Source organism: Drosophila willistoni (assembly GCF_018902025.1).
Source record: "Drosophila willistoni isolate 14030-0811.24 chromosome XR unlocalized genomic scaffold, UCI_dwil_1.1 Seg105, whole genome shotgun sequence".
Classification (NCBI taxonomy): Eukaryota; Metazoa; Arthropoda; class Insecta; order Diptera; family Drosophilidae; genus Drosophila; species Drosophila willistoni.
In genome coordinates, this window is record NW_025814054.1 from 1,510,377 (window position 1) to 1,651,165 (window position 140,789).

Sequence of the window (140,789 nt, forward strand, 5' to 3'; positions counted from 1 at the left end):
AAATGTTTATTATAATTCAAATGAATAAATGAAAATTTGATCATTCAATAGCTTTCAACCTTTGTCAGCATGTGTCAATGTGTCAGTTGAACATTTCAAATATATTTGCCCCTTCTTTGCACCATATTCAGTTATTAATTAAAGTCACGCACAAAGTAGAAGTAATCACTGTGGCTCTCTCTTGCAAATTGATCACTCTCTCTATCTGTAATTGAAATCACTTAGTCAGTTACAAGTTATTCAACTTTATTCGACTTTTTGCCAGCTGACGCACTTCCCCCTTCACTTCATACGTATCCCCTCCCACAACCTAAAGAGAGAAAAAAAAAAATAAAGTAGCATCAATGTAACGCCTAGTTAGGCAACAGATTGTGCTGAAGTGTATGCAAAAGGTTACTCATTTGCCACCACCAACGTCGACGACGACGACGACCATCATCGACCCCGACCATATATATAAGGGTGTCCTCTCCTCCCCCCAATCATGCCCACCAATTTCGTTACGCTGGCTGCTGAGCCAAATTAGCGAATAACAAGGCGAAAGGGTGGCTACCGGGAGTCAACCGGGGACACACCAACTATTTATGGAATTGTGTCACATATGGACAAAGGATCAGATCACTATAGATATATATTTATAGAGCATGGTTGAGGCAAATAAATGCGATTAACTTAATGCTTGGGGAAATGAGAATGAATATCAAATTCGTTTTGGTCACGTGCTTAAGCGAAATATGATTATTTATGATATGAAAATGAAAATTGTTTTAAATTTTTGTTTGGAATGCAGCAAAACAAAAAGAAGAAGAAAAAAACCGTCAAACTAAAATTAATAAACAAAACAAAACAAAACAGAAAAAAAATACCAAAACCAGTTCAATTAACTTGTCTGCCAGAATTTTGAGTGAAAGCCGAAGGCTAAAGGCTTTCCATTTTTAATTAATCCTGGTAAGCAAAAACATTTTCCTTTATCATACCCTAACGTCAATATTGGGTAATTTGCTTCCAAAGAGACGTTTGCGTTATTTGTTGACTTCAATTTTTTCCTTTTTAAGTTTTCCATCACAATTAGTTGAGGTCGAAGTTCATTTAGAATATCATTCAACTGGCTAGATACTAGGTAAAGGGTAAAACCCTCTCGCTTATGTGCTTCGTTTAATTTTGTTGTTGTTGTTGTTGCTGCTACTCCCACCTGAAAACCCAATGGCTGCATTTCTGATGGACATTCGGCATCTGTTTCTGACTAGGAAAAACGATTCGTGGTATCGTTTGCATAGCTGAGCAAAAATTCTCCTACTGCTAATATCCAAATTTGATGCAAAACGCATTTGCCTGTTTTTTTTTTTTTTTGCAGTTAGCCATCACAATTTTTGATTGCACAATTTAATTTGAATTAATTTCTCCTTTTTTTCTTTGTGGTTGGCCTAGACAAACAGATATACATACATAGTATGTCAGTTATTATTTGCATTTATGCAAAATATTATGTTGTTTGTAAATTTTGTTTGTTTATTCAACATCACTTTGATTGACAGTTTTCAAGGGAAGCAAAAAAAAGAAACAAAACAAGAGAAAAAAAAAGGGTTGAAGTTCATCTAATTAGCAAAATAATTAAATTTCAATCAAATGATATTTTGTTGTTTTTTTCTCATATTTGTTTTATGGCTTTCCCTTGTGTTGGAGTTCATAATTGATATATGTATATGTATATAAAAGAGAACATTCTGAGCTTGAGAACTATTTGACCTAACAAACATTTCATTTCTCTCCTTCAAGCAAAACGCACCACAAATATCTATATATGTATGTGAGTATATACCTAAATAAATATATATACATATATTTGTATAGTTTAGTATATATACGCATGCCTATAGGTCAGCTGCACAGTTCAATTAAAGCTTATTAAATGTGCCTACACTCGAAAACGCATCTAAGGGTATCAGGCGCCAATTTATAATTGGACTTCTAGTCTATTTGAGTCTCAGTAAAACTATGAAAAAAAACAAATTTTAAAAATGAAATATTGATATTTAAATACTATCACCAGAATATATTTAGCTTTGCCCTCTTTTACTTAAACCTAGATCTTAAAATATAGTTTATGTTTAATAGTTTCCAGATCTTAACCGTACTCCGCTCCTGTATTATTCATTTGAAAAGAATTCTTGCAGAAAAGAAATCTGAAATTGAGCAAACTCAAGGCATCTTCTCATGAAAATAAAAGCAGTTCAAAGCGAAGCTTCATGCGTACAGATCACCGATCCAGTTACGGCGAAAAACTACATAATTTTCCTTAAAAAAGAAAGAGGGACAAAAAAAACCATAAAATTACAAACACTCCACTCAAATAATAATGAATGAAAATTCTGTCAACTGTTTTTGCATTGCTAATACATAATTAATTAGTTGCCATGTGTAAGTTAATCACTGTATTAAACGCAAGTAAGTAACTGAAAGTGGAAATTGATCGATGCATAAAAGACGCAATTGATTGTGTGTGAGTGTGCAAATGTGTGTGTGATTGACTGATTGATGAAATAAAAAAAGTATATATATGTAGTACATAAATACATATGAAAATTGGCAATAATTGATGAAACGAGTTTATAGAGTTTTATGACCCAGATGTGAGCGAAACAACCCTCTTGGATCCAGCAGCAGCAACAACCAAAAAAGGAGCAATTGGCCACGTTGGAGTTTAAGACTTGAACATGTGACGACGACTGACTGCGATGCCGATGACGACCTTCGACAATGGTTTTAATGCTATGCATAATATTATAGCTAGTCAATAAGTCATAACAAGTTCCTCCTAACGATTGCAATGGTCAAATCGTTTTATTACTAAACAATTATCTATATATACCTATATATACATTTATGATTAATGTGATGACTGCAGACCCAACAGAAATTTCCTAGATAAATTGTAAACCACCCAGAATTAGCATACCTTATTCGAGTCACATATACTATCTATACATATATAGTATCTCAATACATAGACAAACTCTAGTTGTTTATACTTAAAGGAAAAGTAGCACACATCGCGGAATATTTTTTTGTTATTGTTATTGTTGTCGTACGATATGTATATATCCAATAACTAGATATCATTGAAACTGAAAGCCTTTAGTTAAAGTCACGCCTTCAATTCTCAAAAAGGGGTCAGGAAACTTGTTTTATTTGCTACTTGGAAAATTTGCTTTTTCTGTCGGAAATGACTGAATGAGAGGGTTAGTCTATGAGTATTGAAAACAAAATATGTTAGGAATGAAAAACAAATTTGCCTACAAATCAACTGAATTTTAAACCCCTTCTCAAACGAACTAAACATTTCCTATTCGTCTTTTTTAAAAATAAATCGTGAGATCGGCAAGATAATATCTAAGTTGGACAAGCTTATAAGACTATGCAGATAAAAATATATTGAAAATTACACAGGACCCAAATCATTCTTATGGACTAATATCTTTACATTAAAATGAGAAGCATTGAAAGTGAAGCCTTTTTTGTTGCCTCAAATTGGGCGCTATTCAAAAATTTGTATTGCCTAAAATTCGGCTGATGCCTAATTATGTTGCGTTATGTTGGTTAACAGAGCTCTGTTACAGCTTAACAGAGTTTCCTAAAAAAAAAAAACAACCAGTCAAAAAGAACTTACCAAAATTTTCCAATTTAAATATTTAAAGATTTTACTTAATCAAATCTAGGCTTCACGTCCAGATTGTAAAGCGAAATAGGAATATATATACATAGATACATACATCCTTCTTAAGCTTTGTTGCGTCTATTTTCTTGAACCCATTTTTGTCATAGTGTTAAATGCTTTTGTGTATTCTTAGAAAAAAATTTGTTAAAAAAATGAAAAACAAATTATTTTCAATTAATTTTTCAATTATGCAAAAAAACGGAAAACAAACGCCTAAGCCCAAATGAAGATTCATTTTAATTTACAGTTCATGTTTGTCGGTCTTTAACAGTCCGTCTCTCTATTTGTCTGTCTGTCTGTCTGGCTGCATCTGCGGGTAATTATTTCCATTTCAACGCCTTTATTATGTGCCGAAAAACTTTTTGTTTTTGGCTTTTGTGTAATGAAAAGATTTTGCATGGCATTAGGCAGCGATTGCGCAGAACACCTCTAGGGCAGGCCGTAAATGCTGTCCTTCATGCAGTAATTGAAAACGAACGAAAAAAGTTAGGAAACTCCTTAGCCACTTGGAGTTGAATGGTGGGGAGGAGGGAGGGGGGGGGGGGGGGGGGGCTTACTTCTAAGCCAGTCGTCTGTGAATTATAACCCCATAGAGTGATTTCTGTAAGACATCAGCTCCTCGACCGACCAGTTGATGATTAATTGAAATGTAAAACTAAATTCATTTCATGGCATATTTTGGCAATATCATATTTTGTTTTCTTTCTTACTCAACTATTTACTTAGCTAGGTCGTCGCATATATCAAGTAAGACTCAAGGGCTGTGTCTGCTGATTTCCGATTTGTTTGGCAATGAAATGCCGTTTGATCTCTTCGAATCTTTTTTGATCTTTTTACTATATGTATGTATAAAAATGAAATTGCACAGAAACCCAGACTCTTGATACCTGTTTTTAGTTTTTTTTCGTTTGCTCATTCAGGTGAATCAACTCTCCCAATGTGAAGGATGATCTGTTGTTGTTGTTGCTCAATTTGATGGCTTGTTCTGGTCACACCCTTTTTTTTTTGTAGTTATATTGTTGCTTATAGCTCACGTTGCAGGTTCATAGATAGTATCATCTCATTAATTTTGATATGGATTAGTGTAACAATAAATCAACAAATAATTAAAGGTATGGGGCAAATAGGCATTAGGCAAAATTTCAGTGTACTTAAGGGTCACGTTATTTGCTTAAGACTGAGAATGCCATGTGAAAATACTTTCAAATATTTACCAAAGTAATTAAAACTAGCAGAAAAAGGGCCCGAAGACTGACTCGCAGATGAGGTATTTTTTATAAAATTAGGTTTGACATCAAACACATTATGCAAATAAATAATAATTAACACTGTGAAAATAATGCTAAATGTCTAATTATAAGATAAGTATGTGATTTTCTGTTAAGGTTTAGTACAAAGTCTGTAGGTTCTATTCGATTGATACCCTAGCAGCTGATGCCTGCTATTGATCTTCCATTTGCCATTCCATAGGGTTTCTATAAATACTCTAATTATTTTACTGTCTACATATGATTTGGCTATGTATTTCATAAAGATTTATGATCAAGTTAGGGTAATATATAAAAACTAATAGAAAGATGTTCTTATGAAAAGCAAATCCACCAGCCCAGCTATCAAAACTTATTTGTTCGAGTCTTAGATTCGATTGGGCTCAATTCTGTTATATAAAAAGATAAAAAATGAATTATACTAATGTAGAAATATAAAAGGTATTAAATATAATATCATACGGTATGGAATACTTATAAGAAGGGTAGAAAAACTACGTCAGAAACTATTGACCTTCATAGTTTGCGATGTTTACTTCCTGTAAAAGGCAATTGACCCTTTTTTTTTGTTGTTTGCCAGGCAAATTGTCAATTCATTTGAAAACTATAGATCCTAAGATATATATGACGGTGTATATTCCACTTTGCACTTGTATGTCAAAAAAATATGAAGAGAAAACGGCAAGAGACACAGCAAGTGTCGTCCGACTATGATGATCATTCATGCAGTTAAGATGTCTATCAGAAATGGCCGTTAAATTGAACGTGCCGCTAACTAATCACCCATTTTAAACTCTAACAAACTTGAACTTGTCGTCAGTTTTTTTTTTTTTTTGTTTGGGATTATGATGCGATTTGGAGGCATCACCCCTCCCTTATATGCCCTACCCAAACCAGCCAACTTCCCCTCCGCACAGAAACACCATGAAGCCAACAAATGGAGCATTTGGGCAGGCAGCTCGAGTGTCTGTCTGAACGTCTGTCTGTCACTGTTTTTGGCTTTTAATGTGCATGGTGGCCTTTTCCGCAAAATGCTGGACAATTATAATTATAAACAGAGAAAAAAAATTATACATTTAATTTCTTTGCCTTGTTGTTGCTGTTGTTGGTTGTTTTAACGAGTTTGTTCAACAACATGTGGACAAATGTAAATTTTAAACATTTTTTTTCTTGTTTGTGTTGACTGGCCGTTCTTGTCAACGCGTCTTGAAACTGCAACCTTCGTCAATTATTAGATTAAGGTCTTTTGCATAAGTGCAGCGGCATCCTTGGCAGCTTTTTTGGGCAATCTTTTGAAATCGTATAGCATAAGCATATAAGTAGTGGGTATATGTACATTTATACATATGTATGTATGTAAATATAAGCAACTGATATTTTGTATATTGCAGTGCTTTATTGCAATTATTTCCGACTTGAGACGCGACATTTGCTCAACACTTGACTATGTACTTGAAGTGCCTTCAGTTTTGTTTGGCTAAACTAAACTAACTTGTCTACGCTTGGTTTTACATCTAAGGATTGTCGATTACCCTTTTCTTTAAAGTGTTTATACTGTGACTGGGTCTATGCATAATTGATTGTAGTTCCTCTTGTTGGGCGGCTTAACATCAAAATAGAAAAAACAAAACTCCCACTCAAACAGAAAGACAGACAGACAGACCGATAGATAGACTTATTTCCGCTTTTGTCCGACTGCTCGGTCATGCTAGTTAGTGTATTAAGAACTTGGCCAAGCAATTCATATTACATAGCTAGTAACTACACTAGCATATATGCAAATCATCATTCTAATCACTATTCAGTTTTACTGGCTAGTCAATTAACTCGCATATATTGCATACTTCATGAATGTATTTACTACATACTAACTACTTACTAGCCGACAGTTGTACACTATCATTAACTAAGAACGGACCATTAAACTGTATTGAACATGTAAACAACATGCGGCATAATGCCGCTTGCGACAGGGATCGAAAATCTATAAATAACTTCAAGTTTATGACAAATGGATCAACTTTCGGATATTGCAAAGAAAGTGAAAGATTATTCGAAAAATGATTTGAGTTTGAGCATAAAATGAGGAAGCAGTTGCCCTTTTATGTCACTCCTTCTGCGGTTTTTCTTTTGCAATACAATACGAATTATTGTTTTGCCTTTTATTTCCTTATTTGATCAGTTTAAGATTCCTTAAACTATTGACTATAGACTATTCAGTCAGAAGCTTTATCAAAGGGTCAATAATAAGCAAATCTACTGTGACATGAGAAGACATATAAATCCATAAAGGGAAGTCTTTCAAACAACTGATCAATCAGCAATGCAATATAAAATAATGTAAAATCACGCTTAGAACATAAAAATTGATTAAACTTGTTCTAAGACCAACAACATGCAAACCAAGTTATATATTTATAACTGATATTAGAGTCTGGCAAAATGACGTCAAGCTAGATTTATTGATAAACAACCTTAGACTATTATTATTGAAGTGCAGTGCGTAGTTCTGATTATTGATTAAATATCTCGATCTCGTATTAAATCCTAACTAGGCGCGACCGAGCGAATCCGGCGAAGCGTCATCGTCTCTTGTTACTTATGGCCAATAAAAAATAGAAATAAAAATAAACAACAACAATTGCGTTGTATGGAAAATTTTGTTTCCACTTTGTTTAATTAGATCTTTTTAGTTTGTTTATTTGGGTATTTCCCCGCAAAGGTTTCTTGTAAACTTAATAAAGGGAGTTTTGGGCAACATTTTTGCCCTTCAACAGTTTCGTCTCTCATTTTATTTTATGCATTTCACTAATTCATATGGGTTAATGATTTAGTTTTAGCCTTGATTATAATAATTTCCACTTGAATTCTCATAAGTGAAAAATGATATTTCATGATTTTTACATCTTACGCTTGTCGCTTCGGTATCCTTCAGAAACAGATAGCGACAGAAAGAGAGAGAGAAAGAATTCAAAAAACCCGATATAAATAAAAAAAACTCAGAATTCTGCAAAAGTTTAAGGAAGTAATGGAGAGTACTTAAAATTAAACTAAAACCACCAACTGATATACGTATGGATACTTAAGTACAGTATAATATACACGTCATAAAGCTGAAAACTCCAAAAAGTGACTCAGCCTTAAATTGAAACTGACAACAAAAAGAAGAAGAAACAGCAAAAACAAAAAGTTACCCATAGTCAATAAAAAGCAATGGAAAGAAAACTCAAGAAAAGAAACAATAAGAACGGTCGAAAATGCATATATTCAGTTGAGTTATCGACTTGAAAATACCTCTTGTAACGAAGAAAAAGTCATTTCATTTTGATAAATTAATGGATATGATCCTTTAATTAATACTTGAAGTATATTTTTATTTATTCTTCTTGCCCTCTAATTTGTCTCAAGATTTTAGAGAAGAAGACATGATGGCTCTTATTTTTATTTAAATTTGATCGCTTTATTTCTCGTACATATTAAAAGATTCGTCTCTATGACTAAATTCTATTGAAAGCTCTTATTCTTTACAGGGTATCAGTGTTTCCTTCTCTTGATAAACAAATGTTTAAGCACTTTGTGGGTACTTTTTCAAAATTCCAAAAAATTATCGCACTTTGCACACATACATATGAGGTAATTGGGTATCTTAGGGCTTTCTTCAGTCTGCTGAAATCCATTTTAATGACCCCTAAAAACCTCTTTGAACCATTGGCCTTACGCCAGAAGAAGCGAAAAAAAGTATGACATTTGTTTTTCAGAGTGTTAAAGTTCTGGTTGGATGAGTATACAATGACGAGGTATTTAAAATGAGTTAAAGTAGATCTTTTTGCTCTTATTGCAGGGTATAAAAAACTGAAACCGAATTGCAGTTAATGCTAGCGTTGGCGTTGGCGTTGGCGTTGACGTTGACGCTGACGTTGACGTCGACAGCAACAAGTTGGTTGCGGCTGCGCCTGCGCCGCCGTGTAAAGTTGCCAAATTCTCTGCTAAAGAGGATTGCGGCAAACGCAGCCGAAGTCGTAGCCTAGCATACGCCAACTTACCACACACATGCAGTCACACACACACATACACAGAAAGAGGCATATGGCAAAAAGCTCGGCTCTACTCGGCTTAGTCGGCGTTGCGATCGCTGCTGCTGCTGCTGCTGCTAGTGGCGCCGCAGTCGAGCTAAAGTCTTGGGGGGTTTCGTTTTCGAACAAAAACGTCTTGCCCAGACGACGGTCCATTCATGCGAGTTTTTCATTTCGACGCGTCAACTTTAAAACGACACATGTTCCGCTCTGAGCGACGCGATCGCCTACTTTGAATCGGTTATTTTTGGGCCTAAACATTTTTTTTTACCCTCTGAGGCCTCTCAAAATAATAAATGATGAAAAGAAATCCATAATATGCGATTTGAGTTCGAGTGAAGCTGAAAAGTGTGCAAGGATTTCAAATACACAATCGTCCAACAATCATTCAATGAAAGTGAAAACGAAAAGAAAAATCTAAAAACAAAAAACAAAAACCTCTGAAAATAATTTGGAAATCAACTTCTCCCCACCCCAGTCTCCCCTTTGGATTAGCTGCAGAATTTAAAGAATTTGGTTTAAATGTAAGTTATGGTTAGATGTCAAAATGGGTGTACAAGTAATTTACTATTGGGAAGGGGGCGTATACGTAATATATGTCTTGTATCTCTGTGTGTGTGTGTGTGTGTGTGTGTGTGTGTGTGTCAGTGTGTGAATTAAATTAATAAATCTTAAGTGCAAATTTATCGAACTTCAATTTAAGCCAAGAAATATTCTCATATATTAATTAAAACACAGAGATTTATTAATTGTGTGGGAAATTAGAAAAAAATGTCGTTTGAAATTTCATTTAAATTAATTCATTAAATTTTCATTTAAACAAAATCTAAAACAAATTTACATTTCTCTATTTATATATTTGTGACTTTCAATTTTATAAATCAATTATGAACCAACTTTGATTCCATATCCATATATCTCAAAACTTTTCTGCGCCCATTCAGAAGTCGATCGTTGATCACAAATGACAATAAGCAACTTGTAATTGTTACAATTTCGGTTTCGATATCGGGAAATGGTTCTAAACAGCCAATTGAATGACTGTTCCGAGTTCTGGTTAACCGTTATCTTGATTAGTCTCTAACCGTTAATTTTGCAAAATAAAATTGCATACAAAATTAAATCTACGCTAATCACTGCAATTAGATTGTTTAACTAATACATCCGCTTTCACCACCATCGCATAAAATAATATGCCTAGAATAACATATTAAAATCGGCTTACTAAATAGATACATATGTATGTATATCTCTAGATCTATAAAAATCTTAAGGTAAGGTTAGAACCAACTTCTTGAGAATTAAGTTTATTTAAGCATTTTAGAGTGTCTTTTTACCTAAGGGACCTAAATTTGGTAGTAATTGATGCAACAAAACCTTAGTTTATTTCTCTGACATGACAACAAAAATGAATCCGGAAATTAATAAGTGCTACATTTAAATCGCTGCAACATTATTAATTTTTTGATTTGACAATAATAAATTTTTATAGTCTCCAAATTAGATTTACATATGTACCTACCCAGGTTGCCTGACTCCTCCCAGAAATCATAGTTCAATGTGCATTTAATTAGATTATGAATTTCAACAAAGCTGTCGAAAACAAAACTCAATTAATCGTCATTTTGTTTTTTTGCTTTTAAATGAGAAATCAATTAAGCTGCTTATAAAATGATCAAATCAAATAAATAAACAAAATAAAATCGGCTTATCAGAGGCAAGAGCATGGCCCATTTACTAGTAATGCTCAATTGAAACTTAAACTAAAATGTTTATTTATACATGTGTGTATGTGTGAGTGTTTGTGTGTGTGTATTATACATTTTATTTGAAACTTTAGTTTTATTGTTGTTGTTTTTGCAGACTGCAATTATAGTAAACATTTTGCCAGTTATGCAAAATGACAGCCAATGTTGTTATGTGTTTCCATTTCTCAGTTTTGTCTCTTGGTCATATGCATATCTATATCTACATATATATATATATATATAAATGTATATGTTTTTGATCTGTCTCTTGGGATTTCGTAAATATGCAACCGCAAACACGTACCCATTATAATTATTACCATACTGTTGATGATGATGATGACTCTTTTGGAGCTGAGTTTTCCCCCCGCTTAACTCACCTCTTGATTTAATTTAACCTACTTTGCATTTTTCCCCCCTAAAAGGTCAGGTCAATGTTAAGGTGAAAGATAGATAGATCACAGACAGAGTACTGTGAGTGTGAGTATGGATAGTTTGAGTGTTATGGATACTTGACTTTAATAGTTTTGTTTTCTTTTATGAATGTTTTTAATTTTTGTTTTAACACTAAATGTAGATCTTTGGAGTTTGCCTGTTAAAATTTTCAACTAATTTTAAACAAATTCCATGTGAAATTTTTGTTTTTGGGCTTAGTATAGACTAGCTAGGCAAATACTCTTAAGAAAAGGTCAAAAGAGTTTTTCAAAAGGGACATTTATGTCAAGCTATGATGATAGAATAAACAAACTAATAAGCTCTTTTGGCTAGGGTATATAATGTCAATGTCATGTATACATATATCAACAAGAAGTATCGATTCGAAAATCAACAATAATAAATAAATAGGGTGTGTGTGTGTGTGTGTGTGTGTGTGTGCCCTGTGTGAGATAATTTGAAGGTTGACAGATGCGAGACAATTGATATGAATACGAGAATTGTAGTTCAATGGTTAACTGTGAAAAGTTTTTTAATTTTTAAACAAAACTTACGCCACCTTTTGCCTAACATAATTTACCCCCCTAACCGCCATCACATCCAACATCATCCATCCCCATATTGGCAATCAGTTTCACTTTCAACTTGGCACCACAGACAAGCAATTTATGCAAGAGAAATCCACAGGTTGTCTGCCATCATATGCATAGATGTTTTAAGCCACTTAACTTAAAGGTCTATCCCAAACATCCAACCACCATTTAACCATTTAGCCATCCCATCATCCAGCTATCCGCCCACCAACCAGAAGTTATCTTAATTAACCGCAAAAGAAACATACACAGAGACTCTTTAAGTGCAATGGACGTCACACCAAAAGGTAACAAAGTGATCGCTTTGTTGTTGTCTTTTCTTTTTAACCGTTAAATTGAAATATTGACATACGGTTTTTTTTATCTTTTTTACCTTCTCGGTTTTTTCGCGTTGTTGTCTTTTTTTTTTTTTGGTATCTAGTGATTCACAGCGTAGTTTTTGCCTTAGGCTGCTTAACTGCTAATAACCCAAACATACACACACATCACACTGAAAGATACATGTATGTGTGTGTGTATCTTATAAATATTTTGTTGCCATTTTTTACATAATAAGCTGGGCATGCTTTTTAATAAGAAATTGATTTGCTTTATTGATAAGCGCGAATATTATGTTCACCTTTAATGTGCGAGAAATCCATCAATTGCGGCCGCCGCCACATGCCGAAGCCAAAGTCGAAGCCGCCGCAGGGTTGACAAGACAACCAGACAATAGATATATATGTGACTTAGGTCAGGATTGAAGTTGCCAGCCTGCCACGCTTGGTTGACTTTGAGCGACCTTGTTGCTTTTCATTTCTCTGACATGTTTCAAGAGCCTCCTCCTCTCTTAAGTCAAGTCATAAACAAAATAAAGCACATACAAACATGCATACGTAAATGTGGCCAAGACAGAGAGAAAAAAAAAACTAAAAAACTGCCAATGGAAGGATTTATGTCTGGAATTTACTTTTATGATTCAAAATTCTCTAGCGTAATTAGAGCATTTAGCGAGACTCGCGAAAAATGGCTCATAAGCTAAATAAAGCAAAAGAAGAAAACCAAAACAAAAAACAGCAAAAAGGCAAAAAAAAATAAATATAAAGTATGGTTAATACACATATAAATTACAACATTCGAAGCAAAAAAAAAAAAATGTGATTACTGTTGCTGTTGTTGTGGCTCTTTTATATTGTTTCGCTTGTGTCGGCTGACTATTGGAAAAATGTTTGCCAATAATTTTGATGGAGTGGCCACGCTTCAGCGATTGGCCACGGCAGTAAGTGAGACTCTGAGACGACTACGACGACGACGATCATGACGATGACGACGACCAATAAGACATACAGTGTATTGAAAATAATGGGGAGGGGTAACAAGGGTGAGGGTGAGGGATAACTAAACGCGTGGCAAAACGCCAAACTCAAACTAATCTCCAGAGAACGAGCCATCGCCAAATGCTATTACAAACAGAAGAAGCCAACTACTTGTCAGGCCTCTCGTTAACAAAATATTTAATGTAGTTTTATATTCTTAAAATAATTATAAATAAGTATTCACTAATTGTTCATTAAAATCATTAGAGAAGCTAATTACAGTTGTAAGAACTTTTTGATGGTATCCTACATATTCTTATTTATGCCCAGATAGCGGTTGTGCAAATTTCCTGAGTCGTTTGCAATTGCTATTCTTATTTCTATAATTTCTATTGTATTTATCTAGTATATACATATATTTTGTGTGGGGTTTTCCTTTAATTAATATATTGTGATGAAATAGATGGATGGAAAATGTTAGAAAAACATACAATTGCCATTTCCAATGACATGACTTTTGTCTTTATATATATATATATATGTGTAAATATATGTGGGTAACAATGGGGGTGGCTGGCAGGGGTGGTGGCGGGGAATGCCTGCCTTCAAATTGTTTTCAAGTTCGTTGCCTAAGTCTTTCGTTTGCTTGCTGTTCAATTGCATAATTTTGTTTTTGTTTTTTTTTTCCAATTTCTAAATGAAACAAGAGAAAGAAACAAGAGAAAAGAAAAAGATAAGCAACAACAAATAATTATAACATGCATAGATATTATGAAGTTGAATGTTAAATTACTTAATGCCATTTAAATTGTTTACATTGTTGTTGTTGTTGTTGTACATACTATTTATAGAATGATTTGTTGCGCTCTATGCGTTTCAGCCTTTGCCTTAATTGAGCTTAACAAAACGATTTACATTGCCGAGATCCACCTACCCACCACCGCCGCCACCCCGCTCCTTGTGGTCTCCTTTGGTTTGCTTAAAGAAAGAAAGAAAGACAGAAAGAAAGTAAATGTTAGGCCAAGCCAAGCGTAAATATATGTATGTTTGTATAGGCATATGGCGGAAAATCTCATTTATTCACATATGGCATTTCAAGTCCAAGTTTTTGGCCGTTATGTTGAGAAGGCAGATACCTGAGATACTAATGAATACCTAGGCAATGTGTAAAGCTGCAATTAGAGTTAAATGAGGGAACTCACTTACTACTGACCCAACGCAAAACTTCCGGAACACTTACAATTAGTTAGGGCTATTGGCTCAATGTCAACAGTACAAAAGATGAACGAACTTTTCGTTGAACAATTTCCCCTCCCTCCCCCCGCCTCGATCAGCAAAAGAAAAGAAATACCGAAATAATGCGAATAAAATCCATACGCAAGCAGTTGTAATAATTGCATACAATTTGCCAATCAACGCGTTCCCAACAATGCCAATTATGAAATGCCCAAGCCCAAGCCCATGCCCATGCCCATAGCCATGCCCATACCGTTGTTTTTTTTTTCTTCTTTTTTCATTTTTCGGGATCACTCTTCCTTTTTGGCATTGGCTTATGAAGCCATTCAAGTTCCAAGTGCTCTGTAATCAGGCAAAAAGGAAGCGCCTGCTGCTGACGAGGCAAAAAATTGATATTTTATGTATATACCCCAAAAAGTATATATATTATATACATACATATATGTATTTATATATAAAAATAAATTGTAAATATATGTATATACATATATATAAATTGTAAGATGATGATCGACCGACAAAAAAATTAAGTAAAAATTTATTAAAAATGCATAAAACAAGGCGACGCTATGCGACGTGTGAGCCAGGCCCGAAAACCGAAGCCGTTGACTCCAAACTGGATTTCGGGGATAACAGCTGGAGTCTGTGCATTATAAATGGCAAGAGAAAGAAAAGTGGCGCGTGACCTTCGCACTACTGAAAAAAAACCAACAAAAAATGCACAGCAACAGCAATAACGACAACTTCAACTCAAGTGAAGCTGTGTGAAATTGCAGCAGGTAGGCAGCAGCCAAAACAAACAACAAGTGCAAAGAAAACAACAATGCAACAAGAGCTTAACTCGAGACTCCGACTCCGACTCCGATTCCGATTCGAGCGGCTACTGTTTGTCCACATTTGTTTCGTTTGTTTGTACGTATGTCTGTATGTACGAGGAAATAATGACAATAAGACAGATAAAAGTGCTGACGAGTTGGAGATTGCATTTACAAACGAAATAGACAAATAATTTACTATTAAATATTTAGAAACAAAACCAACTAACAGATACTTACAACTGATTAGCAATCAATTAAGGGTAATCAAAGATATGAAAATTCTTAGCTTAACCTGATAATGCAGAGGGCGACTAAATCCATTCGTTTCACTTGCCCCGACTGCCCCCTACTGTAAATCTCGAGCTATAAATAGAAAATATAATTATAATTGTTATCAAGAGAAAAGGTTAACACAAAACAAAAATAAAAAAATATGTTAACCTACAGATCACTGACTGACACAAGCTATTTTCATATTTTCAGTTGACATCTGATAAATGAAATATGTATGTATATAAATTTTAGACATTTTGCGAATTGCAAACTCAAACAATTGAAAGACCAGTTTATGTAGTAGGGAAATTCCCTGAAAATATGAGGGGTCGGGGATCCTAGTAAGGTAAATATATGACTACATCCATTTGTTATAGCATCTTGTGGCAGCAGCAGCCTCATGCATTGACTCATGCATTGAAATGTACACAAGATGCAATAGCGCAGTAGCCGAAAGCAAAAACAATAACAACAACTGCTCAGCAGGTGCAACCAGGCGACCAGACACAAGGAGATTTCGGCAAATGCCAATGAACGCTGCTGGCTTAGTGGCGGCTTAGTGGCTCAATGGCTCATTGGCCTGCTGGCCAAGCAACCTACTTCTGAGCACACGATTGTTGACTGCAATCGAAAGTGTTACCAATGCAATGAACGAGTGAAGCTGGCTCGGAGTCGGATTCGGATTCGGATTTCGATTCCAGCCTGTGGTCAGCTGTTAACGATTTAGAAAGCCCAAACATTAGACGGGAGCGGCAGCTGGAGCTGAAGCTGAGACTAAAACTAAAGCTATAGCTGGAGCGTGAGATTGCAACACCCGAAATCGGGTTGCCATATGTGTGCTCTGGACTTTGACTGGTTTATAATACTTATGTAGTATTTAGGTCAATCAATTTTTTCTTTTTTTTCTGTTTTTGGCATTTTGAAATTTTCTGTGTGCAATTTCTTTCTCTTTACGCAAATGCTATTTGGTGCTATGTTTTAATGATTTCTAGCTTGAATTTTTGCACTAACTAAGATTGTGTCTCCATTTGCCATTTTTGCTATCTCTTTCTCTCTCCCTCTCTTGCTCTCTTTCATTTCGTGTGAGTGTGTGTGTTTTTTTTATTACATAATATGCCAAAGAAGCAAGCGAAATGAGCGAGAAGGCAACTGTCAGTCGACCAGGTGACCAAGCTGAAGCCAATAAGCAGAAAATTTTCGAAAAAAAACGTGTTTTACTTTTTTTTTTTCCTTTAGTTTTTGGCCTGAAGTTTTCTTCAGCGTCTTTTAGTTAAATGCCCGAAGACTTCTTAATGGATTGGCTTTTCTGCATGATGAGGCGTAAATTGGGGTAAAAGTGTGAGGTTGAAGTGGAGGTTAATTGGAGTAGAGCGAAAGTAAAAGAAAATTGCCGGTCAATTAAGTGGAACTTCTGTGAAAATGAAAGCACTATTTATATCCTCTAAGTGTAGACGACAAACTTAAAAGCTAGATGTATATTAATGTAGTCTTGATCAGCCATATGAATTTGTAGTCTTCATTCATAAGTCATGGTTAGAAAATATTGAATGGAATTTTGTCTACCAGATGGGACATTCATTTCTTTTTGCCTTTAAGAGAAAAGTGTGCCCAACAAAAATTCTCCATCCAATTGAAAATAATTGCATTGATCTAAATGAGAAATAAAAGACAATAAAAGTTAATGCATTAGAAAGAGGAATTATATGTAATTTAACATAATAATTATGCAAAGTTTAAATCAAGGCCTACTCAATCAATTAACTGTGTAATTATGACAGCTGATTTTTGAAACAAAATAACTATGTGGTGAATATTTTAATTCACATCTTTATTTAATTCCCACCTGTTTCGCATCCTTTCCCTTTACTTATTCGGATATCCTTGAATTCCTTCTGGTTTTTTGCTTTTTGGCTCCTTTTGACTGTTTTCCTCATTGTGCAAATGTTGGCAAATTAAGTGGCGGCCTTAATTATTTTATGCTCATTAAACGTAGCTAAAATGGCAAAATATTTGCTCGGCTTTGTTTAACTCATCATCATCGTCATCATTGCTAACTGAACTTGGCCCAAAGCAGTTGACGACAATGTGTCGGCTGACTGTCGGCCAATTAAAATAAAAAGCGCAAAAACTAAATGTCATTAATTGTGTTTAAATAATTTTTGTCTTTTTTTTTTTTTTGCCCAACTCTTGAGCATAAGATTTAAGTTTATTTTCATTTTCGGAGTTTCTTTATTTTGTTGTTTTTCATAATTTATAAATCGCTCAATTGTGAAGCACAACAGCAAGAAATGTCACATGTCCAATACCCTTTCGATCGGCTCGATATATACGAATTATTTCAATTATTTATGTAACTCTTGAGGCACATATGGGTTATAGAATCACTCTAGTTTGGTATGCTGGAGTGACTTTGTCCTTTCCTTGGTTTCATCTTTAACGAATAAAGACATATACCTTTCCGGAAAGGTTAGTGTAAAAGGTAAAAAAAAAAGGTAAAATGTTAAATATTTCAGTTATGTCAGCTCGGCTGGAGAGTCAATTAAAACAAATTTTGCCCTCCAGTTGAGAAGAGGTTCATTTTTGTTGTGTCCCCCTGTCTCCGTGTCCCCAATCTGTGTTGTATGCTGTATGTCTGGCCGTTGCCCTGCCGCAACAACAGTAACCGAAACTCAGATGAATGAAAGTCCAAGCATTATTAAAGTGGCAAGTTCGTTGCTTAAGTCATTTGTTTGTGTGTGTGTTTTTTTTTTATTTTATTATTTTTATTAGTCAGAAAAATCTTCACGTTGCATTTACAATTAGAAATCGAGCCGAGTTAATACCGTTTGGTAGAAAAAAAACAAAAACACTAATCAATTTGCATACATATGTGGCGGTTATTGCAATTTAGTTGTTGTTGTTATTGTTATTGTTTTATTTTCACATCACGGTATGTCCAGGTGATAAATGTATTTAGTTAATTGCATTAATCAAGCTAGAGCCGCCACACATAGCTGTGGCTAATATAAACATTAATTCATTTAAGACACGAATCGGTAAACTTAGCACAGAACAATCGGACATTCAACCGGACATATATACCATCTATTTCTACTTCTCATTCTTTCTATCTCGCCTAGTCGCCAGTCTTTCTATCCCTCTCGCTATGCAATAAAATGTATGCCAAGGTTTTTTATGTGAATTCTAATAAGCTTTCCTTTTTGACCCCAGGAAGTCAGTGTTCAACTAATTAAATTTTAATTACCTGCCATTAATACATGATAGAGTCGTAAATAGAATAAGCCATAAACTTATGTAAACCCCCGCACCATATTGCCCCTCAATCCATCTAATCTTACTCATGAATTTTACTCACTTATTTTCTAGATTTGAATTATGGGCTTAGAAAAGCATTATTTGAGATATGGACGCACTGCTAGAGATCACATACTTGACTGGGCCAGCTGTGGGCGTGGTCGTCGACATCACCAACAGCAGCAGCAGCAGCAGCATCACCACCAACAACAACAACAACTGCAACAGCAGCCGCAGTCGCAGTCGCTGCCACATCAGCAGCATCAATCACAGGGTTCACAGGGATCAACTGCCACAGGGCGACGTTCACGCCCTCATGTAACACACAGAGGAACGCCGTTGTCCATGTTAATATCGCATGGCGTTAAGATTAGCAATAGTAAGTAATACTACAAACAAACATATAACCAACAACAACAACAACAACACCAAAAAAGACAAACTGCAAGTCATCTTATTGAACTTTAAAAAGGCAACAACAAAAAGACTACAAATCTTCAATTACAATCAGATTTATAGTCAATTTTTTGTTGTTGTTTTTCAATAGATAATTCATAGTTTCATTTATATGAACGTGTCGTCATGTAACGGTTAATTGGCATTTTAAAAGTATTTCTCACATACCAAAAAAAAAAAAACCAAATAAATAATAATACAAAACAAAAAATTGCCTAAATAAAGGTTTATTTGTTAATCAAATTAATGGTAAAAAATATTTATTAAATGCTCAATTAGCTAACTAAAAGTCAATATCAACAGCCAAATTGGTTTCGGTTACTTTTTTTTAAACTTTTTGTTAAGTTTTACTTGTTTAGTTTAAAGCAAAAAAAAAAAAACAAAAAACCCAAAAACGAGTTGCAACCTGGCGGGCAAAAAAGAAAAAAAAAATCAAAATAGATAAAAATCGTCAGCAGTTGCAACTGCAACAGTGGCAAACGAAAATACCGCAAAAATATAAAATAAACAACAACAACAAAAAGATTAACAAAACTGGTCATCCAAGAACTGCAATGAAAAAAAGAAACAGCAACAGCAAAATTTAAAACAAGTCTTTGGCCAAAAAAATAAAAACCAACAACAAAAAATCAGAAAAATAAATAAACAAAAATACACACACACAGAAAATTTACAGAGGCAGCAGACTTGAAAACTAAAAGTAAAAACAACTAGCTAACTAAGTAAACCAACTAAGCTTGGATGTAAATCAAGGAAACACACGCATACACAAATACACACACACACACATAGAGTCATGCATCTCCATGGAGAGATAGGCAAGAGACCTCTTGCCTAGTTAGTAGCGTTCTATGCAATGGCCGACATTGCGTATACGCCAAGTGAGACCGAATCAGCCAAGTGTGCAAATAGCATGAAGTCGCCTCTTACCAGGGCCAAGAACATTGACTAGCTCCCGCTGCGAGTGCGGCTGTGGCTCTGTCTCTGTCTCTGTGTCTATCTCTGGCTCTCTGAACTTGGCTTAGACATCGATCTGGCAATATATTTTCGGTTGTGTGTGGTTTTGATTTCGATATTCAATGATTGCCTTTATTCTGCTACTACTATGGGCTCGTTCTCTTTCTCTCTCTATCTCTCTCTCCCTCTCTCTCTCTATCTATCTATCTATCTTTCTAGTTTCGTGTGTCGAGAATTATTTTTTAAGCGTTTTGCACTTGACTGCCAGTTAGCCAAGTTGTCGACTTGCTTTATGGCCATGCTGCCTTGTTATTGGCTTTGGATCGATGCTGTAGACGATGCTGTGATGAGGCTGATGGACTTCTATCGGATGCTGTATGTATAAGTACCACAAGTGTTGGATTAAGGCGTGTGGCGTCGGCAGCAGGTTAATTATTGGCCTGACTTGGCTTTAAGTATTTTTACTGTTTTGTTTTTGGCTTACGTGAGCTTGACTTGTTGGCTTAAGTGTCATCCGATAAGAATTGTCATGATTGTTTTAACTATGTTTGTAGTTTATGTTTATGCGATTTAATGCAAGCTTGTTTTTTTTTTTTTTTGTTTTTTTTTTGTATTTTGAATTTAATTGCCTTGGATTATGAGGATGATGACTATGATCATCACACGGAAGGCACTCGATAATAGCTGATTGAGCTTGATTGCTAACTATTGCGCATTGAGAAGTAAATTGAGAGAAACACTTTAAAGCATCCAAGTGGCATAACATACCGAGAAGAGCCCTGTAATTGCCCACTAAATGAAATGTATCTACTCGTTTTCATTTTTTATAGTTCAAAACTACAAATTGATTATCTTTGGTTTTATAACTAGAAAATCTCAAAATTATATGGGTACCCTACCCCATGATGTTTAAATTCTTTTAATTTCCGCCTTCAAAACAAAATAAAAAAACTTACAAATTATCCCAACCAAAAGGTATGTGCTAGCCCCAATAGCCTATAAAGAGAAGTTGTTTATATACAAATTTGTTATTTCCTTCAACTTCCTTCTATAAGTGGAAGAGAACCTTACACAAAGGCAAGCAAAAGCCATTCGATTCAATAGTTAAATGTCTAATCGTAGTGATTGTTGACAGAATAACCTTTTGCCATGTGACAAAAAAAAATGTATATACTTATACACATTTTTGGGCATAGCATGGCAAAGTTTAACATTAAGTATGTATAGAAAAAGTCTTTAATACCAACTAGATATCTGGTTATATAAGCTAAAACTTCGCACATGCATACGAAATGCTGTTGCCAAAGATTCAAAGTGTCCATAGTTGGTGATGGTGGAACTTCTTCTTGAGTTGCAGCTACCGCGCCTGTTTCTATTTGAGTTGCACACAGACACACAAACCACCCAAACCTTCCTCACTCCCCCTACAAACGCCTCTCTCTAGGCAAAGAATCAAACAAGGCAAGGCTGTTGCTGCCTGTCTATCCATCTGTCTTTCTGTCTGTCTGTCTGTCTCCCTGCATGTGTTAATTTGTGCTCACTCTCTTGATCTTTTAGCCATGTCCACTCCACTCACTTGACTGTCGGCTATTACCTATCGTTTTGGACTCTTGAATACACTCAGAGACACTCATTCACTGGCTACTCATTCACTCATTCAGTAGGTAGATAGGTTGGTTGCTTAGTTGTTGGTAGGTTGCCTGGGTTGGTTGCAGCTTCAATTTTTCGTTATTCGGTTTTTTATTTTCAGTTTTTGGTTTGCTTTTTCACTTCTCTGTCTTTTGGTATCTTGTATATTGATTTGGCAACATTTTCATATTTACTTTATATGTATGTATATACCTATTTGTGTCTCTGTATGTGTGTGTGTGAGTTAGTACGAGTATTTGGTAGTTAATAGTTGTAGCTGTAATTGTAGTTGCTGCATTGGTCAAGCATTGGCTAAGTATTCGCTTAGATTTTTCAATTGCGAATTTTACTTTGGCTTACTAGTTGTTGTAGTTGTTGTTGCTGTTGGTGCTGCTACTGCTGCCTTTTTTTATGTTTTTGGTTATTTGTTTGTTAGCATGTTAGAAAACAACAACAATAATAACAACGGCAGCAAAAAGCAAAACATTGCATTAGAATTGCCAAAGCACTGACTCAGTTAGTTAGCAGTTAGCAGATGTGATTTAAAGGCGGCCTAAATAGGTCAACCGCGAATTTCACTTGACCAAAAAATTAGATATCAATCTTTTAGTTGCTAGTATTAAATACAGTATTGCAATTTCAGTTATCATGACCCAAAATGAAATATAAATTAGTCTATTTAAGTTTATGAGCTCTTGAATCATCATCATTCATGAAACCCCGGAAAGAGAAAGAGAAAAAGAAAGAGATATAACTAAAGTGGTTTCATTTATAATTATCATATATGATTCTACTTATTTGTATCTAATTGATAATTTCCATTAACATTTTTCCATCCTTTTAACTACTATTAAAAGGTTTCCTGCAATCTTTATTACCTTTCCTTTTGTTTCCTCTATACAGAAAGCATTCTCATATAATTGAATCTGTTATTAACCAGTTTCAAAAACAAAATTCTCATTGTTATGTCTCTTTGTAACAATTTCAATGGGTTTTTTTTTCCATCTCTCCATCTCTCTCTCTCCCTCTATCTTTCGGTTTCTCCCCAACGAAATGCATCGCATGCGCCAGGATTTCCGTTACAAGTTATTCCATTCATTTTATCTTCACGTGTTGAACTTGTAAAACTTTCCAGTCCTAACCTTCGGCAGCCGCTTCAGAAACAAAATGGAATAAAAAATCAAAAGAAGAAAACAAAAAAGAAAAACACAGAGGAGAAGAGAAAAAACCGTCTGTGGTCTTTATCCAGACCCAAAATCAGTTGTAAATGCTTTAATTAAGGGCCGAAATGCGATAAGTTAAATGCAAAATTGCCAAGAAGGCACGTCCAAGTAGCCGAAAAAAAAAAGTAACCAGAAACGAGTTTTCCTTTTCGTGTGGACATGCCTTTTGCTGTACGTAAACTAATTGGGGAGAATCCCCAAGATATCAGCCCAAAAAAGGGTTTTTTGAGCCTAGATAAGAGTGGAGTGAGAGGAGGCGGCCTGATGGCTAGCCATACGAGGAAGTGATTCCTATCATGAAAGAATTGCAATAATTTGCTTAAAAACCCACACACACACACACACTCTACAGACTACAACAAAAGTGTTTACACAATGCAATGGAGACATAGGTGCAGTGCCTCTAGCATATGGGAAGTTGTTGTTGTTATTGTTGTTGTTGTGCTGACCAATTGACAGGCGGACCATGATCATTGTTGGTGCTGAGGCACGTTCTGAAATGAAATCTCCAAGTTAATTGTTTAGCTGTAAAGTCAGCCGAGACACAACGCTGCAACATTGCAACTGTTTAAGCCTGTGTATTGTTGGTTCTATTGTTAGGAGAGACACCCCGAAAACAATTCCGCATAGCCGGCCCCATTGAAATCGAGTGGTTGTTGTTGTTGGTATTATAAGTTAGCGGCTAAGCCAAAAGAACAGCTGCACATTGCACAGTTCAGTTTCTAAACACAACTAAGTATGATTGTGAAATGTTTTTGAGGGGACGGTTGGAACCTGTAGAAAATGTCATTTGCAATCTTTTCAAAGACATTTGTGTTGATGCGGCAAAATAACTAATTTGTAGCTTTTGGATTGACTTGTATTTTGGCTAAGCAATTTATGCGTAGTCTTCATTTCAACATTTAGAAACTAGAAGCAAATGCCATATACACACAAATATCGCATGTTCAGCTATAATTTCCAACGAAACGACTATATGACACCAGCAATGAATTGAAATTAAACAGAGGCGTCTCTACACAAAGGGGACACAACTCTACAAAAGCCTACAAATTCAATGCGACTTAATCCAAACTATCTTTAATTTCTTTATTTAAGAAAATTATTGACTAAACTATTTACTTGCTGTAGATTAACTAGAACTCTTTTATATTTGGGACGCCTCTGAAACTGTTGTAACTGAAAACTCTACAGCATGTTCGAACAGAGAGACTATGAGAAACATCAGAAATACATGTAAAAGTAACAAACTTTAAAGGCAAAGACTTCTAGATACTCTACTCATTTTCAAGTATTAAAAAATCCAAATATTTCTTCAGCAGTTTCTTTGAAATTCATTAAATTAATAATTGCCTACTTAAACACAATTTGCTAAATTGCCAAATAATGTATATAAAAGCCATTAAGACCTCTTCCTTATAGGGTATTTAGATTACAATAAGAATTGCTTACACCTTTACTCTTGCTACATGCAATAAAAACGACAGCGAAGAGATCAGCATAATTGTCAACTGAAAAACTGTCGACCGCTGACGTATCAATTGTGTGCCAAATGTCTAGTGACCATGTCGTCCATAAAGTCGGTTCAATCAGCTTGTGCCTACATAAAGAAAAAAGAAAAAGAAAAAAACTATTCATACAAATAACCGAAATACACAATTATTGATAACTTATAACGCAATGACTGAGACCCGACAACCGGCGACCCGGCAATGAATCAAAAGCTTTCTTTAATTTATGTTGAATGCTAAGAAATATTAAACCCAACTTCTCTTCTCTTGACCTTGAGAGATACCCCCTCCACCCTCTCCGCCAGGCCATGCTGCTGGCTGACTACGTCAACGTTATGTGTTTCATTTTATGACATCTTTTTTATTTTTATTTTTCTTTTTTTTTTTGCGTAACTTTCTCTGAACAACCAAGTTTTTTGAGACTCTTCAGGGTCAGTGGAACACCATGAAAAAAACCAAAAAAAAAAAAAAAAAAAAACAACACACAACAAAAAATGCCGCTTGAACTTTAACTTGCACCAAAATAAAAAAAAATAATAATAAAATAAGGGGCAGGGGGAAAAAAATTAATATTATAAAACTTACATATTTTGACAGCAATTATCGCGCCCATTTCAATATGGGTTTAATGAATTTCGAAAAGCTGATTTATGTCTCAGCGTCTTCAGCTGCTTTTTGGTCTTCGCAAATCGTTATCGCAGCGCTGACAAAGCCGTTTCGCATATATCTGTATTGGCTATACCCTAACCATAAATGGATATATACTTACATAGGTGCATACATTCACTGCAAAGAGGAAAAACAGTCGATAACTTCTTAATGTCTAGCAAATTTTAATACAGAATAACTACAGATGATCAGAAGCAATATTTTAATAATTAGCCAGAAACTCATCATATTGTTCTTTATCTTGGCCATGTGTAAAAGCCCTCTATATATGTATGTATTTATATTCTCTATAAAATGTTCTCATTTTGGTTTCAGTAACAAAATCTTTTAAAACCCTTATTACCTAAAATCATAGTATATGATACTATTTTATCTCTATCTTAATGTTACCTTTATGCTAACACAAGAAAGAATTTGAAACTAAATGCTAGCATATAAACAAACATAGACTTAAATAACATTTTAGCTCTATTTAAAGATTACTCTTACTCTTTCTTAAAAGTATACTCAAAATTTCCAATTATTTACTAGTAGAATATATATTACTTGACATCAGAGGACAATATAAGGCACTTTGGAAGAGTATAGAATCTTTGATAAAGTTGCTCGAATCGGCCCCATAGTATTTATGTTTATTATTGATTCTTTTTTTATTTTTTTTTTTGGCGATTGCTTGATTTTTTTAACTGACCCGAAAAATGCATTTCATACTTGCATATAAATAAAAATTATAATTTATATGTTGTTTAATGCTGGACCTTGCACTTTTTATTTTTGATTCGGCGAAAAACGTTTTGATCGGTTGGTTGATCGGTTGAACGGTTCGTTTTGGTTTGAGCCAATCAGTAAGTTGAATGTTTTGGGGCACCACGCAAAACTTGTTGGCCATCATCATTACCATCGCCCACTGCTGACATGTTGCTAACCACGCCCACAACAACAACAACAACTAAAACAGTAACTGCCACAAAACGTCAACATCCACAACAACTACAAAAACCAGGTGATACTAACTAAGTGCATAGGCCGATAAAAAAAAACACAAAAAACATTACACGCAAAAAAAAAGTATATAAAAATTCAATTTCAATTAGTGATAACCGAAAAAACGTAAGGAACATTAAAAAAATAAAAAAAATAAAAATATATATATATATATATATAAACAAACATTTAACAAGAGGGGGGACAAAAACAAAAACGAAGATTAAGTCGGCCAAGATCACAACTGAAATTTTTGACCATTGCAATTGAGAGAGACTGCGAGACACAAGAGACGTGTGACATCCGTGAAGTATCATGAAATCAATATAAAAAAGCCCGAAGACTGCAATTTAATGCCCTAAAATATGACGTACACTGGAGTCACACAATGAGCCGACTTTATGTTGCCCTTTACTACTCAATTCCTTTACCACTCATCAAAGACAAGTCATGGACGGGGCTTACCCTCATAATTACAGTGTACACGTGTAAAAAAAGAGCTGACGAGGTGAGGCTAGACGGAGGGGAAAAGTGTGAAAAGTGCTACGGAAACGGAAATATTGCGTCAGGGGGGGAACTTTTTTGGTTTTTTTTCTCACTTAGCACAGAATTATTTTTACAAAATATCGTAATACAAAAGGAAAATGTTATATTTAATTGTCAATTGTCGTTACACATTAATTTATGTAAATATTTCTTGTTTTCCATTTACAGATAGACTAGCTGTGATAATAATTGGTATAGTTACCTTAATCTTAGGCATAGTTTTATCATCCATACCCTGGCTAGATTATTTTATACTAAAGGTAAGTGAATTTAAATGATTCTTAAATGACTCTGGTTGATAATATGATCATTTCGATTGACAGAATTTAAGGCTGTGGAATGATACACTAAGCTATCATTATTGGCAAAGACCCGGAGTCATACGACTAACCAAGGTCTATATCTATAATGTAACAAATCCAGATGGGTTTCTCAATGGAGAGAAGCCTAAATTGCAAGAGGTCGGACCTTTTGTCTACAGGTAATCATCTGATATATTATATATAAAATATAAGTAATATGTTGGTATATATGCATACATGGAAAAGTTTAAATCGTTACGCCTTCTGGCTTTATATGTACGCACACATACACACACAGATGTGTCTATCTCTATATATGTACATACATACATATATTTAGATTCGTATTCGTATATTGTACTTACTTTACTTAGTTTTCATGGTGGCTTTAGCAAAGTGCTCTTTGGTCATGGTTTGTTGAGAATTGTGGAAGTTTAAAATAAATTTTAATAACTGTAATTACTGAATAATAAGTAGATAAATGCAATGAATATTGCTGAAATTGTAATTAATATCAACAACAAAAAAAAAAAAGAAATCTTTTTCAGTTAAACTTCTAGAATCTTAAAGAACGTTTTCATTTTAAAACATTCAATTATAATTCAAATTTCAAGCAGCTATAGTAAAGAGAGAATTTTCGTAAAAATGACTGAGAAGTCATATACATATGTATCTATATACAAATGTAAATTGGCATTAACTAAATAATTTGTTTTGTTTTTTGTAAATTTCAATTGAAGAATATATTTTTTGCTAGCCGTTTTATAAATATTTAAATCATTTGTAAAATTGAGAATTCCATGCAGTACTTTGCTAAAGAAACGAAACCAGTCACAGTGATATTTTTTTGAAAAATTACCAACACTGGTCGGTTTACTCCGATTAAGTCCAAGGCTGTACATTTCAGTTATCGATTACTATTATCGAAAGGTTTCCATCAAGGCAAGCTGTGCCAATTTAACTCAACTTAGAACCAACATGCTTCCTGAATTTTCACTTTCATTTGGAGTTCGGAAGGGAACAGACTTCAGTTCTTCCTCTCCTAGAAAAATTAATATTTTCCTTTAATATTCTTTATTCAGAGCTCTTGCCGTTTTAAAGCGACTCTCCCCAATTTAATGTGTTTAAATTGGGTTGGGCTCTTTATTTAGAAGCGTTCTATTTGGGTTTTAAACGATTTGTATTCGGCTTGCTTAAATATTAATATAGTTCAGTTGCTGTTTAATGCAAGTAGTGCCACGATAAACGATTGATCGGCAGAGAGCAGACCTTTTTCCCTACTTTTATATTCTTTAAGAATAATAAATATTTATTCTACTACAAAGCACTTTATTAATGGCAGTATTCCTTAGTCAAATTCCCCATACCAATACGTTTCTATTATCCGTCCTTTAAAGACAGTTCCTTTTCTTCGGTTCTTTTGGTAGTTTGTAACTTACTTTTTGTGCCGTTTCCTTAAATCGAACTAGAAAAAAGCAGACTTTTTTTTCTGCTATATTGTTTCCTTATTATTAACTCTTTCATTTATTTTATATTAAGCTCAATGTCCAATATCCAAATTCTGACAGCCCTTACATCGGAATGGAATACACGCACGTAAATAACTGTCATTTACGGCAATAAACCTTTTTTTTTAATTTTTACTCGATAATTTCAATTCGGATTCAGTTCATATAAAACATTTTCAAATTTAATTTTACTTAATAATTTTCAAAACCAAATGTCAGGTCTTGATTTGGGATTAATTTCTCTCCTAAAATGCATCAAAGACTACGAATATATTTTATATTTTTTTTTCATTGTTGCTTTGGCTTTTGTACACTTGTCGCTCGTTTGGCTTTGACTTATTTTATCGATCATAAAGATCTAAGAAATGGCCCCAGTCATTTAAAGTTAAAAAGTTTTCACCTCTAATTGTAATACATATCATGCATATTATTATTGGCCTTTGGATTTCACTTTACAACTATTTCAAATAAATTGCTGTTCCAAAGAACTGCAAATTCTTTTTTTTTTTGCTTGAAGTTTGGCCAATTTCAAAATTGATTTCTTTATTAGATAACCACATACAAATGCATGCAAATGTTTGTTTATCGATTAAGGAAACACAAATTGCCACAATTTTTTATAATTTTGCAAATTTTAACACTTCATCAAGTGGCCATGTGCCATGAAGCGAACTGTGCAATTTACTTGACCAATTAAACCACGAGCTCGCAAAACGGTTTCCACAATATAAATATTAACTTAATATTTTGTTATTTTTCTCTACCGAGTTAATTGAGATTACAACATCTCAGAGTGCAAATATTACAGAGTACCGCCTTATAGACAACCAGTTCCAGCCACTAACTGACTGACTGGCTGAAGGATAACCTGGCCAAGTCCGAAATCCGCAATCCGCAATTCGCGTACAAGTGATCGATCAATCATCGTCTACTGCCACAGATTATGATTAATTTAAATGCCGTCGCAATGTTGACAACAACATCTCACTTCAAGGGAAATGATGAGTTTAAAAAACAAAAGATATCAAAAAACCAAAAATGTCCGCTTTTCGACTAGGCAATACCCTATAATGACCTTATAAGATTCTTTTATATACATATTCATAAATATGAGAGTAAATATCGATTTGTTTGGGAATTGTATCCCATAGGACACTTTATAGGCTCTGAATCAGACTCTTCTATGAGTGAATGAACCTGAATATGTTTGTGAACACAAATACCTTTGTCCTTTGTCCTTTTTTTATTCATTTAGTTGTTTCTTACCTTATTTAATTCCTTTTCCTGGCGATTAGCGAAAAGGAAAGAAAAGGAATACAACACAAATCTATATTTTGGAAATTAAATGTAAATCTAATCTCTATAATATGCAGTGCCGCATGAATCCAGCGTGGGGCCTGTAGCAAACCAAAAACCTATATAAAAATTATAAATCAGGGTTATAATGCCAAATAGAACATCACTTTCCAATGTTAATGTTAAAACATGAATGAAAATCGGCCATAGATAATTTTATTTATTCAAACATAAATTTTTCGTTAATCTTCATTTTTTTAGACTGTATTTTCGTAAATTTCTAACCGATTTCAAAAAGACTATATCTCAATTTTATTGCAATTCATATTTTGCAATTTTAAAATGGCATTAAACAATTGGATATTTGAGAAAATTAATTAAAACTCGATTTTTCATAAAAACTATAAAGTATGACTATTTTTTTCGAAAATTTAAAAAATTTAGTTCTTGAGATTTTAATGCAGATCGAAAGACATTCTAACTTAGAAATAGAGACATGACTATTTTTTTAAATACTCAAAAAATTGACGAAATTTGAGGTTTATGAAAATAGGAATTATTAAACTATTTTGCTGTTTATTGTCATTTTAAAAAGATAAATGGAAATTTAACTTTATAAATTGCTTGACATATATTTAAATTGAATTTAAAAGTGTTAAAATGAGATATTACTTTCTAAAATCGGCCAAACTTTGCCAAAGTTACAGACTCGCAAAGTTAAGAGTTTTCAAGAATTTTCAGAATCTTTCAACTTTAATTTTTGTGAACATTAAATCAACATTTATTTAATACCATGAGGCCCTCGCGACTTGTAGCATCAGCTAATCTTGTTGAATAGCTAATCCGGCACCGACAACCGAGAAAAGAAAAACTGAATAAATTAGAGTTTAAACGAGCAATTTGGTGAACAACTTAACAATTGAGTGAGTGAGTAAGCGAACATGATCACTACGTCTAATGTGAGTGAATGAACTGGTTCAACAGTTGTTGAGTAGTAGTACAGGGTATGAAATGAAAAAGTTGCTGACTTACATATAATGTCAAACGGTAGCAGCGGAGAGAATTACTACTCATAAACATTCGCTGACTTAATAGTTAAGACAGGCACCGCATGAAAAACAAAACTAAAAACTCAAAATGCTTGTCATCTGTAATTTTTCTTCTTTTTTTTGTTGTTTTTATGTTTGTTTGCTTTTGTGTTTTTGTTTCGGTTTCTGTTTTTTGTTATTGTTGTCGGAGTTTTCTCTGTAAAGTCAAGAGACAAGCGACAAATGAACTTGACATTCAATTGCGTTGGCCGTTGGAATTTTTAACGACTGCCCCTGACTTTGGACCAGAGACCAGACCAGACCAGACCAGAGACCAGAGACCAGCCCAGCCCAGACTACACTCTAGGCATCATGATGATGAACAGACTTCGAGCACGTGCTGATTAAAGTTGAAACAAAACAAAACACAAAAAAAAAAAAGAGTTAACTCTACCTTTGTCAAACATATAATTAATTGATTTAATTGTTTGTTTTCCATTTACAGAGAAGATATGGAAAAGGTGAATGTGAAATTCCATGAGAATAATTACACAGTGTCATATCAGCATAAGAAGATATTACAATTTGTTCCTGAACTGAGTATTGATAAGAATACGCCCATAGTCACACCCAATATACCCTTGCTGGTAAGTGAGCAAATTGCGAATCTGCCAGGATGGAATTCATAATAATCTCCTTCTCCTTCTTGCCCTTCCCATCCATTGCGAACAGACCCTGACCAGTTTGAGTCCCAAGTTGGGTTATCTGCTATCGAAGACCATTTCGGTGGTATTGACAGCTGCGAAATTTAAACCGTTCATCAATGTGACAGCCGATCAATTGGTGTTTGGCTATGACGATGCTCTGGTCAGTTTGGCCCATCGTTTCTATCCGAAGCATATGCGCCCCATGGAACGCATGGGCCTTCTATTGGGGCGCAATGGGACATTAAGTGAAATCTCTACCATTAAGACAGGCTATCAGGGCATGGATCAATTCGGCTATATTGACTCGTTAAATGGAATGGATCATTTGCCCCATTGGAACGAGGAACCATGCACAAGTGTGGCCGGATCGGAGGGATCGTTCTTTCCGCCGCGCGATATAACCAAATCGAATAAGATCTATATCTATGACAAGGATCTGTGTCGCATTATTCCCTTGAATTATGTTGAAAGTGTGGCAAAAGATGGCATTGCAGCGGATCTGTTTCGGTTGCCCAACAATTCTTATGGCGATTCTGAGCATAATCCGGAGAACAGATGCTTCGATTCCAGTGACTATGAGGCCATACGAGGACTACAGAATATCAGTCCATGCCAATATGGGGCACCGGTCTACATATCAAATCCACACTTCTATGATGCTCATCCCGAGTTGCTCGAATCTGTGGAGGGCCTGCAGCCGGATCAAAAAAAGCATGAAACATACTTCAAAATACAACCGGTAAGCGACGAGATGGAGATGTATGGACTAGATTCAATTAGATAACACATTTCGTTTTGTGCTCACCCAACAGAAACTTGGAGTACCATTGGAGGGCAAAGTGCGGATACAGTTAAATCTTAAAGTGACACGTGCCAAGGACGTTTATCCGGTGCGTGACTTTCGTGATTTTGTATTTCCGGTTATGTGGCTAGAAGAGGTAAATGCGCAATAAGACCAAACAAAAATTACCAAAACCCAGAAAATCCCCGATTCTAATTGATGGCCATCTTTTCGCTTTTACAGGGCATATCCGAGCTAACACCTGCCATTAAGCGCTGGATTTATCTGGCCACTGTTATAGCACCGTATGCCGCTCCTATTGGATCGTATCTCATGATATTTGGCGGTGCATCTGCCATCATATTCAGCTTCATACGAGCCTATCAGAATTTCGTGTTTGCCCGCGATCCAACGCTTGAGATACTCGAAATGGGTCGTCGTTCGCTGCGTCGCGGCAGCAGTTTCATTGCCCATCAGCAGCATAAGCTATTGCTTCATCATCGCGACAGTTATTCGCTGCTGCGGCACGGACCGATGGCCACCTGCATGGGGGAGGCGGATAGTGAAGATGTTCAGCCCATTATTGGTGATGGCAATTTAGTCAGCCCGGAAATATCATAGATGAGGAGGTATTCAATAGAACTTATTCCGCGTAAGATAATCGTGTGTCTGTCTGTGTGTCATTTATGTGCGTGTGTGAATGTGTGTGTGTATGCCTGTATTAGTGTGTGGATCATTTAGTCTTACATTTAGTCTCGTTATGGCCAAATTTGTGGCATATTTTATATTCTTGCCACGGGTTTTTTTTAATTTTTTGGTTTTTTTTTTTTGGTTCATTCATTCTCATTATGTTTGTATTCATATTGATTCCATTTCTTGCAACCAACACCAAATCGGTTCTGTATGTATTGTATTGTACTGTAACGTATTTTGTAGATAAATTAATAATTCATTTAAAACAAAAACAAGCAAAAAAACAAAAAAAAACCGAAAGTGTTGATGAAAGCTACAAATAATTGCCTAGTCATTTTTACAATGTGAAAAATGCGAGCTCGTTTCTAGTTGTTAGTTTAGTTAGACATATGTATATAGATATAAATATTATTATTATTATTATTATGTGTGTAAAGAAAGACAAAAACTAAATGACAAACATTTGTGTATGTTAAATAATTGTATAAAATATTTTTTTTTATGGTTTTCTAAGAAACAAATAATAAATGATGAAATGTTTTTTTTTTAATCTTTAGGTCAAGTTTTGGTTTTTCTGAAAATGCAATACGAATTTATTGATACAAAGTGACCGACTTACAATGAACTCTTCATGCAAATTGGTTAACATTCAAATTATGCCGTAAACTATGCTACACAAATTTAAAAAACCTTCGATCATTTTTTTGAATGTTTTAATACTATAGGGATCTAGCATTTAGCTTGAATTGGCTGTAGGTATCTTTGTTAATATAAAAATATATATTCCTGATCAGTCCTGCTAAACGGGTAATAACTTTACAAGGCTTGAAAAAAATTTTTTTTTTTGTTTATACTGTTATCCGGGACTCCATTATTCTTCATAAATCTACTTTTACTGCTGCTCACATGTTCCAATTGTTGTTGTTGTTGGTGTTGCGAGTTCGTGTGAGTGAGTGTGAGTGTAGTTGGTTAGTTAATTCTGACATCTTCTAGAGCAATTCTTTGGCTGGCCTCCCAAACAATGACATAAATCAAGCTAAACTAAACAAAGAAACCGAGCAAAAGCCAGGATGAAGGCATTTCTTTCATTCCCCAAGTTATTTGATTGACGTACTCGTACTTTTGACATTTCGCACACAGTAGAAGGATTTCAATTTTTTTTCCCCGTGTGTGTTGGTCTCTCTGCACACAATCACAAACACACACACACATGATGGGCCATAAATTATAAGCAAGTTCTCAAAGGGAATGCTTGTTACGCTGCACTAACTCGCTGTGCACTGTGTGGATATAAAAAACAGGCACAAGAAATATTGTGTGTTTCAAAAGTCGAGTTTCTGAAGAAGAAGAATGCCTTGGCAGACCACAGTCACACACACACACACACACATATACACACAAACATACACTTAACAAAAGTATTTTCATTTCATTTGGCAAAAAAATGTTTATACAAAACCAATTTTACAATTCTCGATTCAATTTCTGTTGCTGACATTTCACTTAAACGAAAACCTTAAAGGCGCAATTCATTTTGGCTTTGCACCCCCTACACCCTTCCCCGTGCCCTCGACAGTGCCTGTGCCAACGCAAATCGCAAATCTTATGCTGCTTGACTTCAGGGCAGAGCAAAATTGTGTATGGCAACAATGTAACATAAGAGAACACAAAAAAGGGGCACGGCCTTGGGCCAAGGCGTGGCATTTAATTATAGAAAACACTGCGCCACAAGAGCCCAACCAAGGGGGCTCATGGGTTTAATCAATTGATCAACTAATATTAACTTGGCTGACAAAAAACGAGACAGAAAAAAAAGAAATCACTAAGCTCCAAAGACATGAAGAAACCTCAAGGACAACAAGAGCTGCAAATTTCGTTTATGTCCCTGCCATAAAATCGAATAAAAACAATTGGCACATCAAAATCCACCAAAAATTGCCAAAGAGATCTTTATTGAGGGCCCGGAGAGAACAACAATATATAGTAACAACCTTTAGCTACCCTATATGAGGCAGAAATATGTGATCCCCGTCCATTGTAATCTCTTTTCGAAGGATACCAATATGCCCATTTCACCTCATCTAGGATAGAAGGTAGGCAAACTGCCGCCATATGTTACAAGCGGCAAAAGAAATGGCGCTAAAGCTGAAGTAAATAAACCAGAATAAAAAAAAAAACAAAAATAAAACCAAAAAAGCAAAATGGAATAAAGGAATCACCAACACCCTCCCTCTCTCCCACCCAGCAAATTTCTATGTCTGGGGGTTGGTTTTGTTTTTCCCTTGTTGACTGTTCTCGGCGGCGTCAGCTGGTTGGCCACTTAGGCCCGTTGATGGAATTGCTTATGAATTATACAAGAATATTAAAACGTGCCCAAAAGTCTCTTGAAGATTGCCCAAGTAGCAGCAGTAGCAGCAGCAGCAGCACCATGAACACACACACACACACACACACACGCACACATCTATATACATATATATTTCAATTGAATTGCAACGCCCGCACCCTCGTAGACGCGCATCCTGTAAATACTTTATTGGAAAAGTATGTGCCAAATGGTTATTGGCGAAAAGCGTTTAGATATCTAGCATGGCAAGGCGATGCCGAGACACTGGATTAGAGGTATAGGGGGGCGGCAGACTTGGAAGGAAATTCACAAACAAATTGGGCGCTAAGTTGGCCGTTATTGGTTTTTTATATATGGCATATCTGGGGCGGGGTTGGCCAGTAGAAGGAGGGAAACAATTTCTGTCGATTTCTTTTACTGACCTTTATGCTAATGATGATGATGATATTTTGCGGTTGATTTGTTTGACGAATATTGAATAAGAATAATGAGTTGAGACTGGATTAGATGTTGGTGGGTCATTTTCAATTTCAATAAACGAACGATCAAAATGGCACACAAATATTAAAAGCTAATGTAAGGATTATTATATTGCCTTTTTTCACAACAAAGTTGCCATTATATAATCTGATGCTGATCTCTCAATATTCATGATATATAATTTTAATTTGCGTTGCAAAAGAGCAGTGTAAATTTCGTTTTTCACAATATTCAAATGCTCTTCTGCTTTTGACTTCAGGATCTGGTTAAAGGGTTTTGAGAACATTGCAAAATGCCTCCACTTCTATGGCTTTTTAACTTTAATTGCGTTTTCCCCTATTTCTTATCGATTTTAGAAAGTTATATCTAAGTTTGATCGCAATTTAGCATATTTGATAACGACTCGATGGTTGAAAATGATATTTTTGTATTATACATCAAAAGTTGCAAATAAGTCGGAAAATCAAAATATTCCTAACGTCTCAGCTACTTAGAGGGCCATCAGGGAACTATTATGCTCCACTCCGGATCCTTATCCTTCAAAAGAGTCGTGAAATATTCCTTTCCATTTCACCCTAAAAGTGTGCTACAACAGATTTTTTAGCAGGATAAAAGTCCTTTTCCATCCATTGACATCACCAGGTCCTGGAATATCCTTTGAAAAAGTAAGAAAAAAACTTTTTCATATACTGATGATAATAATAAAAATTCCCCGAAGAAAAAAACTTTTTCATATACTGATGATAATAATAAAAATTCCCCGAATTTTCGGAAGGTGATATACAAAAATTGCCAAAAAGTCACAAAAAAGAGTCCGAAATATTCTTACAACTGCTTACCCAATTTAAGGATGATCAGGAAGTTTTTTTTCCAGATTGTAGTCCTTTAAATCCCCGCTTTGACTGGCAGAACTTTTTGAAAGCTAAGTTACAAGGACTTTTTTGTTTGAGGAAAAATGGCAAATATCTTAAGGACTATCTATGTTGCAAAGGACATCTTGATATTCCTGAGGAGAGCTGTGATAATCAGAATTATTTTTAAAACTAAATTTCTTGCCAAATTTAGCAACAAATCCTGCAAATACTTCTTTCCCCCATTTTTCCTAAGGCTTTTAGAGCATTTAAAGTATTCGGGTTCAAATCCCAGGTTGGATTAGTTATCATCTAAACTGATGGCTTGTAAAAAATAGTTAAGTCAATAGTTTACAACTACAACTACTGTATATCCTATACTACATAATGATAGCAAATAAGTAAAGCCTGTTAAAAACTGCCAAAAATAATATTATAATATTATATAGTTCAGAAAAAAAAAATTGCAAAATAATTAGCAAAATCTGCAAGTTTGGAATATTGAATTTACAAATGAAAATTTCAAAAAATGGCGCCGAGAAAGTTATGTATAATACGCACATGTAGATAAAGTGTCGCGTTATCTACATGTGTTACCGTATTGTGTAAAATTCGTTAGTGCAGCTGACACGTTCCGTAAATGAAAATTACATTCAAGACGGCAGCAAGTGAAACTCGAAAGTTGTTTCCCGACCGGTTATATATATTTCGATCTTTTGGTAGTTTATTGTTGTTGTTGTTGTTTTTTTTGGTGCCACCAAGACTTGCCTTCGTTTTACCAAAGTGTGAGAGCAAAAACTGTGAAAATATGTCGATCAATTTGCGAACGGTTTACGCATTTGCCAGGGAAATGTATCCGAAACTATCCACGGAACATATTCAATATGGAACAGCTGGGTTTCGCGGCAAGTAAGTTTGTAGACCAAGAAACAAAATTTGTCCACAACTATCTGCATTAGTCAGATACGGATGGGTGTGTATATGTATCTATGGACATGGGACCTAGTGTGCATTTGTATGTATGCATATTTATATGTATGTGTGTGTGTGCAATCGTGTATTGTGTTTGACTAGTGGGCAAAAGATAAGCAGGATGAGTCGTAGTGAGTGCACTAAATGAGTATTTTTAGATACGTGTATCTCTCGGCCTTACCTTTGCCTTTATCAATGAACATGCCCTTTTTTTCGGTGATATATCTATGTATATATAGATACATACTTGTATCTATGATAGATCACTTGTATCTACACACATACACACACAGAAGCATTTAAACTCACAGATGTATCCAAATAATGAGCTTCTCCAAGACTTTGAGAAATTCATGAAAGAACAAACAATCAATCCAATTAGACATTCGAAATCAAATGAATTTTCATTCACCTCTTCATGTTTTTGGTTAATAGGGCTGAATTTCTGGACAGCGTGATGTTCCGCATGGGTGTCCTGGCCACATTACGTTCTCGTTTCCGTTCGGGTGCTGCCATCGGCGTTATGATCACTGCCTCTCACAATCCTGAACCCGATAATGGCGTCAAACTCGTTGACCCCAAGGGCGAAATGCTTGAGGCCAGCTGGGAATCAATTGCCACAGATTTGGTTAATGTTAGCGATCAGGAATTGGAGCAGCAAGTAGCTAAGATAATCAAGGACAATAATATAGATATAACATCGAGCTCAATAGTCTATGTTGGCATGGATAATCGTTACCACAGTCCGCGCCTGCTCAAAGCAGTCGCCGATGGTGTGATAGCCCTTAAGGGCAATGTGAGAGAATATGGCATAGTGACAACGCCCATGCTCCATTATTTTGTGGTGTCAGCCAACACAAAGGAGGCCTATGGCAAGCCCACGGAAGAGGGCTACTATGACAAACTGATAACTGCCTTCAAGACGCTGCGCAATGATCAACTAGAGAATGGCAACTACAAGAATAATCTAATCTTTGATGGTGCTAATGGTGTGGGTGCTAGGAAAATGTTGCAATTCATTAAGCGGATGCAGAATTCGTTGCAAGTGACGGTTATCAATCAGGGCATTGGCCAGGGTAAAATAAATGAGGATTGCGGTGCCGACTATGTGAAAGTTCAGCAACGACCACCAAAATCCATGCCCGAAGTCGAACCCTATACCCGCTGCTGCAGTGTCGATGGCGATGCCGATCGTGTGGTCTATTTCTTCAGCAACGACAAGGGGGAATTTCAATTGCTTGACGGAGATCGCATCGCCACCCTGGTAGCCGGCTATCTGATGGATCTGGTAAAGAAGTGTCAACTCGATTTACGTCTGGGTCTGGTGCAAACAGCCTATGCCAATGGGGCATCAACTGATTACATTGTCAACGAACTAAAGGTGCCCGTGTCCTGTGTGCCCACCGGTGTCAAGCATTTGCACCACAAGGCTCTGGAATATGACATCGGTGTGTATTTCGAGGCTAATGGCCATGGCACTGTGGTATTCAGCGATCATGCCAAGAGCACTGTGGCTGAGGCAGCCAAAGCCGGAGATAAACCGGACGCCAAGATCTTCTTGAAAATCATAGATCTCATTAACGAAACTGTCGGCGATGCCATCTCGGACATGTTGCTGGTTGAGACCATACTTAATCATAAGGGCTGGGATGTTAAAGACTGGATATCTACCTACACGGATCTGCCCAATCAACAGCTGAAGATTAAAGTCCAAGATCGCAATGTCATCGCAACTACTGATGCGGAGCGAGTTTGTGTGAAACCCGAAGGTCTGCAGATTGAGATTAATAAGGCGGTGTCCAACTATAAACGTGGACGTGCATTTGTTCGGCCTTCGGGAACGGAAGATGTTGTACGTGTCTATGCTGAGGCCAATACCAAAGAGGTGAGTACCATTTCTAGTTTGCAAATTGCAGTTGCAAAAACATCTACCATTAATTTATCATATTTTCTTTCTTTTTCCAGGACACCGTCAGTTTAGCCCATGAGATTGGAATATTAGTACAACGTTTGGCTGGTGGCGTTGGACCCGAGCTAGTTCATCCTAATAATGCCCACCTTTAATCACTCTCTCACATCGCTGCTGCATATATTAAATTGGCTCAGATCACAAAGTTGCATTTAAAAAAGTCGCCTAAGTCGAATTTCAAAAAAAGCTTTTTTGGCTCTCAACTCTTTATATACATACATATATGCATATGTGTATATGTTTTTTGACACTGGCACACACTACCTTATAAATGTTATCTATCAACACTAAAATAAGAGGCAATCTATCAACTTTCTAGCGATTTTATCTATATATTTTTTATATATCTACCTAATCTAACCAAACTATTTATCAAATACGTTTTTTTTATATATTTAGAAATTTCAAATCTATTTTCAAACTTCCTTTTCTAGTCGTCAAATTTTGCCTTGTATCTTTTTTATATACATATATTTATACATATATGTTGTTTTTGTTTTTATCTACTTTGTGTTCATTTAAGAATTAAAACAGAACGAATGAAAATGTTACGACGTTTGGATGCCGAATGTACTTGTTTTAAAATTGTGCTTCGGAGTCAAAAGGAAAAACGAAAAAAAACAATGTTAAATTATAAACTATAACAATGCATATACAAAAATTTTAAGATGCCTTTTTGTTACATATAGTCAGCAAAATTAACTATAGTAATTAATTGGTTAAAGTACGTCAAAAATAAATTCAAATTTACACAGTGTGACCATATTATTGGAATGTTGATGATGTTAATAAACGTGGACAGGCCTAAAATAATTCGGTGCTGCCAATATCAGTGAAAAAACACCCCTTTTGAACTTGTGGCAACGCTACCGGCCTGACGAACATTGCCTTGCTGTCACTAAAATTGTTTAATGTTACTAATTTTCTGATGCAATATCAAAATCTAAATTAAACCAAATTGTCAGCAAGTGAAAGTGTATTTCCCCTATACTATAATAAACTCATCATGGACGCAGAAGATGTAAGTGACAATTGAAAAAAGGGAAAGTTTAGAATCCGCATCCAGACCTCCTGGTCCCCCAAATTTATAAAGAAAAAATTGAGGTTATGGTTATGGTTTTTATATGTCACATATGTGTCAACTTTGTTTCCTTAGGGCTTTGATCCCACTTTACTGAAAAAGAAGAAGAAGAAGAAGACCACTTTCGATTTGGATGCGGCTTTGGGCCTAGATGGCGAAGTTGGTAAGAAGGATGATGCTAAGGATGAGTCCTTAGCGGATGCAGGAGCCGCCGACCTGGATGACAATTTGGAATTAGATTTGGAGAGTTTCGGCAAAAAGAAGAAGAAAAAGAAGAAGCCTTTCAATCTGGATGACCTGGAAGGAGCACTGCCACAAGACGGGGCTGAAGATGGCAATAATGTTGCTGGCACAGCAGCCATCGATGAGCCCGAAGAGGAGGAAATCAATTTGGACATGGACTTTTCCATGGCGAGAAAGAAGAAGAAGAGCAAAAAGAAGGATCTCGATGAGCTGTTTGCCGACAAATTGGGAGATGACAAAAATGAAGACAAAGAGAATGGTAGGCAATAACTTTTTGTAACACTAAACAACTAACCCGGCTTAACTAACTAATTCCCCCAAAATAAACATATTTACAGTCGAGGATAATAGTTCAACCTGGGCTGGTTCGGATCGGGACTACACATACGATGAGCTACTGAAACGTGTCTTTGAGATCATATTGGACAAGAATCCCGATATGGCTGCCGGTCGAAAACCCAAATTTGTTATGCGTCCACCTCAAGTGCTTCGTGTGGGTACCAAGAAAACCTCATTTGCCAATTTCATGGATATTGCAAAAACATTGCATCGTCTGCCTAAACATTTACTTGACTTTCTATTGGCCGAATTGGGTACAAGTGGCTCAATGGACGGCAACCAGCAGCTAATCATCAAGGGTCGTTTCCAGCCCAAACAAATTGAGAATGTGTTGCGTCGCTACATCAAGGAATATGTCACCTGCCACACATGCCGCTCCCCAGAAACGATATTGCAGAAGGACACCCGCCTTTTCTTCCTGCAGTGCGAATCCTGCGGTTCCAGATGCTCAGTGGCGAGCATCAAGTCTGGTTTCCAAGCTGTCACCGGCAAACGTGCCGCCATACGAGCAAAAACTACTTAAGCTAAACAACCAACAACTTGATTTAACACTTTTTTTCGATTTTTTATTCAATATAAAAAATAACCACTTAAAACTAACTATCTAGTTCTCTTTCGCCATGTTGTTCTTGTACCAATCAAGTAGGTGATCATTAAACGCTATCTCCATCTTTCGCGATCTATCATTGTCTAAACAAAACGAAAACGCCTCGAATCCCACTTTACCCCTGAACATGTTGGGTCGGCCCTCGAGCATGAGGTTCATGCCAGGCGCTATGGCAGATGCATCGATAGATTCTTTGGCTTCAAGCAAAAGACGGCTCATGCTTCCGGACAATTTCTTATCCTCTTCGGTACCCGAAACGCCAGATAGCACAGTGGCCTCATTGTAGAGTGAGATAATTTGCCTGTGCTTGGCGATATTGGCGTAAATACTGAGTTCCATGGAGTCGGTGCCATCGTCTATAATGTACTTGTAAAATGTTTTGTTGGGCACACATCGACCGGCCACAAAGGCATAAGCAACACACGTTTGAAAATGCCAATTCTTAGTTATAAAAACATTTGAACGATCTGCATCTGGCCGGGAGCGGCTTATATCACGCAAGGTTAGAGGAATAGCCTTATGAATTGTTGGTCCCACATTGGAGAAATTTTTATTTGCATTGTTGGCATTTGACTGATTCGGTTTTCGTATAAAAAAGTTATCCAATACATCTTCCAAATCACGTTCTTTGTCCTGCTCATCCTCGTCCATCATTGTAAGTGTCCTTAGATTTGCGCCTAATGTGGGCGTCGTTCAATCAAATCGCTGCGAACTGGTTCACTTTAAAAAGAACCAATATATTTGTGATATTTCAACTAATTGCTTAACCAAACGTTAAAATCTCCTAGTAAATATTAATATTATATGAAAACAAGTATAATTTTTATTATTTAAATTAGATTTAAATGATCTTGTGATTCACTTTTACAATTTGAATGTTTTGCCGTCCCTTCTGGTACATTCTGGGTAGACGTTACTGCAACCCTGGTAGACATTTTCACAGTTTGTGAAATACAATTGTATGCATGTATGTGTGAGCGTTCGTACGTGCATGCGTATGTGTGTTTGTGTGCGTCTGTGTTTGTGCTTGTGCGTATGTATGTCACAAAGTAAAACGAAAAACGGAATTTCATTTGTTCAATTTCGAGTAACGTAACGCAAAAGGGAAAAAACAAAATAAAGACAAAGTAATTATTGCAATGTCCGGTGGCCCCTCAATAACGCTCAAAAGTCAACCAATCGATGGCAGCAATAGCGGAAATGCAGCTGCTGGCCAACAGCAGCAGCAACAACCCGCAGCTAATGGCAACAGTGGAGCAGGAGCAGGACCAGGAGGAGCAGCAGCAGGAGGTGCTGGAGGAGTTGGCCAAATCCAGGCGAATGGTCATGTAACGGGTGGTGCGGCCGGCGGAAGTGCCCCCCAAGAGGGTACACGTCAAAACAGCCTGCAACGCATTCAGCAGCGAAAGCAAAAGGTTTTCAGTCTACCCATACGCCAAAAGTTGGCCAAGCTAGCCATGTATTCGGCCTGTCAATCGGACAACTGCCGTTGCACGGGTTGGAAGACACCGCAAGAGAACAGGCATCGCGATGTCGAGTCCTCCTACTGTCCGGAATTCAGTGAGGAGTGCCGCAACGCGAGTTGCCGCCACCCGCTAAGATCGCACATTGCCCATTTGGATGGCATATCCAGCTCGAATATGGACGAACTATTGGGTGCAATTATCGATATGGAGAATCTGTTCATGTCCATGCAACGGGTAGAGGACGAAGATACCAAGAAGGTATATTTGTACTTGTTCCGATTATTGCGCCAATGCGTTCTGACGCGCCAGCAGGCTGTCATTCGGGGACCTTTGGGCGATCCACCATTCGAATCGCCGTGCATTACCAAGGCGGTTTTGTCTTTGGTCTTCTACAAGTACAATCATTTGAATCAATCCGAACTCCAAACCATGACCGAGGTGGCCAAAACTTTTCTCAATTTCCTCAATCATTACAATTTCGAGTCCCCATCGGCCCGTCGTGGGGATCTGAATCATGAAGATGCCTCCAACTATAAGATTAACTACACCCGTTGGCTGGTCTTCTGCCATGTACCGGCATTTTGCAATTCCCTGCGTCAATTCGAGACATCGCTAGTCTTTGGACGGACCCTATTGCGGACTGTCTTCCAGTACATGTCGCAGCAGCTGAAGAAGAAATGCATCTCCGAACGTGATCGTTTTCCGGAGGACAAGCGTTCGATTATCACACTAATGCCCAAATTCTTGGAGACCTTGAGGGCTGAGCTGTTGAAGGATGATTCACCCATTTGGGATGCCAGCTATAGGCCGCCAAATTCATTTGTCATCCAACAAAGAAAGCGGCATCAGCAGCAGGAGATAAACGCTGGGAATCCGCCTGGCAGTGGATCAGCAGCAACTCATGGACTGAGCAGTGGCAGCAAACGGACAAGTGTCACAGGCGAACCGCTGCATAAGAGGGCCAAAAAGGAGACAATTGAACGATGTAGCAGGTTAGTTGCAACTACCTATATCCCATCCTCACTCCCTACTACTTCCAATTCCCCTTACAACTTTTGGTCCTCTGCATTTTAGCGAGAGCATGGAAGATCTGCCCACCGATGTGGTTATGCGTGCAATGAAATCCGTATCCGAATCCAAGACGACCAACAAAGCGGAAATTCTATTTCCGCAGAATGTCTCACGGGATGAAAATGTTAAAGCCGAGGAGCAAAAGCGTGCCATTGAATTCCATGTGGTGGGCAATTCGCTGGCCAAGCCTGTGGATAAGCAGACGATACTTTGGCTCCTTGGACTCCAATTGGTCTTTGCCTATCAGTTGCCCGAAATGCCGCGTGAATATATCAGTCAATTGGTGTTCGATACCAAACACAAGACATTGGCCTTAATCAAAGAGAACCAGCCAATTGGTGGCATTTGCTTTAGGCCATTCCCATCGCAGAGCTTCACCGAAATCGTCTTCTGTGCTGTGACCATGGCCGAGCAGGTTAAAGGTTATGGCACCCATTTAATGAATCACCTTAAGGATTATAGTATTCAGCGGGGCATTAAGCATTTGCTGACATTTGCCGATTGCGATGCCATCGGTTACTTTAAGAAGCAGGGTTTCTCCAAGGACATCAAACTGGCCCGTCCCGTCTATGCCGGTTTCATTAAAGAGTACGATAGCGCCACTTTGATGCATTGTGAATTGCATCCCAGCATAGTCAACACGCAGTTTATAGCAGGTTAGTTAGTTGTCTAACTCGTCAAGTTAATGTTATTCCATGAAGCGGCCTAACTCTCTTCTCTCCTTCTCCTCACAGTCATTCGGAAACAGAGTGAAATCCTTAAAGAATTGATTGCCCAACGACATAGTGAGGTTCAAAAGGTACGCACTGGTTTAACCTGTTTCAAGGAGGGTCTACCATCCATACCGGTTGAATCGATACCCGGTTTGAGGGAAATCGGCTGGAAACCACAAATGCGTCCAGCTCGCTCATCGCGTCCTCTAGAAGAATCCACGGATCCCGAGAAATTGGCCACATCGTTTGCATCTGTATTACAATCAGTGCGTCAACATACCACTGCCTGGCCATTCCTACGTCCGGTGACGGCCGCCGAAGTTCCCGACTATTATGATCACATCAAATATCCAATGGATCTAAAGACAATGGGTGAACGTCTCAAGAAGGGCTACTATCAGACACGTCGACTCTTTATGGCCGATATGGCACGCATATTCTCCAATTGCCGGTTCTATAATTCACCCGATACTGAATATTATCGATGTGCCAATTCGCTAGAGCGTTACTTTCAGACCAAAATGCGGGAATTGGGTCTTTGGGATAAATGATGCAATGATGATGATTCGATGACTGACGATGAAGACGATCAACAGCAGCAACAACAACACAATCATATATGATCGATGTTTACGGATTCCTGTCGAATCCCTCAAACCTAATTTATTATTAAATTTAAACCATCGCAGCATATTAATGTACATACACTTAAGTCCTTCTCCATACTCGATGTATATAGACACACACACATACACACAAGGCATACACACACCACATTAACTTTCACAAACATCAACATTAACACATCATATGCATATGTAGATATATATCAATACACATTACACATACAAAAATGTTAACATACAGACTTACCTGTATTAATTTCGAAATGAAATGTAAAAAAAACAAGCACACACACACAGAGAGATAGATGCATGGTGCAGGATAATTGAATGTAAATCGATATAAATTGTACGGCTTTAAACAAATATTTGATATGAACGTCCTCCCAATCTCTTCCTATTTGGTGATGATGTTGGTCGGATATATGAATTTTGTGGATTCCATTGTCTAAAATGGTATGGTATCGATAAGTTTTGTATTTAATATATATAAGCACAATTATTTTCCCTCCCTCCCTCAATGAGAACAACAATGCAACGATCGGTCGGCGTGGTATAGACTTATTTTAGGCTCTAAAAGTGAGAGAGACAGCGAGACTTGAAATTAAATATTTTCATCTCTTTCGAAACGACTCGAATATGAGCTGATTCTCTACCCATTGTTGAAATAATTTGAATAATTATTAAATACTTCTGAACAATTTCCAAACGATTTCCCTGTTAAAAAAACTTCTTGTCCGATTCGCAACAAACTTGATTAACTTGCAATCTTTGAAAATATGATGTTCCATTTTGGACCGATCGTTTTCCTTTATGTATTATGGCTATATAAATTACAGGCAAATGTTGATGCTGGATAAGTAAAATACAATATGAAAATAAAAAAATAACAAGTTATGAATCAATGTTCTCAATTAATCAAGGAGATATGCATACATACCTACCTATATATTATATATATATATATTAAATAGTTGTAGCTATTAAGGCAAATCCGACAGTAGTTGTTAATTAAAAATGCTGTTAATAAATAATAATAATAATTGTAACGGAAAACAAACGATAAATATTTTGCATAAACTTTTCGACACAACACATTTTTATCTTACATTTTTATTGTTTCATTCATTTTTGTTGATTTTTTTTTTAAACTTCCTACACTTATTTATTTGCATGCTTGTTGTTCTTTTTTGTTTTTTTTTCTTCTTTTTAATTAATTATATTTAGGATTTCACTTTTCATTTAATTTACTTTGTTTATTTTGGTTTTTTAGTAAACATTTCATTGTTTAATAATTGTAATTTTTTTTTTTTTGTTGTTTCTTTTGTGATTTACCATAAAGTTAATAAAGTTTTAGTTGGTTTCTCGTATAAGTGATTTGGATGGGGGCTATCATCAAATTGTTAATGCCATAGGCCATAACAACGTGAGAAAAGAGAAGAATGGATGGGGGGATAGAGCTAGGGAGAGGAGATAAAGGATAATGAAAATGTGTTAACTATTGTATGAATTTTTAATTTTTACTTTAGTATTTCAGTTTATTTCTTTATGGTTTTTTTTTGTTTGTTGTTTTTTTACGTTTTATTCTTTACAATTTTGATGCCTGCCCGTTTTGCAAAATGTGAAATAGGATTTGAATTATATTTCTGTACATACATCAATGGGAGGAAGGGATCTATTAATAATAGCGTGTGTATTGGGAGATTAGTGGAGATATACAATATTTGCAATACAATTGTTTTTCATTCTTTAAATACAATATAATTTACGTTTACATATAATACAGAAAACCAACACTAAATTTGCTTCTCGCCTATACAAATTGGAGAAGTTTTCTGTTCAATATGGTGGTTTGTGCTGCAGCAAAGATTACATCCAATTTGTTTTCTTTTAATCAAGGCGCAATCAAACAGGTCGATCAGACCAAAATACCAAGAATCAATCCATGGCAATATTTGAGATCATTTCAAATTTTTTATAAACATGTTTTCCATATCGAAACTAATTTCATTCATTCATTATCCCAGAGATCAGTTGTGGCATTATGTTTAGCTTTTTTGGGTCTTTGTATTTTAGAATGTGTCCGATTCGGTTACGATCGATCTTAGGTATAACTTGAACTCGTTTTGTTTGGAATTATTACACGTCTCTCTGTCTCTATGTACGGTTCATCTGAAGGATCTTTAGAACAATTATTTAATGAAATTTGGAATCGGTTTGGAAAAATACTTAATGTTTTTCATAAGATCTTAAATATAACCACAAGACGTGTTTTCCTGTTCTTCGTGCGTATGTATGTGTGTGTTCTGGGTGTGTGTGTTTTTCAAACTTTTTAAAAGCTATAGACAAATCTTGATACTTGCATCGATCGACCCTAGTGCAATTCGAGAGTTCTCGTTATCTTTGCAGATCAACTTTCAATATCTCTCTATATGAAAGAAAAAAAAAAAAAAAAAAACACTTGCTGCCTATTGATTGATTGAGAAGAACAAACAAAAAGATATAAATTAAGTTAGATAGATAATATATAAGCATTGGGATAAAACGTTATTCTCTATACACACCAAATGGAAAAATAATCGGTTGTCGATTTATATATATAAATTTATATACTTTGCCTGGACATATTATATGTATGTGTAGTATACACAGATTATATCGCATATATAGAAACAATAATTGTGCATATAAGCGATATATATATACTACAACTGTACATCTCTTTATCTGGCTGTCTTGATCTTGTTTTTGCTCTATAATTTAATGGAATTGCTCAACTAATGACCAAAAATTGTTGTTTCAATTGGTTTTGTTTTTCGTTTTCGTTTTTTTTTTCTTGTTATCTCTTTTGTATACATTATAATTTTTGACTTTCTCTTATTTTTTGTATGTGAATAATTCTAATTTGTTGCAGTTGTTCAAAACGTTTTCTTTTCTTTTTATACAATTTTATTCTTATTATGATGTTTGTTGCTAGATTTTAATTCCATTTTGTAATTGGTTGTTTCTTTGCTTTCGCATTTCCATGTTTAAAATTTGTCTTAAAAAATTATTATTTAAATGCTAGTAAAACGCTTTGAAAATTTTCTTTTCTTTTTCTCTCTCTATCTTGTATTCAGCTTCTTTTTTTTTTTGTTGTTGTTGACGACGCCCACAGAAACAAAAGTGCATTAAGTGAAGAATATTACAATAAACGTTTTTTTTTTCTGAATTTAAAACAAGAAAAAAAAAAAAAAGAATGTATATATAATATATTGTACGTTAATTATAATAATAATAATGATGAACATGCGAAATTAGGATTTAGTTTTATTATTTTTAATAGAGGGGGTGGTGTGGTGGGTGACTTTTTGGAGGGGTGGGGGAGATGATATCCATTTTTTAATTCTTCTGATTTAATTTAAACGTAATCCTCTCGAGTGTTGCGTTTGGGCGAGGGGGTAGGGGCTAAGGGAAAGTTGGCAGGGATTGGTGGTGAGAGGGCTATATATTATTTTCCTTTTCCGTTATATCTCTTTGTTTTCTTCTTTAATATATATGTATAACTCTCACTTTCTCTATCTCTCTCTCTCTCTCTCTCACTATCGCTCTTCATAAAGACTTATAGTTAATATTTTCTCTTCACATTTTTATTCCTAAATATATATATATATATATATGTATGCAAGTAGAGGTGTATTGTTTGTTGTGTGTGTGTGTAAGTGTCAGTGTGTGTGCATATTCTTCTCAATTTAACGCGTGTCCTTCTGTCCGATCGTATGTTTGTTATCTTTCTGCTCTGTTCTGGCCATTTCCTTTATTATTTTTTATCTTTATTTTTTTGTTTCCTTGTTTTTTTTTACACATAAAAATCTAACAATTGAGGGGGCTGGGCGGGGCAGGGGGAAATATGGCCGTGCGCTGATAAATCAATCACACAAAGCAACACGGTTTTTTGGGCCCGCGCACAGGACGTCATGAGCGTGTTACAACACTAAGTAAAAATTATACAATTTATGCCATTATTTTCAATTTCTTTTTGCGTTTTCCTTATTATTCTTTTCTTCTCTTTCTTCATTTAGTTTTTTCTTTCTTTTTCGTTTTTTTTTTGTTATTTTTTTTTTGTTTTTTTTTTTTTGTTAGATCCATATAACTCGAAGTTCCTGACGGTCGGTCGGTCGGTCGGCCTGTTGATTGTTGTTGTGCTTTTGCCCCATTTTTAGCATTGCCTTCTTCTTGACGTTGATGAGTAGGAGGATGAGAGCTGCGTTTTCCGATTGTTGTTGTTGTTGTTGTTCTTATTGTTGATAATTCTCCATCTGGTTTTCTTCTGATTATTTAAAGTGGCGATCCACTGCTGCTGTTGCCTGCGACATTATTGAGCTATATGAATCGGTAAGAAAAAGAGATTTATTGATTACACACAGATTCTCTATATATCTATATCGGACAATTAGTTGTTGGATCGAGAAACAACTAGTAAAAAGCTCAATTGACAGATTTTATCACATGTTTTTTTTTTTTTTTTTTTTTTTGTTTCATTTGAACTTACAAACTGCCACCGCTTGTTGCGTCTGCTGCTGCTCGGGCAATATAGTTGTGGCCGATGATTTTGTCGTTGTGTTGTTGGTGGTGGTAGTGGTGGTGGCCGCTGTTGTGGCTGCTGCTACTTCCGTATTGTTGGCGGCTGCCTTAAGTGCTGCTGCAGTGTTTGCTCCTCCTCCATTGCCATTGGTAATATTATTCGGACGTCCATTGTTGTTGTTGTTATGCTGACGATTGTTGCTGCGATTGCGATAATTGCCACCGCCGATGCGATAATTGTTGCGATTGTAGCCTGGAGCACCACCAGCATAGCCACCACCATTGCCACCGGCTCCTCCGTTGCCACCCATGGCGTTGCCATTATTGTTATAATAATGATTACGTCCACGATAGCTATAGGCGAAACTAAAAAGGAGTTGAAAACATATTTGAATATTTTCCAATCCCTGTGGATTCCATTGATGACGCCATCCGGCGTGCTTACCTTCCACGACGTGTCGAGGAAACGCCAAAGGTTTCAGTATTCAATTTACGTTCCTGACGCCAATCATTCTTCTTATTCTTGCTGCGATCCTGAGCTGCCTCGCATGAGATGTTATCAAAGAATGATTTGGTCTTATCATAGCCCACATGCACATCTTCATCTTCGGGCTCATGCTCACCGGCTCCGGTCTCGTTGCCAGAGTCATCTTTTTTGTCTGTCTCGCCATTCAACTGTTTTATTCAAAAAAAGAAAACGAGATAGAAGTCAACAAACATGGAGTCAAGGGACTGAAAGATGATCCTCTTACCTGCTCAGTGGTAACTGTAGTTGTTGTTCCTGCACCGGTTGCAGATGCTCCTGTTCCTGCCACACCTGGTGTGGCTCCTGGTGTTGTTGCTGTTGCTGATGTCTTAGTGCAAGCTTCATCACCAACTTTAAGCTTGGCCAATTGAGAGCGCAATTCCTCAAATTTATTGTTGGCCTGTTCGAAATCAAAATCTCCTTCAAACTTGATTTTGTTTCGTGGCTTATTTTGATTCGCCGACTGCGGACGATAGCCCTGAAATATGAAATGGAAAACGGCATGGAGGCGTTTTAGACATATGTATATATGTTAGCGACTTGGCAGTTCTTTCTCATACCTGATTGGGTCGCATGGGTCCACGTCCGGGCATGCCACGATTACGCATCATCATATTGTTGGCATTTTGTGATCCACCGCGTTGCATATGCCAGCCGCCTCCACCGCCATTGTTACCACCTCCGTTGCCATTTCCACCACGTTGTTGTTGTTGTTGTTGCTGCTGCTGTTGCTGTTGCATTCCACCACGTTGGCGCTGATTGCCATTGTTGTAGTTATTATTTTGGCCATAATTATTATCCATTTGACGGCCTGAATCACGACGATCGCGTTGCTGATGTTGCTGATTGTAAAAGTCGTTGCTGTTGTTACCGCCGCGTTGTTGTTGTTGCATATTGTTGTTGTTGGGTCCCCCGCCGCCACGTTGTTGTTGTTGCTGCTGATGGTTCTGGCGCTTATGTCCTGCATCGCGCGCATTGCCATGTTGTTGTTGTTGCTGCTGTTGCTGATTGAGCTCAGCTGTGGGACTCACAATCAGACTGATGGGCGTCGTGGATCGCGAGGCGCCGGCAAGCATATCTAAAACAGATACTACACATATAGACGGCGCAGAGACGCATATATATGATGTATAGGGCAGTGTTTATTAGAAATCGTGTGTGTGTGTGGGTGCGTGTGAGTGTCTGGGTGGTTGTGTGTGTGTGATTTTTGAACAGGGAATGCAACCAACTAGGCAATAGAAGGGTAGACACCGATGTTCATGTTCGGTTGCATTTCCTGATTTTAAAGAGAAAATAAAACTAAAAAAATAGGATCTCCTCAATACTCACTCGGTTGTTTCTGCTGTTGCTGCTGCTGGGGTGGCTTTTGCTGCTGTTGTTGTTGATTACCTCCACCAAGATGCATAAAGGGTCCACCACTGCCGACGGGTGCTTGTTGTGGAGCACCGGGAGCCAATGAGCCAGCCAATCCAGGGGCGGCGGCTAAGTTACCAAACGGATTACCGTTGCCGTATGGAGGAACTCCTCCACCGCCACCGCCTCCGCCCATGGATGGTGGTGGTTGTTGCTGCTGCTGTTGTTGTTGTTGTTGTTGCTGTTGATTTGGCATGGGAAAATGTTGCGGCGGCATAACCTGAGGTGGTCCATTCTGCAACTGGGCCTGCATAATAGCCGGATCATTGTGATGCGGCAGCGTATGATTATTCACCACGCGTATATCCTTGATATCGGAGCCACGGAACAAAATGTAGTCATAGATTTGCGACTGTGGAGCTATTTGAAATTGCGTCTCACGATCTTCCGTTCCAAAGGAGCGCACTAATTGGGGGAAAAAACAAAAGGGAATACATATAAGAGGTTAAGTTACAGTTTCCTTTCGTTTCATCCTCTTTCTCCATTACCACCATCTTCAAATATAACCTCATGTACACACGCTGCTTACAATGTATAACGGCACTTCGCACTTAACCGTTAGCTGGCGCCAAAATTTTTTTCTTTCTTTTGCTTTGCTCCCCCTTCCCCCCTTTGGAGATTGACACATCTTTTGCCAAGGAAGTTACACAGACAGACCTACATACACATATATGAATATATATACATATATGTATATATGTAGGTGATGTAAAATGCAAAGCAACACTGTACAGCAAGAGCACTAACCGGAGGCCAACATGACAAACACAAAGCATAAGTGAGAGCGGCAGCGAGAGCTATAAAGAGAGCGAGCAAAAGAGAGGGCGAGTGAATGCACTCTCTCTGTGCTGTGCAATGCCAGCAGCCAAATTACTGTAAAATCTAACAAAAAAAAAACACACACAAAATGTAACAAAAAAAAATGAAGAAACCATTTTCTTTTTTTGGTACCCCCCCCTCCTCTACCACCTACAATATTCGCTTTACCGTTTACTTTTTTTCAAACCGAAGTGGCCCCAGATTACGACATACTTACATATGTATGTATGTCTATACATACAAATACATATGTACATACGTATGTATGGACGAATGTTCATTTACTTACCACTGGACAGCGCTATGGTGCACTCTTGCGGATCCACCGTATACAAACGTCCCTCATACCGTATATCCGCCTTTGATATTAGGCTTATTTTGGAGCCCAACTCCGGCAATCCTCCACCACTCATAATGATATTTTCTTAATTTTCCACAAAATTCACAAAACTTGTATGTATTTATGTATATAAAAGTTTGCCAACAACGAGTATTGGTTGGTTGGTTGCTGCTGCGCTGCAGCGGTATCAACTTTTTTCTTTCTTTTTTTTTTCTTTTTATTTCCACTGCCTTCTTTCGACGTTGACAAGCACGCAATTACATTCCAGTTCCAGTTTCAAAAATTAGAAGACGCTTTTAATGGCTTCCGTTTTTTGCTGGCAGTATTCGGCAATTGCCACCCAATTAGCCAAAAAAAATTGTAGCTATGTCTGTGGATTGTTGGTCGGTAGCACACACGCAATTATAAATGTCTCAAATTCGCAATTCGTATGCAGAGAAAATCTTTTCACCTTCCGTCTGCAAAAACCTACCCGTCGAAAGTGGAAAGAACTTGAGCGAGCATCCGCAGAACTCGTTTTTTCGCTTGCTATTTCGTAGTGTTGAACAGTGGTGGCACAATTTGTAGCGAGAAGATCCAGGGCTGCAGGCCGGCATTTTCGATTAAAAAGTAAAATTATAGTAGCCCTTTTCAACGGAAAATTCGCTAGTGTTTAACCCATTTCATTAAAAATGTGAAATAATAGTAACTAACACGTTTTCTCTTTCAAATCGCATCCAGTTAAAGCAAATATATATAGACTTTTGCATCTGATATAATATCACTATTTTTCGCCTGGTTTTCTCGCTGCCATCACTTTCGATAGAAATATTGATAAATTTATCGCCCGCGCAATCGCTTATGCAGCCCTGTGCTTGGCTTCTTCGACGAGAATTTTCGCATTCAAAACGTACGCGGCGTCAACTAAGTCTGAGAATAGCAGCTGCAAATCATCTTTGTTTCGATTTATGTAATTGAAATGGAGTTTTAAAACAAATAGTTAAAGAGAAAGTGAAATTTAAAATGCTGCCACCCAAACGTGATCCCATAAGTGTTCGCACAGCGCGATTAAACAATCTAATCCTTGGCAAAGGACAAGGCGTCCCTCCAAAATCGGGAAATTTAGGCGGCGCCAGTGTCAGACGTAGTGTTTTACCCGTCAGCACAGTAAGCGCATCTGTCGCGGAGGCCATCTGTCGGGAGGGCCTTCTTGATGCATTCTGCTTGCTGTACAATGAGTGTGACAAGGATCAGTTGAAAAAGCGAGATCGCAACATATCGGAATTTGTCAACAAATGTAAGTCTTGAGCCAGCTTTTCTTTGTTTCTCTGATCATCACTTTATGCATTTCCATTCGTTTCCAGTTCGTCCCATTGTTGAGGAGACCCGCCAGCTACGGGTGAATATCGATGATTTTATCGTCAAGACTCTGATTGGGAAAGGATACTTCGGAAATGTCCATTTGGTGATAGAGCGTGAGACCTCCGATGTCTATGCCATGAAGAAGGTTAAGAAATCCGTGGTGACTACCTCACAAGTAAAGGAGGAGCGCGATATAATGGCCAGACGACAGTCTGAATGGCTGATAAACTTGCAATATGCCTTTCAGGTAGATCCATTTTTCTGATCTGATTTCTTCCAGTCTTTCAATTTTTATTACTCTTCCATTTAGGATAATGATCATCTGTACTTGGTTATGGAGTACATGCCTGGAGGGGATTTGCTCAGTTTGATGTCACGTCATGGTCCCTTCGATGAGGATCTGGCACGCTTTTATTTGGCCGAATTAACACTGGCTTTGCATGCCCTGCATAGCATGGGTTATGTCCATCGTGATATTAAGCCAGAGAACATACTAATCGATCGTCTTGGTCATATAAAATTAGCCGATTTCGGCAATGCTGCGGAACTGGATCGAGATGGTCATGTTTTAAGTTTGTCCCCGGTGGGAACACCGGATTATATAGCTCCCGAATTACTGCAAACTATATCGACTTACAAGCTATCCAAGTCGATGCATGATGTGAGTTCACGTGTATGTTTGAATACTAATCCCGTCTGATCCAATTATAATACGAGGAGATATACTTACCAATTTCTCTTTTATTTTAGGTAAGTTGTGATTACTGGTCCATGGGTATAATTGGCTATGAGCTAATGTGTGATATAACACCATTCCATGATGACAATGTCCACGATACATATTCGAAAATTCTCTCGCACTGCGAAGAGAGCCATCTGAAGGAGTTGATTACATTTCCCAGCGACTTGAAGGTCTCTGCCAATTATAAGAATTTAATTGAATCTCTGGTCACAAATCCATCAAAACGATTGACCTACGATCAATTGGTGAAGCATCCGTTCTTCGATCACATACAATGGAATACTTTACGTTCCCAAGTACCACCGATTATGCCCACCATTAAGTCTGATGATGACACTTCCAATTTCGAAGACGGTGGCTCCAGACACAAGGGTAGGCGTGATCAGAAAGCGGTGGCCAGCAAGAAATCCTTGACAACCAATATGAAATCCCATGATTTTAGTGGCAAGGATTTGCCGTTTATTGGTTACAGTTTTGTCCATATGGAAAAGCAGACATCGGCGACATCAGCATCACCCAATCTTGATGCCAAGTTCCAAGAGAAACTTAAGGATTTGCAACAGAAGTTAAAGTTACGTGAAACCGAAATAGCTATGCTTAAAAAGGATCTGCAGCGAGCTCAACAATCGCTCAAACAGACCGATACAAAGTCTCCAGTGCTTGTTGAAGCCAAAATGGAAATCAAAAAGCTGCAACAAATTATCAAAGAGAAAACCATAGAATTGGCCCATTGTAATACACAAATTAAAACCCTGCAAAGCTCGGCTAAAATCGATGAAGAAATGTGGTCCAAGAAGGAGGCCACCATTACGGATCTTTTGCGTTTGAATCGCCAAAAATATGAGGAGGCAAAAATTGCCTCCGAGCAGAGATATGAAAAGCAATTAACTGAAAAGAAGCAAGAATTGGCTACTTGCCTACAAAAAATGGAGGGTCGTGAGTTAGAATTCAATGCCAAAAACGATGAGTGCAAGCATCTGAGCGATAAATTAAAGAACTACATGGAAATGTTAAAGCAAATGAAGGAGCAAAGCCTTCAGGCAGAAATAAAACAAGATAAACAACGTACCCAACTGGCTGAAAACTATGAGAAGAAGCTCGACGAGTTGAACCAAAAGCTGAGGCAATCCAAAGATACACATCGTCGTACAACTTTAGAGTTGCAAGATGTTCGCAATCAATTGAATGATACCGTATCCAGTTCAAAATCCACTCAAGAAGCCAAGCAGGCAACCCAGCGTAATCTCGAGGAGCTACTAAGGCGTCTTGATCGTGAAATAGCAGCTAACAATGAGTTGCATTCGGTCAATGCCCAATTAAACACAGAAATAAAATCCAAAGACAAGGAAATGCAGGAACAACAGACTGAATGTCAGCGCTTGGAACGAGAATTACAGGTATTACATTTCCCTTCTCTACCCTTTTGTCAAATACGTCAAAATAGCAAGCTAGTTGTTTGCTGTCAACTTGGCTGAACTTTTGTTTGAGTATTAAACACACATTTTTCTATCACAGCTTGCCGAGTGTCGTTGTCATATTGCTGAATCATCGTTAGCTTCCCAAACGGCTTCACCCTATGAAACAGCACCTGGCTCCTTGACTGAGCTACATACGATTGGAGATCAATTGCGAGCGGATTTGGAGGCCGCCAAGGAGGCGGAAAGTCAACAGAAAATTCGAGCTGATAAATTGCAGACTTTAGTCTCGAAACTGGAGGAGCAACTGGAGCATTTCAATGAGCAGAGTAGTTTAATGGTGGCGAAGAGACCGCCACCCGATGCGGTAGGTGACATGTTGGAGCGTCAGAATGAGAAACTGGAGGATAAATTGGCTACAGTCCGCGAGCAAATGATTGTTGAGCGTCAAGCGGCTCGTACTGCGAATCTTTCGCTATGGAAAGTAGAAAAGCAGCTCGAAGAGACTTTGTCGCAAAATAAATTGCTGACTCGTCGCATGGAGCTGACCGAGGATCGTGTCAAGAAGGCGCAGAGTGACCGGGACGAGGCTCAACGTGTGCTTAAGTTCTCACAGGAAGAGACCCGTCAGAGAGAGTCACGCATAGACGAGCTAAAAGAGGAACTAGCTGCCTCCAAACGGGATGTCATGAAGGAGCATCGTTTATGGGAGAAGGCAGAGCAGGAGCGAATCAAGTCCAAATCGGAGATCATAGAACATTTGGCCAAAATCCATAGCCTAGAACAGCAGGCAACAGATCTGCGCCAAAAGCTGCACCAGGCTAATTCACGCATCGATAGCTTGACTCTGGATCAGAAGAGACTGCAGCGTGAGTTAAAGGAGGAGCACGATCGTAGCGCCTCCCTAGGCGCTGAATCCACTGCGCTTCGCAAAGAGGTGAAACAGCTTACAGAGAATTTCCAACGTTTGAAATATGCCTGCAGCATTACGGACAATCAGATAACTGAATTGGAGTCTCTCTTGACCAGCGAACAGGCACGAAATAAAACCCAAAAGACGCAGCTTGATGCCTGCCATAGCAAACTGCGCGAACGGGACGATCAACTCACCCAGTTACGTGAAGAATTGGCCGCCATGGAGTCGGATAAACGTCTGATCGAACAGCGTTCCAAATTGGTTACAACTGCTCTCGAGGATATGGAAGTGACGCTGGCGGATGTTCAAAAGAAAATGATCAATCAGCAGAGTCAATTGGTGGAGCAAACCAATGCCTTGTTTTCTGCTCAAGAGCGTATCTCCCAGCTGGATTCGGACAACACAAATTATCAATCGGAACTCTCGGATTATAAGAAGGATAATACTCGTATATTGAGTGAACTTTTCCATCGTAAAGAGGAAATTGGTAATTTGCAGGCAGAGATCAAGGATTTGCAAAGCACTCAATCGGATTTGAATGCCGAAATCGATGAGCTCCAAGACATGCTTACCGAGAAGGAACAATTCTATGTGCAGCGTGATATTAAGGCCACGGCCACATTGGCTCAGCATAAGAAACTGATTGACTATTTACAGGTGGGACAAATTCCATTCCACTCATTTTTCCTTCAATTTTTTTTGTAACAATCTTTAATCTTTTCTGTTAGCTTCAAGTGGAAGATCTGTCTGCCAAAAAGAAGAAAACACTAGCCGATAAAATATTTGGTAGTCACACCAGCAAAGAGAACATCTCACCAAATGATGTTGAATCTTGTATACTCTATCGTACTCTCAAAGAGGAGCTTCGCCGCGAACAGAAAATAAATAAGACATTGAAAGAGCAATTGGAGCAAGTGGATGGTAAGTTTCCTGGGCCACTTAACTAGAAACCTTTTCATATAATTACATATTTCAGGCCAAGCCGCCTTGCGTTCACAGCGTAAGTTCACTCATGATGAGAACGAGGATCAACAAGTTAAGCAGCGACCCGTAAGCATAGCCGTCTTGCCACATTCCCCACGAAAACAGCACCAGCAAGGATCACCTGTGAAGCGTGCTACCAGTCAGGTAGAACTCAGAAGTTCTTCCACAAAAGTTCACATTCATTCGGAACGAAAATCACCCAAAAAGATCACCGAAAAGAAAGTAAGTCGTAGTCAGAGAATATTGGCTTAAAATTTTGACCTAATATTTGTTTCATTCAAAAGGAACCAGCAGCAGCAGCAGTAGCAACAAATCAAGTAGCGGAGACAGGTCATCATCGTTTTGAATTGGCACTGCAGGAGTCCAAATTAGATGCTCTGAGCTGTATTGTATGTGATCAGCCCATGATTGCTGGTTCATCGTTTTGGCGTTGTCGCGAATGCAAGGATGTTTGCCATCGCAAGTGTCGTTCGAGTGTGACCTCCAGTTGTGGAAGTGAAACCCCTAAAGCCACTGCTCCACCAGCTGATGCCATGAGTCTGACATCAACTGAGGTGGATCTGGATACACTGGACAGCAATCGCGAGGGAGGGGGAGGTGGCGGTGGTGGAAGCGTTGCAGATTACTTGGGCACGTTAGTGTACAATGGTAACGAGCAGATGAAGAGTGAATCAACAGATATCGAGGTGAACTGTCTCTTCGAGGTGGTTGAACAAAAGATTCTTCTACTGGGCTGTAATAATGGTCTTTATGCCTATCATTTGAGTAATCAACGTTTGATTCATATAGCCGGCATAGTTTCGGTTGCCCACATATCCATATCCACGCGCTTGGCCAAGGCCATTATGGTGGACACAGCTGGCGAGAAGCTGTACCAGTGCGACTATCGTCAGCTGGAGTCACGCTGCCAGAGCTCCAATGCTTGCCATAAACCAGCTTTAGAAACTGCTGTCATCGAATTGCCTTTTGCCAATCGGACGGCCAGTGAGAAATGGAAATTAGTGGAAATATCCAATGAATCGGAGAACCCCTTGGACTCGGTGGCCATAGCGGCGACCTCAACTCGCATAGTTATACTCAAATATGACTCGAAATTGCATAAATTCAAGCCAGTGCGTGCCCTGGACACTGCCACGCCGGTCACTTCGATCTTCTTTACACGCCACTCGGCCATTGTAAGTTCCGATAAATTCTATGAAATCGATTTGGATAACTATGGAGCTGAGGAATTCGTTGATCTGGCAGACAAGTCCATGCAGCACACCTCCAATTGTCAACCCTTTGTGGCTGTACGCATTTCCAAGCAAGAGTATTTGCTTTGCTTCTCCGAATGCGGTGTATTTGTCGATGAGTTTGGCTGTCGTTCGCGTCCATATGATCTGAATTGGGTTTATGCCCCTACAGGATTTGTCTATCGCGAACCATTCCTCTATGTGGCCCATTATCAGTGTGTGCAAATTATTCGATTGCATCGTTCTTACAGCAAGGAAGTGGCTAACAATGACAATAGTTCGGAGTCAAGTGAATCACCGGATTTGCATCGCGTTTATTTACCCCATCATATGTCCACACTGTTGGGAAATAGTGGCGAAATAAATCTGTATGCCATGGCCATGGATCAACATCATCATCCCGACAAGGGGGGACGTCAGAAGATCTATCTTTTGGATTCATTGCTGGCATTTAAAAAGAAATTAAATGTCTCCATGGAAACTATATCATCGGTGGCCACGTCTGTGACATTGGGTTCATGTTTGACCACAGATAGCTCTTAATTCTTTTTTTTAACGTATATAAATGTATACAAATATTTGTATTTTAATTTTAGAACATTTTGTGCGAATTTTAACACAAATAAAAGTAATGAAATTCAAATATATAATACATGCAATTTAAGTATAATAATTTCTGTTGGCTTAATATGTTTCTCACAATTTCTTAAAACTTAACGTTTTTGTTAGTTGATAGTTTTAGAAATAAGTCCTTTTGAAGATTAATAAAACTCAATTTTTTTTAAATTTTATTTACAAATGGCCGTTAGAGCTTTTGAGGTCGAAAAGCTCTTGTCGAACAAGCAACCCTGTTAAAAGTTTCGCATAACTGTTATTTCTTGCGCGCGTTTGAGTTGAGTGTGTATCGGGAGAGGAAATAGCTTTTTATATTGTCCTAAAATGATTGGTGTTGTTTGCCGGGTAGGGGGAGGGCGAAGAGTTACGTTTTGTATTGTTGTATTTTGGGCAGTGCAATACTCTTGCGGTAAATTGTCATAATTGATTTCAATTTATGCCGGCTGAGCAGCTCAGCCCCCGCGCCTCTGCCCGCATGAGATTGTGCTGCTGCTGCTATGAAATCAAAACAGAAACTTCGCGCGCCTCGAGCGGTTGACGTAGCTGCAAATGCGGTTACGGATGTCCAAGAAACGTGGAGGAGCAGCAGGAGGAGTAGGATCAAAAGGAAGCGCAGAAAAATGTTGTTATGTCGAGCCTGTTTAGTTTTACTGCAACCGCAGGATACTTCATACGATTTATTTGCCATACAGGATTTGGCCCGCAAATTCTCAGCCTGCACTGGAGGCAAATCAAATCTCATAGATATCGATGGCAATCAGTATGAGGATGTGGTGCTGCAATGCATTTGCGAGTGTTGCTATCAATTGGTCCAGAAATTCCATGATTTTCAATGCATGTGCGAAGAGTCCTTAAAGAATTTTCAAAATCTCCTCAAGGAAGTCAGAGAGGAAGGAGCCAAAAGCAATGAGTTCGAAGTGGAAATCGAGATGGAAAATTTGCAAATGATGGAGGAAAAGGACGACGAGGAGGAGGATGAGAAAGAGTTGCCAAAGGCCAAAGCTGAAGAACTCATCGAAGATATTGTGAGTTCCACCTCAATCCCAAAACCAAATGTGGGCGTGTGTTTGATTGCTAAAGGGGCGCTCTCTAGTTATAATCTAATCACTTAACTATCACTTCACTTGGTTGCCTAGCAGCGTAGAGCGCGTGGATACGGAAGGCAATACATACACACCAAACCATACACACATATAGACGACAAACAGACAGACTTACACTAACTATATTGTGGACGGCAGTTAATTTCTTTCGCCCTACTCACACCACCCACTCGAACTGGGATGAGAGCCTCATAAACAACAAAAAAAGATCATAAATAAACCAATGTAGGTACATTCGGTAGCATAATATACATATAAACTTTAGATAAATAAATAAGGCTCATGATATTAATATGTTCAATTGATAACTCCTTCTAATCAGTTCAAACAGTCATCAGTTATTTATTATTAGATTAGAGATTCACAACGGAAAGTTTGACGAAATCAAGTGGAATAGATAATACCAGGTGGAAGTCAGTTAAACTAACTAGTTAAGAGATTCTAAATTTGGTCAGCTTATCAGTCTCTAAAGCCTAGTTACTCACATAAATATAATCAGGTAATGTTTAATTTCTAAACTCTATTATCAGATGGGCACCAAAACGGTCAAACACAAATATTTACGATTCTTAGATTTAGATATAGTTGAATTTTCCATTATTCAGTTTACTAAAAGGATTTCCCTTTATTTTCTAGGAGGAAGTATATATCGTTGAGGATGAAACGGCTAAAGATGGCCTTGGCAAGGAGAGGATCTCACGCAAAGCGGTCAACACGGCGTCAGCATCACCACAAAGAAAACGAGGCTTACGTTATACACTAGATTGTCATATTTGTGGGCGTGGCTTCTATAAAAGCCTGCTCCTTGAGGCTCACATAAAACAGCATAAAGGTGAAAATCCATATACCTGTGTGCATTGTGGCAAACATTTTGCCCGCTCCAATCTGCTGGACATACATTTGCGAGATGTCCATCAAAATCCCAATGAGCGTATCACATATCCATGCCCGAAATGCAACAAAGTCTACAGTGCCGAACGTAGTTTGATCTATCATTTTCGCAGGCAGCACGAGCCCAAAGCAAGGGAGGAAATATCCCCGAATCATATATGCGATAAGTGTGGCAAGTCATATGGACGCAAAAGTCATTTGACACGCCATCAATGGGTACACAGGAAACTGGAAGAGCGTCGATATTGTTGCATTAATTGCGATCAGCGTTTTTATACCAAAGAGAATATGAAGGATCACATGTTGAGACATCATAGCAAGAGAAATCTTCCCAGATGCAAGAAGTGCGGACGTCTGGCAGGATCACGTCTCGATCTTTTGGCCCACATGAAGAGGCATAAAGTTCAATAGCTTCATTACGCTCACGCTTATATCGTGTACTCCACATACATTCCTAGTATAGCTTCTATTTAAATCAAATAGTTAACGATTTTATCTCTTGTTATACAATTAGTTTAAAAAAAATTTGAGCTTCCAAAAATTTAAGAAAAAAAAACAGTTTAATGATTCCTTTTCGATTAAAAATCGATGTATATATGTATACCCTTTCCCCATTAGTTTTAAGAGATCGTCGAGATCAGATCAATAATTCGTTTTTATTAATATATATAGATGTTTTTTTTTTTTTGTTTTCAATAACTTCAAGCTAACTCAACTTGTTACAATGAGAGAATATATAGATGATGAATGCAAATGGCTTCTTACCGCTAAGAAAAAAAATAACTAGAAAGGACATACAACACATTTTGGGATATAAGATTTCTTCGAGGGGATTTTGGCTAACACATTCACATCGATTAAATGGCCCATATAATATAAAAAATACATATGAGAGAAAAAATAAAGAACTAGGCGTAACCCTTGCGCGCGCTTACATACATATTATTTATCCATTCATAAAAAAACAATTAAACTAAAATTTTTACTTAATAACCTTAATAAAAGATAGAAACGGACAGCTGTGTAAATTACATGTATGTATATATATATATAGATGTATATCGTTGTTTGGTGGCTATTGCAGGGAGACGGAGTAAGGAGAGGTAGTGGGGAGAAGCCTAAATTGAAAAAATTAGATTAGATCCAACCAAACTAAGCAAAAACACACACACAAGAGAAATTCCAAATTTTATGGCTTTGAGAGTTGTGGGTATAGGAAGGAAAAGCTGAAGGTTGTTTGCTTTTGGGTGGTGCTGGTGGTGGTGTTAGTTAATGGTGGTATTATTTTTGGTAATGGTGGTGATAGCTGGTTGGTAGAGTTCTGGCTTTGCAATTGATGCCTAATTTGGGGGAGATGTTGGAGTTGCTTGCACACTATGTTAATAAATACGCTGCAATATGAGCATAGTTTATGGGTATGAGAGTATATGATGTTCGTCGTTGCTGTTTGTTTTTGTTTTTGCTGATGATGTTGTTGTTGTCGTCGTCTCTGGATGATCATGATGCTTTTAGGTGTCCTTGTGCTTCTCATAGAAGGCATCCAAATATTTTTTATACTCCTTTTGATCGTGCCACATCATCGCGGCCTGCGCGTTTAATGGACTCTCGTTGTTTGGCTCTCCAAGCAGTGATTGTATGGACAACAATATGGTGCGTACATCATATAATGCTGACCATTTGTCCTTTAATATATCAAGACAAATGGCCCCCTGCAAATCAACATTCGGATGAAAGCAGGGCGTCAGGAACTTTACTACTGGCGCAGCATATGGATACGAGTTGGGAAAATCGAGGGAAAGGCGATATGTTTGATTGGCATATACTGTATTCCGCGGGCCCTCCAGTGTGCCCACCCATTTAAAGATGTTCTCGCCATCTGGAAATGCTGAAATCCCCTTCTCATTGGCCATCATTAAATTCATCAGTTCCTTGTGCAGTCTGCGGGAAAAATATAGACGAAGATAGAGATGTTCAAGAAGAGGAAGAAGTTGGAGGGAGATTAATGCAGAGTCACTCGGATTTGGCGCGCGCGTCTTCCTCTCACCTTTTGCTCACAGCATGATTGTCTTTTACGGGCAACGAGTCATCAGTGTGTTTGCTGCTGCCGCCAGCACCTCCGCTTTGCTCTGGGCTGATGTTCTGTGCCATTGTGAATCTTGATTGGTAGTAGTTACTTGATGGTTTCTTGATTGGATCGGTGTTTGAATGGTTGCTTTGATGCTTGCTGCCGTGCTGTGTCTCTTTGGAATTTGGTGTTTTCTTTTTTGACTTGAATGTTTCTAAACGTTTCACTACGTAAATACAGTATTTATATATACATATGCATATAGATATATGCGATAATAATTTTGGAGCTGGATCAGAATATATGCTGCTATTTATTTGTTTTTTTTTAGAGAGTTGGAATTAGAAAAATCTTTTTCCACTATTGTGTGTGTGCTTAGGCTTTACATTAAAACAAAATGGGGGGAAAGGAGAAAACACAGTTAAAGCGTGCACAGGGTTGTATTTCATAGGCTTCATTTTCAACCAGTGACAGCTGTAATCTAGCGAGTGCTACGTTCACACGATAACTCAGAACGAGAAGTGGCGAGAATAATATTATTTGTAAAAAAAAATCTATATGCTTACAATAAAGCACTGCATTATACGGCGCAAAGAAAATTATATTATACTTCTGACACTCCTATAACGAAAAATAATCTCACATGTAACTTGAATTAATTTATCGATTTTAAAATTAACGTCTTTTTGGTGACGCGACTTCGTGAGGTTGCCCCGTATAACCGTCGATTAATTCGACATTGGCAGCAACAGAGTCAAGATATGCTCCAAGAAAAGTAACGAAAGAAATCAACAAATGGATGAGAATGAAAGTAGCCTGATTATTTACGGCTTGGAACTACAGGCTCGAGCTCTGACTCCTCAATATGGTGAAGGCAACGATGTCCGTTTTTTCATAGCCACCAATTCGCTTAAGCCGACCAATACCAATCAATTGCATCTGTTGCAATATGACGAAGAGCAAGGAAATATCCAATCCAAGGTAGAGTCAAACTGAGACCCAAAGAATTTTCGATTTCTAGCAATTAAATCGGTTGTTTTCATATAGATATTCGAGCACTCTCTGGGAGAAGTATGGAATCTGAGAAGTTGTCCTCATCAAGCCAACTTGTTGGCCTCTGTGTACCAGAAGGGTGCACAGGTGATAACCCAGGCGGCTCTATTGACACTACCCGATGACCTCGGTTCAGTCCGCACAGAACAACTAAAGTCCGAATATATACCCTGGAAGCAGGTAGAGGTTTTGGACACTACCGCCTATGGTGGACGTGTCAAGACAATTGAATTCCATCCCAGTCAGGAGCAAACTTTGGCCTGTGTGGTGGGAAGCAAAGTGGCTTTGATGCAGCGGGGCGAATCATCGACAAGGATAATAGCCGATTTGGTTGGATCCGGTTCAAATTCGAAACATATTCCACCGTTTACCACTGGCAAATGGTCACACCATCATCAGGGTAATCAATTTCTGACTCTCCACGATTGCACGCTAAGCTCATACGACATAAGGGACACGCAGCATTGTGCCTGGAGTATAAGCGATGCGCACGGACAGCTTGTTCGTGATCTCGATTGCAATCCCAACAAACAATGTCACGTAATGACTGGCGGAGATGATGGATATCTAAAAATCTGGGATTACAGAATGCCAAAAGCACCAGTTTTTGAGCGAAGCGACCATTCGCATTGGATTTGGTCTGTGCGATTCAATACATTCCATGATCAGCTTTTACTGTCAAGTTCCAGTGACTGCAAGGTATTGCTGACCTGCGCAGGATCTGTCAGTTCCGAGTTACATTCTCAGAATGAAATAAACACTGAAGGTGGAGGAGAAGAACGTCAACGTCCCTTGCTCTCGGATGGATTGCTGCAAACATTTGACCAGCATGAGGATTCCGTTTACTGTGCTGAATGGAGCAATGTTGATCCCTGGGTATTTGCCTCCCTTAGCTATGATGGACGCGTCATAATCTCAAAAGTGCCCAAGCAGTACAAGTATCAGATTATATTCTAAACTTGGTTTACTTTTTTAGGTTATTTTTAATAATAAATATTTATGTATATGTATATTAAACTAGCTAAGGGGACAGAAATGGCAATTAACCCGTGTCCTCAGATGTACAATCTGAGGAATCATTGGGATTTGCTATCTCAACTGAGCATACGCGTTTAATTAGCTCATTTTCCAGTTCTACTACACCATTATCTATAGCTTCTTCCATTTGAACGTATTCAATAGTGGCTCCACTTTTCTTTGATCCTGACGCGGCAGTTGGCTTTGTTGAGGTGGTTGCAGGAGCTGACCCTTCATCGACAGCTGCTGCTTTTGCTGCTCCACCTTCTGCTTTTGCTGCTCCACCTTCTGCTTTTGCTGCTCCACCTTCAGCTTCGGTCACTGTAAGCAAAGCAGCAGCAGCTACTGTTGCTGCTCCTTCTGCTCCTCCCCCTCCTCCTGTTGCTTTTGCTTTAGATGTCGATGCAGTTTCCGTTTCATCTTCCGCCTCTTCTGCCAAACTGCTGCGTTGCTGCTGTTGTGGTTGCACTTCGGCATAAATGACGGGATATTGCTGTTGTAATTTTTGCTTGATAATCCGAATTTTTCTGAATATATAGTCAAGATCCTTTTTCATTTCGCCCAGACATTTGACGTGACGCTTGAAATCCTCATTGGCAGTCTTCAGTCGACTTTGGGATAGGGCATTACAATTAAGCAACATTTCGTTGGTCTTCTCAAAACGCTGGAGCCTGCATGGAGTATTGATTTATTTACTTTTCCCTACAGATATTAACTGTATTTGTATTGTATGCTCTTACATTTGTTTTTGGGCCCTGATCATTGTCTCGACATCGCCTTGATTGACCATGCCCGCCAATCCTTGTATAAACACCTCAGCAGCTGAATTCCCAGCACTGAAGCCATTAATGGATTCCAGATCCGTATCCATTGTTTGCTCTAACAGACCGCTGACTGCAATTTTGTATGCTTACATTTCGACGAGTGCAAACAGCTGTTCATTGTGATTAGTGTTGAGAAGTATCAAGTCTAGGTTTACTACCATCAGTTACCTATGTACATACATACATACATATTCATTTGACATTAAACATTACAGATTGGTGTATAGTATTTGCCAAAATTCTACTTTATCATTATTATATGTTTTTATTTTGAAATATTTTCTGTCGCAATTCCACTTGAATAATTCGAAATTTATCATCTCTAGCACTTTGACACTATTCAGTGTTGGTAAGATGCTGACAGAAATTTGTAAAAAATCATTTATAATTGGCGTAACTTTGTGCCGGTATCGCGTTAAATCTAATTTCACACATTTACGCACAATTTGCAATTTAAATATGAAACTGGCTCCAACTGTGAAATTGAACAATGGCTATGAAATGCCAGTTCTGGGCTTGGGCACGTATGAGGTGAGTTTAAAACTAAAAAGTATTCCATAATGTATTTGTATATAGTATATGCATACATAAATATTCTAATATATAGCATTATCTGTTTATCTGTGTGGGTAATTAGATGATTATATACAGATATTTTTCTAACTTGCCAAAATACATGATACATACATATATACCCATACATACATACATATGCACATTCATATTTTGCTGTGCATAAACCAACAGTTATCTCGTATCAAATAAAGCAACAAGTGAAGCCGGCTACAATTATTTATGATCCTACAGTGGCACACAGTGTGTGTGCTTAGGTTTAGGAATTTCTATTTTATTGTGGGACTAAAAATTGACTTAAGAAACCAAATATTTAGTTTTAAAGTTTCAATTGATTTTAATAAGATATTAAAGTTCCAATTCTTATTGCAAAAAGAAGTGCTTGCATTGCTGTACAGCAACATTTGTAATACACTGTTGGCTTACTTACACTGAACGAAAATTTGTAGTTGAAAAAATCGAAATGTGAAAATGCAGTGCGTTATGCATTGGAGACGGGCTACCGTCACATCGATACGGCTTATCTTTACCGCAACGAGGCTTTAATCGGTAAAGTTCTCAGTGAAGAGATCTTAGCTGGAAAAATAAAGCGGGATCAGGTGTTTCTAGTTACCAAGGTGAGTCTAAAATGCGTTAAAATGGCATTTGTATATTAACTGCAGATTTTTAACCCCTCTCTCATAGCTTTGGGACATTTATCATGAACCCTTTCGTGTGCTTGAAGCTTGCCGAATGCAATTGAGGCTACTTAATGTGCAATATATTGATCTTTATCTCATGCACTCACCGGTGAGCGTTCACTATCTGAGTGATGAGGATCTAATGCCTCATAGGAATGAAGAATTATGGACCAAGTGAGCAAGAACGTTTTAGCTTTGTATTATCTTTTGATATCAATTGTTTCTTCTTTGATTTAGCAATGTGGACTATTTGGATACTTATAGAGCTATGGAGAAACTAGTGGAAATGGGTCTAGTCCGTAGTCTTGGCGTTTCAAATTTTAATTTAACGCAATTGCAACGTTTGATTGACAATTGTCATATTAAGCCCGTGGCATTACAAATCGAATGTCATATTGAATTGATCCAATGGCCCTTGCTAAAGTTTTGTGAAAAAGAAAACATAGTGGTTACAGCCTACTCCCCCTTGGGTCGTCCGAAATCAAGTAAACCTCTGCCCGACTACTATACGGACTATCAAATTTTGGAAATCTCAAAGAAATATGCAAAGTCGCCCGCACAAATCGTTATAAGATATTTGGTATACAAAACAATATTTCAAGAAACATTCAATTTTTATCATTTGATTTATTTTTTATTATAAATACAGGTGGACATAGGTCTAATACCAATACCCAAGGCAGCCCAAACTAATCATTTGTATGAGAATTTGCAAATTTTTGACTTTACTCTGTCGGTGTCGGAAAGACAGCAATTGGAAAAATGGAATAAAGGCTTGAGAATCTGGAAATTTGAGAAGGCCAAATATCATCAATATTATCCATATTAGATAAATTATATATATATATATATTGTATTAGTTGTATATATTATATAAAGATGACTTACTTTTATAACATCCAAAAATCATAGTTTCTCATATCTTGCGCGTGCCAATCGCTTTTGCTGGTTAATATAATGCCTAATGTTATTCCGATTGTTATTTTCTCGCATCTTGGCATTCTCTATGGTGTTTATACTGAATCGTACTCGAGGGCGATCATAAAATAATCCAACTATCATCGACCAAAGACGAGCTAAAAAGCACATGGTTTATCTAGATACGCACAGACAGATAGATTGGAGTAGTAGATAGTTTGTACTTAATTTGGTTATTTATTTACATACATTTCTCTATTTGCAGTCCAAAAACAATGAAGGAGAAATTGCCGTCAAGCATGCCATAGATGTCGGTTATCGTCATATAGACACGGCCTATTTCTATCAAAACGAAGGCGAAGTGGGCAAGGCCATACGTGAAAAGATAGCAGAAGGTGTGGTCAAGCGAGAGGATATCTTCCTAGTCACAAAGGTAAGTGTAATTGTTATTCTATATACATATACAAATTCTATTCTAATTAATCTGTTCGCATAGCTCTGGAACATCCACCATGAGCCTGAACGCGTTGAGGGTGCATGCCGCAAGCAGCTGGCTAACTTTGGTCTAGACTATATCGATCTTTATTTAATGCACTTGCCCGTGGGCTATAAATATGTGAATGAAGAGACTTTGCTACCTAAGGACGAGGCCGATGTACTGCAGCTTTCTGATGTCGACTATTTGGACACTTACAAGGCCATGGAGAAGTTGGTGAAATTGGGCTTGGTTCGCAGCATTGGTGTGTCCAATTTCAATAGCGAGCAATTGCAACGCGTTTTGGATAATTGCGAAATAAAACCAGTTACCAATCAGGTTGAGTGCTCGCCAGCCCTCAATCAGAAGAAACTGACAGCTTTTTGCAAGGAACGTGGCGTTACCCTGACTGCCTACTCACCACTGGGACGCCCTAAACCAGATGAACAGAAGCCTGAATTTGTTTATTCGCCCAAAGTGAAGGCCATTGCCGAAAAGTATGGCAAAACGGCGCCACAAATTGTTTTAAAGTATTTGGTAAGTGGTTCTAGTCGAATACTCCAACTTAATTATATGCTTTGTGTTTCTTTTATTTTTTTTTATATGCTGCAGGTGGCAATTGGTGTCATACCCATACCAAAGTCGTCCAATACTGAACGTATTAGCGAGAATTTCAATATCTTTGATTTCGAGTTGAACTCGGAGGAGATAGAAGTGCTGGATAGTTTTCATACTGGCGAACGTTTGGTGCCATTCAATCTGATCAAAGGGCAGAACCACAAGTATTATCCCTTTGCCATTGAGTTTTAAGTCAAATGATGTAAATTATAATATACTATGTATAAACAATAAATTGCAGTCAAGCAGTGTCTCCTCACTTTATATGTTGCAAGTGTTTTTACTTACGTTATTTTGGAACAATGACAACTTTTTAAGAGCACTGTTCGTTGATGATGATAATGATGATGATGATGATGATGAAGAGGAGATGACAAGTCGCTTTTACACTTGGGCTTAATGGAACGGGGACGTGTGGAAGGTGGCCCGCATACACCCCACCACACTGTCACCCCGTTGCCAACCCTAAGTAAAAATGTTAAGCAAACTTTTTCGATTTGTTGTTTAATCCACTAATTGAGTTGCGTCTGAATTAAGCTGCCTCATTAAAAATCGGCGACTAACTGCATCAGTCGAAAACCCTTTGTTTGATAGGTAATATAAATCTCTAACAATTTCTAGAACTTTAACAATTTTTAAGCCATTTTTTCTTGATTTTCTTTCCGATTCAAATTTATAGTCAAAAAACAAAAGAGATTTGATAAAAAAATTGAAGGGTCCCCCGAGAGTGATATGGCAAAAAAAACAAAAACAAAAATCAGGGGGAAAAACAAACAAAAAAATCCCAGAAAAATCAATTATTCAAGAATTCTAAACTAAATTTGTTTTTACTTTCTCGCTGTGTAGATGGACGATAGATAAGAGTATCCAATTCTGTGGCGGAATCAATGGATGGATGGATGCAATTAGATCCGGCAAAAGAAAAACCGAAATGAGGCATGAAAATGTTATTATGCGTAATGGCATATAGTAAAAATATCGCCTATCACCTGACCATGATCAATTATTTGTAGATTATTCAGAACATTACGCGCTGATGAGCCGCTTAATGTTTCTTTTTGTTTTTGTCGGTAAATTCCATCTTATTTGAGTTATATATGTATCTATAGATTATATCTATAAGATAATGTACTCAAAAGTCACTTATAGTTGGAAGTTTTTGTTATTTTTGGTTTACGTAAGAGAACATAATTTCAAGATTTTTATAGATTCTAATTTAGTGGCTAACACACGACACACGCGCTAAATGGAATTTCAGTTAATATGACTTTGGCCCCTTTCAACCTGACACAAGTCCCATCGCACCCTCCCCCTTCACCCCTTTCCAAATTTATAAATCCAAAAATACCTTAAAGAAATGGGTGCAAGAGGCAGAGGTGGTGGGAGGGGCATGGCGGAGGGTTGATTGCGGGCATTGAAACATCTTTAACCTCATAAAGAATTAGATTGAACTAGAGTTAGGTATGGGCCAGATGTTTGCCTTCCCAACTAAGAACTGACCTCAGCTACGTCATCTAAGAATAGGCATAAAAAAAAAAAAATTCAAATCTAAATTTAAAAAATCTACTATAGGGCTATTGAGGAAGTGAGAGTGAGAGAGATAGAAATAGAGAGGGGGGTGGCAGTTGAGTAGTCGGGAGTTATTAACGTCTTTTTTTTTTGGTTTTTGTTTTTTAATTCATTTCACATTCGTCGTTTTTCACTCACGTTGTGAGTGAAAACCATCGTCGAGCTCGGCGAACGAGCGAGCGAGGTTTAAATAAATTTTCAGTTTAACCAAATTCAACAGTTTCGCTCAAAGCGTCTACGCGTTCACAACCAACCAACCATCGTTGGCCCCAGTTTAGTCCCCCAGTAGACAGACCAAGACCCCCAGACCCAGTCCAGTTGAATTCAAGCAGCCAAGTCAAGATTAACCAAAAAAGAAAAAATTATATATCGAGCTGAACTGAAAAACAAAAATTTATATAATTATTTTTTTTTTGCGACTTGTGAAATTTCTGTCGTCTGACGAAAGAGCGCGACACACAGTGCGTGAAACAGTTTTCGCTCTATAAATCAAAACAACAACAATAAACAACAAAAAATGTGAGTTAAAAATTATGGATTAAAAAAGGATACAAGAAGAAAATATACAATTTTTTGTTGGTATTTTTAAATTATTATTATTTTTTGTTTTTTCTCCTGTAATGTTGTTTAGCATTATTTACATAATCGAGAAAAACTGAGTGTGTTGTGTGCAGCGGCGAGAAAAACTTTCGCTTTCACCGCTGCCTTCAGCTGTGGAGCTTAAGAGGTTCGTCTTAGTCGGTAGCCAGAGTCGTGGTAGTTGTTAATGGTCGTTAGCTTGGTCTCTGTGGAGTCTCTGGCTCTCTGTATGCCTTGGGCGTACGCCTGGGCAATCTTGATCTGCCCCCTCCTTTGATTTTCCCTCCCGCTCCACAATTGTCAGCAGCAGCTCCCATAGCTTTTCACTTTTCACTCGAGAATGGAGACGACGACGACAACGACAACGACTTTTGATATTCAAGGCTATATAAAAACAATTGTTTAACTTTGAAATTCCAAGTGCATTAAGCGAACGATGAGCCAATTTAATTACTTTTGACTGCAAGTCTTTTGTAATGTTTTGCCCCTTCCGCCAGCTCATAAAAAATAAAATCAAAAAGGCCCCGTCAAGGTCTTGTCCAACGATGGCGCAGCAAAGTGTTGTGTAGTTGGCCAACAAGCAAGACCATTAAAATCATGGCAAAGACGTCAATATGTACATATGTCTGAAATAGTTATAAATATTCCAACCGTGAATGGTTTAGCAATTGCCTGGCAAAATTAAAGGAGGATTACAGAATTACTACAACATTTCATCAATCGAGAGTTATTTAAAATCCTGCACTACTTTTAAAAGGTGCGAATCCCCAAACTTGCCTAACCTACCAATTTCCTTACTCAACTAAATAGAGTCGTTCAGAATGCACTTTAAAAAGCATTTACGAATCCTGCACTACACTTAAAAAGGACTCTTTGATTAATTTATAATCTGTTAATATAATAGTTTTGGCACGATGACGTTTTTCGCTCAAAACCTGGCCCAAATTGCACTTGAGAAATACTCTTAGTGAAAATTTACTCGGACTACGAAGCACATATAGATCCTTTAGTACTTTCAAAAAACAGACTCACTACATCAATTAGAATAACGGTCAATAGTTTTGAAAAACAAAACGAAGCGATACATTGTAGTTTCGTATTAGAAACTCCAATAGACTTGTTGTGTACTTATGAGTTCGTTCACGTAAAACACTTCGATAGACTGACCTTGCGCCAAAAAACGTGCAATGACTTAAGAACTATCGACTATGGTGAGAAATACTGTACATATAGAAGAATAATGTGTTGTGTATATTTAGTATAATTAATAATAATGCATTTTTGCATTATTCTGTCCAATCACGTTGAGGGTTATATATAGTTATACTTACGTACAATTCAATCATCAATATATGTAGGTACTTGTACTTGAATATAAATTGCTATTCATTCAACATTTATACCACTTTGGCAAAATGCAATCTCAATATGATAATACGGAAGGGAAAATCTAAAGCGTTAAGTCGTAAAATTGTTAAATTGAAATTGAGCCAACGACTACGATGTGTAGTTGAAGAAAATAAAAAAAAAAATAAACAAACAAAATTGCCAAAAGGTGGAAGGAGATTGAGGTGAGGTGGAGGATGAGGATGGGGAAATGGAAATGGGGAGCTCTATGGCTTTGGCTATAACCTCAAGTATTACTCAAACTCTGGAGCGTTTGTAAAAAAACAACAAAATTGTGTGAAACCAGTTTTGAGCGAAATCTTTATTCTCTTTTGTTGGTTTTTTTTAAAGCTGTACTTTAGTTTGCCAGGTTTATTTTTTATGTTGTGTGTGATGTAACCAACGACGAACGCAGAGGAGGAGGCTAATTGGCAGAGCGGATACCCACCACCACCTTGCCTCCCGCCCACCCGATTTGGTGGCTTCAACGAAAAAGAAATGATAAATCGCACGTTTCGTGCAAGCCAAATGTAGAGTGACCTGGCCCATAAATGATGATCGGTGTTAGCGCAATGTCTGCTCGTTCGTTCGTTTTGGCCAAAAGGGTCTTACACACATATGGCCCATTGGTATGGGTAGGGTAGGCTGCGGGGTAGGGTAAGGTAATGTCTTAATATATAAGTAGATATATTCAAAGCAGGGCATATTACCAATTTAATTTTACAACAGCAACGCGTTTTACCATGTACATTCAAAAAAAAAAAAAAGAGAGTCAAAAAAAAAAAAAACTGTGTGAAGGCCATGAAAGTGAAAAAAAAACTTGATTTCGGTTCCGCGGGGTGACGACGGACAAACTCAGAGTTGTTAAGACTTTATATGTACATACCGTGTGGTTTATTGTGGTGTCTCTCTGTCTCTGTCACCTCCTCCTAAATAGTTTGTTGACCAAAAACCCACAACGACCACGACAACGACTTGTTTATTTTGCAGGGTATTTGCATTGTAAAGCAAAAAAAAAAAAAAAAGGCCTGCTGTTGGCGTTGTGGCATCCGCAGTGATCGGTATCGGTGGTTATATACCATAATAATATAATTCACTTTGGATATCATCTTTCTTTCTCTTGCTTTACTCTGACCTTCGAAAGTAAATGGGTTTTTTTATTTTCTGATGCGGCGACAAATTTAGCTTTTCTCTTACACTATTCATATGCAAAGTAGCCATCGAGGGGCACCCAAAGATTTTAGGTCACGGTCAATGGACCGGTGAAACAGCTGGCAAACTCTAAATAGCTAATCGTTTAGCTATGAAAATGGAGCAAACTCTGACGAAAACTTTGGATCATCTCTCTTTAGAGAGGGTCGATCTCTATCATGCATATTCATAGAGTGATCGACCCACGCATTATAATAGAAGATGAGGGAAAAACCAATGGGCAATGCACTTCGCACTCTCTCGCGGTTTTGTTTTTTTTTTGGTCGACAAAAGTCAAGTGGGTTTAATTCATGAGACCGACAACGACAAAAGCAACAGAAACGTTAACGTCAACGTCAACGTCTACGTCTACGATGTGGGCTAGTAAACTTTGTTGACCCGCAGAGAGTTCGATGAATTTTAACATTTCGGGTTGCGCAAGCGATTAGCTACGAGTTGCCGAGATGCTGACCAAGGGCAACCACTCAATTAGTGACACTGGCAGTGGTGGTGTCGGCGGTCCGCGGTCGGCGGTCAGTGACGGTGGTGCTGACGATGAATGACAAACTTCTGCACTGCATTACATTTGTTTTTTTATGTGTTTGTTTCTTTTTCTTTTTATTGGTCAGATGTTGGAAACGGAGGTTTTGCAACAACCGAAATTCAATGGTCCTGCCACAACCGTTGAGAGCGACTATGATTATCCACCATATGTGTGCGGTCTGAGTTCGGCCATGAAACAGGTGGCCAAGGAGGAATTGCATGAGGATGAGAATATAAGACGTCAGGCATTGGCACAATTTCGCGAATGGATTGCCAAGCATCCGCATATTAAGAAATGCCGTACCGATGCCGTCTTCCTGTTGCGTTTTCTGCGTACGAAAAAGTTTTCAGTACCATCGGCCTGCGAGATGCTTGAACGTTATTTGACCATCAGGCAATTGTTTCCACAGTGGTTCCAGCAGCTGGATATCAATGATCCGGCCATAAATGAGATATTTGAAAACGGTTACCTGGTGCCGTTGCCTCAACGTGATTCAAGCGGTCGGCAGGTTATATTTTCAAGGGCTGCTAAATTTGATCCCTACAAGGTAAGACAAAAGAACAAAAGAACCCATGCATGACCTTGACGAATTCCAACATAAATAAATGTTGTTTCTTTTTCTCTCCAACAGTTCACCTCGGTGCAAATGGCCCGCGTTCATAGTTTGATTTGTGAGGCTCTCCTGGATGATGAGGACTCTCAGGTGGCTGGTTATGTTTATATCAATGATGAGAGCGGAATGAATATGGGATTCGTTAGTCTCTGGTCTCTAACCGATTTGCGCAGCATTGTCAAATGTATTCAAAACTCCACACCAATGCGTCATAAGGAGACACATTTCGTAAATATTCCCCACTACGCCAACAGAATCATTGAACTGGGTGTCTCCATGCTAAGTGACAAGTTAAAGAAACGCATTATTGTAAGTGTAAATTGATTGTTGACATCTGTTTTGAATGATTCTAATTGCATTTGGTTTTGTAGGTCCACAAAAATGTCGATATACTAAAGTCGAAAATCGATGCTGAAATTCTGCCCAAGGAATATGGCGGCACCATGCCCATGGCCGATATGATTAGGGAATTCAAACAGAAGCTAGTGCAAAGGCGTGCAGCTATTTTGGCATTGGACGACATGCAAATCGAAGTCACAAAGGAGGCGGCCAATTTTGCTGGCAATGATATTGGCGACATTGATGCCGGTGTTGTGGGTAGCTTTAGGAAACTGGAGGTGGATTAATGCATTACTTTTTACCCATCAACCACCTCTTTTATATATATATATATGTATATGTATGTAGGCTTAAGGCTAGGCTAGTAGTTGAGAGATCATAATCATAATGGATGATCAATACCATTGAAAAGCGCTCGCGGGCATGCACAAATTTTTTTGTACTCGTACCTATTTAAAAAACAAAACAAAACAAAAAATAAAACCCTCCTGTTCTGAAAAGATTCTAGTGAGGTATCTTTTACATATATCCACAAACAGACACCAGACCACCAGATACCAGATACCAGATACCAGACACCAGTAACCAGCACAGTAATGCCGCCCACTTTTGGCACCACACAGATTAAGGTAAAAGGAACAAAACAAAAAACCGGATACAACTGAACTGTACTGTACTGAACTGAAACTGAACTTGAGCTTGTTGGTTAGTGTAGAGTTTATGCAGTTAGTTAGTAGCTCTCTCTATATCTCTCTCTCACTCTCTATCTCTAGTTATACTACTATCTATATATATTTTCATCTTTTGCGTTATGTACTGTTATGTGTATGTCTATTTAAAAAAAAAATATATATATATATTTGTATACTTTGTTGTTAACATAAATAATGCGTATGTTTAATTTACCCCAAAAAAAAAAAAGTTATCCCTTATCTGAGGAGAAAGAAAGCAGATGATTAGATTTCTGAATGATCACTATTAATACGGGTCAATGACCATTTGTTTGTGATAAGAAAGAAATGCTTTTACTTCAAAGGTAAATGAAGGCATACACTTTGTTCCAAATGTCTGCGGATTATGATGGCATCGAATAAGTAGTAGATAGAGTAGGATAGTCAAGGTAAGAACAGAATTGCACTCAATTCAATGTACCGTTAGGAGAAACTGCAAAAAAGAAAGATCCAATCTCGCTGTAAACCCAAAAGAACGAGCAATTTGCATTCGGGTTTTAATCATCGTTTTGCCTAAGCTGACATTGATTGATCGTTTGCGATTGACTCATAATATGGGTAAGTCAGGGTAAAAAGGGTATTCAAACGATCGCACTCGACAAGAAAAAAAAGGGAGAGAACTCTTGTTAGAGAATTCTCTTGTAATGCGATAACGGTGACAACACAGACGACACGACTGACAGGCAGGCAGCCGGGAGAGAATCTTATTGCATTTCATGCCAAGTAAGACAGCTTACAGAGAAGAGTGTCTAAGAGCTTGCCGAATGAAAACTTTGTTGTATGTCTCTGTTTGTGTAAACACACAGATACTTACATACAATGATGATTGAGTGTACTAGTGTGTGTGTGCTGGTGTGTGTGTGTGTGTGTGTATAAGTAAGAATGTGTGTCGGCATATTATGATTGTACGCTTTATTATTATGGCTTGTGCAAGCGAAGTAATTTCCAAGTTAACTTTTCAGTTGAACGCTGGAACAGCTGGAGAACGCGAGCCCCGAAGCGTCGTCTTGTTGGTCGTCAAGAATAAAGTATAGTATAATATAGTAGTATGCTAGTCTCAAATCTCAACCAAAGTCGTTAATTTTCGCGCTTTGTGATTGTGCTAAATGGTTTGCTTTGTGACCTGAACTCAAGTATGTCGACATATTATTGTTATCATTAAACAAACACACACACACACACATGTTGGTTGGTTAATTGCAGAATAAACTTTAAATTCAATCCTCAGTTTACGATCACTTTTTGTCTTTTATCGATGACTAAGAGTACAAAAAAGAATAACACTTTAGTGGAGAAGCCCCCCACACAGCCGGTATGTATGTATGTAAATTGCCGCTGCTCTACACGGCGTATGAGCAATATTCCATGGGATTACGTAGTGTCACGTTAAGAGTTGGGAAATCGGTTGCAAAGGGAAAGCATAGATCTTCTCTGCAAATTATATGATCACGACAAAGTTTATAACAATAAAGTGCCTAATGTATGTCTGCGCAGGCAGGTAGGTCATACAATTTCCCACTGGGTATATGTACATATCTTTCTCTGCAAAGACACGAGCGGTTAATTCAACAAGTGATTGACTCCAAGAGCGCGGGAGAGAGACACACACAAACATGCAGAGAGGATGTTGGAGAGAGTAAGTGAGCAACAAGCTTTCAAGTACTTGAGACTGGAGAGAGTAAAGCTTCATTAAAACAGCTGATGGATGAAGCTTTTGTTTTTTTTTTTTTTCTTTGGGTGGGCGCATATTGAATGAGGGGGAGAGGTGGAGGCCAACACCAAAGTCGCGCCTTTCCAATGAGGAGGAGAGGTGGTTGCTTGTGGCAACTAACATTTTATCAATTCAAAGTGCGAGAATGAGATAAGAAAACCCAAAAGTAGGCAAGTAGGCGGCCCCGACGAGTCATTAAGTTATTAAAAAACAAACACAAACAACACAAAAAAAAAAAAAACAATAAAAAATAGGGGAAAATTATCACCAATTCTTCTTCTTCCTTTTGTCCATAGAGCGAAGCGATCGAAATCAAAAAAACATACGTATGTGCATTGTATAGCCAGTCAGTTGAGCAGGAGAACCACCGAGTGACGGCGGCGATCTGATTAACCATGAATAAGCTGCGTTCGCTTTTGCCGGGTGGCGGCCAACAATCGCCATCTAACGCACTCTCGTCACGTCATTCAGTTGCTCTCGAGCCAGAGATTGGTTTCCAGATCACTATCGAAACCCAAAAGCATCGGGATAGTGAACCAAATTTGGCCAATATGGCCAAGAATGGTTTGGGACCGGTGCCCGAACTGAATGTTCATTTAATTGCCGCTAGGCATCTTCCCTCGCTATTTGGTTTTAAGATAGTTCAGGGCTATTTGATAAAGGTAAAAGAAATGGCATAAATAAAAAGCTTTTCGCTATCTATCCACAAATATACACATATGTACATACATATACATATCATTTATTTATTCACACAGGTCAAATTATTTCCTGGCACAAAGCGTATGGATAGCACTATACAAACCAATACTTGGCCAAAGTTTAATGAAAATTTCAAATTTCCTCTAGTGCCAGATATTAAGTGAGTGAGCAAGCTTTCTCTCTATCTCTATCTCTTGGACTCTCTTTAAATAATTTATTGGCATTTTCATTCGATTTCCGTTTAGACCCTCTTTGAAACATGGTTCTGCCTTTACGTCGCGACGCTCTAATCACAATCAAGTGAATGGAGAAATTCCCACACCCGAAGATATATTTGCTGGTCAATTTGTGGTCTTTACGGTCTATGCTCTGTTGGAGTTACCTGCTGCGGTATGAAATTACCTTTCTAATGCCAAAAAACAAAAGCTTTCAATTTCTCATCGATCCCTCTGTAACTTTTGCAGAACTTTAGCCGTTTCAACAAGACTTATCGTTCGCTGAAAGATAAAAGCTCAAATTTTGTGCAACGTCTGGTGGAGAGTTCACCCGGAACGACTGGTACTGATGAGACGACAGCGGCAGCATCAGCTGCAAATGGCAACACACCCAAAGATAAAGGTGGCAAATCGTCAAAGAAGTCCACAGATAATCCCCGAGATGCTATGCCACCATTAACAATTAGTGAATCACGTAGAAATATAGGTAGGTACACACAAGTTACTGCCATTCTGTCATCATATCTACTATGTAATTGGCACTTCTTATAGGCTCCGTCACTTGCTACCTTGAACCCAAGCTCTTTAAACGAAATACACGAAATGGTTCCTATGCCACAGAGGAGCTATGGCTGCCCATTAAAGATATAACGACAACGGTGTCCAAGTCTTCGCCTAGTAATAACAATAACAATGTAAGTTACGCAAAAACATCCACTTGACGTCTGACCCACGAACTCTAATGATTTAATTTAATTGTGACTGCAAGTGAAAGCAGTGAACAAAATAATAAACACCTGAAACCTAAAAGACAAACAAACAAACAAACAAACTTTACACGACAAACGACCAAATGATATGTGGAAATGAAAGCAAAAAGTTTGACCCTTCACCCCTTTATTTTCTTGGTTTCTTTATGCTTGCTTGCAGTTGACAAATTCGCCAAAAGGTGTGGTCGAACTGGCGCTGGAAGTGCGTGATCTTAGCGCCAATGAAACTGACAGAGAAGCGACAGAGGATTCTTTGCCATCGTCGGGGGCTTCGGTGTCAGTAAATACTCCTGCTACTTCTCCTGCCCCCGCTGCTATTGCCACTCCTGTTTCGCCACCCACCACAAGTGTCAACAATTGGCAACGTATGACCGCCGAGGTGAAAAGAAAAATGGGCATCAGCAATGTTGGCGGCGGTTCTGGCTATGGCAATGGTGAGGGAAAACTCGTCTTACGTGTGACCACGGCACGCATGCGCTGCTCGAACAAGGTCAAGGATGAGCTGGAGGCCACAGCAAGTGCGGGTGTCTATGTAAAGACGACAGCCTTCGAGCATGGCATATACATAGATGCCTGGAAATCGCCCATATTCTTTCCATCACTATCCACAAAATGGGATGTCGGTGGCGATAGTCATGATGCGGCCACAATAAATATACCGCTGCAAAGTCTCAGTCAATTGGAGAATATTGTCATACGCATCACATTGGCCACCAAGAAGATGGGCAAGAAACTTGTCTTGGGCACCGTGTTGGTTGGTGGTCCTCAAGCCCAAGATACGGGCTCTGTGCAGATGCGTTTAATACGCGAAGTGCCGCTAGGTGAACGTGTGGCCACCTGGCATTCGTACCATTAGCAATTGGGTTTTCCCGCCCGCCTCTTCTACATTTACATACATACATATATATTTTTTGCCAAGAATGTGTTTTTTTTTTTGTCGTTTATAGCCTGAAAATTTTGAGTCAACTATTTTATATACATATACCTATATACCATATACTTATATATGTATTTATATTTTTTTATATATGCATTTAGTTTGTAGGTATGGTAGGTAGTTAGGTAGGTAGTTATACTTTCCTTACTTAACAATTAAATTTTATGCGCCAAAGTACGATGAGTTGGGTTGGTTTCTTCTTTTTATTGGGAAAGTTGATACTCGACGCGTTGAGTCGAACGGCAAGAGCGTGGTTTATGGTCAACGCTATAACTAATTAACGCCCAGAATCAGCTCAAGCTGAAAGTGAAAAGATCTTAAGGGTTCTATTTTTTTTCTTTTTTTTTTGCGCTACATTTTCCATGCTATGCGATTCCACTGTGCAGCAAGGCGCTGCGAAATGTGTTTAAAATATCAGTGATCGACATGCAAATACTCTGTATAAACAAGGAATGTTGCGCTTGGAATGGAAGTCAGTAAAAGAAAACATCAATGAAAAAAATTGTTCGTTAATCCACAACTTTTTTGACTGTCCTCGCCGGAACTACCTTTTTAACACTACTTTATCTGCGAGGAAACGCCTCCTACGTCGGGGTTCAAACTCGAGAACCACCGAACACACATGGATGTAGATTTAGTAGGTCGCCACTGAGCCACCAACTAAACTAGGCTAAACAAACTACAATGGCCACAAATCGGTGTGTTATGCCACTGATTCAGTTAATGATCTTCGTGTGCGCATAGTACTAATATACCCCAATCCATTTAGTGTCTAATGGGTATTAAGAGTCAACGGAGTCGTCGTGCGCGACGTTTTTGTTCACTTCGAAGCGTTGGCATTGCGCCGCTCAGTTCTCGTAAAGACGGCGGTTGGATCGGTTGTGTGCTATATATATATATATATATATAATATATATAAATATATTTTCAAGTTGTGGTCTGTGTCTCTCACTAGATAAACACTGCGTTTAACGACGAATAAATTGGCGCTGTGTTTCAATTTTTTTCAAAATTTTATTTTTCCCCTTTTTCTATGTGTGTGCTTGTTTTTTTTTTTTTTCTCTCTCTCATTCTGTAGAGTTTTTCCAATGTAAAAATAAAGATCGTCCATAAAAAATTCTTTTCTTAAAAATAAAGTGCCAAGTTTCTTCCTTTTTTTTTTGTGTTTTTGTTTGTTTGATGCAAAATTCCGCACATTTCGGTTAGTGACAAAAATAATGCAAAATCCAAACGCGCTTTAATTCAAAATCGAAATAAACAAAAATCAAGAAGAAGTTGTAACCAAAAATGCTGGAACATTGTTGAAGGAAATATTGTTTGTATGTCAATAATAAATCATTTAACAGTTTCATTCATAAAAAAAAGAAAAAAAAATAAAGGCAATCATCAATATGTATGCACATTTTTTATGTGTGTGTGTGTGTGTGTGTGTGTGTGTGTGTGTGGTATTTCGAATGTGCATTAAAAATGCATCTGTTGAGAATATGGTGGGGATGATGATGTGATTGCCTTGTGAATCGAGAGGGATGATGTAGGTGGGTGGGTGGTTGGGTGCGGAGGAGAATCATCTTGGAATTCTCTTTGCGATTACATCGCCGACTATTTTTTTCTTTGCCGATTCCAGAGCAGAGCATGATTTATGTTCAACAACATCCGCTAATAGACGTCGTCAGAACAAATTAAATGCGTAGCCTATTACAACACAAAGACAGAGACAGAGATTGGGAGAAGAGAGGGGAGAGCTGAAACTGAGATGGACTGGTCGGTGGGTAGTGAGGCTGACTAACTAACTTAGTAATAAATAAGAAACAAACTAAAACTTGAAACAACTTCCGTCGTCCGTTTGTCGTTGTCGTCGTTGTCTGCAGACAATACCAATTCGTTATGTTACGAATCGATACGAATAAACTGCCCACGGTGGATGGCTGTCTGCCCACTTTTTGCGAGGCAGCCACAAAACAAAAGCACGTTATTTTCGGTGGTGCTGGTGCCTCTTCTCAGTGTGTGTGAGTGTGTGTATATTTTGCGTCATTAAAATTGCATTCATTAAGCAGGCCGCACAGACAACTACTGCAGACTATAGAGAGACAGACATGCAGCGACAGCTGCTTGGCCGAGCCAGACATTATGGCTAGCCACTACTACCTCATTCAGTCATTCATTCATTCGCTCACTTGACGGGGCCGAGAGTGGCCTGTGTACCCACTAGACTTATCAAAACGTTTAGGCCAACGCGCATTTGTATTTAAACCAAATTAGTACATTTTCATTCATTCATAAATGAAACAAAAAAAATAAAAACCGAACCTTTCCCACTAACCCGTTCATTCATAAATGAAACAAAAAAAAAATAAAAACCGAACCTTTCCCACTAACCCGTCCATTCGATCTTGTTGGCGGTCGTCGCACCACCACCACCTCCAGCCGCTCTGCCACCTACCTTAATTGGTCCACAAAATGAAAAATGAAAACGAAACTGAAACCTTGTGGGTGGTCGGTTGCTAGTTTAGTAAGTTTGCACAAATTTATGTTAAGACTTATGGCCAAAGCTTCCTGATGTGCGATAAATTTAATAATATTTATGACAGCTTATCGTATTCCCAGTTGATCCCTCCCTTCCTTCCACTATCATCCATTCCCCTTCACCGCGATCTCGATCCCGAAACCCATTCGAGTTTTAATCGCACTTTGTCAAGGTAAAACATTATTGTGGGGGTGGGCAGCGGTTACGGGTCGACTATGACGAACGGTTTGTTTACACGGACAAAGACAGCGCCAGAGACTGGAGGAGGCGGCAGAGAAGCATAGAAACGTCGGAGGTTGCTGCCGCTGCTGATGATGCTCCTACTAAGATGTTTGCTTGGCGGCAGCAGCAGCAGCAGCAGCATCGTGTTCTAAATTAAGCAGCATCGTTGTCTTACAGACACGCAAGTGAATAAAAATAAATATATTTGGGATGGTCGTTTTAATGCAAACATCTTTCAAACACACAAAACTAACACAATCACACGTTAGCAGCATTAGGGGGCGGTGTGATACGGTTAAGCAAACTCTGTTTCGGTTATATTCAAAATTTGGTATTTTTGTGGAATAGAATATGGTTAAATAATGTCAAAATATCTGATAAAGATCCTCACTTTGAAATCTCGTAAGCATCTTAAAGGCTTAAAATAAGAATATAGTCTAAATTAAATATATTCCAATAACTTTTAATTATAAAAGACATTAGCTGTAGAACAAACAGTTTTAGCATACTTTCCTAGGATTAAATCATTATAATTATTATAATATCTTGGAAAATGTGTGATTTATCAAAGTTTTAAGCGGTTAAGGGAGTATTCATTTCGGTTTTATTGACGAATTTCTACAAAATGTGGCCAACATTAAATAAAAATTAAAAAAAAGCACATGAATTTTATAAATTATTCTAAAAATAAATCCCTGAATCTCGTTAAAATAACGATAAATTATCAAATTTTTGATAATGTATTAAATAAAAAGATACTTAAGCCTAAACATGTGCATCCCAAAAAAGGAAGACAATAGATTTACTTGTGGGAATTGTTTATGTTTTTGTTCGTTCGTTGTATTCAAAGTAAACTGTGTGGGTGACAGAAACCTGTTCTGCTTACATACTAGACAAGTGTTCGATCTCATACCAAACTTGGTGGCTCTGGCTATGAGCCAGGGAGATGTCTCTAGATCGATGCATCTATTCGTTAATCTGAATGGCTGATCTCAAGGATATATCGAAATGATATTGTTTCGAAATAATTCTGATTAAATATGTATATATATAGATATATATATTGGTTCACTTTTTGTCATATTTTTAATTGTTGAAAAGGGAATTTGTAATAATTTTAAATTTATGATGGAAATGTCCATCCTAGGATGGCGATGATACGCACACTCACACACATAGACACATGTCATAGTCAGGTGTTTAAGAATAGTTTCTCTAGTGGTTTGTTTGTGGTATTTTGTTTTTGTTAAATTTTTGTTTCCCTCCCCCCCACTAGGCGGAATGTATATGGTTCACAAACAATCCAGCAGTGAGCAGGGAGAGTTACTCAACAATGTTTTTTTTTTTGTTTTTTTTTCTGTTTTTGGGTAGGTGGGTTGGGGATTATTAGATCAGATCGCTGACAGATATATATCAGCAGGGCCCACCAAGCCATCGTATTACTCAACTAACAAGTGCCTAAAGATATTCGTTTCGATTTAAATGCGTTGAATCAAGTGCAATAAAATTAAAATACATTTTTTTTTTGCCAACCATTTTTGAATTGTAATCGGATCGTGCATGAATTTTATGGTCATTTAGCACAGAATATTAATGGTATATAAATACAATGTCATTGTTAAGGCAATCAGCGGGATAGAGCGAGAGACATAGACAGCAAGATCGTTAAACAGAAATATTGTATCACCAATTTGGTCATCGGCGAAAGAAACCGGAATCGATGAAAAGTAGAGCAACAGCGGCAAATGATTGGAATCCATCATGAGGTTTATCATGATCATCATCATTATTGTATCAACATTGTGTATGCCAGAGCCCTTTCATTCCATTCCATATCCATTTCCATTTCAGTTCAATCCTTAATGGTCCAGGTCTCTCTATATATAGTATGATCAAGTCAACTGAACTCAGTTAGAGTCTCTGGCTCTGGCATTATGCACTGTTGACGTCAAATCGATGTGTGCCATGTGAAGGTTTCAACTTGACATGTCGACGGACCACAGAGAGCGGGGTGATGGCTAGTGGCACTCTTGGCTAATGCATAAGTAATACAAGTATTCACCTCCTCCTGCTCCGACGTCTCCTCCTTTTGGGGGGCAGGCATAATTCAACTTTGAATGTTTTTAATTTTCCTCATTTGCTCGTCTGCTCTGTTTGTAATTACATGTACACACAAATATGAAGCTAATTAATTTCACTTTTCTGCCCACGCTTTTGATCGCGTTTGGGTTGGAGTGGCGGCGCCTCAAGCGTATGGGGATCGGTCTAAGGTCTCTTACAAGTTCAACATATTTATTCGCTTTGTAGTTGGGCCAAAAGGCGCAGCCCTGACGGCCAAATGCGATGAATGCGTCAGCAGCATGACCGCATCCGCCCTCCCCTGGCAGTACCCTCCCAAAAGACGAGTACCTATGTATGAATGTACAACATAAAGTGCGTAAAGGAGAGGAAAGGAGGGCCACAAAGGCAACCATGTAGTTGATTGTAGTTGTTTCGTACTTTGACGCAAATGAGCCGCTTAGTTCGGCTAAATTAAGCAAATGAATTGGCTCTTGAAAAAAGAAACAGTGATGCAAATGATGAAGGGGAATAATAAAGCCAACAAGTACTCACAAACATATATCTTTTGACTAGTTTATTATATAATATTTCGATTCATGCGCAGAGCAGGTGTTTTCCCCACCACCACCCCTTAACCCCTTATCCATTTTGCATAAATTTACTTAAAACAAACAAATTCAGCACAAATCTTCGTCCCATATCAAGAGCTAATGATATTGGCAAGAAGTATTCAATTTCATTAGCCAATTTGTCCTTGGTTTAAACCCCAGCGACGGAACATGTCCTGCGATCGCCCTGTAAAGTATGCAGTAGACAGTCGAGAAATTCAAATATTAGAAGGAACTTTAAGTTAATCAAACCGTTTAAGAAAGAAACGTTTTTTTTGGTTCTCTCCATTAAAGAGATGGGTGGATGGATGGTATTGAGTGGAATTAAGGCTTAAGACATATAGATAGATTCTTTATAAATTCCAAAAAATTAATCCTTAAACTGTCTGTTGACTTCTTTATATAAAAATTTCGAACATTTTACAACTTTATATCGGGATCGACTTTTACCATTTTTGAAATGTAAGCTTTAACAACTAAAATTAACGAATAATAAAGCAACACGAATATACGCATATTTTCAAAATTATAAACTTTTTTCTGGCAAGATCTTTTTCAACTGTGGAAGTGATTTTAACCCATTTCTGCTATTGTCCTTGTTGATAGCATCCAACAATTTTTTTTTTCTATCGATTTTGAAATATAACCATTTCAGAAAGGTCAACAGGGCAAAAACCAGGACGCACAATTGTAAACATTGCTTTGCTCTCATGGCTGTGGCCACATCCTTAAACCAAATATTTGAAATTATATGCATTTTCACTATTTCATATAAGCTTTACATTTTTTTTATCTGAACACCTATACACATATATGTAGACTATAGACAACCTTTTAGTTCATTCCCAAGTAGATAGATAATGAAAACAAAATTATAGTTTTCTTTTTTTGGTTATGGTTTTAAGATTTCGATCTTTTTCTGACAGGTGCATTTTAACAACAATGATCACATTTGGGATGGTCCTTTGAAGAAATTAAAGGTCTTGTTGAAGTAAACTTAAATTCAAACCAGAAATGATTAATTTACTGCCCATTTTCGTTTTGGGGACAGTGAAAAATTTAAATTTTGTATGCATTTTTTGGGTTTTTCAATTGTTAATCTACAATCCTTTCAAATATCCAATGGAGAGTTAAAAACTGCTGAAATTATAGACTGATAAAGTTCAAGTTTTATGAAGACATTTTGTTCTTAATTTATATTTTGTTTTTAAAAATTGATATTCCTTAATGAAGTTGCTTCTAAATAACAAACAAATAGGGGTTACCATATGGGATAATATCACAAACATGCTCAATTCAAAACGCTATATCTTATTGAAAACAAATAAATTTGTATAAATTCAATGACATTAAAAGGAATTAAAGTCATACTTGCAAATAAGATTTGCACTTTTAAGCTGGGATATCAGAAACCAACGCCAATATAAACATTTGGAATACGGATTTGGATTCAGTGCACCATAATCTATAAGAAAAATGTACTTTGGTCTCTAAAATTTGGGTCCATTTCATGGTCCTGTGTAATTTTACTTAGGATCCTGTTTTAATTTAATTTTTAAGTCGGAATTTATTTTATGTTTCTCAATGTTGGTGCTATTTGTTTGCTTCTTGTTTTTTTTTTGCAGAAATTCGCTTGGAGATTACTTCAATGTTGTTGCCCATGCGGCAAGAATAGCGTTCATATATCATCCGATATCAAAAAATAAACTCGAGCATGAGAGTTATATCTCACATTGCGGTATTACTTGCACTTTTGCAGCTGCTGATGCTGGAAATTCAGGTGAGTAGACCGCCCGATCGGCCCCATCCCCACCCCCTCAACCAACCTTCGGAGCCCACTTGACTTTTAAAATACAGACATATTCACACACAATTACGTCAACTAAAAACAATTTGACTGAGAACTGTGAACAAAATTAAACAAAAAGAAGCAAAAAAGATACAGATACAAAGAGAAATAGAAAAAACGTTAAAAAATGTAAATTGAACGCCAATTATCCGCATCCAAATTAGTTCAATGCCAATGCGTCGACGACGACGACAACTATGGACTGACTATGTGGAGAGGAGACGAGAGGGGAAACCTTAATTCCGATCACCGGAACGGTATCTAACTTACTATGCGTTTCCCTTGAGCTTGAGTTTGGTTTGTTTTTTTTTTGGTGGTTCCGCATGATTTCATGGGAATGTTTCGGTTAGGTCACTAGATCAGAGACTAGCCTGTGACCTATGAGCACACAAAAAAGAAAAGCAAAGCTTTACCTTATAAAGGGCATCATCTCCATCAAACATTGGCCTTGTGGATAAAAGAAAAAGGGAATTCGGAATCGGCATCTGTTGCCCATTTTGAAATGCATGACTCTCGACTTTTGTTTTCCTGTGATCTTTCCAACATAAAGCCACTGTTTAATGCTGTGCAAATGTCTCTGTACGTATATATGGGATGCCGCCATCAATTTGATGTTGTATGGAAAGCCTATTTTTGATTAGAGGCGACACAGGAAGAAGAAGGTATCCTCCCTTTCACACAGCCAGAGCACTTTACCATGTCGGCAAAAAAAAAAAAAAAAAAAAGAAAAACAGAAAAACTACACTCGCATATATACAATATGTTATTTATAGCCACGACCGACAACCGACGCCTGTCTATGTCGTCGTCGTCGTCTCGCCTTTGGAACTCTGGAGGCACTTTTTCTTTACTGATGCGGATGCGAGACGACTTCTTCTTCTTCTTTTGCCCAAAGTCATTCGAGAGCAATGACACTTTAGACACAGAAAATAAAAACCAAGTCAAGTAGCAAAAGCAGGCGACATCCCCAGCGGCATGGCCTGATTTATAGGTTTTTAGGCGGGGTAATGTCTCTCCCCCTTGTCCCGCCTGTCATTGTGCGCTTATCTTGACCATTGTTTTGTGGTCTCTCTGTTTTGTTTTATTCCTAGTGCGGCCACGTGCAGGATGCCAAAAGGCATATACATGCCGAATTTCGAGACGTGTTGCACCACCGCCATCCGCATCCGCATTCATATTCGCATCCACATCCGCATCACCCACCATCTACGAGGTATCACGGTTCGCATTGGCATAGTGGGCAGCGTATACATCGATTTCATATGCCCTCACATCAGCATCAGCAACGTTGGAGTGGCCGTAGGCGATCGATTAATCATCACCAGCCTTTTAGCCGTTGGACAGAGTGGACACTATGCAACGAGGAATGCATTAAGCATAGGGAACGTTATTGCAAAGCAAAGAGACGCTGTGGCCACACTAAGCATGTGGAGCAACGCAAATGTTGGCAGTAAGTAGTTGTCCGAGTTGTCTTCCGCCTGTCAGTGGTCTCTCACGGTATTCCCTTTCGCACCCTTGTTTACAGCTGCAGCCCATCATCAAGCAACATCAAGTGGCATCAAGAACCCATGACAATTGAAGAAGTGCATATACCACCAGAAAGATGGCCCCAAATGTATCATACACCAGCACCTCCACCACCACCACCACAACCACAGCCACAACCAGTGGCACCGCCACCACAACCATCCATCATTATAAATGCAGCAGCTGCAGCATCAAGTGGAACGCCACTAAATACCCGCACAATTAGCTATGCACCGCAATATACCCTTCCTACAACCACATCCCCTCCTCCGCCTCCACCACCACCAGTTCATCCATCATATGATGATTCTGTGGAAGTGGTGCATAGGCGACCCACTCATGCTCCTTCCCCAGCAATAGACAGTACCGAAGAGCTAGAGGAACACGAAGACGAATACGATGACACAGAAGAGGATCATGGTGGTGCTATTGATGATGGTGATTTCTATGTGTTGAAGAGGAACAGGCACAGACGTCGCCAAAAACCCAAGGAGCGAGGTGTTCGACATAGACCAAGAACATCCAAACGTCCTTATATAGCGGATGATGACGATGTCGATGATTTCGAGGACTATATAGAACGCAAGTCATTGAGAACACGCAATTTGGATAGCAGCAGCAGCAGCAGCGGCGGCAACAGTGGGGGACTTGAGGGTGACATCTTTCAATACGAAGACTTTGATTTCGAACCGGATGGGAACATCTATGTGGATTCTGACGAGTATACGGATAATATGCGAAATTCTTCAGCCTGGTTACCACCAGCCAAAGATGGTCCTGCACTACGACGCAGACGTATTTATTCTAAATGGAGTCGCTGGACGAGATGTTCACCCAAATGCACAACTCGACGTTATAAGTAAGTGGAAAAGATAAACTTTTAGTTTTTATCTACTACAACTAATTTCCCTTTGGTTTAACAGAAAATGTCGCCTTAGTGATCAGTGTGGACGTGAAGTCCTGCGAGAGATAGCCTATTGCTATACAGAGGGCAGCTTTTGCCAACAATGGCTGCAATCCCAAGTCCACAAGACTCCTGTATATGAGGCTAGACCGGCGGCAGCAGCACCAGCACCAGCAACAGTTGCTGCACCTGCCGTTGCCACTGTCGGGGCCATGAGACGTATGCATACGGCGGATAATAGGAATGCAGCGCTCAGTAATAATGAAATCGATATCATATTCAATGGCAAGGGTTATCGAGGACCTGAATACACGCCCCTGAAGATCCAATGCGGCATTGTGCGCAGCGGCAGCGGAAGACGTAGCATGTATAATATGTTGAAGATTATTGGAGGCAAGGCGGCACGCAAGGGAGAATGGCCCTGGCAGGTGGCCATATTGAATCGTTTCAAGGAGGCATTTTGTGGGGGCACATTGATAGCACCCAATTGGGTCCTAACGGCGGCCCATTGTGTGCGCAAGGTGCTCTATGTTCGCATCGGTGAGCACAATCTGGACTTTATTGACGGCACTGAAGTTCAGTTGAGGGTCGCCAAAAGTTTCAAGCATCCCAATTTCGATAAACGCACCGTGGATAGTGATGTGGCTCTGCTGAGGTAATGGACAATAGTGCATAGTCCTTATGGATATATCTATGTACTTATAAATCTTAATTATTTCTATCTAGGCTACCCAAACCAGTGAATGCCACCACTTGGATAGGTTACTCTTGCCTGCCCAGACCCTTCCAGCCATTGCCCAAGAATGTTGAATGCACTGTAATCGGTTGGGGCAAACGTAGCAATCGCGATGTGGCTGGCACAAGTGTCCTACGCAAAGCAGATGTCCCCATCATACCCATGGACAACTGTCGTAGTGTCTATCAAGATTATACCATAACAAAGGTGAGAAAGATAGGTGATTCAACTTACTTTTAGATGTTAACCATCTTGAGAATTCTTGATTGCAGAATATGTTTTGCGCTGGCCATCGTCGCGGTTTGATTGACACTTGTGCCGGTGATTCCGGTGGTCCCTTACTCTGTCGCGATACAACCAAACCAAATCATCCGTGGACCATATTTGGCATCACTTCGTTTGGCGATGGCTGTGCCAAACGGAATAAATTTGGTATTTATGCCAAAGTACCCAACTATGTGGATTGGGTATGGTCCGTCGTTAACTGTAATGGTAATTGTAAGCTATAATCGATCTGTACACACACACACACACACAAACACACACAAAACTGAATGTTTTAGAATCCTAGCCCTAAGATTCATTTTGTTCTGTTCTGCAGAGGCTGTGAAATACTCACATAAATCTTATCAAATATATGTATGTATGTATATCTATATATATACGTATATATGAATACTTAATGTATAGTCTTAAAAACTGTTTAAGAAGACCTATTCTGGGTATAATTCTAAAAAGAGAAATAAACTTTTCTCTCACTTAACTTAACGTGTATATATACGTCTATATATAGAGTTGTAACTATTTTTTTTTTTTGTTTTTTATAACCCGAATCATTTTTAGTTTGTTCATCAACACAGCTTTAAAACCTTTTAAGTTAAGTGAATACGAATAAAATCAGTCAATTTCAATGGATTGAATTTGAATCTGATATATATATATATATATAATATACATATAAATATTTGTTTAATCATATAATGGTTAAGATTCAAATACGAGTTTAAAACGAAAACACTCACACAATTAATTAGTTAATATATAGCAGGAATTGAATATAAGCAAAAATATATACATACATATGTAATACCTATATATTTATGTTAACTAATAATTGTAAACTAATATTTTAAATATAAAAAAAACAAAAAAATTCAGTTGTAAATATTTTGGACCCTTATTGAAATGGTTGGTTGGGGGTTGAAATTGTTCTAAAAAGTTTTCATTACTTTATTTGTAATATTATACACATATATATGTATACATTAATATATATGTATGTGTATGCGTGTATATATATATATATGTGTGTGTATGTGTGTGTTAAATGCTGCATATTTCAGGCATCCATATCCATCACTATCATCATAATCATCTATAACTATTTAACGTGACCTTTTTACAATATTTTTCTTACTTTTCATTTTTTTTTTTTTTACTACTTCTACGAGTACATACACACACACACACACACACGCACTCGCACATAGATACAATTGTTTATATAAAAAACAAACGATCACAAGAGAGAGGTGAGTGCACGATTGCACAAATACAAAAAAAAAGATGTATATATATATGTTTATATATCTAAAACATTTCCATATAAAGATTTACGTAAGTAGGTTAGACAGACAGACGAAACAGAACCAACCATCATCATCATTATAATGATCATTATTATATGATTAACAAATCCAAATCCTATTTGGAATCACTCAACGCATAGTGAACCGCCACGGAAGCCAATAGTATTAACAAGGCCACTGCAATTCCCACCATATAGAGACTGCGCGACAGTTCACGTTTTGGCATTGAACTGGGCATTACATTGTGGCCATCATCCAATTGATCGGATACATCATGACTGCCACTATCATCTGGTAGACCTTCGGCATCTACTAATATTGTTTCCGGATCGAGTTCAATGTCGAGTATCTGTTTCGCCTGGGCCACCACAACGGTGGGAGCCTCGCCTCTAAATAGATATTCAGAGAATTGCACAGTGTTGATGTTGTTGCTGCTGCCGGCGCTGCTCTGGCCAACTTCAGCTGCTGGCAGACTAAAGAACACCCTACGTGGTGGTTCGCTTATATAGACTGCCTCATTGGTCACATGGGGATCGGTAAGGCCATCGCAATACACTTGTATGCGTGTTATCAACGACCTGAGTACATCGTCGCGTAAAAAACGCTTCACATCAGCTAAACTATTGCGTGGACTGCAATAAATGCGACTTGAAATGATGCCATTGAGCCGTAGAGTTCCATTAAATTCCTGTACTTTGATGTCACTCGGTTTACTCAATTGACATTTGACCGGCAGCACTATGCTGGCCCGCAGAATATCGTCTGTTGCTGCCGGCGTCGTCGTCGTCTCATTTGGACTTAGGCCTAATTGCAACGTCGCACTGGATGAACGTGCACTATTTGGACCACTATTTGTTGTTGGATTCCGTTCTGTTGTTCCCGACGCTTTGTTATTGGATTTATTATCCTTTGGCTTTTTCTTTTTAATATACGCCTGCAAATCGAGCGTGTCATCGACAATCTCATTCTGCAGGAACACTTCACTGGCTATGAGATTTTTACGCACTGTCACAATTATATTTTGGAATTGATCTTCAATATTTATACGGCGGGCTGCATCTCTTATGGGTATAACATCGTCTAGGTCATAACTAGACTCCAATTGTATCCATTCGAATGGTTTCTCCACAAAACGATATTCCATGGTGGAAAATGTGCCACCGCTAGTCGAAAATAGATGAGAAATTTTATAATTAAAAGACATTTAACAAAAATTAAACGGCAAAAGTAAATTTGAGCTCTACGCCTACCATTATACACAAAATGCATTCCATAACAAAATTGTAGATCGAAATGAATGAAAAACAGAGATTTAACTACTATACGAACGTAAAACTAACCAACATGAACAAAAATGAAAGAATGTGGTTACATTCATAATTTAGTTTAGAGTTTAAGCAACAAGTTGTTATTTACCATATGATGCATTTTATGTTTGCCGTAAAATAAGTTTTTTTGCAATGTCTATTTGTGGATTTTTTGTTTGTTTGTTTGTTTGGTAAAAGATAAGATATACAAAATACAGCAATGTTTGAGGCTTGTGTATACATATGTTCCTATATATATATTTGTAAGTGAAGAGACTACGATACAGGGAATGTTAGTTAGAGAAACTCTCAGAGGCTCTCCATCGTTGTATCGTTATTTGGAAAATACTTAAAACTTCAGATCTACTTACTTGCCATAGCTATAGTTTTTGCACAATAACTTCTTATCGCCCAGCGAATAGGATAAAAATACATAGTCAGTCTGTGCCACATCTGTCGTATAGACACCAATGGAACTGTTGCTCTTCAATAGCAAACTGAAAACATAATTAAGATGAGTGATTTCCTTTCAATAAAAAAAAAAAGGATTGGCCTCTTACTCATAGACATCGGAGAACAACTTTTTGGCATTTTTAAATTCGTCACTTTGTTCATTGGCCACCTCCGTGCGCACAGAGGAAACAAAGATTCCTATCGAGTACCAAAAGTGATTAGAGGATCAGTGGATTATGAGAAATCCTTTTGGTCATATCCTTACCTATTACATCGAAGGAGCCGGGGCACATTTTGCTGGCACTTAGCCACTGCGAAGCCAAGGCCTGTGAGTTAATGTCATCAATGGTCAGACGGACATCGGTCAGGTCCTCCAGATCGGCATCTTCCTCATTGTTCCTGGCCAAGTGAACCACAATGCTTTTGCTCAAATCAGCTTGCTGGAATGAAATAGATATATAGATAAATATACATACATACATACATATGTAAGATGCTTTATCGCTTGACAATGTTGGTGGCAAAATGTCAGCTACTCCCATCTACGTGGCCGCGTCGATGGCGATGGCAGCGGTAGCGGCAGCGGTGACGCTATTTTTTTCTCTCTCTCTTCGATTTCATATTACCGAGATTTGATTGTTGATTTTGTTTACTTACGTGACCAATGATGATGCCATATGAGAATTTGTGCTCTTGTGCGCATTTTTCCAGATAGAGCTCATCCGATTTACTTAGCAGCAGTGTGCGCATAATAATTTAATAATTTTATTTATTTTCCAAATTTGAGACAATTACAGTGTGGTGCAACGTTCAAAGTCCTGTCTCAGTGCTCGAAACTGAATGTTTACAGTGAGAAAAATCGATAACAGTGTTCATAGTCGATTGCTGTTATCGATAGTGTCATTCTAGTGTTGCACAACATTTGATTTTTAATTATACTTTGGCGCCAAGTTTTAATTTGAAATTAAGCATATAAATTAAGCAAACTTACATTAGAGCTAAATTTAAAATCCAAATTATAAAATAGCTTAGGTGTTAGGTATTTTTAATATGTTGGCATTGCTTCAAATCATATTCATGCGTGTTTCGGCGAAATACTATTAAATAATGACACTTTAAAATATTATACATCTCACTAATCTTCAGCTGCTCAAGTACTGTATTTTTTCAAATTTACTCTATCATTGTTGAAGAAGAAGTTGAAAATGCATATATCTCGTTGTTGAGTTGTCTAAATTTATGTCATTAAGTGCTGCTACTCCTCCTACCAAGCAGCACCACCAGCACCTTGTGTGCCCCATTGAATTAAATTTTCCAACTGATTTATGTAATTATTATTATTTTGCTCAATGGATGGGCCCCACAGCAACCACATCGGCCATAGCACAGCAACCACACCAACCAGCAATTGAAGATACTTACTGTGTGTGTGTGTGTGTGTCTGTCTGTTTGTCTGATTGTCTGTCTGAATGTGCCACCCAAATGGTAATGGTCAAGTGTTTTGTGGATTATGACGCGAACGGACGCGGATCGGTAATCGAATTAGGTAAACAAACACTCAATAAAGCGAGCGTACGTTAATAATGTGGGCATAAGCATATACATAGATATAGATGGAGATATATGTATATAGAGGGAGAGGTGAGCTGGTCTTTGGGATCAGGTCGGTCGGTCGGCGGTGGATTGCGCGCCGGTGATGACAGGCTAAAACTAAATGAAATTTCATTTAGGTGGTCGAAACCATCTGCTTGTGTTGAATGCTTGATTGTTCGAGTGCCACTTGATGGCGCGAGGGCGCACGCTACTCCAGTCCAGTCAGAGTTTTAGCTTCAGCACCAGCACCAGCACCAGATTCAACTCCAACTCCATTTCCAATTCCAGGTCTGCACAGTTTGCTTCTTATTTACATAGTAAATTATTCCTGTTTCGATTGTTTGCGTTTGCTCTGGATCTCCTCTGTGGCATGAAAGCACTCGAACGTCATCGTCGGTTGTCGTTGGGTTCATTCATGGTTTGTGCCTTTCACAAAATTTTTGATTTGATTTTCTCCCCTCAATACCCTAACAATGTATCGGTCATATTAGATGCTTCTATAGGAATAGGATATTCAATAGGTTTTGTGAAATTGAATTCTTTGTTTCCAAAAATAAACTTAGATCAGTTTTCAAATACATTACTCATCATTACTTAGTTGTACAGCTAAAGGGCATTTGCCAGTTGGAATACTTTTGCTTTGCAAGTATTCCATGGAATGCTTTTTTCCTGTTTGCTGCTCATTTGTTGTGGATTTGATCCGCTTAGTGAGACATCTCATTATTGTGCAGATTCTTTGTCTTCTTCGAGTGATGTCGAAGATTCTCATTTTTCCCCTTTGATTTTATCATTGTTGTTGGTGCTGCTGCTGCTGGTGCTGGCAATGTTGTTGTTGTTGTTCCTTTTCATTTAACCAATTCCGCTATTGGCCTCGTAATTGCTTTTTAACTCAGCTCGATTTCGATTCTTATATAGCGCCGGGAGCCACTCACTCACATCTCACAAAACTCTCCGATTTCTGATGCAATTTGGCTTCTGTGTAGCCAGCACTGTTTCATCCTCATCCTCATCCTCATTCTTAACCTCATCCTCATCGGTTTAACTCCCCGACATGCATCATCATCATCATCATCTGATTCTCATTCCCATTGCCATTCTCATTCTGTGTGGCTGACGATCATCACGCCATGTGCAGTTTAGTTGCAGTTTCAGATTCAGATTCAGATTCACATCGAATTGTCGTGCCCAGCATCGCATTGGATCGCATCAATCATCCAACACGCATCTCTCACAAGACAGGATCAGTCAGTCAGTCAGTTAGTCAGTTAAGCTAGGCCACCATAGCCATAGCCACTTGCAGTTCCAGTTCGAGCGGATACCTTGCAGGCAGTCAAACCAATCTGCTCCATTAGAGATTATATTGGCTGTAAATCATTTCAGATACAAAACAGAAGTTATGGTTTTATGCCCAGGAAGAGGAATGAGTACAGACAAATCTATATGGATTTTTTGTTTTCTTTGAAATTGCCTATAAATTCCAACCAAACAAAATATTAAAGAGTTAGGTTAATCAAATACCTAAAATAATTTTTATAAACACTTTAAACTGTTTAAAATTGATTCGATTTCGTACTAATTTTTAGAAAAAGAATATTATATTTAAGTATATGAGTAAAATATCCGAAATTATAATAATAGTAATTGAATGATTTAATTTGCCTTACATTTATTATAAAAATTTTGTTTAAGTCTTTCGAACGAGCTGGCTCGACTTTATTTTGAAACATGAAAAGAATTTGTTAGTTGTCGTTTCAGATGACTTCAGAATTGTAATGCAATACAATTACTTTAACATTTAAACTAGTTGAGAAATATATTTATGAAAAATAAGGAATTATAAGCAAAGCAACTCACTCACTGTAGCATTCGAAAAAGCTAGAAAAAACTTTTTGTACAGAGTTTCAGAACTTATCGACACAACTATGCAGAGTTGACCAAAAACACGTAAAATCGGTATATATTGGCAAATGTTTTATAATCTAATTAAACAATATTCTACACTTTTTGTTATTTATATGTAATGATTAACTTTGCTACTGCAATAGTTGTAAAATTGTAATCAGCAAGATATGTCAAAAATCGAGTATACTTAAATATCCAAAAATAGTAGTAGAAAATAGAAATAATTCAGTACTAATAGGTTCCACGGTCTGCAATCGTTTAAATGTACCATCCAGATTATTAAAACGATTTAAACACTAAACCTTAAGAACTTAAGTATTAAATTATGATATGTAATTTTCATGTTTAATGGCTTTTTCAAATCAAATTTAGAATTACAGCTCTTACTTGCTTAAAGATTTCAACTTTAAGACTGCTGAATTTCAAAGGAAAACTGCTTCGATTTAATTAATTGTGCTTAAGAATCACTTAGATATATTTTCATTGTAAGATTTTGTTGCATTTTCTTTGCCGATTTTAGATAGATACCATAAACTCCTTTTAAGCTTATATCATATATTCTAAAAAACAAGCAATTTCGTTTAAATTGTCTATTCAAAATTAGTACAGATTGCAACAAAGAAGAACATAATTTAAGAAATCTCTTCCAATTTCGAAATAAAGTCAATTTCTCGCCACTTCTATACCTAATCCTAATCTTAAACTTTCTAAAACTAACACCTAGCTCGTCGAACTGTGTAAAATTTAAGTAAGACAGAAAATGGCTTGCCATACCGATCCAGAACTTATAATAATGTTCTATTATCAAACATCAAACATCTATAAACACTATAAAAAAGAATTTCAGTTATAAAAGGAACCTTCTAAATAAATAAAGAATTATCGACAATTATATAACCAACCCAATTTGTATTTGTATTTATAATACTTACATACTAGATTTTTCTAAGGAACAATTATCCTGTCATTTTCCTTAACTTGAACTTTTGAACATATAAAATATGCAACAATAGTTCAGAAACAGAGTCTAGAAATACTTTCTAAAAATCAAAACAGCCGGTTTCCAAAATCACTTATGTATTTATATTTTGTCCAATCAAATCTACTTAGTTATTTCTCTTTTATTTTTAAATTTTAAATTCCTTAAAACTTACTTATAGAATCCCTAAGAAACCTTCCTTAGGAATCGTTTAAAGATTTGTACTGCAGGGAAGCCTCTGACATTTTTAATGTTTGTTAAAAATTCAGATTTATGAAAATATCTGAAATATTCCAAGGATTAAGTCTTAAAGTGAGAAATATGTGAACATATGTACATATATAATTTAGATATTAAATACGACATGCCAACTTACCCTTCATCGAGTTTAAAATAATCTATAGTAGTAACTATATTTATCATATTCTATATAGCTTTCAGAAGATTTTCTCAAAAGAAAATCTGGATCTATAATAAATTGAAACTGAACCAACATTTCTGTCATATTTTGAGCATAATCCAAATGTCTTAAATTCGTTTTAATTCATTTAATCCTGGGTCGGCGACAAAATATAAACAAAATATTTAAAATTGCCAAAAATATAGTTTAATTTTAAGTGCTTTTTTTTTAATAACTTAAATTTTATAGTTGATAATTGATGGTCAATGGATGTTAATTATTATAATTTAAGATAATAATATTGATGAATTACAGACTCGTAGTGTACATTTATAGAATAGGAACAACCATTCAAAGTTAAATAATCTTTCAACGATTCTGGATAAAAAATTTCATTCTAAATAATATTAATATTTTATCAAAAATTAAACCAAAAGTATTTAAAAAAGTATAATTAGTAAATCGTTTTGGAAGTGCTCAACTTTATGGTGAAGTAATGTAAATATGGATACGAGGACAAATAATTTATTCATACACATTGCGCGATTGCTTCGGCTATACAGATATACATATAGATATATATGTACATACATACATATGTATGTAAGTATTAGCCTATAATAATCAGTCTGCCAATTTAAATATGGTTGTCGCGTCAAGCACGTTCTGATATTCCTTTCAAATGATATGCCTGCAATCAACCTAACCTAAGCCAACCCACTCCAGGCAGTCAGCCAGGCAGCCAGCCAGCCCACCTCCAACTCCTCCGACTCCAATATGCCTCCTTCTCGTCTCTCCTCCACCTCCTGCCTGCTGCTCACTGCCAACTTCCTCCACCGCGTTGCCTTCTTGCCATGGTGTTTGGGTTGTGTTTATACGCGAAGAGGCAGTCATGAGCGCGTTGTGGCCACTGCCACTGCCCACTTAGCGCGCTCGGTATTGTTTGATTTGTGGTCATATATATCCATCCCTCTACATTGCTACCCATCACTGTCGCACACTGCTGCTGCCGAGAACGGCCGCCATTATAATTTGTTGTGCTGGAAACCGGTCTGGTCGGCCCAATCACACACACACGCACACCCATACACTCATACACATACTCTTACATATTGGATTTCACTCAAATGGAGTGAAATTGCTAAATGACAGAGAGATAGAGGAAGCTAGAGTGAGATAGCTTCAGTTTGAGAACCATGCATGCGAGTGAGATGGGGCGAAAAGCAGGCATCAGGCAACGGACGGAACGGAACGACAGAGCAACGGAGCAACCAGGTGAAATTCAAGACACATGCGGCAAGCATTCAATTCAGTGCGCTGAGAGCAGCTTTCACGTGAACAACGTAGCCACGGAACCCGAAGCGAAGGGAACCTGCAACTACTTTAACATTTACATTATCAACTACTTACAACTACTTACAATCCAAATAATTAAGAATTTACAACGGTCAATAACACAAAGAAAACTTTCCAACCCAATCAATTGTGCAATACATATATATATATTTTTTTGGTGTTGTTATGTCTACAAGAAATATTCGAGAATTATCGTCAAGTATTATTTTTTTTTGCAATTTTTTTTGTTCTTCTAACGTTCGTGAGTTCGTTTCCTCTCTGCATGCTGCTGACACACGGCCCTGAGTGCTCAACTTTGGTTTCCATAATCGATATTTACCTAACCTATGGGTAATGGTAATATCGGTACAAATACCGTACTTATCTCTTGGCCCAATCCTCCTGTGATGATTCTCACTCCAGTGTTGTGTTACAAACAAACAAACTAAACAAAACCGAAAACAAAATCAAATATCGAAACAAACCAAACCAAAAAAAAAAAAAAAAACACCAAAAACAAAACAAAAAGCAACTAAGTTATACCCATTAGACAGACATGTTGATAGAGCCGGGCTTGAATCGTGATTTTGGCTCGCTAACGGTTGCAAATTCTCACAGCCTCACAGCGGTCCCGCACTGGAAAATGGAATCACATTCCCAACGACTATCATCGCTGATTCCTCATGCCTCCAGTGGTAAGTCTATCCATCTCTTCTTTGACCATTTTGCGACATTTAATTTTACCGACGGCTAACGGAAAACCTAAACAGATCATAATTAAAGCTTAACTAAATTATATGAGGTCTACCTTGCGAAGGCTTTTCTAACTACCCTATATACTTTAGAGACTTTAGGTTCTATCTATCGTCAATGTTTTCTAAAACCTTCCAATTTTATCTTTTAGTGTGTCTAAAAAATAAAAAAAAACGAGTTTGTTATTACAAATAGAGACACATTAGTTTCGGTTAATCTGAAATAGTTTCGGTTGCAAGAAATACATATGTATAAATCCGACCTATATTGAATGAAATTCCTTTTAAATGATTCTAGGACTTTAGTTTTGAGCACTTTTGATTTAAATTTCCTCAATCACACAGAATCTTTGATTTCGGTTTAGCCCAAATAGTTTTTGTTTTAACAAATAATGATTCTTTAAGAAAATGTATTTATATGTTCTTAAAACTAATTTTACAAAGCGCTATTGTTCCTTTGTTTTTTTTGTTAAATATACTGATATAGTTAAGTATTCAATAGTTTTGATTTTACGAAGAATTAACATTACATTAGTTGGGTATTTTACAAAATTTTGGAGAAATATACCTATATCTAAGATTTTTTCGATTTATATAAACATTTGTCATAGTTTCAATATATAATCCATTGATCATTTAGATAATTAATTAATTGGCAAACAAAATGTATGAATGATTTCCTGTTGTGGTTACGTAAGCGTTTGATACATATATTAGTTTCGGTTATTGGCCAATTAGTATGATTACTGGTTCTAGTTTTAATATATTTCGACCATAACAATGGCTGCTAAATTAATTTTATTTCTAAGTTTAAACGACAAATCGATTATTTAAGAATACTTTTAAAAATTCAAGCTTTAGATAGGGATTTTTGTATTGAAATAAATTCATTACTTTATTTATTTTCTATTTAATTTTCAACTCCAAAACAATTTGATTCGAGAGACCAAACCATAATAAGTCCGATAGTTAGATTTAAAATCTATTTGCAAAAACCCACTACTCATGGATCCGTAGAAAATCTTAATATATAGATTGAACTTGGCTGATCTAGCCCTTAGTTCTAGGTCATGCATATTGACTGCTCTAGTTAATTGTTATGTTTTATTTTTCCATCGATCGTTTTAACCAAGTTTCAAATCATTTGAGTATAGAGAAATTTTTGGCAACTCAAAATGTTTAGACAGCAAACATGATAAATGGAACGCAAATAATTTTTTTTTTTTGCTAATTGACAATTAACCGAAAAAAATTCAAAATAAAAATGTTCAATTTCCAAATTGACAAAGTGGCCAACAACTGTGTTTATATTAGAATAGATGATAGATATAGTAGATTGTGCCTGAACCCACTGACGAATCGAGCTTTAATAAAGCCTCGGCACCAGCTGATTAAATATATTAATTTTGTTTTCTTTTGTTTTGTGTTTGATGTTGTTGTTAAATGTGAATTATATTTCACAAGGCAGAACAATTAAGTTGATAAATCTTCTGAGTTGCTGCTGTTTGCTGATTGAGGGAGAGAAGGGAGGGGTTCGGTGGTTCTCGCGTGAGTGTAGACTCCATTTTGGTTAATATTACTTTGATATTACGGATTGCGTTCAGTTTCAGTTCGTTCAGTTCGCTCAGTTCGTTTTCAGTTAGCACAATTAACCGTTAATTTATCATAATTAACCATTGTGGACGACAGCAACAGCAGCAGCAATAACAACAACAATAACAATAACAACAACAACCACCACCACAATGATGACAATGGCCAATTATCATTCAATTCGTTCAATTCTTTTCAGTGACAGCCGCAGCAGCAGCAGCAGCCGCCGCAGCAGCGGCAGCAGCAGCCGAATCGGCGGCAGCAACTGGCGGCGCACCGCCAACATCTGTGCAAATACCAACAGCAGCAGGAGGCGGTGTAGGAGGTGGTGGTGCTGCAGGCGGTGGAATGGGTGTGGGAGTTGGAGTGGGTGGCGGCTTTGGTGGCACTGCTGGTGGTTCGCCTGGTGCCGGTGGGCCAACACTTGGCGCTTTGATGTCACAGCACCGTCTATTGGAATTCTCTCGCTTTGGCGGCCTCCGAGGCTATGACATTGCCCAGCATATGCTTACACAGCAGGGCGCTGTCTCCAAGTTGTTAGGTAAGTGTACTAAACTAAACACCATTCCTTTCCTCCATCTCTCCATCTCTCTCTCTCTCTCTCTCTCTCTCTCTCTCTCTCTGTCTGTCTGATCGTAACAACCACACAATCAGATAACTAATAAGCACTTTGTTTTCGATTTGTTTGCTAATTTTATAAATGATAAACATGTTATTATCCTGACGATCACAACGTGTTTTAAACGTCATGGTGTGCCCCTCTTTCATATTTATTATCTCACCCTTGCTATCCTTCTCAAAGTGTTCCCTTCCTTCGTATATGTATATATATATATATATGTGTGTGTGTGTGTAATTTGGCCACTTAAAATTGCATAAACTTCTTGCTGGCGGTTCGACTCATTAATCAAAAAACGCGGCTTAAAAGGTCTCTCTGTGAGTGCGTGCGTAGGTTCGCTTGCTCGCTCGCTCGTTCGTTCGCTCCTTCACATACCATTCACAATTGTTGATATCGATGCTTGATAAAGCTATTAAGAAGGATCCAGGCCCAAGTCTCTTCGAGGTGACCAAAAACTGTGAAAACGACACTGATAAAAAAAAAACGAAAAACCAAATCCCCAACAATTTACTCATATGCATTTATGTACAGTGAAAAAAAAAAACTAAAAAGAAATCTGATTTTAAAAACAATTTCGGTAGTTGGAAACAAGTCTAACGAGAGTGTCTACTATTCCAGTATCTTATTGAAAGACTCTTTCTATCGACTATAACCACTTGGAAGGAGCACTAGTCGTATGCGTAATGCAAACACAACAATTGTCGTCGATTTTTTGAAAAAAGGATGGGAGAAAAATATGAGAATATTTTGTAATGTAAACAAAATATTTTGCCCATGAGAAACATACAGACCTTCTTTTCACCTTTTACCACCACAATTTGCATTACCTACATGCATTTTTCTTTCTACGATCCTGATTCTGAAAATTTAAAAATAATCCACATATAATTCGAAAAAGTTTCAACACAAGATAATCCAGTATTTTTTAACTTTCCTCGCAATAAGACCCTTAAATAGGTCACATCAAATGGGAGATATGACAAAAGTACCCGGGAAAATTTTTCTTGAAACTCATTTCATTTCCATTTAAAGTTAATTAAGAAATGAGTAAAATTCAATTTTTAAACCTTTCAACTTTAGCATGTGTTCCCATTATGACTCTTCTGTTTTCTTTTCTTCTCATTTGTGGGCGTAAAGAAAAAAGAAAAAGTAAATTTCACAAAAGTTATGGACTTTTGCAACTGTTTTTTTTTTTGTTTTCTTCAACAAATTTGCCACTGTGCGTAATTTTTTCTGTTTTCTTTTTAGTATTCCTCGTAGGCCATTTGTTTGTATCGTTATTTTGTCTCGGTGTAGTAGTAAAATGTTTTGGTGTTTTCTTTTTGTTGTTTTTGTTGCAGGTTCCCTGCGACCACCGGGCTTAATTGGTGGCTCCAAGCCAAAAGTAGCCACACCGACAGTCGTCTCCAAAATCGAGCAATATAAACGAGAGAATCCAACCATATTTGCCTGGGAGATACGGGAGCGTCTGATCTCAGAAGGTAAGTCCATTCGGAGGCAATAAGAGATGCTGGGGGTAATTGCAAATTGTTGGATAATCCGGTGATCGCTGATCGCTGATTGATTGGCGGTTTGCTTTGCTCTAAATCTTTCTCTCTCTCTCTCTCTCTCTGTCTGCTGTTTCTCTGGCGCTAATTGCATTTGGATCTTCATTTTTTTTGGTTTTCTCTTGGCAGGTGTCTGCACAAATGCTACAGCTCCCTCGGTGAGCAGCATCAATCGGATTTTGCGCAATCGTGCGGCCGAACGGGTGGCCAATGAATTTGCCCGAACAGCCGCTTACGGCTTATATCCGCCACCTCCACCTCCATATGGTAGCTTTACCTGGCATCCGGCTGGCAATGTGGCAGCTGCTGCAGGTGCCGGCCAATCGGTAGCTCCGCCACATCCCTCATCCGCCCTGTGGCCAGTGACGGCACCCACTTTGACGAATTTGCCGCCTAGTGCGGGCAGTGTGGCCACTACACCATCATCGCTTGGCGGCCTAAGCCTAAGTTCGGCTCATCTATTAGCTGGCAATGTGGCAGCCGCTGCCGCCGCCAGCAATCGAGCCAATTCACCTGGCTCGGGTAGCCATGAGACACTCGAGTCGGCCGATGAGAATCGTCACATTGACTCTGATTACTTGGACGATGATGATGAACCAAAGTTTCGACGAAATCGTACAACCTTCAGTCCCGAGCAGCTAGAGGAGCTGGAAAAGGAATTTGATAAGAGTCATTATCCGTGTGTGAGCACACGTGAGAGGCTTTCTAGTCGCACCAGTTTGAGTGAGGCTCGTGTACAGGTGAGTTTTCAAAAATTTTTCATTTTATTTTATTTCTCATTATGTGAAGAAGAGTGCCAAACATATACCATTTTCATTGTCCAAAAGTTAAACAAGTATCTCTTCCTTTTTGCTCTTTCTCTCTTCCTGCTTTTTGTGTCTTCTTTAATAGGTTTGGTTCTCAAATCGCCGTGCCAAATGGCGTCGTCATCAGCGTATGAACCTGTTAAAACGACAACGTTCCAGCCCTACAGTCAATCCATTGCATTCCCAGCAATCTAATGAATCGAATCCCATAGCCAGCTCACCTACGCCAAGTAATCACAGTAATGCCTCCGTTTCCACCAATCCGGCTGGCAGCGGCGGTGGCGGTGGCGGTGGTGGTCCTCAACAACAACAACCCATGCCGATATGTGCAGATCATTCACCACCTGCGCCACAGACACCGGTTTTAATGCATCCACTTCATGGTCCGCCTGGTGGCCATCATCATCATCATCATCACCATCATCCACATCTACATTTGCCAGCACATCCTGCCGCTTTGCAGCTACTCAGTCATTACCACCAGCAACAACAGCAACAGCAGCAGCAGCAACAGCAGCAACAACAGCAGCAACTCTCGCCCACAGCTGCTGGTGTTGGAGTCGGTGCGGGCAGCCCAACAACCACCCACTTGTCCATGGGCGGAGAACGAAGTGCCTTTCGAAGTTTGGTAAGTTCTCCATCGGCAGCTGCCTTCTTGGGTCTGGCACGACAATACGCTGTGGCCGCTTCTCTCACCGTTGCCGAAGAGCAACGGTCCAGACTTCATTATACGACGACGACGGGAACTGGTTCTGGCTCTTGCATGGAGGCAACTGTGACTGTTGATAACTCCTCATCGGCGGATTCGGATGAAGAGATCAATGTGCATGATGATTCTGATGCTGAAATTGAATCACCGGCGGCAAAGGTGGCTCGTCTGTCAACCTCCGATGCACCTACAACATTGCAGCTTCTAAAGCATGACCGCTAGAGACCATACCAAAGGGGGCGGAGGTGGAGTCCTCTTTCTACTTGACAGCGGCGGTAGCAGCGACGACGACGGCGACGGCAACGGCGGCGGCGGCGGCTGTCGTCTAATTGAAAACTTGAGTTGTGTGTGCGCGCGTTTCTGATTGACAGCGGACAACGCAACGTCAAATGGTGGGTATTAGTCGGTAGAGTGGGCGGCCAGAGAGGCGGTGCCTCTGGAAACCAGAGACGCGTCGCGACATTGTGGCAAAAAAAAAAAAAGAAAAAAATACACATACAAATACAAATAAAAAAATGAATGACAAAACCAAAGTTAAAATGCTGCTCAACCTACTTACTCGCGGTTTTTTTTATCTCGTGTTTTTTTCTTTGAGCTCTCTTGGCATTTTTTATTTTGAAAACACAGATGACTACTTAAAAATTTGTAACTAATACTTAGTTTATACATCTATGTGCACGCTTTGTCCCACATTGTTTCGATTTCCACACACACAGACACACACACTCACATATATATCTAGTGTAATTATATTTATTCACTGGCCCGGCCGTCGTCGTCAGAGCTAAACTTACCTCATCACCATTTAAGGCTATAGCATATGCAATATATATCTTCTAACTACACTTGCAATCTACAAAATGTATCTATGAAATGTATTGTTATTTTCCCTCTCCCTCTCCTCCTTTCTCAATCTCTTTCTTGCCTCTTAATACCAACGAGGCAATGCTCATTAGGAGCAACGACTACAATTTTAATATATAAGAAATTTTTTTTTTTTTTTGTGTATCCCAGAATTTTTGTTAGTAAGTTAAACTTTTTTTTTTCTTTTTTTGGTTGCGTTTTGAACTGATATTTATATATGTATTTGATAAGGCTCAAACTCAAATTGAAAATAAAATTAGTGAAACAAAAACTAAACATAAAACCAGTTTTTTTGTTCTTTATGTACTTCAAAGGACATTAACCTGACAACCTATGCATATGGTGCTGGTAAGTGTTTTTCTTGTAACGTTTTTCTTCCAATTATCCAGCGCTTTTTGCTTGTAAGTGGTATTCCAATTACAATCAAATTATGTAAAATCGATTGGGGTGAAATTGGAGGTTGTCAGACAGGACATTTTCCTATGAACTTACTAAGGTTTATTTAAGCTAAAGACTCTCTTGAGGCTATGCGTTTTTCAGGACAAATTTGGAGAAGCTTCGCCTTAAGGTATGCTATGCGTATGATCACGCTAGACGTTTTCATTTATTTTTAATGCAAATTTCATTAAATTCAATAGATTTTTGTACAAGATTAACAGATTGTTTAATATTTTTTACTACTTTTTAAAGTAAGTGAACAAAAACTGCCAAAATATGCAATTTTCATTAGTTTTTAAAGTTGTCTCACAACTCCCAAAAATGTATTTTGTAAAATGCTTCAAACTTGAACCAAAATAATGGTTTGGGTTAAACTTAAATTAAACCAGTAGCTGTTGTGAACTATAAACTACCGACTTAAAGCTTTTATTGCTGCTACATAAATAAAAAAAAAAGAAACATGTCTCATAACTGCCCACTCTCCTATATTTGAGAACTTACTCGTAAAAAACTTGTTTCCCAACAATGACAATTTTATAATGTAATGAAATTTAGTTAGATTTTTGTCGTTGTTTTTTCGTAATTATGAATGTCTCAATCCAAAAGTAATTGGTACTTTTTAACAATCGTTGAAAGAGAAAAAAAAATTGTTTAATGTTCTCAACATCAGTTATTAGAAATATTTATGATTTTGTGTAAAAAATATCTAATCAAATTGTAGATTTGCTTCGATTAGATAATCATATTACTCATCCATCGTCTATGATCCTGAGAAAATTGTGTGTGTCTGTGTAAAGAGTATATAAATTTCGACTTGATTGATCCACACAAACAAAACACTAATGTCAACTAGTCTACAAAAGGTAGATAAAGTGATTTAACTAGAAAATATATGTATGTATATACATACTAGATAGGTATATAATTTATATGTTCGATTTCACGCACACTCAAGTTAGTTATCAAGTTTAGCTAGGAAACCAACCGACCAAACTAGGCATAAATAAAGAAAAAAACTATTTAACACTCAAACAAAATAAAGGCTTCTTTAAAAAAGCATTTATTAAATATTAATTTAATCAATATTCATTGTGTGATCTCGGGCGCAACGAATACAAATACAAATACAAACACAAACACATAGAAGAAAAAAAAAAAAAAATTAACATCGAGTGGCAACGAAATCGAAATCGAAATCACTAACAAAATTTGAAAATACGCGCATAGAAATCGCTTAAATTTCAAGCGTAATGGCCAATATGTCCAAATCTAAAAGATAACATCGACATTTTAATTATAACCAAATGAAGCCGCGCTCGCAATCGACAGAGGGAGAGAACGATAGATACAGATGGGGTGAGTGAGTGAGCGAGAGTGAGAGATGAAAATGGGGTACAGGGGACCCAAAACTGACCGATTAAAAATTCAGAGTCAACTAAGCACATAAATCAATGTAAATTATGGTGTTAACAAAAGGCAATCTCGGCGCGCTCGAATTGCCCAGGCCAGGCCAGGCCAGGCTGAGCGAGCCATGCCAAGCCGGGCCAGACTTGAGCCAGGCATCATCGGGATTGCTGTGGCGACTGGGTAGACTGGGACTGGATGGTTGACTTTTTGGTGTTTTTTTTTCGATTTTTTTTTTTTGTGTCTCTTTAGGATGGGGTAGTAGTGTCTGTGTGGACCTGGCCGAGATTTAAATGAGTTGAACGCGTATGTTTGTTGCATTCTCATCTGATAAGAGAGCGCGAGAGGGAGAGCGAGTAGAATCCGATACCGTTCCCAGTTCCCTGTCCCCCAGGTCTCCCTTTACATACATACGTATAACGCTTCTTGTCGATATACTTAGATATACAAATACCGATGCCGAGGAGATCGCTTGACGATCATTGAGCTGGCAAAGCGCGCACGCGGCCAGTCACACAAATTCAATTCAATTTGCTGGAGGTTTTATGAGCCCCCTCCCCTCACCTCCTCCTCCACCTCCTCCATTGCCGACAAAGCCTCCCACCGATTGGAGCAGCCACAGCTGACTGCTGACTTATTCTAATTTAGTGCTGAGCATTCCTTTTTAATAAATTTAAATCACCTTCTATAGAAAATATTTTCACCTTCTGCGATCATAAATTATGGACAGAAAAAAGAGACTTTTTAGAGGTTTTCAGTTTTCAGTTTTTCGGTTCTTGGTGTTACCTCTTTGTTTTTTTAGGGTTTTTTTTTGTATTTTTTTTTTGTGTTGCATTTTGGTTAAATCGCATTTAATGATTTTTCATCTCGAAGAGTTACCTCTGAGTGACTTCAAGTTATTTGTCTGTATGTGGTATATCCCTCTGACAAAGTGGCGCTATCATGAGCGCCATATAATCGCCAGTCAAACATTTTTACGATCCTCCAGAGAGGAAGAAGAGGAGATAGTCGGCAACAAGATTGCTTGGCAACATTGTTGCCAAAAGAAGAAGAATACTCTTCTCGCTAGGTTTGTGTTTTTGTGGGCAATTTTTATTGTTCACGTTGACTGACTGAAATCGATGAAGTCAAAGGAAGGGTTTGTCCCACGAGATCGCCCTTACTTCCTCTCTTTCTCTCTCTCTCTCTCTCTGTCATTCTTAACTGGCCTTGCATACCGGGTCGTTTAGTTGGTTGGTTGCCTGGTTGGATCTCTCTGTCTGGGTCGGTGATAAATCTGTTGGCAACGCCGACACAACATTTCCATCTCCCATACGCTCCACCTAAATGGACCATAAATGCCGAGTTCCATCACGCGCAAAAACTAAAGTTAGTTACGTTTACTAATATGACAACAAAGTTGCCAGGCAAAACACACTAACAACAACACCATCAACCTGAGTTTGACTTGAGTTGGCTTAACTTGGCTCTCTCATCTCATGTTTATTTTCGTAGATGCAAATTGCCAGTGGGCCACGAGCTAAACTACCAGCTATTCTTCATGGGAATGCACATAAGTAAACTTGTATTTAGTATCCCACTTCTCTTAGCATAGATCCATAAAAAATCAAATCAAAATTAGTTACTATTTAGCGTTACGCATAAATATTTATAGTTGTTGGCAATGTTAACAACTATTACTATTCGCATACAACTAGTACGCAAAAGTTGCGTAAAAAAAATATTGAAAACTTACTAGGATTCATTTGTAGAATTCGATTAACATTACCTATCGCTTGGTTTGAAATTATGATAATCATACTGAAAAGGTAACTAGAACAACAAGAAACTGAAATCGACTCTAATTTTGAATTTTTAAATCTAATCGTCAACTCTCAACATTACTGATTTAACGCCATTAAAAACATGAAACCATGAAAAAACAATTAGCGCCACAAATTTTTGACAAAAACTAGTTTTCAAAACTTTAATGGCAATTGTAATCGGAGATTCTTGTCAACAAATAGAGACATAACATTAAAAAATCATCTTAAACATTACAAAGTTATGGGCTGTTGAAATTGGGTAGCATTATTGCGTATCATATTATGTTGGAATTTGAGATAGTTCGATGCGAAAAATGGATTGCGTCTCTCAAATCAGCTAAATTTTCTGAATTTTTAAAGAGACTTTCAAAATACTATTTATATGAGCTCGTTGTTCATCATGCAATTGCCAATAATCTCTATCAATTGTCTTAAGAACTCCATTATTTCATATATTACAAGCGATTATTAATCAAAGTAGAAGTTCAGCCATTTTCTAATAGAGCTGCCCATGCATAAGTGATTTATGGGTCATACTGTTGGGTGTTGGTCAACAAATGCATTCGGTAGCGGTTAAAAACTAAAGACAGAGACTAACAATGCGAGAAAGAGAGAAGAGCGAGAGAATTATGATCTGCGTCAGAGTATTGTATCGACGTTAGTTAACTTTGGCCATAAAACTCAAGTCACAAATTGTTAACCTAAGCCGGCTAATACTTTTGTCTATCTGTGTGCTGCTAGAAAGCTCCAACTGTTATGCCCAACAATCAATGCCAAATCAAAACCATATTGTTTTAATAGCTTTCGGTTCCAGTCAGTCAGCTCAACTCGGAGAGCTCAGCACTCAGCTCCCAGTTCCCCAGTTCAGTTTTAGCTCGAACATAATAGCCCACAATCAATTCTTTATAATTGGTCATAATTCGGTAGCCAGGCGGCTAATTAGACATTTTACAATACAACCAATTTAACACGCGCCAATGGTTTGGCCAAGCGAAGCCGAGCCAACTTAAGTCAAGCCAAAAAAACAAACTGAAGACTGAAAACCGAAAACAAATCAATAATCCAAAAAAAAAGCGATTTAACAAAATATGGAAGCAAATTTATCAAATGCAAATTGCGAGCAGAACAGAATCCAACGGAGAACGGGGAACAGAGAATAGAGCGAGAGAGAACAGGTAGGAGAAATTCCCCAAAAAAAAATAAATAAAGAAAGAAAGAATATATCGAACAAGATAAATAGACTTTCCAAAGGTATCTCTCGTTCTCTCTCCTGCTCTCACTCTTGATCTCTTCCCCCTCACCAATGGTTCTTTCTGTAGAAGCCGATCGATCTAAAGACAAATGCCTTCGTAACTTTGATCTTTTGAAGAAGCTCATACAATTATCAGTTGGCTTGGCTTGACTCGGCTTGGGGTTGGGTTACTCTTTATCTCTCTCTCCCTCTATGTGTTGGCCCTCTAAGCCTAATGCCTACCTTGTCACCATAATTGTTAATTAAGCCCAAAGAGTAGGCCTAAAATGAGGTGTCTTCTCTGTCTTTCTCTTGATTTTCTTCGTGACTATCAACACCTCATTACTCTTTTGATCGCACACACTCCTTCACTCCGCCCGTCTCCTCCTCGTTAATGAAGATGTCAGAGCGGCAACGAAACGAAAATGAAAAAATAAAGAAGAATAAACAAAGACATTTGAATTCAAAAATTCAATTCCACTTTTGTTGTTATTTTTTTGGTTTTGGGTTTGGTTTGAAGCTGTGAAGCGACAAAGATTAAATATATATAACTCGGCTTGAACTTTCGTCGACGATGCAATGATTTTTAAATTTTCATATGCGATCTGGAAATACCCTTTTCAAAGGATTCTCTAAGCGGCTTGTCTATAATAAGCATAGTTTTTAAAGGCCTCCCATCTTGGAAGAGAGCTTGCTAAGGCTAGTTAAATGCATCTCTATCAATCTATAAAAAGTGGGTGATGAATATCTTTTTCCAACTTTGTCACTTTTATTTTGCATTGAGCAAAATGCCTGTTATTTGTGCCAAGTCACCAAACGACTGCGATGAGGAGTTGGTTGCCAGTTGCTTGTTGCAGTGGACATGCCCAAAGTGCTACACAGTAATTTTGAGGCTTGAAACCTGTATCTGCCTAAAGTTATAAACAAAGAAAACAAATTTGTCTTATCGCCCGATTCCTAATGAGATGACAACGAGACAAAATCACTTCATCTACAGCTTCAACCGTCGCCGTTCACCAAAATCGAGCCGGCCTTTCGCCTAGTTGTTGCTGCCGTTGTCGTTGCCGTTGTTGCTGCTGCTATTGCTGCTGTTGCTGCTGCGCGTTAAAAGCGCAAGCGAGCTCATTTAAGGAGCGAGACAAATACAAATGCACATTTTTTTAATCACTCTGCTCATTAACAGCAGCAACCGCAGCAGCAGCAGCAGCAACCTGAGAAACCCGGCCCAAACTCTTGGCCGTACAACGTTTCTTTTTGCTGTTTGACGACGCATCGTCAGATTGTTGCGGGGGCCGGTTCGTTCTTTCGGTTGTTCATCCCGATTTTGTATTACTATTGTCGACATTTAATTTTGGTTATAAATCAGTGGAATGTTAGGGCCACGATGACGCTTCCAAGTGTCTAGGGGACACAAGTAAATCCGTAAATAGGTATCCAAAACCAAATTAATTGACTTAATTCATTTCAGCTAATTAGCCATTATGCATGTATTAACAACAAACAACACAAAACAAATATAAATATATATTCTTAAAAAAAAATTAACAATTCATACAATTAAATCTATATGTTACTAGAGTTGGAATTATTCAAGCTATTATTAATATAACAAGATGTAACGGACAGTAATATTTGTTTTTTAACATATGGCATGAACTTAAAGCAGTTAAGTGGCTAAAAGTTATCTATTTGATTTCGATTTCTTGATAATAGAGATTTGGAGATTAAAGTTTGAGACAAATTACTGATACCCAACCCTGATACTAATCTAAACGATTTGCCAACTTTTTTATATCTATATAAGCAATAATAAGCAATTAAAATACATTTTTGAACACCTAAAAACTGCAGTATAAGCCGACTCAAGGTTAATCCGAGTCAGATTGTAAGGTTGTCTATATTAAAATATGAACTATCAAGTTCTATTATTACAAAACTGTTAATTATGAATAATTTGATAACTGCAATGCGTAACATCGCTCCTACAATGTTAAAACAAGTTGAGAATTAGATCAAAATAAGAAGAACCAAAAGCAAAGCTTAAATTTTTGGTTTTTTCCATTAGATTTAGTGTAAATATCAATCAGTATTATTATAGCAAAGAGTGAGAGAGGGTTTTACCTTTTTGACCTCTCAATCTTTTTGATTACATTTTATATAATCAAACAAAAATCCTTTTAAAATATTGAAAGTGAGGGAAATTACTCTTAGAAAAGAAGCGTAAAGATATTTTTTTGTAGCACTATTTGATGACGTTCTTGGTAGCCTAGGTAAATGTTAAAAATAAGTAGTTAATGTCTCTTTATGTTTTTTTTTTGTTTTTTTTTAAGAGAATTGGAGTAGTTATTACATGTGTTTACAACAACTCAGACAATGGTTACCAATCAAAGGTTAAAGGCGTACCGCCCATTTGCTCTCACATTATACATAATACATTTAGATATTCCAAATTCCAGACCACTTAGTTTAGAGCATAAATTTTGGGGGAATGACAATATATATATATATGTATGTTTTGGTAGGGAGATGGAAGGAGGTGGAGGTATTGCAATTAACTCAAAGTTATGTCGCCTGCACATAATTAAAATGCACCCAATCCATCCAACCTATAACCAACTGACCAAACCCAAGTCAAAATGAACTCTAAACTACGTCTATTGTTCTCATTCGACTGCTGACGACTACCACAAAATTTATGTTAAACGACTGTGTGTTGTGTTTTTTTTTTGTTTCTCTCATCTTCTGTTGTTAGCTTTTTCGGCTTAAAGATTTATGACTTGTCCTAAAATCACAGAAGACCCGTTTGCTGCCGCTGCTGCTGCTGCTGCTGTTGCTGTTGCTGGTGAGATGCCAAGCAAATCGTTTGGTATATAGCTAAGCATTAACTTTGACATTAAGGTATTAAAGCGCCTACATCGCCCACTAATTGAGTCACCAAAAGGAACCCTTTACCAAACCCAAACTCAATCCACTGATAACGACCACGGGACCAAGGGGAAAAGAGGGGAGCACGTTCGGGGATTCAGTTTGTGCAATGATCCCAACACTTGGGCCCCTCGATTGACTCTCTCGCTCATAATAATGCATACCAATATGTCTCTTTCTATAGGATTTCACAGTGGCTTCATTGATTCTTATCACCCTATAAAATACATTTCGTTTGATTATTTGTATTTCTCTCGCTTTTTATAAACCTTACCCATTTTCGATGTCGATCGGTTCGTTTTGGTTTTGGTTTAGGTTTTGTTGTGGTTGTCGTTCGTCGTTTTTATTTTCATTCAACATACTTAGAGATGTGACTGTTTTTTTTTTTTTTTTTTTTGAGCACCCTATCGCCATAGGTGTGAGAGAAGGGTAGTTTGGACTCTATATATGAACATCATGCTAAATATTTTAATTCATATATAAATTATGCCATTGACTTTTCAGTGACCTTTGACCCTGGGTTTTATTTTGTATAAGTCTAAATCTATACTTGATAATATAGATGAATATAGATGATATATTTATTTTTCTATTGCATTCGACTTTTGGGGGCACCTGAATACTATTTAGGGTATCTAGAAGTCGTTGCTAATGGTGCTTCCATTTTTTGTTGTGTTTAAAAACGATTTTGGGTTGCCCCGTTCTTTTACCTAGTGCGATTCTGTGTGTAATTTATGTCTTTATTTAGTAAAGATTTCGTTTCCTAATTTATTGTGATATCTCTTTGGGCAAACGGGCATCAGCAGCAGCAGCGGCAGCGGCAGCGGCAGCGGCAATGGCAACGGCATCGGGCTATGGACAACAGCAACATCAACGGCAACAGCAGCAACATCATCAGCGCCTCTGTATAGGCCCATTCTCAGTTCGAGTTTGAATCGTCGTGCGACACCTAAGCGATCTCTTTCATTCTCTCCTTTGCCATCTCACAATCTCTTCTTTTCCTTGTCTGTCCTTCTCTGGTTTATTTTTTTTTTTTTGGTTTTGGTTTTTGATTGTGCGCATGCGATGTTGTTGGTGCTCACCTTTTTGACCAACTCATTCGTTGCTGTGTGACAGTTGGAGACGCGACGACCATCAACATCACCTGTAGCCCTGTGCTTCTGTCCGGTGTCCTCCCTCCCCCCGCGATCCATTCGCCACATCTTTCCCATTAAGAGCGTGAAGTGATCCCCAATTTATCTGCTATCTGGCCTGATAATGCTCATCGAACAAAGTGAATTAAATTGAATTTGAAAATAGCCGCTCACAGAAATCTTTCCCAACTATGTATAGCTCTCCCTCTATATATATGTATATATATATACATATATATATATGTATATATGGATTTATACATAGTTTTTTATTTTGTGAATGGTTTCTGGTACTTGTCGTGGCATGATGTAGCCTTTATTTATGTCCTGCAGTAATTTATATAAATTTTATTGATCGAGGCTGCCTCTGGGCCAAAAAAAAAAACAGCAGAAAAAAATCGAAGCAAAACATCTTCATTAGGAAATGCAAGTGAGAGAGAGAGAAGTTGAAACTGCTCGACAAGTGCTTTTTCTTGTACAAAATGTCTGCTGGGCTAATTGGATTACCCCATGGACCACGGATCGGAACTTGCGACTGGCATTGGAACTGGGAACTGGGATCAAACTTGGCTTCGGGTTGCTGGTGTTGTTGTTGTTGTGTGGAATCTGGGTTGTGGTCTCTGGGCTTGCACACTCTGTCAATTAAATTTGCGAACGAAATGCTTACATAAATTCCAAAATTGCTTACGGTGGGCATCGATTTAAATGGAATGAAGCAGCAGCAGCAGCAGCAGCAGCGGCAGCGGCATCAGCAACAGTGCGGCATTCGGAGGTTGCTGATGTAGACTGCGACGGCAATTTATATGCAAATTTATTTTCTACAGCAAGCCCACTGTGTCCGGATGATATACCGATGCTATATGGTGGTGGTGTGTGTATGTGTGAAACTTTCTGGCCAGGTGATAACGATATTATGACGTCGATTATGATTAAGCCTAAGCGATCTTTGAACGCAATTTGCATACAAATATACTGCATGCTCGTGATTGTGCTCTGAGCTTTGTGATCGAAGATCGATGTAATTAGTTTGCTAATTTATGTGTTTTTTGTTTTGTTTTTTTTTTTTTTTTTGTGATGATGGCCTAGCTAAGAATTTTGCCGCCAAAGTCAATGGTAACTAAACAGAAATGAGATGAGTTGGAAGTTCAGCAAATCTTTCAGCCAAACAGCTGCTGTTGCTGCTGCAAATGTCAATGTTAGCTTAACGCTCTTTTTCCCTCTTTGTGTCTCTTTGGGTTCTCTCTCCTCGTCTCCATGATTTATGGCTTTGACGGTCTGTTTTATGTTTTAAGGTGACATTTGCATGGCTTGCACTCAGCGAGCCCCAAAGAGCCAACTGGGTGACATTAAAGGGCATTCTGCTGTCAGAGCATGCTGCACATTCTCTCAGCTCTGACACCTGTGAGCTGCTTTCATACCGCAAAACAGGGCCGGCCCATAGGGTAATCTTTTCAGTGGGTAATTCTTTTTGTGTTTACACTTAGTATGTGACACTCGAGTGATAGTTTGCCCTTTTATTGATGACTAGATCCGGTCCTGTTCGTATGTTATGCTTAACAGCTTTATTAGCGGCATTCTCAAAGGGCGCAGGCGCCAAAACTGATTAGGCAGCGGCAGAGGCAAACACTCACCTAAGCCTCCCCCCTATACATCCAGACAGCAGCTATGCATCGCCCCCCTCCTTCTCATTACCTCGTTACCTTTGTCATCTTTAATTGTTGGCAATTAATTTACACGCGGCATTTTACACAGACATTTAGGTTATGTGCTAATTTCTACACAATGTGCATGACGAATGGCGATAAACCAAGGAGATAGAGAGGCACAGCAAGAGGATGACGATGATGATGACGATGATGAAGATGATGATGATGATGCAATGACATAATAAAGCCGACAAACGACAACAATGCAACAAGGTAGCCGTAGCCATAGCCCAATGTGACGACTGTGGAATATGCAAATATTGTGGACCGATAAAGATCACACAGCGAACAAACGGCAACAACAGCAACAACAACATCAGAGTGATCAGACCGGCAAATGCAACAATGATCAACGCTCAGCCCTGTCGCCCTGTTGACTGTCATGTTGACAATTGTTATTGTTGTTGCAACAATTAACACACAAAAGCCCAAAATAAAAAAATAAAGGGGTAAGACACACACCGCGGCGACAGAGGGATCTGAAGAAGGGCTCTGATGCCATTGCAGGTGGTCCCCCTGGTTCTCTGGTTCTGGTCCTGAGTTCTGGCATGGTCACTCACTTATGCAAAACGAATTCAATTAACACCTCAGACATAAAAAGACATAAGTTGGAATGAATGCTGCGTCACACGGTAGCCCCACACACACGCAGGACTTTCGTCACCCTTGTCCGGAAGAAGAGGTCTCTCTTCACTCTCTTCTACCTCTGACGCTGCCTCGTCCATCTTGGTAAACGTTTTGGCTCAGCGGGTAATCGGCAGCACGCTCACCCACTGCGCCGCCGACACACTGCGGAAGAGAGCGGCGACAGCTATAGCGACAGGTGATACATGAAAGGAAATGCGGGACCAAAAACCATCTCAATGTAGGGGAAAAAAGGGGGAAAAAAGACCGTTTGTTGCTCCTGCTGCTGCTGCTGTTGCTGCTGTTGCTGTTGCGGTTGTTCGTTCACCTAGTTATTTATGTGACAAAATTTTGCAAATAATTGGATTGACTGATCAAAGCGATAGGTTGTCTGACGATGGAACAGAACAGGAATTGTATGGCTATTGGCAATGGGAATGAGAATGGGAATTGGAATTTAATTCAATTAAATGCGTACTGCAATGCAATTCCTCAAACGAACTGACTGGCAGTTGTTTCGCCTGGCAGCTGACCCAGCTGACCCCAGTATTAGCCCAACAGTTCCGATGTGTTTTGTCTGTTTTTGTTTTGTTTGTGATGTCTTCATGTATGACCCATAATATATGTATGTATGGATTGGCAAGTTCCAAATTGAATGATGAGTTCCCTTCTTCTTTGAAGCTTATTAAATATGTGCAGCGGTTCGACTGATAAGATCATCTCTCTCTCTCTCTATATATATATTTATAAATAAGATCATATTGTCGTAGATCATCATCAACAAAGAGTTAAGCATAATTTTGTTTCCAGTCCTAATTGGATTAAATGAATCCATTGAAAATGAAAACGAAAACAAAGTTATTTTTTGTTTTTTTTTTTTTTTTTTATTGGTTTTTGGTTCATTTCTTGTGATAGGCGGCGGAATCATGTTTGTCATTTTGTGTGTGGGTTAAATTCGAATCGAATCGTATCGAATTAGAAAAAAAGGGCTTTTGATTTTACTTGGAAGCACAAGAAAATTGCTCAGTTGAGCGAATCGATGGCATTGAGAGAGGCAACAGGCAACGGGCAACACTGCGATGTCGAAATCTATGACAATCCAGATATACTGATATCCATGGGAAAATGTGAGAAGCTACTGCTGCTGCTTCTTCCATTCATAGCTTACGTTTTGACTGGCCATACGATATTTTTTTCACATATTTTTTCTTCTTTTTTTCTTTTTTTTGGGAATAAACTAAGCCAGAGTTGGTCCCGTGAGTCAACTTTGCAGAGTTGCTTAACCTTACACTGGGCAAAAAATCTCACTGATTTCTTAAATGAAAGAGTTTTCATTTAGAAACTTTTTTGAATGTTTCTGAAATAGTGAGATTCTATCAAAAATCGTCTTAAATCAAATAACGTTAGTTTGAAATTCAAAAATCCATCGACATTTTATTTGATGGGATTTCTAGAATCGATTAATTTATATAAATTTAATTTAACGTAATGGAATTAACAATTTAAAACCACATAAAATTAATTCACAACTCCTTCTGAGTTTCGTAATCTAAATAAAATCTATTAGAATCAACTAAAACTAGTTAAAATTATAGATAATATATAGAATTTCATAGAGCATTATTTTTTATAAATGGTTTAAGGATTCTCAAAAAGAAACTTCTGAAAGTTCTAAGTCAAATCTCTTCTTTTGAAGACGTTTTTGAAGTGTCAGATAATACTGACTATATAATTGGTAAAATATGATACAAACTATTAAAATAAATCGATGAATACTTCTCAAAATCAAATTCAATTCTCATTTAAAGAACAGGGAATTCTTAAGAAACCAAAAGCGAAAAAAAATTGATAATTTTTTGTAGTTTCTTTACGTGTAGTATTTCTGTATAATAAGACGGCATAAATATTTAAGTTTTCATTTTGTATAAACGTATGTAGCATTTGAGGTAAACTATTTAATAATAATGCAAGAGAAGTCAAAACCTAAGAGGTAAGAGGCAAAACCCAGAACCGAACTGAACTGAACTGAACTGAACTAGAACCCACTTGAGTGTATCCCTCGACAATGATAACCCGCAATTTGGTTTCGGGCCACATCTACATTTACTTGTTTATACATATACATATATCTAGATATGTATACATTCACAATAGTTAATTTATGTTATTTGTGTCTTGCCCAAAATGCGTAGTTCTCGAAATATATAGTGGGCAGGCAACAGTCAGCATTCTGAATATGAATATTTTATACTCCTCATGGTGAGCTTACGTCTTTTTTTTTTTGGTCTGAACGTTGATTCCTTTAGCCAAATGCAAATGATTTATTAAATACCAAATGCAAATAGTTACTAAATCATTTAAACTTTTGTGTCGGTGGGCCAAAACGGGGTAAAGTTTTCTTTTGTGGGGGACATTTAAACGTGTCGAACCAAAATAAAAGGACCCAAGACGTTGGAATTGAAAGAAAAGTTCATAGCACTCTTAATACTTTTGTTGTTGTTGTTTTTTTTTTCGGTGGGGTGGTTTTAGACCTCAATTATACGCTTGGTCTCCTATGATGCGGCAATGAAGAGGTATGGGAATGGGTAAAGGGACGGAACTCGGTCAGAGTTTTTAGTCATCAACCCTTTCGGTCATTGGTTACACCTCTTAAATTTTCTTTGCGTGGTTACTTAATAGCCAATACAGACTGGATATTAACCAGTCAAAAATAATATTAAAATGGTTGCGGTTCAATAAAATATTTAATTATTAATAAGCCAAGAACTAGCCCCTGGCCATGACTTGTCTCGTCCCCATACATTAATATCACTAAGTATAGGGTTACATTCAATTGATCGAGTCGAATTCTTAATTGCCATTATAGACCAAAGGATAGCACAAGGCTCATGCGATTTCATTTGTTGATAGTTGAAAACTCTCAAATGACTTTAGAATAGAATGTCCAATATCAAAAATTGTCCTGAAATCTATTAAAGTATATTTAATATATATATTATTCACCAATCCTAGAAATTTTTGTCATATGTATCTAATAGAGCTGTGTACAAAGTGATCAATATCTTCCTCGATTTAAAAATCAGAATATCGATTAATAGAAACATCTTGTTAGTGTCTGAGAGACCTAGTTCTTCATTGAAATAATTCGCTGTGTTAAGATATACAACTTTAGATTGATGACTAATTTTCACGATATATACATATGTACATTTCCTTCTGTATTTGCAAGCAAAAGCATTGGCGCAAAAATTTATGTCTAGTATAAAAATATATAGCTATAAATAAGATAGAGATAGAGCGATAGAGCGACAGAAAGACACAGATACAGCGAGACAGAGAGGTGGAGATGAAGATAGTTAGGACTGCATGATTACTACATATGTATACGGGACGGTCTGCAGTGGCCAGAATTGGCAGCTACTTTACTTTACCCATAATGGCCATGGCCTTAAGCAAGTGTTCGCTGATCGCCATCGCGAGTGCTTCCTGTTTGCCGGGTCGCAGCGGCAACGGCAACAGCAACGGCAACAGCGGCGGTGGCGGTGGCTACTTATTGTATGTACTTAGGTATTATATGGCGGATCTGGAACTGACTGTGTGTGCGCTCTCTCTCGCTCTGGCCAAGCATTGGTCGAGTCGCAACTATGCCGAGTGCAGTAGTTTGTCCGCCTTGGCGTTGGTCAAATTTCCAAAGACAGATAATGACCACATTTACCTACCTACCTAACCCACCAATGGCGCATGGATATGCAAAAGCCTTGGCTAAATGTCTATCTCTGTGTATGTGTATGAGTGTGTGTGTGAGTTTGTGTGTATGTGTATGGGTAATTACCTGCAATTTTCACTCCTTACCATTGCACACAGCCACAGGCCAAGCCAGGTCGAGCAGGCTGTCTGACTTGGCTGACTGACTGACTGACTTGGCCCGGTCCGGCCCCTTCTGGCCAAACACACACCAGATGGCAGAGCCGCATTACACAACCTCCATTGTTTCCGTTTTCCGCACAATTATTACTTATACAATATGTATAAATTAATATAAAAAAAAAAAGAAAAACACAAAAAATAAAAAAATAACGCAGCTTAGTGCCTTGCCGTGACCATTTTTACGGCCACTTAACAAATAAATAAATGGGCCGCAAATTGCAGGCAAAAAAAAAAAAAAGATATCACAAAAAAACAGAAAACCGCCTAACCACAAGCTGCCTCCTGCCCTAACCGATCTCTCCTGGCAGTTTAGTTTCGGGGCCCAAAGATTAATAGCTGTAATTGTTATTCATTGAGCGCCGCGCACTGCCATTGTCTCAACACTTGATCTCTGGCTGGGATGGCCAGGATGAGGATGACGATGACGTTGAGCCAACACCAACAAACATCTGCCTTTCACACACACACACACACACACACACTCGCATCCTTTTCGACCACAACAACCTGCGAAAATTGTTGATATTGGCTCCACAAAAATTAATATATCCATCCCAAATTGAGCCAGAAAAAGGTTGGTCCAAAGTTTATTAATTTCGCCATAATTTACATAATAATATTCTGATGGCCCAGAAATGAAGCTGTCAATGATTCAGCTGTGCCATGTAGTCCTGGGTTATGCAATATCATGACAATTACTAACCATCGACATGTGTTTAAAATTCTATAAACTTATCAATCATAAAGTCTCAACTCCCTTAAAGATGGTTTCTAAATATATATAGACATCAATTGAGATTCAGTTCAAACATTGACAGTGATTTTTTGACGATAAAGTGGTTAATAGAGAAAGAAGCCTGGTGAACAAAACGATTTTGAAATAAATATATAATATAATAATATAATTTATATGACAACGAATAACTAGAGTTACATTCATAGGTGAATATATAGAGGTACAAATATATATAATATTATTGTTAAGAAATTTTATGTTTTAATTTTAGCTGTAACTATAGTCACTCGAAGTAAATACAGCAATAATTACCATAGGCAGAGACAAAGTTGTTTCATTTTCATTTCTTCGATAAATGCCTTTCTTTCTACAGAAAGTAATGTTTGTTCATTTAAGGAAATGTTTTCATTTTTGTTACATGTTTTTATAAGTGTCTTTAGAAGTAATCTTTTATAAACGATATGGTCGAATTCGTTTGCTTTTCTTTTGAATTCAGATCAATATTATCAAACTTCACACTACAGGCTTTCTCAAATACTTCTGAATCAGAAGTGTAATAAATTTTGGAAACGTGGAAGAAAGAATACTTCACGAAAAGATTTTTTTTAAATTCTTCTGACAAACTTTTTTTTTTTTTGTAGGGGAGATTTTCTTGTATGAATAATTTTTGACCAAAAATAGGGCTCGCAGATGTTAATACCATTAAAAAATAAAAAAAAATATCTTTGGCCAAAAAATTTGTTCGCCTTCGGTAGGTGTTCGCAAGGCGAGGTTTTACTGTATTCCGATTGAGAGTTTTACATTATACAAAACTATAATTAAACTAACGGAGACTTGAGTTGAAAGGTTAAAGGGTTAAAAAATCTCAGAAATACAATGTTGCGTTTTCGTGCTCTCAGAACAAAACGATTTTACTCATAACAAGAGTTTTATTCTTATATGGAATATACATTTTAAACTCAAATCGAAATTTAGAGGGCCAATGTCATTGTTTTTTTTTGTGAATATATTGAATTTGGCGTCTTTAAATTCCCAAAGAACCTTTTTATTCTATGGCCAAAGGATATAAAATGAAAATAGCTTGGACTAGTGTTAGGTTAATCTAAACTTAGGTGGGACTAAGAAGTCAGTTAAAACTCCTTCGTCTTATTGTTAGTCACAGGTGATATTGATCTTCAAAAGCTCTGAATTGCAGTTGTTATTCACAATAAATCATAGAATATGATTTTGTTGCACAAATCTAATCGGATTTGGGTTATTTTTTGCTGTTTATGTTACATATAAAAGAAACGAGAAATGAAAACAATGAAACGAACAAACAAGAAAAACCCCATGAGCAGAATAACTAGGGGCGGATTTTCTTGTACGCCTAATAAAGGTGGGCCGAGGTTGTATTGGCCTCGGCTACCCGGCAGCAGCAGCAGCAACAGCAAAAGAAACAGCGGCAGCAGCTCAGAAAGAGAGAACCAACGAACAATGTGCAAGTGAAGCCCCATAAATATTGTTTAATCGATGTTTGCTCTACGTTTTATTGCATTTATGGCGTTTTTAATGAGCGCGTCGGTTGTAGTCATTCCAGTCAGAGGGATGGGGTTGCACCTACCTCCATTTGCCTCCTATGTATGTATGCATATGTATATGCCAAATGAAGGGGGGTAGAACCCAAGTGCAACATTTTAATTTAATACTCTCGCTTACCCCCCTCTTTCGCTCTCTCTCTCTCTCTCGCTCATACACATTCTTTGCCTCCTATGGGCTAGTATCTTTTGGGACCCAAAATGCGGACACCAAGTCAAAGCTGAGGCTTACAACATTTTTGTCAGTGACTTTGGGAAACGGCGCTCCAGTTGGCTGTTGCCCCGTTGGTTGTCCGTGGTCTGTTGGCCTGTTGTTGTTGGCTATTGGGCACAGGGGGTCGGCGACATTCATCAGCAGCAGTTAATTTTGTGCACCTCGGCAACAATGTAAGAGCCAACTAACAAGGAGTATACTGACGGAGGAGAGAAGTAGAAGTAGAAGACGCTGACTATGGGACGAACGATGGATGGAGCGATGGCGGAGGCGTATGGAGTTGGATTTTGTAGCTGGAGATGGAGATGGAATTGGCGATGGACTGACGGACTGGACTGCGTTGCCAATTGGCTCGTAAAAAGCGGTTTAAGCTTGCTGTGATTATTATTGTTGGTGTTGTTGTTTGCTGTTGCTGTTGGCATAGTTGCGGCTGGCGGTTATTGGCCATCTTATCGCTTTAACGGTGATTTAGCGATTCCATCGCCAATGTATCTGGTTCTGACCATTAAAGTTTCTCATCAAGTTTTATCGGCCATTAAAATGAAATCCGTATTTAATTAACCAGCCCCAAAATGTGAGCATGAATTGGCATTGACCTGAAGCAATTTGCGTCCGGCAGCAAAACAAAGAACAAAAAATACAAAAAAAAGATGCCAATTCTGCCGACTTCTCTTGGTCTCCAGCCATCCCACTCCATGATCGCTATACTTCCTTCTCTCCAACTATTTAATTTGTTGCTGATTATGGTCCGTGAGAGTCTGTGAGAAGGAGAGGGAACGAATCCATATGGATACCGATTGAACCCATGCCTCGACCTGGCTGGCCTCTTGTGGCCAGGGTGTTGAGTGGCAGATTACATGCATTAGCCTGCCGCCATCAGACTCGGTTTCTTGGTCTTGGTCTCTCGGGCTCGGCTGCTGCACATTTATCGCGCCTTGACAAATTTACGGCTTGTAATTGCAGTCAGCTTGAAAATTAATCCAACTTGAAAAATCCACAACTTCATAAACACAAACGCAAACACGGCCGCAGCCGCATTTCAGCCAACATAAGAGCACTCCAACTACATCTACCTCCCTCTCTCTCTCTCTCTCTTTCTCGCTCCGTCTCTCTTTTCCTCCTTCATCGTCTGAAGCGCGATCGACAATTGTCGGCTGGTCGCTGGCTACCCTGCAATTTCGGTGTCTTCGGTTTCCTGCAAGCCAAATGTCTGGAAGTCGATCTTGGTAACTCGGGCATGATTCAATTTCAAAGTGGCCAAAAGGCGCCTTTCACTGCTCGACTACTGGTTGAGGTTTTTTTTTGTATTTAATGGAGGCGGAATCGAATACCTCTTCTTCAGCTCCTTCTTGTCCAGATACCTCGATTCCGCCCCCTCCTTCTCACATGCATTACTCTCTGGCCAGTGCCATAATTTATTCGTAATTTGGCCCGGCTGGGCCAGCTGGCTGGCTGGCTGCCATGTCAAAACACCCTCGCTCAATGACCAGCAGCAATAGCAGCAGCAGCCATCGGTCAGCCCAGCTACTGGGCCCACTCACCCCATTTCCACGCCATACACTCCTTTCTTCTACCCAAAAAGGGAGATGGCTGGGAGGGGGGGGACCCACAGGGTGTGTTAGGGCGGCCATTAGCGTTGCGTCAACCATAGTTGCATTAAACTATTATCCATTGGAATTTCAGCACGCCTTTGACAGAACCACTTCCACCTCTATCACCCTTCATCCCGCACTTTCTACACTCCACCGGCAACCCCATCATATTCATCCCCTGTTTAAAAACGTGTGGAAATTCAACAGAATATTCATGTCAAAATATAAAAGGGAATTATTGAATATGGAAAATTGGTTTGCACTAACACACATGGCTAGATAATTATGGCTCACTGTGTGCAAAGTGAGACCTTGAAGGGAGCTGCCTTGTTACATTTTCTTTGATTTCCTTCATATTCATTTTTATAAGTAGAATATCAAATCGATTTTAAGCACAATTCGAACACTTTCTGTAAACATTAGCTGAATATTAAATCTAAAGTGAATTTAATCGGTGAAATTTTTAGCTCTTTTGGGTCGGCTTAGAGAAATCTTTAAAGAGTGCCAAAACATCATTTGAATTTATTTTTATTTAGCAGATAGTAATACGTTTATTTGTAACTTATAGACAACTTAATAAATAACTATTTAATCATTATAAAATATCAAAGAAATTAAGTTTGTCTGTGACTAAGTTCATATATCCTTGGAGTGCGAGTCATTTGAATATGTTTAATTTCTTACTTTAAAAAGTTCCGTTTCTTAAATATAATTTTTTTATATTATAAAATATAAGATATTTCTATGTTTCTACAATATCAGATATTTCTCAGCTAAATAGTGTTTTCGATCCATAGCATTTTCTGTGGCAGCTTTAAGGTATAGGGTTTTGATGTAACCTATGTCTATCTCAATTAAGCTATAAAAATCTTAAACACGAACGCTTCTTCGAGTATCTTTTAAATTGAGGGCGTAAAATTGATTCGGAAGGGTGTATATCGACTCGGCTCCTTATGCTGATTACGATTATATGTGAAGAGTAATTCCCTATCCGATGGTATAAAAGCAATGTTTTGTATCTTTTTGCAAAAATCGTCCACTATATGCCTATTTTCACACAAAAACCATGTGTCTAAATTGTAAACTCTAAAATGAAAATCTAAAAACAGACAGATATCAACCAAGTTACAATTATTAAGTCTTTTATAAGACTTTTTATCGATTTATTATAACACAAGTCTTTCGATTCATTGAGTCGCGAAAAGTTCAACTAAATCTTAAATTCATTTACAAGTTTAAATTTAGAAATGTCAAATGAATATCTTTCGTTCAACTTAAACCATTTTTTTAAAAGTCGGTTTAACTAGCTCAGTAGTTAGTTAAATTCAGAAAAAAAATGTAATATTACACTTTCAAATTGAATTTCTTTTTTAAGACTTAATTTAGTAAGAAGAATTTACCTCAACAATTATTAAATGGATCTTATGCTGAATTATAGCTAAGAAATGCTAGAAAATCTATTTTTCTTATTACTTTTTAATAGTTTAATATTAGATAAAGAACTTGGATGGTGAAAAAGAAATTTCTGATAAGAGTTAATTGATGAAAGTAATAACTAAGTCTAGGATCTTGTCTAAACTCAATTATAAGGCTGAATTTCTAGAAAGATAATGGTTCTTGGCTAAGCTAAAAAGTGATGATCTAAAAGATCACTAAAGTGACAAATAACCATGGACTACGAAAAAAGTAGAGTTTAAGCATTGGCAGAATGTGAAGGGCATCTTCAGCTGCCAAATGATCATGTGTATTCTAATAAAAAATGGGTCTAACATGATCCGCAAAAAAAAAAAGGAAAAGAAATGAAAGCGACAACAAAAACCGGGAGGAGAAAATGAAATATGAATTGCACTTTAAAATGTTGTGTAGTATTTTGTGTGTGTGTGTGTTTGCGGCGCTATCTTCAAGCTGATTGATGGTTGGTTGCGCGCCTACGCCATGACCAGTTCACGGGGCCAACAACGCAGCGGGGAATTAAATGGTATTATTAAAAGGTAACAAGCTAAACGCCTTTTAAAATTTTTTGAAAGGAGGATGGTCGCGCGGAAAGCAAAAAAAAAAAAAAATACAAAAAGGGCTACGAACTGAACCCAAAACAAAAAAAAAACACATATACAAAATGCGTTATTTATGCATTAGCAGCAACTGCACCTGCCAAAAACGAAGGCGACGAACCCCAACACACTCACTTACACACACACACACACACACACACACATATATTGCGAGTGTGTATGGGGAATGTGACTGACTTGACTGAGTCAAGTCTGAGTGACGGAACGGCGGCACCCTTCCACCACTTTCATGTGGATTTAAATAAATTCCAAATTAAGAAAAACTGCATCAGCACACAAAAAGGGTTCCAGCAGCTAGGCGTTTTCCCCACACACTCACACACAGACACACAAAAACTCACAGACCCCATCATCAATTCATCAAAAAAACAAAATATACAAGAAGAACATGAAGCAAGAAGCCAAAGGTGACTTTTGGCTGTTGATTAAAATGAAAAGGACGATAACCAGCGGAAAAAATTAGAGCAACAAAGTCAATATGGCATAAATTTTGAAAGAAAAACACAACAACAACGAGGAAAAAAATGTACAAGTTGTGTTTTGGGTTTTTTTTTTTGTTGTTTCTGTCTTCCGATAATGATGCAACATTTGAGGTTTTGTTTCTTTTTCTTTTTTTTTTTTTGTGGTATGTAGCCGGCGGAAATACTGCGGCAGCGGACAGGTGAAGTTTTTGGGGCAACGCGTTGCAAGATGACTCCGTATGAGGTTTGAGTTGGCATCCTGCGCGTGTCCATCGTTCGGTGTCTGTCTATGAAAATTAGTCGATGCCAACGATCTTCGATCTTCGCGGTAGGCTTTGGTATTTTTTTAATCAATCGCGTGCGCTTGCCATGCACTCAGATATACATACATACTATAGACAGCAGCAACAGCAGCAGCAGCAGCAGCTCCCGTGCTTCTGTTGCTCTAATAACCTATCTATGTATCGCAAACAGCCTTGCATGATGTCTCATCACCTGCCTGCCTGTCGGATGAAGCAATCCGACCGACCTTAGGATGGTGGATGGCGGTGTTTTATTTTTTATTTCCACAGTTGTTCCTTTTAGCGCTCTGTGATCTCTCCCTTGGTGCTTGCTCCCCTTTTGGTGCTTGGTGATTGGTGATTGGTTTGGTTTTCGATTGGATTGCGTGATTTTAGCATTTGTTTCCTGATCAATTTTATAGACTTATAATTACTGGGCTTAGATCATACAGCATCTGCAGCATAACAATGTGTTTACTCATTGTTATATACAAAAAAGGGTTAAAACTTGTTTAGCCTTTAAAGTAAGTAAACTAAGCTGAAATATCTGGTAAATGAAAGACCAGATTACTTTTCGGAAATACTTAAAATACATTATTGTTGATAGACTTTTTGGTGTCCTTAAAGACCAGTTAAATGCTCTTACTATGAAAGTTACAAGGTTTTAGGCCCAAGATGTACCTACCTTGAGAACATTTTAATGCAGCGCAAAAATAGTGAATCCGTAGTTCTTTTAAGTCAGGAGCATTTGCATCATCAGTTAAAGTCTTTAAAACTGTATTCCAAATTAGCCCTTCAAAACTAAAACTAGTTGTGAATTACAACTTGATCGAGGGACCAATGCGTAACAAAGCTTACCTTATCAAAATTCACCTTGTGTTGAATAGTTAGATAAAAATTCAACATTTTTTTCCGTATATTTTTGATGAGTTACAGCGAAGTGTTGAAAGAGCTTCGCGAAAACTATTTAGATATTTAAAAAGTGTTTTGTTCGTAAAACCTGTGTGTTGTTTTAATCAATCAAAATGTTGTATTTCATTATAGATATCTAGAAAACATACTACATTACTAATTGCATTTGAAAATTGATCGATATATTGATACAGCATTTCGGTGTGTGCCTGATGCGCATTCCGTCATGCATTAGATTTAAGTTTAACCATTTTATTGGCTTATGAAAAAAACTCTGTTAATTCGTCACGTTTTTTGGTTTCTTGTTGGTTTTTATTTTTTGTGTAAATTATTGATAAATGTTTGGCAATTTGTTTAGTTGGATGTAGGGACAACAACAGGCAAGAAGAGTCGCGCGACCCAATCAACACAATTTCACATGTGATATAAGGCAAGGTGAGGTGCACATGTGTGTCACGTAGCTCATATAAAAACCTCTTGCAATAACATTATTAAGATTGATAAGTAAGGAGAAGAAGCCGATGCCGTAGCTGAAGCTGAAGCCTAATAATGTGTTAACACAAATGAATTGTCATTATTGTTCCTTGCTCCAGTGCCTTGTAGACCTCTGAGCCCGCGACTTTGACAAGTTTAACTAATTCCCTTTTCCCAGGCAACCGTATTTGGCGGAAATCTCACACACAGCATCTTTTTTGTTTTTTGTTTTTGTTATTTCGTTGGGTCCTTCACTACCTCAATATTAAAGCATCGATCCCTTTTTGATGATGATTTTTGATTAAGTGTCTGCCATTCGTCAAAATATTTCACGCTCAGAAGCGTTCGCCGCACGTGAGCTGGAGGTGGAGAGATAGAGATAGAAAAGTGGTGGTACACACTCTTAGGGTGTCATCATCATTGTCAACTTGTCCGTGTCTGTCACACAGCCACTCGGCTACCTGCAACTGTGCGACTCAGAGACTCTGAGACACAGAGGCAGCAGCAGTAGCAGCAGCAGGTGAAAAGCAGCCGCCGCATTGCCAACAGCAGCAGAAGCACCAGCATCACCATCATCATCATCATCATCATCTGATGCAGATCTTAGATGCATTTGACATTTGAAAAATGCCCTCAAAGACAATACCGAAATAGTAAACAGACAACGACGACAAAACACGAAGAAAAAAAACTAAATAAATGCTGATAAAGATTTCGTGATTGGATTGTCAAAAAGTGACTAATTGACATTTTGTGAACGACTTTTGCTGTGTATTGATCTGAATTATCAACGATTTGTACAAATATTACGTGTTGCCGCCGTTGGCTATAGCTCCACATATACTTATTTGTAGCTATTGGCTATTGTAAACGAAATAAGTTGCTTTTCAAAAGGCACCTAATTGATGTCCAGCAATAAATCTGTATGGACAAAAAGTTGAAATGTAATCGGAAGAGGAGAGAGGAGGGAGGCGAAGATGAAAAACCGTTTCAACTGGATTCGTTGTTAAACTGGAGAGCTGGTAACTTTTTGGGGAAAAAGCCAAGTCAATCCAATTATGCTCTTAACACACACACACACACACACACACACATAAAACGCCACACACTGGACTGAACTGACGGAACTGGCTAACAGGCTGGCCCCCGAAAAGCCTTCGCTCAGCAACTAAGTGAGCAACTAAAACCCCAAGCAACTTTAAAACAGTTCTAACCCAGTCCACCATTCGAATCCAACAAAAGGGAGCGACTGCAGGCTCGGGGTCGGACTTGTAGGGGGCTAAAGGGTGGTGGGAGGGAGATGGCTGCAGGAGCTGCTCTGGTTGACACATGCGAGGCAAAGTCAAAGCTATCTGAGGCTGCCATAAAAGCAACAACAGCAATGTGTGGATAAAACGCGGTTTCGACAAGGCACCAGCCACAGTGGGGCCAAAATAGAACATTGCCCAATGGAATTTACTAATGTTATAACTAGTTTATTAGATCTCTCTCTCTACCAATAATATTCAAAATGAACCATTTGCAGTTTCAAAAGAAATCGATCTTCTTTTAGATAGAACTGAACTTATATAAAATGAAATAGTTTCTGTTTCTAGAGAGAAATCTTGTTAGGATTGTTTCGTTGTTGTCAACATTCGTCCCACTGTATCTAGGGGCTGACATCGGACCAGGCGCGGCTGTGGCGGCGACAAAGGCGCTGACGCTGAAGTGATGACCGGACAACAAACTACATTCAGCAGATAAATACTGAATTTATGACTTAATTTAACTGCAAGCCAACGACAATTTTGATGATACGAAACTGGGAGGAATGGTAGAGAAAGAGGGAGCGAGACAGAGAGAGAGAGAGAGAGGGCAGAGGGATGAGACGAACAGGGAGATGGGATGAATGCAACGCAAACGGAGAACGAAGACGAGATGCGAACATGAGTGGGCAGTGACTGCCACAGCTTCAAGCTGGAACCCGTACATTAGCCAATCCTGAACGCACATTCGCTTCATTCACAGCCGGAGACACACATAATTCAAGTCAAGTGCTCTCCACGCTCTGGCTTGTAATGCGGTGGGGTGGTGTAATGTGGAGTGGGGTGGGGTGTGTGTTAGTGGTTGATGTCTCTATTGGCGCATGGACTAAAATATATAAGAAGCTGATCACAATTTGCCTTGACCAAAGAGGCATAACGCATGAAATGGCAATGTACTGAGGGCCTAGTGTACAAGAGGCAGGTAGGGGGGCAGTGCCTAGGAGGAGTGTTTGGGCAGCAAATTATGGCTGTGATACCAATCAGTCAGATAACTATGCACTTGGATAACATAGAAAATGAAAATGCATACACCAAAGATTGAATGCATTTTTTAATTGATTCAAATATAGAATTTTTAATCTGAACAATCTGAAGATTCGAATTGACAACTTAAACGATATATGTAGTGTTAAATGTAACTAATTATTAAATAATGGTAATTTTATTTTTTCAGCAAGTTGATACATTTGTGTTCAATAAAAACCTTAATAATGATACGAGCTGGGAACAGAAAAGTAAACATTTTGTTCAACATTTAGTAACATTTAAATCTTATTTCAATTAAGTGAGGTACAATCAAATATTAAAGTCTATGAATGATAACTTTCTTCTATATCAGGACTTAAACAAAGTTATTTATATAAAGTATTTCTGGCCAACAATTAGAGTCAGAAACATATTTCTTTATAAGTTTATCAGCTGATTTTAACATCAAGATCTTTAAGACTAAATATAAACCATAAATGAAAACCTTTTATCTAGGCAATCTAATTGTTTCAAAATTGTAAAGTACTTTATATAAGTAAATATGTATTTTTGTTAAGATGAAGTGAGTGTGAAAAATGTTACTACAATTATTTAGCCTTAAATCCTTTAATTGCAAACGGATGACAGCAGTTGAAGAAGGATCAATAAAACCAAAGAGAATCATAGATTCGGAAGCAAATCAGACCAATGGCACACATTTTGGACAATTTGGAATTTTTAAAATCAATCAACCAACTGTTGGGCCCTTGATTGACTGCCAAAATGACTGACTGACTGTCTGGCTGACTGAATGAATGAATGAATGAATGAGTGAGTAGGAACCAAGACGCAAATGTAGACAGAGAGACAGAGACACAGGAAGGAAATGTGTGTATACATGTGGGTATATATCAGCTCGCACACAAAATATGTTCTGCACCTCTGACTGACTTTTGTGGCCTTTGCGTGTTTACAGATTTCCACTTGCTGGCATCTTTTTGAAAATTTCTCAACCATTTTCTCGAGCATTTCTCTAAAAGACCTCAACTTTTGTGACAGCAATTAAACGTCTCAGTCAGCCGGTTCCTAGACATGGGCCGCCTATTCATTTTGACGATTTTCTTACCCCCCAAAAACCAAAAAAGAAACCAAAAATTTGTCGCTCTCTCAAGTTGGTTGCCCTCTACACAACACACACACACACACACACACACACATAGAAACATAGAGAGTTCACACACCAAAAGACACACCGAAAAAAAAAAACAAAACAAAAAAAACATTTCGTGACCCAAACAAATTATTAATTATTAATTGGGGAAAATATGCTATAATTGTAGCGGTCGCTTCTTCGTCTGACTGACTGACTGACAAAGACCGAAAATTAAATGAAATTAGCCAAAAGAAGGGCCCCCAGAGATAATTTCACTTTGCATGTGACGAATTCCATCATCCATTCCCTACAATTTCTAGGACTTCCTAGTGGTTGTAGGTGATTGCGTGAGTTCGGTGCTCTCAAATGCCAAGACAGCTGGAACTCAAATGACTGCAAAGCTGCAAATGGCTATAATTGCTTAGTGCTAAATGCATTAACCCAAAGAATTGAATGACCACAAAAATGAACAAGTCCAAAATGATGAACTCGATGCAAATTAAGGACACTTTGTTCCCTCCCCCCGCCGTCCAAACACACAATTGGGATCTTTTTCTGTCAGTTTGCTTTACGCTTTTTTCTGGGCCGTATGTTCCTTTTCTTTCTCTTGTTTTTTTTTTTTTTTTGGGACGAACAGATTTAACACTTTCCAGCGGCGTTCGAGTCATCGATAATTTTGATTTATGTGGGTAAATCATGAAGGGAACGGAAAAAGATTTACGACAGATCAGCGGCAGATTTATTACTTTCTGATAGGAATGAGCCAGAGCAAGCGGCCAAGTGAGAGTGAGTAGAGTAGCGCAAAAGGATGCTGGGTTACCTTGGGTTAATGCCTGCCGCCGCGTATTTAAGTTATTCTAATTTGCCTGCCCTTGCCTTGGGCCTCTGTTCTCCATCTGGTTGTGAAGTCTGAGCTGGGAGTCTGCCCCTGCCTGCCTGCCGGTTGTTCGATCTGTCTCTCAGTCCGTCTGTCTGTGTGTGTTTTGCGGCTGTTTCTCATATGGCCAAAAAGGTGTCATCAGCATCGTCATCTCTCAAAGCGTTGTCATCTCTCGCGCTCTTTCGCACATTCTCAGGCTGTTGCAAAATGTCCCATTGTCATCTCCATTTGCCTGGTTAAGTCGCTTTTGGTTAAGATAAGAATCTGGTTTGTCGCCATTGCAACAACATCTCAATTAGGTACTAAGTATTCAATTTACATATCGTATATACTTATACATATACATATACATATACATGTGTGTATATCAGATGTAATCCTTGAGACTATGTCTCTTGTACAGTTAATGCACAATCTGTATTTCCTAAGCAATAGTTGATAGCGAATTCATTAATGCATTTCCAAATAATAAACAAAAGCTCTGACAGCTAATTCAGATGGTTTTATTTAATTTTTTTTTTAATTTTTATTGATGTCAAAAATTAACAATTGAGATCAGATTAGATCTGGAAGAAAAGATTGTCAAGCAGTTTGTCCCAAATTTTATTAAGAATCTATGAGGTTATATAATTTTCCACATTAAATAAACTTTTCGATTGTTCTTGTTCTTTACTTTTTCCATTCAGTTCTCCTATCAATTTTTATATAAAGAAATATAAATATTTCATCCGAAACAGTAGCCCTCCTACCTAGGATAAATCATATGAAAATATCCGAATGGATGGTCCGATACTATGAATACCCATAGCATTTTTATATTCCGTGAAGGATTTAAATACTTCGTTGATCTGGCCATGCGTTGATTGATTTCTACATCAAATGATGGACAGGTATCCTTTGAAAGGTAATTGATTCACGATTTGTAAAGCAACACTCAGGCACGACTAGGTATTTGCATATTTAGAAAGTAATTGGTTAAACACTGCAGGATCATTAATTAGGAAAATGTGATGCTTGTTAATAGGATATACTTACATAGACCTCATTCGACCTACTGGAGCTACACGTTACTTGCTCAGTATATTTCAATTCGAGCACAACCAAAAATTTCTCTACTCTCGAATTGACTACAAAATTTATTTTATTTTTTAGAAATATTTTTTGTTTAGTGAAATTGTTAAGATCCTTTGGGCTACATTAAAAAAAATGGCTTCTGTTCCACTTCGCGGATTTATGCCCATCCTGATGCGCACTGTCGTCCCAATGATCGGACGTGCCCTTAGCCAGCGGGGAAGTCAGACCAAGATGAAGGACGAAGTACGTAAAGGATTAATTGTTGCCCGACAGTTGGCCCACACACAGGGATATGGCGTAGGGAAACCTAGTAACGAATGGAGCACTAGATTACTAAAATTTAATTCTTGATTTCATTTTTTAATTCACTTACTTTTACTTCTGTTTACTGAACTTCCGAGTTGTTTTCGTGTGGATATATTATTTGTGACTGATTTGGAAATATTACAGGAATAAGGCGTAGGGAAAACTAGTAACGAATGGAGCACTAGATTACTAAAATTTAATTCTTGATTTCATTTTTTAATTTACTTACTTTTACTTCTGTTTACTGAACTTCCGAGTTGTTTTCGTGTGGATATATTATTTGTGACTGATTTGGGAAATATTACAGGGATAAGGCGTAGGGAAACCTAGTAACGAATGGAGCACTAGATTACTAAAATTTAATTCTTGATTTCATTTTTTAATTCACTAACTTTTACTTCTGTTTACTGAACTTCCGAGTTGTTTTCGTGTGGATATATTATTTGTGACTGATTTGGGAAATATTACAGGGATAAGGCGTAGGGAAAACTAGTAACGAATGGAGCACTAGATTACTAAAATTTAATTCTTGATTTCATTTTTTAATTCACTTACTTTTACTTCTGTTTACTGAACTTCCGAGTTGTTTTCGTGTGGATATATTATTTGTGACTGATTTGGAAATATTACAGGAATAAGGCGTAGGGAAAACTAGTAACGAATGGAGCACTAGATCTAAAATTTAATTCTTGATTTCATTTTTTAATTTACTTACTTTTACTTCTGTTTACTGAACTTCCGAGTTGTTTTCGTGTGGATATATTATTTGTGACTGATTTGGGAAATATTACAGGGATAAGGCGTAGGGAAACCTAGTAACGAATGGAGCACTAGATTACTAAAATTTAATTCTTGATTTCATTTTTTAATTCACTTACTTTTACTTCTGTTTACTGAACTTCCGAGTTGTTTTCGTGTGGATATATTATTTGTGACTGATTTGGAAATATTACAGGAATAAGGCGTAGGGAAAACTAGTAACGAATGGAGCACTAGATTACTAAAATTTAATTCCTGATTTCATTTTTTAATTCACTAACTTTTACTTTTGTGTACTGAACTTCCGAGTTGTTTTCGTGTGGATATATTATTTGTGACTGATTTGGGAAATATTACAGGGATAAGGCGTAGGGAAACCTAGTAACGAATGGAGCACTAGATTACTAAAATTTAATTCTTGATTTCATTTTTTAATTCACTTACTTTTACTTTTGTGTACTGAACTTCCGAGTTGTTTTCGTGTGGATATATTATTTGTGACTGATTTGGGAAATATTACAGGGATAAGGCGTAGGGAAACCTAGTAACGAATGGAGCACTAGATTACTAAAATTTAATTCTTGATTTCATTTTTTAATTTACTTACTTTTACTTCTGTTTACTGAACTTCCGAGTTGTTTTCGTGTGGATATATTATTTGTGACTGATTTGGAAATATTACAGGAATAAGGCGTAGGGAAAACTAGTAACGAATGGAGCACTAGATTACTAAAATTTAATTCTTGATTTCATTTTTTAATTCACTTACTTTTACTTCTGTTTACTGAACTTCCGAGTTGTTTTCGTGTGGATATATTATTTGTGACTGATTTGGAAATATTACAGGAATAAGGCGTAGGGAAAACTAGTAACTAGATTACTAAAATTTAATTCTTGATTTCATTTTTTAATTCACTCTCTTTTACTTTTGTGTACTGAACTTCCGAGTTGTTTTCGTGTGGATATATTATTTGTGACTGATTTGGGAAATATTACAGGGATAAGGCGTAGGGAAAACTAGTAACGAATGGAGCACTAGATTACTAAAATTTAATTCTTGATTTCATTTTTTAATTCACTCTCTTTTACTTTTGTGTACTGAACTTCCGAGTTGTTTTCGTGTGGATATATTATTTGTGACTGATTTGGGAAATATTACAGGGATAAGGCGTAGGGAAACCTAGTAACGAATGGAGCACTAGATTACTAAAATTTAATTCTTGATTTCATTTTTTAATTCACTTACTTTTACTTTTGTGTACTGAACTTCCGAGTTGTTTTCGTGTGGATATATTATTTGTGACTGATTTGGAAATATTACAGGAATAAGGCGTAGGGAAACCTAGTAACGAATGGAGCACTAGATTACTAAAATTTAATTCTTGATTTCATTTTTTAATTCACTCTCTTTTACTTTTGTGTACTGAACTTCCGAGTTGTTTTCGTGTGGATATATTATTTGTGACTGATTTGGGAAATATTACAGGGATAAGGCGTAGGGAAACCTAGTAACGAATGGAGCACTAGATTACTAAAATTTAATTCTTGATTTCATTTTTTAATTCACTTACTTTTACTTTTGTGTACTGAACTTCCGAGTTGTTTTCGTGTGGATATATTATTTGTGACTGATTTGGAAATATTACAGGAATAAGGCGTAGGGAAACCTAGTAACGAATGGAGCACTAGATTACTAAAATTTAATTCTTGATTTCATTTTTTAATTCACTCTCTTTTACTTTTGTG

General features: G+C 37.7%; 17 protein-coding genes and 1 long non-coding RNA gene across 20 annotated transcripts; 12 read left to right on the forward strand and 6 right to left on the reverse strand.

Moving 5' to 3' along the window:
* The first annotated feature begins 9,245 nt into the window (after positions 1-9,245).
* LOC6645106 (lysosome membrane protein 2) lies at positions 9,246-33,523 on the forward strand. Its single transcript, XM_023177189.2, has 8 exons — positions 9,246-9,580; positions 18,821-19,127; positions 26,892-26,983; positions 27,047-27,204; positions 31,363-31,504; positions 31,590-32,303; positions 32,377-32,502; positions 32,589-33,523. Exons 2-8 carry the CDS (start codon positions 18,830-18,832, stop codon positions 32,964-32,966), a joined length of 1,908 nt encoding a protein of 635 aa, XP_023032957.1. The 5' UTR covers positions 9,246-9,580; positions 18,821-18,829; the 3' UTR covers positions 32,967-33,523.
* Positions 33,524-37,349: 3,826 nt separating this feature from the next.
* LOC6645107 (phosphoacetylglucosamine mutase) lies at positions 37,350-40,226 on the forward strand. Its single transcript, XM_002067749.4, has 3 exons — positions 37,350-37,625; positions 38,124-39,573; positions 39,654-40,226. The coding sequence occupies exons 1-3, from the start codon at positions 37,357-37,359 to the stop codon at positions 39,750-39,752; spliced, it is 1,818 nt and encodes a 605-aa protein (XP_002067785.2). The 5' UTR covers positions 37,350-37,356; the 3' UTR covers positions 39,753-40,226.
* A 293-nt stretch (positions 40,227-40,519) lies between these two features.
* LOC6645108 (eukaryotic translation initiation factor 2 subunit 2) lies at positions 40,520-41,920 on the forward strand. The gene is made up of 3 exons (XM_002067750.3): positions 40,520-40,678; positions 40,814-41,240; positions 41,320-41,920. The coding sequence occupies exons 1-3, from the start codon at positions 40,664-40,666 to the stop codon at positions 41,841-41,843; spliced, it is 966 nt and encodes a 321-aa protein (XP_002067786.1). The 5' UTR covers positions 40,520-40,663; the 3' UTR covers positions 41,844-41,920.
* Positions 41,921-41,924: 4 nt separating this feature from the next.
* Positions 41,925-42,578, reverse strand: LOC6645109. Its single transcript, XM_002067751.2, has one exon. It carries the CDS (start codon positions 42,576-42,578, stop codon positions 41,925-41,927), a length of 654 nt encoding a protein of 217 aa, XP_002067787.2.
* Positions 42,579-42,931: 353 nt separating this feature from the next.
* Positions 42,932-46,908, forward strand: LOC6645110 (histone acetyltransferase KAT2A). The gene is made up of 3 exons (XM_002067752.4): positions 42,932-44,385; positions 44,468-45,120; positions 45,199-46,908. The coding sequence occupies exons 1-3, from the start codon at positions 43,067-43,069 to the stop codon at positions 45,726-45,728; spliced, it is 2,502 nt and encodes an 833-aa protein (XP_002067788.1). The 5' UTR covers positions 42,932-43,066; the 3' UTR covers positions 45,729-46,908.
* A 2,188-nt stretch (positions 46,909-49,096) lies between these two features.
* LOC6645111 (protein LSM14 homolog B-A) lies at positions 49,097-53,977 on the reverse strand. Its single transcript, XM_023177228.2, has 7 exons — positions 53,411-53,977; positions 52,219-52,707; positions 51,450-51,979; positions 51,116-51,367; positions 50,809-51,038; positions 50,332-50,729; positions 49,097-50,162 (listed from the first exon to the last, which is right to left on the reverse strand). Exons 1-7 carry the CDS (start codon positions 53,532-53,534, stop codon positions 50,155-50,157), a joined length of 2,031 nt encoding a protein of 676 aa, XP_023032996.1. The 5' UTR covers positions 53,535-53,977; the 3' UTR covers positions 49,097-50,154.
* Positions 53,978-54,315: 338 nt separating this feature from the next.
* On the forward strand, positions 54,316-60,761 carry LOC6645112 (citron Rho-interacting kinase). The gene is made up of 8 exons (XM_023177212.2): positions 54,316-54,737; positions 54,805-55,049; positions 55,113-55,463; positions 55,553-56,941; positions 57,060-58,532; positions 58,604-58,796; positions 58,852-59,081; positions 59,144-60,761. The coding sequence occupies exons 1-8, from the start codon at positions 54,464-54,466 to the stop codon at positions 60,632-60,634; spliced, it is 5,646 nt and encodes a 1,881-aa protein (XP_023032980.1). The 5' UTR covers positions 54,316-54,463; the 3' UTR covers positions 60,635-60,761.
* Positions 60,762-61,046: 285 nt separating this feature from the next.
* Positions 61,047-63,367, forward strand: LOC6645042 (RB-associated KRAB zinc finger protein). Its single transcript, XM_002067755.4, has 2 exons — positions 61,047-61,731; positions 62,446-63,367. Exons 1-2 carry the CDS (start codon positions 61,204-61,206, stop codon positions 63,109-63,111), a joined length of 1,194 nt encoding a protein of 397 aa, XP_002067791.2. The 5' UTR covers positions 61,047-61,203; the 3' UTR covers positions 63,112-63,367.
* Positions 63,368-63,668: 301 nt separating this feature from the next.
* On the reverse strand, positions 63,669-65,167 carry LOC6645043 (ubiquitin-conjugating enzyme E2 C). Its single transcript, XM_002067756.4, has 2 exons — positions 64,745-65,167; positions 63,669-64,638 (listed from the first exon to the last, which is right to left on the reverse strand). The coding sequence occupies exons 1-2, from the start codon at positions 64,846-64,848 to the stop codon at positions 64,209-64,211; spliced, it is 534 nt and encodes a 177-aa protein (XP_002067792.1). The 5' UTR covers positions 64,849-65,167; the 3' UTR covers positions 63,669-64,208.
* Positions 65,168-65,275: 108 nt separating this feature from the next.
* LOC6645044 (EARP-interacting protein homolog) lies at positions 65,276-66,828 on the forward strand. The gene is made up of 2 exons (XM_002067757.4): positions 65,276-65,746; positions 65,813-66,828. The coding sequence occupies exons 1-2, from the start codon at positions 65,561-65,563 to the stop codon at positions 66,773-66,775; spliced, it is 1,149 nt and encodes a 382-aa protein (XP_002067793.1). The 5' UTR covers positions 65,276-65,560; the 3' UTR covers positions 66,776-66,828.
* A 32-nt stretch (positions 66,829-66,860) lies between these two features.
* Positions 66,861-67,780, reverse strand: LOC6645045 (kxDL motif-containing protein CG10681). Its single transcript, XM_023177161.2, has 2 exons — positions 67,576-67,780; positions 66,861-67,506 (listed from the first exon to the last, which is right to left on the reverse strand). Exons 1-2 carry the CDS (start codon positions 67,704-67,706, stop codon positions 66,861-66,863), a joined length of 777 nt encoding a protein of 258 aa, XP_023032929.1. The 5' UTR covers positions 67,707-67,780.
* A 92-nt stretch (positions 67,781-67,872) lies between these two features.
* LOC6645046 (1,5-anhydro-D-fructose reductase) lies at positions 67,873-71,187 on the forward strand. Of its 2 annotated transcripts, XM_002067759.4 has the most exons (5): positions 67,873-68,190; positions 68,682-68,849; positions 68,917-69,086; positions 69,150-69,492; positions 69,562-69,756. In XM_002067759.4, the coding sequence occupies exons 1-5, from the start codon at positions 68,014-68,016 to the stop codon at positions 69,739-69,741; spliced, it is 1,038 nt and encodes a 345-aa protein (XP_002067795.2). In that variant the 5' UTR covers positions 67,873-68,013; the 3' UTR covers positions 69,742-69,756. The 2 variants fall into 2 exon arrangements, with proteins under 2 accessions (XP_002067795.2, XP_015033360.2); XM_015177874.3 differs by lacking the exons at positions 68,682-68,849; positions 68,917-69,086; positions 69,150-69,492; positions 69,562-69,756 and adding exons at positions 70,096-70,263; positions 70,327-70,842; positions 70,918-71,187 and having other exon boundaries at positions 68,005-68,190.
* On the reverse strand, positions 69,520-70,146 carry LOC111518930. The gene is made up of 3 exons (XR_002724150.2): positions 70,080-70,146; positions 69,801-70,008; positions 69,520-69,695 (listed from the first exon to the last, which is right to left on the reverse strand). It is a non-coding gene; the product is annotated as an uncharacterized LOC111518930 (long non-coding RNA).
* A 1,533-nt stretch (positions 71,188-72,720) lies between the features above and the next one.
* LOC6645048 (clavesin-1) lies at positions 72,721-77,973 on the forward strand. Its single transcript, XM_002067761.4, has 4 exons — positions 72,721-73,011; positions 76,278-76,739; positions 76,824-77,114; positions 77,177-77,973. Exons 2-4 carry the CDS (start codon positions 76,278-76,280, stop codon positions 77,429-77,431), a joined length of 1,008 nt encoding a protein of 335 aa, XP_002067797.2. The 5' UTR covers positions 72,721-73,011; the 3' UTR covers positions 77,432-77,973.
* A 963-nt stretch (positions 77,974-78,936) lies between these two features.
* LOC6645063 lies at positions 78,937-82,387 on the forward strand. Of its 2 annotated transcripts, none has more exons than XM_023177152.2 (7): positions 78,937-79,008; positions 79,883-80,248; positions 80,345-80,448; positions 80,534-80,678; positions 80,753-80,990; positions 81,056-81,198; positions 81,434-82,387. In XM_023177152.2, exons 2-7 carry the CDS (start codon positions 79,982-79,984, stop codon positions 82,127-82,129), a joined length of 1,593 nt encoding a protein of 530 aa, XP_023032920.1. In that variant the 5' UTR covers positions 78,937-79,008; positions 79,883-79,981; the 3' UTR covers positions 82,130-82,387. The 2 variants fall into 2 exon arrangements, with proteins under 2 accessions (XP_023032920.1, XP_002067798.1); XM_002067762.4 differs by lacking the exon at positions 78,937-79,008 and adding an exon at positions 79,120-79,187.
* A 985-nt stretch (positions 82,388-83,372) lies between these two features.
* LOC6645064 lies at positions 83,373-93,541 on the forward strand. Its single transcript, XM_002067763.4, has 7 exons — positions 83,373-83,529; positions 89,251-89,405; positions 90,566-90,924; positions 91,000-91,860; positions 91,925-92,560; positions 92,632-92,848; positions 92,914-93,541. Exons 2-7 carry the CDS (start codon positions 89,340-89,342, stop codon positions 93,148-93,150), a joined length of 2,376 nt encoding a protein of 791 aa, XP_002067799.2. The 5' UTR covers positions 83,373-83,529; positions 89,251-89,339; the 3' UTR covers positions 93,151-93,541.
* Positions 93,542-93,922: 381 nt separating this feature from the next.
* Positions 93,923-96,818, reverse strand: LOC6645065 (protein odr-4 homolog). The gene is made up of 5 exons (XM_002067764.4): positions 96,648-96,818; positions 96,256-96,430; positions 96,098-96,188; positions 95,909-96,034; positions 93,923-95,393 (listed from the first exon to the last, which is right to left on the reverse strand). Exons 1-5 carry the CDS (start codon positions 96,738-96,740, stop codon positions 94,346-94,348), a joined length of 1,533 nt encoding a protein of 510 aa, XP_002067800.1. The 5' UTR covers positions 96,741-96,818; the 3' UTR covers positions 93,923-94,345.
* A 5,864-nt stretch (positions 96,819-102,682) lies between these two features.
* LOC6645067 lies at positions 102,683-109,249 on the forward strand. Its single transcript, XM_002067766.4, has 5 exons — positions 102,683-102,894; positions 104,744-105,085; positions 106,504-106,644; positions 106,840-107,450; positions 107,602-109,249. The coding sequence occupies exons 1-5, from the start codon at positions 102,756-102,758 to the stop codon at positions 108,445-108,447; spliced, it is 2,079 nt and encodes a 692-aa protein (XP_002067802.1). The 5' UTR covers positions 102,683-102,755; the 3' UTR covers positions 108,448-109,249.
* Positions 109,250-140,789: the final 31,540 nt, after the last annotated feature.

Coding starts and splice junctions, on each gene's coding strand:
- LOC6645106 (XM_023177189.2), top strand. CDS start 18,830: ATGGGCTTAGAAAAGCATTATTTGAGATATGGACGCACTGCTAGAGAT. Junction 27,205..31,362: donor GTCGGACCTTTTGTCTACAG/GTAATCATCTGA, acceptor TTCCATTTACAG/AGAAGATATGGAAAAGGTGA. Junction 31,505..31,589: donor CACCCAATATACCCTTGCTG/GTAAGTGAGCAA, acceptor CATTGCGAACAG/ACCCTGACCAGTTTGAGTCC.
- LOC6645107 (XM_002067749.4), top strand. CDS start 37,357: ATGAAAATTACATTCAAGACGGCAGCAAGTGAAACTCGAAAGTTGTTT. Junction 37,626..38,123: donor ACAGCTGGGTTTCGCGGCAA/GTAAGTTTGTAG, acceptor TTTGGTTAATAG/GGCTGAATTTCTGGACAGCG. Junction 39,574..39,653: donor CTGAGGCCAATACCAAAGAG/GTGAGTACCATT, acceptor TTCTTTTTCCAG/GACACCGTCAGTTTAGCCCA.
- LOC6645108 (XM_002067750.3), top strand. Junction 41,241..41,319: donor AAATGAAGACAAAGAGAATG/GTAGGCAATAAC, acceptor ACATATTTACAG/TCGAGGATAATAGTTCAACC.
- LOC6645109 (XM_002067751.2), bottom strand. CDS start 42,578: ATGGACGAGGATGAGCAGGACAAAGAACGTGATTTGGAAGATGTATTG.
- LOC6645110 (XM_002067752.4), top strand. CDS start 43,067: ATGTCCGGTGGCCCCTCAATAACGCTCAAAAGTCAACCAATCGATGGC. Junction 44,386..44,467: donor ACAATTGAACGATGTAGCAG/GTTAGTTGCAAC, acceptor TCTGCATTTTAG/CGAGAGCATGGAAGATCTGC. Junction 45,121..45,198: donor CAACACGCAGTTTATAGCAG/GTTAGTTAGTTG, acceptor TTCTCCTCACAG/TCATTCGGAAACAGAGTGAA.
- LOC6645111 (XM_023177228.2), bottom strand. CDS start 53,534: ATGAGTGGTGGAGGATTGCCGGAGTTGGGCTCCAAAATAAGCCTAATA. Junction 51,368..51,449: donor GACCCATGCGACCCAATCAG/GTATGAGAAAGA, acceptor TTCATATTTCAG/GGCTATCGTCCGCAGTCGGC. Junction 50,730..50,808: donor TCCTCGACACGTCGTGGAAG/GTAAGCACGCCG, acceptor ACTCCTTTTTAG/TTTCGCCTATAGCTATCGTG.
- LOC6645112 (XM_023177212.2), top strand. CDS start 54,464: ATGCTGCCACCCAAACGTGATCCCATAAGTGTTCGCACAGCGCGATTA. Junction 58,797..58,851: donor GCAATTGGAGCAAGTGGATG/GTAAGTTTCCTG, acceptor TACATATTTCAG/GCCAAGCCGCCTTGCGTTCA. Junction 59,082..59,143: donor AAAAGATCACCGAAAAGAAA/GTAAGTCGTAGT, acceptor TTCATTCAAAAG/GAACCAGCAGCAGCAGCAGT.
- LOC6645042 (XM_002067755.4), top strand. CDS start 61,204: ATGAAATCAAAACAGAAACTTCGCGCGCCTCGAGCGGTTGACGTAGCT. Junction 61,732..62,445: donor AAGAACTCATCGAAGATATT/GTGAGTTCCACC, acceptor TTTATTTTCTAG/GAGGAAGTATATATCGTTGA.
- LOC6645043 (XM_002067756.4), bottom strand. CDS start 64,848: ATGGCACAGAACATCAGCCCAGAGCAAAGCGGAGGTGCTGGCGGCAGC. Junction 64,639..64,744: donor AATCATGCTGTGAGCAAAAG/GTGAGAGGAAGA, acceptor TTTTTCCCGCAG/ACTGCACAAGGAACTGATGA.
- LOC6645044 (XM_002067757.4), top strand. CDS start 65,561: ATGGATGAGAATGAAAGTAGCCTGATTATTTACGGCTTGGAACTACAG. Junction 65,747..65,812: donor AAGGAAATATCCAATCCAAG/GTAGAGTCAAAC, acceptor GTTTTCATATAG/ATATTCGAGCACTCTCTGGG.
- LOC6645045 (XM_023177161.2), bottom strand. CDS start 67,706: ATGGATACGGATCTGGAATCCATTAATGGCTTCAGTGCTGGGAATTCA. Junction 67,507..67,575: donor ATCAGGGCCCAAAAACAAAT/GTAAGAGCATAC, acceptor TACTCCATGCAG/GCTCCAGCGTTTTGAGAAGA.
- LOC6645046 (XM_015177874.3), top strand. CDS start 68,014: ATGCTGACAGAAATTTGTAAAAAATCATTTATAATTGGCGTAACTTTG. Junction 68,191..70,095: donor TGGGCTTGGGCACGTATGAG/GTGAGTTTAAAA, acceptor CTCTATTTGCAG/TCCAAAAACAATGAAGGAGA. Junction 70,264..70,326: donor ATATCTTCCTAGTCACAAAG/GTAAGTGTAATT, acceptor CTGTTCGCATAG/CTCTGGAACATCCACCATGA.
- LOC6645048 (XM_002067761.4), top strand. CDS start 76,278: ATGTTGGAAACGGAGGTTTTGCAACAACCGAAATTCAATGGTCCTGCC. Junction 76,740..76,823: donor CTAAATTTGATCCCTACAAG/GTAAGACAAAAG, acceptor TCTCTCCAACAG/TTCACCTCGGTGCAAATGGC. Junction 77,115..77,176: donor AGTTAAAGAAACGCATTATT/GTAAGTGTAAAT, acceptor TTGGTTTTGTAG/GTCCACAAAAATGTCGATAT.
- LOC6645063 (XM_023177152.2), top strand. CDS start 79,982: ATGAATAAGCTGCGTTCGCTTTTGCCGGGTGGCGGCCAACAATCGCCA. Junction 80,991..81,055: donor TGAATCACGTAGAAATATAG/GTAGGTACACAC, acceptor CACTTCTTATAG/GCTCCGTCACTTGCTACCTT. Junction 81,199..81,433: donor CTAGTAATAACAATAACAAT/GTAAGTTACGCA, acceptor GCTTGCTTGCAG/TTGACAAATTCGCCAAAAGG.
- LOC6645064 (XM_002067763.4), top strand. CDS start 89,340: ATGAGAGTTATATCTCACATTGCGGTATTACTTGCACTTTTGCAGCTG. Junction 89,406..90,565: donor TGCTGATGCTGGAAATTCAG/GTGAGTAGACCG, acceptor TTTTATTCCTAG/TGCGGCCACGTGCAGGATGC. Junction 91,861..91,924: donor TGCACAACTCGACGTTATAA/GTAAGTGGAAAA, acceptor TTGGTTTAACAG/AAAATGTCGCCTTAGTGATC.
- LOC6645065 (XM_002067764.4), bottom strand. CDS start 96,740: ATGCGCACACTGCTGCTAAGTAAATCGGATGAGCTCTATCTGGAAAAA. Junction 96,189..96,255: donor CGGCTCCTTCGATGTAATAG/GTAAGGATATGA, acceptor GGTACTCGATAG/GAATCTTTGTTTCCTCTGTG. Junction 96,035..96,097: donor TTGTTCTCCGATGTCTATGA/GTAAGAGGCCAA, acceptor TTATGTTTTCAG/TTTGCTATTGAAGAGCAACA.
- LOC6645067 (XM_002067766.4), top strand. CDS start 102,756: ATGTTGATAGAGCCGGGCTTGAATCGTGATTTTGGCTCGCTAACGGTT. Junction 106,645..106,839: donor GGAGCGTCTGATCTCAGAAG/GTAAGTCCATTC, acceptor TTCTCTTGGCAG/GTGTCTGCACAAATGCTACA. Junction 107,451..107,601: donor TGAGTGAGGCTCGTGTACAG/GTGAGTTTTCAA, acceptor CTTCTTTAATAG/GTTTGGTTCTCAAATCGCCG.